Source organism: Garra rufa, chromosome 6, assembly GCF_049309525.1.
Source record: "Garra rufa chromosome 6, GarRuf1.0, whole genome shotgun sequence".
Taxonomy (NCBI): Eukaryota; Metazoa; Chordata; class Actinopteri; order Cypriniformes; family Cyprinidae; genus Garra; species Garra rufa.
Window position 1 is genome coordinate 34,087,092 of NC_133366.1, and position 144,179 is coordinate 34,231,270.

The following is a 144,179-nucleotide window of genomic DNA, read 5'->3' on the forward strand; positions in this document are numbered from 1 at the left end:
AAAAATAAAGAAATGAAATTTTATACAAATTAATTTAAAATAGAATTGTTTGGATTTGGAAATGTTTTGGTCGTTTTATTATTTACAATAAATAAAATTCTTAATTTTAAGCCATAATCTTTCAAATATACATATACTACCAGTCAAAAGTTTTTGAACAGTAAGATTGTTAATGTTTTTAAAGAAGTCTCTTCTGCTCACAAAGCCTGCATGAATTTTGTCCAAAGTACAGCAAAAACAGTAACACTTTGAAATATTTTTACTATTTAAAATAACTGTTTTCTATTTTATTCCTGTGATTGTAAAGCTGAATTTTTAGCATCAGCTGAATAGATTTTTTTCAGGTTTCTTTGATGAATAGAAATTTCGGAAGAACAGCATTTATCTGAAACAGAAATCTTTTGTAACATTATAAATGCCTTTATCATTACTTTTGATCAATTTAAAGCATCCTTGGCAAATAAAAGTATTAATTATTATATTATGCCTATATATAAACAGTGCTGTTCAAAAGATTGGGATAAGATTTTTTTTTTAGGTTCTTTTGCTCACCAAGGCTGCATTTATTTGATAAAAAATACAGAAAAAAAATGTAATTATGTGAAATATTATTGCAATTTAAAATAACAGGTTTCTATTTTAATATACTTTAAAATTTAATTTATTCATATGATTTAAAGCTGAATTTTCAGCATCATTACTTTTAATATTTTATGAGACCCTTGATACTTTTTCTTTTTTTTTCTATATTTTACTTTTTTCAGGATTCTTTGATAAATATAAAGTTTATTTAAAACAGACATTTTGTGTTCAAATATGCAGTATTATTAAAAGATTTGGGGTCAGTTATTTTTATTTATTTATTTTTTTTAGAAATTAATACTTTTATTTAGTAAGTATGTGTTAAATGGATAAAAAAGGTGATAGTAAGTACTTATATTGTTAGTAAAGATTTATATTTTGAATAAATTGTGTTATATAATATTAAGCCACACAACAGCTTCAAGACTGATAAATCAGCATATTAGAATGATTTCTGAAGGCTCATGTAACACTGATGACTGGAGTAAGGGCTGATGAAAATTCAGTGTATATTTAAGTATATTAAAATAGGAAAATCACAATATTACAGGTTTTTCAGTATTTTTGATCAAATAAACACAGCCTTGATGAGCATAAGAGACTCCATTAAAAGCATTAAATATCTAATCTTACTGATCCCAAATTTTGAACAGCAGTGTATGCATAATCTGGAATTAGCAGAAACCAAAATGTTACAGCTGTCCAATAAGTGAATTCTGCAGTCAAAATATCCGTCTAATATTTATCGGCCATGTCTCTTTCTCCCTCTCTTCTCTCTATCACTGCTGTGCAGATGCATCATCACTGGAATGGCGTCTGGTAGCATTGTTCTGTTCTACAATGACTTCAACAGATGGCACCACGAATACCAAACTAGATACTGACCCAGTGACGACACAGAGGGAACACAGACCACCCTGTCACCGTTCATAAAGGCACTACCAATAGTCATGAATGTATTCTAAATATTTAAAGAAGCAAAACTATTTTTTAAAGATGGCGTTGCTATATTTTGTAGATCTTATGGAATTTCTTACTATATAAATCCTAAGGGCAGGGGTTATATACCTAATATTTGGAAAAAATAAATAAAAATAAAAATCTATTTTTAGCTGTCAAAGTCTATTTTCACCTTTCCTCTTGTGAAAAAGACTGGTCTGAGTGGTCAATAGCTAAATGACTATATTTACTTATAGTGTCTATGAATAGATGATTTTTTTTTTGTTGTTGTTTTTGTGTAACTTAGGGTGGGTGAGTGTTTTGCTTTGTTTTGTTTTGTTTTTTCTCTCATTTGCTGTGATTTTGACAGGATGCCATTAAACGTCATGTTTTGTAGTTTAATAGCTCAGTTCCTGAAGCTAACAGGAAGCTGCCTCATTTTTGGGAGAAATAAATTACTCTGCTAAATGGAACTATTCAATTGTATCCATAGATGAAATAGATAGACATATCAAGGCATTCACTTTAAATGTTCACTTTATGAATGGAAAAGTGAGAGCATTTCTGAAGTTTTTTGTCAGTGATTGTTTTTGTTAAATGTGAATGGACCTCTTATGTGATCATGTAATGATGTCACTTTATAAACTGAAGGGGCGGATTCTGCATATGAAGGGAGAGTAATTTAGAAATGATATTAATTATCTTCATGGTTGGTCAGAAGTGATTTGGGGTGTGTTTGTATCTATCTTTTTGTCTTTTTGTTTGTTTATTGTGAGTTCCATATCTACTAAGTGTTCCAGAACTAAAAAAATTGAGGAGATGGAAGTGATAACAGAGGGAGGAGAAGAAAAAAATAATATCCATTTGAAGTGTCATCTAATAGACTTTTTGAAATTTCACCATTGTGCTTTTACCCTTAGTGTATGCATACATGAATGTGGGCAGAGCGTACTATTATGTTATACTAGCATCTGTTAGCGGAGATCAAAACTGATCTTGGAAGAAAAAATTATAACATTTCACTATATATTATTCATAAAACAACCAGCTCGAAATATAACCCCAGAGATTACACTCAGGGCAAACAGGGGTCTGTCAAATTGCAAAGAAAAGTTTATTTCTTAGTTTGTCAACTATGGTGTGATTCTGATATTGACAAATGCTGTCTGATTCCTTATGTTTGGTTTTGTTTTGTTTTTAATAGTTGTTGCTATCATTACTGTTGTATCATTCATGTTATATCTCAGCAAAATGGCAATCAGATTGGAACGAGCGTCCTGTGACGTGTATGATGGACTCAAACAATAAAATGGCATTTTGTACCAATAAAAGCTTATTATTGTTGTCTTTTCAGTAACACTGCCAGCGTTGGGGAAAGTTACTTTTAAAAGTAATGCATTATAATATTGCGTTACTCCCTTAAAAAAGTAACTAATTACATTACTTAGTTACTTTTTATGGAAAGTGATGCATATTTACTTTTACATTATTTTTGCTTTACTTTTTAAAGCTGGACAGGGCTTGCTTGCTTGTTTTTAATATAAAAAGTTAAGTTTTTAGCAAATGTAAGGCTTTTAACACCAAAAAGTGAAATGAATAAGCCTAAGGCTGAAGGAAAAAGCACAAATATTAATCTAAAGTAAGTTTTGCTTACTTTATGGTAGTATGGTTGAATTGGATCAACAAAGGTCAGCAGCAAAGACATTGGTTAATAAAATGGGATTAAATACAAAAAGAAACAAAAAGTAACTCAGATATTTTGCAAATAAAAAAGTAATGCGTTACTTTAGTTACTTGAAAAAGTAACTCGCGTAACACTGAACACGCATATTAAGGACATTTTTGAAAAATGTATATGTAAATCACATTCGAATAATAAAAACATAATCATAATTTTAAACATTAAATAGTTAACTGGAAGTTTGAAAAGTAAAGAGAAGAATAAAAACTACAGTATAAACGGCATTAAAAAATAATTAAACGTGGTAAAAGATGTGGTAACAATGTTTATATAAAACATTAAAAAAAATTAATGTGACAAAAAGAAAATGTATTACACCATGTGTGCAAGTGCTCTTATTTATGGCCTAATATGTCAGCAGTAACTTGAGTCCATTAAACTGGAGTGGAGACGGTACGTATTTATTTTTAAAAGAATCGGCCTTCCGAGACGAGTCAATATGACGTCATAAAGAGCTGTAAAGAAGCGTTCTAAATCACTCCTTAAAAATTCATAGTTGAAGTTCAGCGTATTATGTACCTGTTCTCCTCGCGGGGTTACTGACATGTTTCTCTGTTGTAACTCCGTGGTACTTTACCTGCAGATTCTTGTGGTATGTAAAAGCTCGTTTAGTCGGTATATTAGTTGCCCCCCCTGCCGGGCTCTGATGGGCTGTATAGGTGTGCAGGGGGGGGCTGTGTAGAGTTGTAAATGCCCAATGTGGTGTAGTGTGTTGTGTGTGGTGGGGAGTGTGACACGGTGATTGACAACAGGAGGACGGGGTGGTTATTCTCTCTAACCAAATGAGCTTTAATGGTTTATAGCACCCCACCCGACCTCGCCCTTCATTAGTAATGGTTGTCAATCACTGTTAACACCTGCTATAAACCATATTTATGAGTAGATAGAAATCAAATACATATTCAAAGTAATGAGGAAAATAAATGACCAAAGATTTCAAAATAGCCTACATTAAATGATGAGATGTCAATGAGATGCAATAAACTCAGAGGTGAAACTGAATGATTCTTGTGTTGTTGTCTTGATTTAAACACTTTAAACACTCATGATTCATATCCAGCGAGATCTGATGCAGCATCCAAAGACTACATAAACTTAAAAATATAGTAGACAGAATACAAACAAATCTTCCTTGGACTGGACTAATGTGGACTGTAGGCCAATGATAGGCAATCAGTGGCATAGCAAGTCATATAGTTTGATAATAACCCTGCTTGAAAATTCTACGAAACTGGCAGAAACACAGGTTCAGGCAGCAATAAATCACATGCAGTATTTTGTGTGTCCGCTAGAGGTCATTATAGCTTAGCTGGGAAAACCAAATACCTGATTCACTCAAACCTTAAATAGTGTAAACTCCAAAATGTGACTCCAAAAAACTCTTAATGGTAGTGTCAGACAAACAGACGCTCAAAATGTGTGTTGGGAAGCTCTTGAAAAAAGTGCATTATTGAATTAGAGAGCAACACAGACAAGGCTTAAGCCTAGTCCTAGACTAAAATGTAAGTCTGAGCCGTTTCAACTGAAACAAAATTGCACTGATTGATCTTAAAATATATCAGTGCCTTTGTTTTGTCTCAAGATGCACACCTGTAATGTTTTTTTCCAAGCATGTTTATAAAAATGACTTAAATGTCCTAATTGAACTATGGCCTAATCCTGGCTTAGTCTAAGCCCTGTCTGTGAAACCGGGCCATTATGTTTTATGCACTAATGAGACGAGATCCTAAAACAAAACTATTCAGACTGTAGTAGTTTCAGTTTTCAGTCACTCGATCAGAGTTTAGAAATCTGAGTTTATGTTAAATCATCTGTATAAATTAGATTTTGACATTGGTGGAAATATGAAAGCAATTTATATTCTCAGTTGTTTATGTCAGCATGTTTCTGAGACAATACACAATTTTGATGATGTAAACTACTAACATTAGGACGTAGCTTTCTGTATATGGCAAACCAATTAAAGTATTCATATATGCCTGGTCGGGTGTGTATTTTCACACTGACAAGTCAAAAGCGTGAGATTTGACAACAAAACGCGTCCTCGACGTGTGATTTGCTATAAAAAATGCGCATTTTCGACTCGCTCTTTGGAGTGGGCGAAAACACACGCTTTTGACGTACGTTTTGCCATAAAAACGCGCATGGTGTATGGGTTTATGAAAACACACTTTTGGCATGCGTTTATTATAACTACAATGGGCGTTGAATACGTGCGTTTGCCATAAAAATGCACATTTTTAATGTGTGTTATGTGTTTTTACTTAACGCGCGTTGGAAATGTGCATTTTTGTATGTCAAAACGCGTCCTCAACTTGTGATTTGTTATAAAAATGTGCGTTCTCTACGCTGCTTTAAGTCATCGAAAACGCTTTTGATGTGCGTTTATCATGACAAAAATGGGCATTGAATATATGTGCTTTGCTACGGAAACGCGCGTTATGGGTTTGCGGAAAACATAAGTCGAAAACGTGCGTCCTCCACGTGTAATTCTCGATGCGTGCTTGTTTAGACACCGTGTAAACAGGAAAACCAAACAGGCAGTGCAAACGCCTGTTTGAAGTGTCCAAACATGAGAAAGAACGCGTTGTTGTACGAAAAGAATGCGTTTTTTTTTCTACGAAAACATGCTTATGGTCTGAAAAAAGGTTACGATTTCTTTAGGCCTAAAAACGGACGTCGACGTTGCTTGGTTTCTGCTTGATCGGTGAGTAATATTGCTTTCGTTGTTTTACCATGATATGCTGTTGTTGGATTTATAGTTATGGTAACAACAGTTTTAAGTTTGTCTGGAGATGGTGTGTACTGTGTGCAGGCAGCTATCGTGGAACTGCTTAATTGTGTACTCTTCTATCATCACCGCTTGTTTGTTCATTTGCATTATTTTTTTGGTTAGAACAGAGCTATATTGCACTTGTTGTCCGATGTGCCAGCTGTTGTTCTTTGTAACTGTTGTAGTGTCATGTAGAAAGATTATGCATTAATATTACTTGAATGGGAGAAAGTGCAAAGCTAGTACATCCACATACTAAGTGTACTATCCAAAAAAGATCTGAACTATTAGATGAATTTTAAAGTAAGTATTAACAAAGTTGATGCATTACTGATGAGCACTCAGATTGTAAACATGTGCTTTACCTTTACTGTTGTTTGATCCTGGTATGTCATAGGCACATCTTCATTCTGACCAATTTTAACATTATCTCACTTTCTACTGAAAGATAAGACAAGGTACTCCAAATCAGTAGAATAGTATCTAATAAGATGCAATAAATCAATCACTTTCTGAGCTACTGCACACTTAACAGAAACTCCAGCAAATGCATTCGATTGTCCAAGCGGAGCTGATGTGACAGCTGTCTGAGGCGTGCATCTTGCGTCACTGTGGGTAATATCCTGCAGCAAACTCACCTCTCCCTTTCTGAGGATTCCCCAAAAATAAGTGATTGGTCACCATATAGTTCAGGAATCACTTCAGTTGAAGTTGGTCCTGCTACTGTTTTTTTTTTTTTTTTTTTTGTTCTTTCTAGTACCTTCCTTGTTTTTGAACCATTTCTGTTCATCTTGGATGATTTTGTGAGACTTACAGTATTGACTTTCTTATATATTGTGGTCCAAGCATTGTATTTTTACAATGTTAAAATGTTAAATATTATTTGCACTGTAATCACTAATTTTATTGAAATCGATTTGGTAGCAGTGTGTTACTCCAATATGCATATGTTTTCAGCAAAGGCAAACTGTGACAAGCTTCCACTGTCTTTTTCCCACAAAACAATGCGATTAAGACTGTCTTACCTAAGACAACCATGAGCTTATTTTATGCAAAACCTTTCTTCACTATAGCTTTAGCTGGTCAGACTAATTCTTAGATGTCATTTTAAGAGAATGGCTTATGAGCATAAATCACAGAGCAGAATTTCTCAAATTTTCTCATAGCTAGTACAAAATAAGTGCAGGTTGCCTCACTAATCACAGCAAAATTAGCAATCAACAACAACAAAGGATGCTCAATAGCTATCTGAATCAAGCAAACAAGTGTTCTAATGATCGCTACCAACTACGTAACTGAAAAGTCACTTTTTTAGTTTGAGAGTAGGTTTGCCAGATGTTAACAATGAACAGTTTAAAACTGAACTGATTTAAAGCAGTCACTTTTAACCAAAAAACATACTGCAGCTTTAAGTACATTTCAAACACTGGAGAGCATTCTCCATTCCGTTTGCTTTGTCTAGTCATCTTTGAACTAAAAATTCTTCTTGTATGTTGACAATGTTATAAAATTAAGGTATAGTATTATGACAATTTAGTCATGCAGGAAGGTAGGAAGGCAGAGTTCCTGCCATCATAATAGTATAATATCATACAGATTCAGAAATTGAAGGTTGTTCACAAACAGCTGATCAGTTAATGTGATTTTTTTTTTCTTTTTTTTATTAAAGTTTTATGAAAATATTCATAATGTGAGGTTACCTGAAGATATAAAGTTAATAAAAAAGAATTAAAATAATAAAGAAGTAAAGTTTTCTAATGTTTCTACATAAAAAGTTATTCAGTGTCTGATTTAATGTTGTGATTTTATTTAGTTTTTATTCTTTACTTTTAACATGGGCTGTTCAATGTTCACAATGATGCACTGTGTTTTCATATCAGAAACCTTGCACCTGCAGAATAATTAGTTCAAATAATTCATGAAATATCATAGGGACAATAGCTTCGATCACCCACACAAGAGACCGATAGTTTCACTCTGTAGTTGTTCATACAATTATTAAATATTATTCTACAAAATATGTGATGCACGTTTTATTATAGTCCTACGTGTCAATAGATCACTATAAAAACACTAGAGAGAATATCACAGATCTCTCTGTGTAGATCTGAGTGTATGCTGTGTTTGTAGAATGCTAGCACTCCAAGGAAACATTAGCTGCAACGTACATGTAAACAAAAACAGTATAATGAGACTATAAGTGAGACTACAGATGTTTTCCTGTTTCTACAGTAATGATTTGATAGGGAAACAATGTATAAACTTGAATTTAATTCAAGAAGTTTTCTCTCAGAACAGAATAACGACCAGTGAACAAAATGATCTTGTTATATTGACCCAGTGGTGGGTAGATGTGTCAGCAGCTGAGTTACACAAAACAAGCACATGAGTAAAAAATAATAAAAATAACCCAATAAAATGACCAAAAGCTGAGCCCAGCATTTTTTTTTTTTTTAGAATGTACTGGCTTATTGTAAAAAAGAAAAACACTTAAAATTGATCAAAAGGATTGCTCTGTATTTTTGTATTTGCATCAAACCTGTCTTGTGGATTTTGTCACAGGTTCTCATTACAAAGGCCTACATACATACAGTAATGTCAAATCTGAAAACATGGACTAAACAGTGATTCATGGGATCATAGAAACAATGTCTGACAAAGAATGATGATGAAATATTACATCTATAGATAATACAGTCCAGTTGGTTCATGTCCCATGGAAATGGAGAGTTGCAGTTATTAATGTATTTTTGTAGGCCAACCCAGAATTTAGCATCACCCTGGTGCCCTCAATAAAACCCCAGTAGGATTTTTCCACTAGCTTTTGGATTTTTGCAGAAAATAAGCTCTGTGACCAACAAAAAGTTTATGATTCTTACATGTTTTCTTTATCTATGTTCCTCAAAAATGAACATAACACTTCTGAATTTTGAGGCCTAAATGCAATCACCAGATGTAAAAAGCAAAACATAAGCTGCATTATAAACAAACTACATTTCTGTCACTGCCACTAGGCTTACGACATCTCTCAGTCTTTATTTAAAAAACATTTTCCCTAAAATTGAGTTAGAATACTTTGCAAGATCATAATTATAAACACATCAAGGCTGTCAAATCAGACTTCTAGTAGATGAGTTTTCTGGTTCAGTGTAAAAGTAAAAAAACAAAAAAAAAACAAGGTGGTATTACTCATGTATTTTATGTTGTAGAATAAACCATGACAATATCTTGAGCTTGTGTTAACCACAAACTTTATTTAAGGCATTTAAAGGAACACTCCACTTTTTTTGGAATTAGGCTCATTCTCCAACTCCCCCCGAGTTAATAAGTTGAGTTTTACCGTTTTGAAATCCATTCAGCCGTTCTCCTGTTCTGGCGATATCACTTTTAGCATAGCTTAGCATAGATTATTGACCAACGAGTTTCCATATTTGTCCCATTTAAAACTTGACTCTTCTGTAGTTATATCGTGTACTAAGACCAGTGGAAATGCAAAGCTGCGAGTTTCTAGGCCAGTGTTTTTCAACCACTGTGCCGCGGTACACTAGTGTGCCGTGAGAGATCGTCAGGTGTGCCGTGGGATATTATTCAATTTCACCTAATTGGTCTATTTAATACAGCAGTTAAATAAACAAGAAGTTATTAAGTGACTTACATTGACTGACTACAACACTATGCCTGATTTTGCTCTATTTCCTCGTCAAAAGTAGTCTGAAAGAAGTCACAACTGCGCGCATCTCCATTCAAACACGGTGTTTCGTTCATGAATGAAACGAGCGTTTTTAAACGAATCTAGTGAAATGATTCAATTTCCCATTCATAAAGACAGACACACTTACTTTATTCCAGATTGAACCATCCGTTCAAACGAATCAAATGAACAATATGATTCAGTAATTAAATCAGTGTCTTGCCGCCACCTGCTGGCAAATCTGTTCAGTTATTTAAATTTCTGTAGTCATAATTTTATATTAAAAACATTAATCTCAACATGAATTTATGATTTTGATTGCATTCATTTCACCTCTGAGCCTCATTAAACATATGAAAGGATAAAAAACAAAGGTATAAAACAAAATTCCCCTGTAAATCACTTTGAGGAGTCAAATAGCACCTCGTAATAGAAAGGCTAATTTTTTTTTATTTTTATTTTTTTATCAGAGTTTTGATTATTGGTTAGAATGTGCTCCTAAAATTTTGACTGTGCTCCTATTTTTTTTTTAAGTTAGGAGCACAAGTGCTCCTACCAAGAAAAGTATAGAGCCCTGAGCCATTTTTTTATTTATATTGTCAGACAGCCAAAACATTTTACAAAATGTGTTAAATCAACTGCACAAAGGGATTGGCATGCTGAAAAGATTAGTCTATTCTTATTTTTGTTGAATGATAAATATACTTAAAAATCATCATATTACAGTTCTTTTTTTTAAAGAATTGTATATATTCTATTAATATTAATAATATTGTATTCTATTGATGTTGATTTTACTAGTAATATTCTAATCTGTATTCTACCTCAATTGATCATTGTTTGGAAAGTATGTGTCTTGTTCTGACAATAAACCATAAATAATAATTAACTATCTGTTTTTTCTTTCATTCAGGAGTAAAAATCTGCCTTTAATATTGATAGATATAAAGATTTGACTCGATATTGACTGATATGAAAAAAATTATCGTGAGAATTTTTTTTTGCCATATCGCCCAGCCCTAATAGGCTACAGAGTTTCATTTTTTTACAGTTTCGATTGTTGGTGTGTGCCTTGTGATTTTTTTTCCATTAAAAATGTACCTTGGCTCAAAAAAGGTTGAAAAACTCTGTTCTAGGCTGATAAGATTAGGAACTACACTTCCATTCCGGCATAATAGTCAAGGAAGTTTGCTGCCGTAATAAGGCTGAAGCAGGAGCAGTAATATCACGCAGCACATGTGCAAATGCTAAACTAGCTGGGAACTCATTTCTGATAATACTCCGCCTGCTTCGGCCATATTACGGCAGCAAACTTCCTTGACTATTACGCCGGAATGGAAGTGTAGTTCCTAATCTTATCAGCCTAGAAACTCGCAGCTTTGCATTTCCACCGGTCTTAATACACGATATAACTACAGAAGAGTCAAGTTTTAAATACAACAAATATGGAAACTCGTTGGTCATTTTTGAACGCGATGCTATTGGTCTAATAGGATTCAATGATCTATGCTAAGCTATGCTAAAAGTGATATCGACAGAACAGGAGAAAGGCTGAATGGATTTCAAAATGGTAAAAACAGGGCTCTCAAGTCTCACGCATTCACCGTGAGACACACGCATTTCAACCAGTTCACACACTCTCACGCCACACCTTGTATTTCTCACGCTGAAAAGTAAGGGATAACTTGTCCCGCTATATGGTGTTAATGGATGAGGTGCATCCTTTGCAGAGAGAAGTACTCTGCCAAGCTCACAGCTGTCTTGAGAGTTAAATGGCACCTACCAGCCAAAAAATTAGAATTTGCCGTTTTCTGGTATATTACGTGATCCCGCTACAATCACGTTCGTCACTAGGCAACGTAGACACGCACACACGGGACAAGGCCAGCGGTGGAATCGTTGCGGGGCTGCCGCTTTCTCTCGCAGTGGAAGCGTTTAGTGTTGAGGAGGTGGTCGCGTTGCGGTCTCGGAGCGGACGTTGCCATTTGTATTTACTAGAAACTAGTAGGAGCAGGGTTTTTCATATTTAATTTCATTTATTTATTTTTTCCTTTTTACGATTTCTAGACAAAATCACTTGCCTGTGATCAAAGATAGTGAGAACTGATGTTGGGGATTATAGCCAAATTTGTGCAAAATTATTAGTTCTTCAACAGCTTTAACTAATTGTGGGCCTGAAATTAAGGAAAAGACAAGATAATTGGTAAATCTGCTAAAAAAGACAGACAAATTCATCCAAATAAAATAAATTGTTTTATATATTTCAAAACACAAATGTATCAACATTGTTGGGAAGGTTATTTTGGCTGTAATAGGCTACAGATTAAATTTCCCTATTTAAAATGTAATTTAAAAGTAGTGTAACTATTTCAGTTGCTTTAGAGGTAATGTAGCATTACATTTGATTACTACATTTCTAAGGAATGTTTTCAACTGTTAATCCTTTTAAAACAAATTTAAGCAGGCAGGTTTACCTTACAGTAGCACTCAACACTAATTACTGTCAATTTTACAAAATCCTTCATCACTTGAATTAAGATTATAATAATTTAATTTTAAAGCACAGCCACCACAAAATCTTTAGCACCTCTGTTTAACTCCTGAAACATTGTACCCTCTCTCTTTCACAAACACACACACAGATTGACATACATGCAATGAGCAAGTTCTGCAATCCTCCTGTATGTTTACAGTATGTGCATTGAGCACTGCTGTTTAGTTTGCTCGTTTGGGGCCAAATTTCTTTTTTTACTTTAGATACATATGCATTTTTGAAATATTTAAAGCATTTAATTTTTATGAATTTGACTTATCAGATCTACCAGTTGTTATATTTTTTTATTTTGTGCTGGTTAATTATGAACAATAGATAGTTGAACTTTTAGCAAAAACAGGAGAGAATTGCGTGGGGCCGAGGGGCCGCTGCTGCAAATATTTGAGTGGCTCCTCCCCTAACAGATAAAATCTCACTCCAAACTTTTTCCAAAACTTGAGAGCCTTGGTAAAAATCAATTTATTAACTCGGGGGGAGTTGGAGAATGAGCCTATTTCCAAAAAAAGTGGAGTGTTCCTTTAACTGAAAACCCATTTTGAAAACTCATTAACTTTAGAATGATGGAACTGGGAATGCTAAATGCTAACTAGTTTTTAGGCCTACAAAAAGCAAGTACTGCAGCAACTCTGTTGATATTAATGTATCTTTTCTGGAAACTGAGCTATTTGCCATTTTCCGTAAAATATTCATTATTTGTCAATGTAATGGAATAGACATTCATCTCAGATGTAATGTGTCATCTGCATTTTGAATTGGTCATACTGTGGTGTAATATATCATTTTTGATCAGGTGATTTTAGTTCAATGAACAGGTCAACTTAAGAAAAATTACAAGCAATTGTATCAATTGCTATGTTTGGGGGGGGGGGGGGGGGGATGATTATATGATTATTGAGTTTTGTGTCTAGAGTTTTCAAAAGGTTTCTAATATTAGTCTTATGCTAATGATACACTGGGCAACTTTTTGATCAATGTTGCTGGGCAACTTTCGCAAATTTTGCCATCAACAAGCAGCCAGGTGTGATACAGGGCCCACAACTGATCTAAATCATCCAGATAGAAATGTGTTACCCATTCTCAATGGGAAAGTGCCCAAGCAACATTGTTCAAAAAAAGTTGCCCAATAAAATTGCTCAAAAAGTTGCCCAGTGTATCATCAGCATTACATTCAGTACACAAATTGCTTACAAGTACATGACTTGTTGTAGTGACATCTGTGGAATAATCAGCAACACACATTCTTTCCTCTTTCCATTCCTCAAGGTGTTCTGACAAGACCTGTTTTTGGAAACTGCAGTAATATGAATTATTTCAGTTATTTTGTTATTTGCCACACTATTCTTTTCTATTTAAGCACTCACTTTTTTACATTCCAGTCAGGAGAATGTGCATGTAAGTAATAGTACAAATTAAGGACCATCAAAAACTAATTTGATTCTTAAGAGATCACTACGCTCAGACAATTTAGATTAGCAGCACATTATATCATGTCTCAGTCCTGTTTTTTTAATGGATTCTTTCATTAGCTGTTATTTAGAGACAGTTTGTTTTTATCCAAGATGTTTTAATGGATGTTCTATCTCTACTGTGTATGGGGTGCCAAAGGACACTGGCAGCATCAAGAAAAACAAAGTAATTAGTGTACTATGTCTCCACCTGCTGGCAACATTAAACATTCCTCTAATTTTTTTTTTTACCAGTCAAAAGTTTTTTAACAGTAAGATTTTTTTTAATGTTTTTTTAAAGAATTCTCTTCTGTTCAGTAATTTTCATTTCAGCATAATTACTCCTGTCTTCAGTGTCACATGATCCTTCAGAAATCATTCTAATATGCTGACTTGCTGTTCATTATTTTTTAATTATTATTATCAATATTTAAAACCGTTGAGTACATTTTTTATGATTCTTTGATGAATATAAAGCATTTATCTGAAATAAGCCTTTATACACTTCCATTATACCACTTAGTATAATTTTTTATTATTTTGGGGGAAATAAATTATATTTAGCAAGGATGCTTTAAATTGATCAAAAGTGATGTTAAAGACATTTATAATGTTACAAAAGATTTCTATTTCTTTTTTTTTTCTGAACTATCTATTCATCAAAGAAACCTGAAAAAATGTTTTTAACATAATGTTTTTTGAGCAGAAAATCAGAATATTAGAACAATTTCTGAAGGATCATGTGACTGGGGTAATGATACAAAAAAAATCAGCTTTGAAATCACAGGAATAAATTACATTTTAAAATATATTCAAATAGAAAACTTTGGATCATAAATGCAGGCTTGGTGAGCAAAAGAGATTTCTTTTTAAAACCATTAAAAGTCTTACTGTTCAAAAACATTTGACTGGTTGTGTGTATATATATAGGTAAGTGCAGCCTGATAATATGCTAACTCTGCAGAAGGAAGATTAGACACCCCTAATGTAAGTATTGTGTGCTTTTGGAGACGTGAGCGTTACATAGAGAGGAACAACCTTGTAGAGGGAGGGGACATCTTTATTCATTGATCAGTAAAACAATTTGCTCAATGAATGAGCAACGTCCTCTACAATAAACATCAGCATCATCATCCAAAGTCTACAATACCAATTTAGCAGCAACATGTTAACATGGGGGAAACAGAGTGGTAACAAAGTAGTATCATTTAGAAAAAAAGTCACAGTTTTTCTTTCTATCTGTATCATTAAAAAGGATTTGCAAGGAGGATATTTTAAAAAGAGGTTTATTGACAGCTATGGACGCTACTGTTATTTTTTTTGTTTAAACTATGGCATGTGCTCTATACAGAATACATGGGGAGATTTTTAACTATACATTTAAACTCTAATATAAAGCACATCTGTGTCACCATACAAATTTTTAGGAGCTTCGACAAAAATATACAATGTTTTCACTTCACATTTGAAGATTTATAACACCACTAAGTTTTTTTTTTTTCTTCTTTTTCTATTTTTTTAATGGTAAATACAACAGTCCCATTGGTCAAACCAACCGAATGAAGGAGACACAACGTTAGTTATTCTACTCAGTAAGCTATGAGTGATTTAAATTGGTAAAAGGACGAATATAAATTAATATATATTAAGAAATTCCAACTGTAACTCCAGGGAAACGAAGGGCTATACCGAGTATAAGTAATGTGACAGTATTTTTGATACAATAAATACACATGGTTTATAATGTGGATCGGAAGAGTGTGTGAGTGAGTGAGTGTGCGTGCATGCTGGAAGAGATCGTGTGTACACTTCCCACAGTGGGTAAGGTGTGTGTGAATGAATAGGAGCAGCTATGATAGTGTGTGTTTGTGTGGTACACTGTAAGGAAGTAGGAGGGGAGACGTCCGCTCTCAGCGAATCCGCTTGTCGTCTCCATAATGATACTTTATCTCACCTTCACAAAGTCCAGGTGAAATGAGTTACGGCAGTCCAGAAAACCACATAAAAGAATGGCACAAAGAAAGACACAAAAAGTGAAATGTGTCAACGGTGTGTTTGCTTTCCATTCTGGTCTGAGGTGATTTTGCCAAAGAAAAAAAAAGTCACAGTACCTAAAATGATGGCAAAAAAAACCTAAAATCTATTTTTTGTCTTTTTTCTCCGCTTCATAATAAAAAATAGGTTTGTTCTTTATCTTACAGTAATCCATTATCTCCTTTGAAGGAAAAAACATTAGTCCAACACTGACAAAAAAGGTAAAACAAAACAGGGGGGGTGTGAGGATGGATTTCTTCTTTTTCGCTTTTAAGATGGACATTTTGTGCAGCCACACTTAACGACCTTTTCCACCTCCTGTACAAAAGAGGATCCGTCTGTGCATTGGAAGGTGTATTTCCTACGTTTGCTGCGGAGGGGGGCGCAGCAGGAGGTGCTGTCCCCGCAGCTGCCCCGACACTCTAAACGGGAGACCTTCTCTGTGCTTTGGCACGCTGCGTAGCCCTGCTGCGTCTGATAGTGATCTCGGACCCGTTCCCCCCGACACGCCATCTCTACGGAGAGGGAAAAAAATGACTGAGCACTATATAGCGTATTACATTTAGCATATCAATCCTGATCTTTTTCATTATATTTTTACTGTTAAATTGTAAGGTAACTCCTATGAAAATACATGGTGAAAGCAGAAAAAGGAAGGAGAGAAGATGGCTGTGGGGCACTGCAGGAATATAGGTTCCACTTAAGTTTTATTAGTGATTAAAGGAGGGAAGAAAATGTACAGGAATAGTTGGCCCAAAAATGAATATTTGCTTAGTTTACTCGGGTTATCCAACATGTACACTTAGTTTGTTTCTTCATGGGAACATATTTGGAGAAATTTAGCATTACATCCACTGGATCCTCCGCAGGTGGTGTCAGAATATGAGTTCAAACAGCTGATAAAACCATCAGAGTAACCCACAAGTAACTGATACAAACCCAGTCCATCAATTATTATGTTGTGAAGTAAAAAACTGCATGTTTCTTAGAAACAAATCCATCATTAAGGCGTTTTAACTTTTAGCCAAAATACAAGCCCCTAATAAATCTAGAGTAATGCTTCCTCTGTGGAAAAGTCCATCCTCTGTTGTCATCTCATCAAAATCCACCATATTTGTTTAGAACTTTATTGGACTGATTTCACTTGTGAACAGTGCTTGATCTGTCTACATTTCTGACAAATGACTTTTTCACTGAAGCAAGAAATATTATGGATAGGAGACTCATATTTTACCTGGAAGCACGCAACGGCTTAAAGTTGAAAACATCTTGATAGATTTGTTTATTAAAAGCATGCAGCTTTTTACTTCACAAGATGTTAACTGATGAACTCGAGTTTTTATCAGATGTAAAACCTCCAGAGGATCCATTAGTGAGCAAATGATGAAATGCTAAATTTCTACACATCTGTTCTGAGAAGCAAATCTCTGATGGCCTAAGGGTGAGTGCATTTTCAGCAAATTAAAATTTTGGGGTGAACTATTCCTTTAAGATAAACACAGACACACACACACACACAACATGCATCCCTCACCTGGCGGACCTGAGTGGGGTCCACACCGCTTTCAGTAGCAGCTTGAAGTTAACAGGAAGGTTAAAAACGAATGTTAGTAAAATAACAATAATAATAGTGCAAGATTAGCAGCTCACAGGGTTAGCACTTCAACATCAAAAGCAAGCAACATTGAAGTTTAGAATGAAAACACCACTTTAGCAACATACCGTATAAGCATTAAAGACATTTTTGGCACATGCAACCACAAGTTACGGTAGAAGTGAGTAAATAAGTATTGGCTTTGCATACACATTCATAAGACATGAAATACATCAAGACATAATACAATTTAGGGAAGAAGGTTATCATTTAAAGACTTAAATGTTTGGTCTGTTTCTTTAAATTGTGAGAGAATGTATACTACCAGTCAAAAGTTTTTTAACAGTAAGATTTTTTTTCTTACTGAAAGAAGTAAGAAGTCTCTTCTGCTCACCAAGCCTGCATGTATTTGATCCAAAAATACAGCATAAGCTGTAATATTGTGAAATATTTTTACTATTTAAAATAACTTCTATCTATCTATCTATCTATCTATCTATCTATCTATCTATCTATAATATATATAATATTTGAATATATTTTGTAATTTATTCCTGTGATCAAAGCTCAATTTTCAGCATAATTACAGTTTTCAGTGTCACATAATCCTTCAGAAATCATTCTAATATGCTGATTTGCTGTTCAGTGAACTTTTTTTTATTATTGTTATCACTACTTAAAACAGTTGAGTACATTTTTTTTCAGGTTTCTTTGTTGAATAGAAAGATCCACAGATCAGCATTTATCTGAAATAAAAGGTTTTTGCAACATTATACACTATAAAATAATATGATATAATGTTTCATTTTATAATGTTTCAGATAAATGCTGTTCTTCTGAACTTTCTATTCAACAAAGAAAACTGAAAGAATCTACTCTGCTGTTTTCAAAATAATAATAATAAATGCTTTCTGACCAGCAAATCAGAATATTTGAATGATTTCTGTAGGATCATGTGACTGGAGTAATGATGCTTAAAATTCAGCTTTGAAATCACAGGAATAAATAAATTTTTTATTAAGTATATTCGAATAGTTTTTTAAATGGTAAAAATATTTCAGATTGTACTGTTTTTGCTGCACTTTGGATCAAATAAATGCAGGATTGGCAAGCAGAAGAGACTATTTTAAAAAACATTAAAAAGCTTACTGTTCAAACACTTTTGACTGGTAGTGTAGCTGTGTAGTGTGGAAGTAGGCGTTTAATGTTGAAGAAAATAACATTTTCAGTGTTACTTAGTGGACATTTCACTTGGAAACAGCAATGATACATATACTGCAAAAATACAAGTGTAGTCACATTTTTCTCATTAGATCAGGTTTTACAAAAAGGGTCAAACCACCCTGTCGTACCTCTATCGCAGCTTTGCCCTGTGTAGCCGCTGTTGCACTCGCAGTAGGCCTTCCCCAGCCCGGACACGCGACAGCGCCCGTGTTTACAGGCTATGTACTGACAGGGACTTAACTGCTCCTCTTCATCGCATAATACACCTGAAAAGCCTGGGTGACAGCGACAGCTGTACGAGTATGAGTTTATGGGCAGACAGGTGCCATGGATACACCTGAGAGATGCACATAGAAAAAACACTTATGAGATGGCCATTCTTCTATAATAAAACCAATGTGTGCATGTGTGTGCACTTTTTAGTCTCTTACTTGTTGCCGTCACATGGGTTGTTGATCTGCTGGTCACAAAGTGGGCCTGTCCATCCCGCCTCACACTCACAGCTGAAGGAGGATTGTCCAGTAGCATGGCACTGCCCATGGGCGCATACACTCCGCTGGCAGGGCTGACAACCAGGCACAACCCCCTCCTGCAGCAGGAACTGAGTGAGGTCTTGGAGCTGGTCGTTAATGTAAAGGTTTCGGATGCAACCGTGAAAACTAGAGCCGTTCCTCCCGGAAGAACGTAACGAGGCCAGTCCAGACTGCTGAGGAATTCCTAAAAGAGATAGGAGCTTATTATTATTTCATTTAAAAAGTAATAACCATTTTTCAAATGGGCAAGTGTGTTTTACATACCTCCAAGATAAAGCGGAGCAGGGCTGGGTACTGGGCTGGGGCTGCTGGCAGTGTTAATGGATTTGGGGCTTCCTCCATCAATGGAGAGAGACAGAGACTGATCCTTCGCCACCAGCTCCACGACATGAAAACTGCCATCATTTATGGTCTCAACACTAGAGAGAGAGCAGAAGTGAACATTTAGAATAATACCTGCAGACTGTGTTTTAGTTGAGCTATTGACTGTCATGAAAGGAAGACATTACATTGATTAGACTTCAAAGGGATAAAGGCAAGAGTTTTCATCATTACTATTGAAAAAGCTATTTAGGAGGTCTGTGACCTTAACCCCAGCCCTTTGGCAATTATTTTTAAGCTAAACTTAATTTCTTAAAAATTGTAAACATGAACCAAAGCTAAAAATCTAATGTATATCACTCTGTAAATAAGGATTATTCTATCTTTATGTAACTTTATGTGAATACAATAATATGAAAATGTGTAAGTTACAACTTCAAAAGTTTGAGTTATGCTCACAAAGGTTGCATTTCCAGTTGAAGTCAAAAGTTTTCATACACCTTGCAGAATCTGCTAGATTTATTTTACATTATTTTACCAAAATAAAAGGGATTATACAAAATGCATGTTTTTTATTTAGCACTGACCTGAATAAGATATTTCACATAAAAGATGTTTACATATAGTCCCCAAGAGAAAATATTAAATTTATAAAAATGGTCCGGTTCAAGTGAATGATGCACAGCTGTTTGGTTTTTGCTTGTTTTTTTTTTTTTTTTTTTTTTGTTTAGTGATAGTTGTTCATGAGTCCCTTGTTTGTCCTGAACAATGAAACTGCCCACTGTTCTTCAGAAAAATAATTCAGGTTTAAAATTCTGTGGTTTTTCAGCATTTTTGTGTATTTGAACCCTTTCCAACTATGACTGTATGATTTTGAGATCCATCTTTTCACACTGAGGACAACTGAGGGACTCATATGCAACTATTACAGAAGGTTTAAATGCTCACTGATGCTTCAGAAGGAAACACGGTGCATTAAGAACCAGGGCTGTAAACTTTTGAACAAATGAAGATGTGTATCATATTTTTTCATTTAGTACTGCCCTTCAGAATCTACAAAAGTAGTAGTTTCCCAGAAGACAAAATTTAAATTAAATTTACCCTGATCTTCAAATTCAAAAGGTTTTCACCCCGCAGCTCTTAATGCATCATGTTTCCTGGATCTCAAAATCATACAGTAATTGTTGGAAAGGGTTCAAACACACAAAAATGCTGAAGTATTCATGGGACCTGAAGGATTCTTCTGAAGAACAGCGGGCAGTTTCTGTTTAGGACAAACAAGGGACTCTAGGGAATCTATCACTAAACAAAAAAAAAAACACAGCTGTGGATCATTCAGGTGACAACACAGTATTAAGAATCAAGCGTATGTCAGCTTATAATCAAACTTTTGAATGGGGTCATTTTTATAAGTCTTTATAAATTCAACATCTTTTATGTGAAATATCTTATTTAGGTCAGTACTAAATAAAAAATAACATGCATTTTGGTAAAATAATTAACATTTTGCAGATTCTGCAAGGTGTATGTACACTTTTTGACCTCAACTGTATGTCTGTCACTTCTTATCAATTAAACGCATCCTTGCTGAATAAAATTATTAATTTCTTTTTTCTTTTAAAAAAATTAACGCAACTTTTGAACAGTATAGTATGTGTATATGGAGTCAGTTACACTTTACAATAAGGTTAACATTAGTTAACTACTTCAGTTAACATGAACTAAGAATGAGCAATACTTCTACAGCATTTATTCATCTTAGTTCATTTTAATTTAAAATTTTTAAATTAAAATCAAATGTGCTTGGTAACATTAGTGTAATGCACTGTGAATTAAAATGAACTAATGATGAACAACTGTTTTTCATTAACCAGCATTCACAAAGATGAGTAAATACGGTAATGCATGTATTGTTCATTGTTTGTTCCTGTTAGTTAATGTATTAACTAACAATAACCAATGGAACCTTATTGTAAAGTGTTACCTTGAAGTAAATATAACTAACTTTTTTTGATCATGATTTAGTGAAAATGGATAGTTCCAACTCTAAATTCTGAATCAGAATTTCTGATTGGGTAAGTTTTTAGTGCTATAAAATAACTGCAGTATAAACGTGTGTGTGTGTATGTGTACCTGTAGATGGCAGATGGGGGGTAAGATCCAGAGTCATAACTAACTCTCAGTCGGCCTCTGTAGAGCTCCACCGCAATGTGTTCATTATCTCCTTTATACAACAACACTCCATTATCCTCATCTGTGGCGATCTAGCACATGCATATAAAACACATGAGTGTGCATTAATATATAATTGATGAAGAATTAACTTAATCTCTTTCTCTTATTCTCACTCAAGCAGAGTGATCTTTATATGTGTGATGTACCTGCAGTGATATATTGGCCTGTTCTGTAATGAGGTTGGAGGGGATCTGCAGGAACGATTCTCTATTGATGAAGTTGACACTGACCAGCTTCTCACAGTGCACGCCCTCGTAACCATGGAGACACTGACACACAGGATATGTGTCCTTGACAACACACTGTGCACCGTTGGCACAGTCATAGTGGTCACACGGACTTGTTCTCGGCAGGACCATTGGAGGGGAGAACTCGCAGAACAACCCACTGTACACACACGCATGCGCACACACAGTGAGACACGTATTTCACATGTTGAACTGTATAAATGTAGTGTGGTTTTTGAATTCCTGCTCACCTGTATCCTTCTGGACACACACACGTGTAGCCATTCACGGCATCGGTACACTGAGCCCCGTTTTTACACTTGTTATCTTCACAATCATCAAAATCCACCTCACAATGCTCCCCGGTATAACCTGGAGTACACTCACACCTGCACAAACACACACAAAATCATCACATGTCATCTTTAACTACAATAAATATCAGCATTTATTGAAAAATGTCATGAAATACTTAACAAACAGTTCGATTTTTCTCTGTACTGATGTATTTCAACAGCTAATATCTTAATTTGCATCACACACATGAGTCATAATTTCATACTAGGGTTCAGAGACCCCAAGGTAGGTGCAAGTCAGGTCCACAGAAAAGTTAATGTAAAAAAAGTGTAGAATAAGGAAAAAAGCCCAGGTTTGCATAATTTGAGTTTAATTTTGCATTCCATTTTTTAACAATAAGAAAAAAGTTCCTCTGCAACTTTCAAGAATGGTTTGTGCTTTTGTTGTTTCTATTTGAGAAGTTACTTATATCATATATACTGCCGTTCAAAGGTTTGGGATCAGTAAGATGTTTAATGTTTTTTAAACAAGTCTATTAGGCTCATCAAGACTGCATTTATTTGGTTAAAATTGCAGAAAAAAACAGCAATATTGTAAATATTATTACAATTTAAAATAATGTTTTTCTATTTAATATACTGTAGAATATAATTTATTTGATGCAGAGCTGAATTTTCAGCATCATTACTCCCGTCTTCAGTGTCACACGATCCTTAAATCATTCTAAAATGCTGATTTATTATTATTATTATTATTATTATTATTATTATCAATGTTTGAAACAGTTGTGCTGCCTAATATTTTTTTGAAACCTGTAATTCTTTTTTTAGGATTGTTTGATGAATAAAAAAAAAAGTTTAAAAGAATTTATTTAAAATAGAAATATTTTCTAACAATATTTTCTAATGGTCTTTACTATCAACTTTTATCAATTTAATATATCCTTGCTGAAAAAAGTATTAATTTCTTACAAAATAAAGAATAAAAATTTACTGACCTCAAACTGTTTTAAATAAATGCTGTTCTTTTTAACTTTTTATTCATTAAAGAATCCTAAAAAATGTGTCACAGGTTCTAAAAAAATATTAAGCGTTTCCAACATTGATAATAGTTCTGCATATTAGAACGATTTTTTTTTTTTTTTGAAGACTGGAGTAATGATGATATAAATTCAGCTTTACATCAAAGGAATATGTTATATATGTATATTAACAAATAGAAAACGGCTATTTTACACTGTAATAATATTTTGCAACATTGCATTTTTTTTCTGTATTTTTGATCAAATAAATGCAGCGGTGATGAGCATAAGAAACTTATTAAAAAATTTCAAAATCTTACTGATCCCAAACTTTTGAATGGCAGTTTTTTTTATTTAAAAAAGCAAAATATAAATGGGTCATTATACATCAAAAATATAGCTACATTTACTGAACTGCACTGCACTCTTAAAAATAAAGGTACTTCACGATGCCATAGAAGAACCTTTTTTGTCTAAATGATCCACCTTTAACATCTGAAGAACCTATCTGTTTCGCAAAAGGTTCTTTGTGGTTAAAGAAGGTTCTATAGATTATAAAAAGGCAAGAAAGAGATGGTTCTTTAAAGAACCTTTGACTGAATGGTTCTTTGTGGAACCAAAAATGGCTCTTCTATGGCATCTCTGTGAAGAACCTTTTAAAGCACCTTTATTTTTAAGTGTAGCATATGCCTCAAAGTGAATATATGTGAACTAAAACCACACACACACACACACATGTTGGGTTTACATGTTTTATGGGGACATTCCATAGGCGTAATGGTTTTCATACTGTACAAACCGTATTTTCTATCGCCCTACACCTAAACCTAGCCCTCACAGGAGACTGTGCACAGTTTTACTTCCTCAAAAAAACTCATTGTGCATGATTTAAAAGCCTGTTTCCTCATGGGGACCTAAGAAATGTCCCCCCCCACACACAAAGAATACTTTAAATAAAGTTAAAATGCAGAAGCCATATGTAAAATAAAATAAAATAAATATTAATGTAAGTTCCATTTAACTTGGTTTGTGGTCTAAATTCGTTGTAGGTTCATTGGTACGGTTGGGATCATGCTGCTTTTTTCAATAATAATATTTATGGACACTGAAATCTATAGTATTCTAAGATTAGACTTCTCTAATTACAACATTTTTAGTTCCTTAAACCACTGAAATTCAAGTTCTTTTTTTATCATTTTAACACACTATGAAGTGCTGCATAAACACATTCATCATCCCATCGTATCGCATCATATCATCTCTAAAACAACCCCCCTCCAACTCATTTTTATAGTTAACCCAACGGGAGAGCTGTAATGGAATATCAGAACACAAACACAGAGCAGAACCTCCGAGACTGCAGCTGCATTCCACACAGCTCTAGTGTTGTGTTAACATCTGCACCAATGGGCATAAAAACACACAAATGAACTTATGTGGTCTGCTCCTCACACATATCAACAGAGGAGGAAACACACACACACCTGATTGTTTCTAACACAGCGATTGTTTTGGTCTGGTGGAGATTGGAATGAAATAAAAGTCAAGACGGGGATGTCTGGAGGGGAGAGAGTGATGAAACTGAATCCAAACAGGGTATGGATCCAACAGATTTGAGTGACTGCAGAAGGGCAGTTTTATAGGGAAGGATTTAAATGTCCCGTTTAAAGACATGTTCATATAAGTTCATACAGTACAAATGCATTTGAGTCAGAGAAGTATGCAGAGATATCGTCACGACTGGTTTCACAGAGCCATAATATACAGTAAGTTATACAAATATAGTACCGTTCAAAGGTTTGGGGTTGGGAATATTTTGTATGGAATTTTATGCTGAACCAGGTTCCATTTAATTGACCAAAAATACCATAAAATAGTAATATTATTACAATTTTAAATATATTTTAAATGTACTTTTTTTTGGTGCTCAAGAAACATTTATTTAAAAAAAAAAAAGATTTATTTTATAAAACTTTTAGATTTTAGACTGTTAGATTTTCTTTTATATGGTGTCACACTGCATAATTGACCATATGGGCGGAGTGTTCTTTAGAACTAGCTAGCAATACTTCTCTTCAATACATCTTAATCATATTCTTGATAATCAGTAACTTTCCTTCATAGTCATGGACACATTTTTAAAATCTTGTAATATTTTAAAGCCTTTATTAAGATAAAAATGACATGAAATTACCCATATAACCAAAAGATGGCAGCAGAGGATCAATCATTGGCTGCAGCTGCCATTTCAACTCCCTAGTTTTTTCAAGACATCTTGCTTGTAGTACTTTTATCGCACTGAAGTATATAGTATAGCAAGTGCAGAAAGTCATTAAGCTCAGACACAAACAGCCTATAAGGGTGAATTATTTAAATACTTCTATAAAGTTCACTAAAATTAAGTAAAATAAGTATAATATTAATGGTATAAGAATTAAATAATGCACTCAATATGAGTATTATACATGAATATGAATATATGAATTTTAAATATTTTATATAATTTAATAACTACATCTTTTAAGCTTTATCTTGAACTGTAAAAGCTATTAAATAGCCTATATTTAACCAACACAAACTTGTTACTGCTGTAGTTTTGTTACTCTGAATTTAGTCTGCATCATTTACTGCACAGCTCTTTTTTTCGACATCAGCTTGTCCGATGTTTTGTCCGGTTATTACTGTCAATCATAACAATGACTTGAGCATATTTAGCCGATTTACTCACGTATTTTTTAAAACTCGCGTCTGTCATTCTTGAAACGGTATACATGGACTTTTGGTCCTCTTAGACAAAACAAAACTTTTCTTCGATTGTGAATGGATTATGTAGAGAAAAGTACACTCCTATTACGGCACAGTACAGTTGACTGAAAATGATTAAACAAGTAAGTAATCCGTGCATATGGTCAATTTAGTGGAAAAAAGAAAATGTGTGTGGGAGTAGCATGTCACAGTAATAAGTAATTGTTTATAAATATTTCAACTCAATTTATTTTCTATAAAGTGGTTTATAAAAACCCAGAAAAGATTTTAAAAAGATTTGATGCTATAAACTTTTGTAGTCTAACAACTTTTAAACACAGCTTTGTTTTCAGATGGATGGATAAAAACTGTATTAGAGAGAGAATCAGACAATTCTTGCACATAAGATTCAGATGGTCAGTAAGAAAGTGGATTTCTAGTTTGAGGCTAACTTATTAACTTATTAATCAGGTAGTGGGGATCTTAGTGACTTACATGAATCCCTTAGAGGTTAGAATACATTTCGAGTCGTGCTGACACAGGTTTAGCTCTGAAGCGCAGAAATCCAGCTTATCTTCACACAGCTCCCCTGCACACACACATATACATTATAAACAGACAGAAAGAGTGGGAGGAGTATGAATAATCAAAGAACTGTTTACTGTAAGTAAACATCCCATTAAACCAGCAGGAGTGTTTTGCGTGTGTAGGTTAGTCTCTGATTAATCATCTTGCAGTGGGGAAGATGACAAAATACCAATACTCTGAGGAACAACAATACAATACATCTCTATTGACAGGGTACCAGCCAGAGAAACGTCAATGAGTGTATGCGTTTCATACGTTAGCAAGCACAGAGGACGCACTAGCCAGAAAGGAAAGGGACATACAATGGGGAGGATGAAGTGAAAGATAGTAAACTAACCTTTCTCCACCTCATTATTATTAGCAGCTAGTAGAAAAAGAGAAACAAGTAGCAAGAGAAAGACAGAAAAACAAAGAAATACAGAGGACGCGATTGACTTGTTAGCATGTTAGCTCAAGCAGCACATTAGCATGTTAGCATCAGACAGTTAAACACAAAGCACAGAGAACACAGAGCATTTAGCATAGGACTGCCCCAGTGTTTGATTGTTACCTGTATATTCAGGTGAGCAGAGACAGGTGTAGTTGTTGATGCCATCCACACACGTTGAGTTATTCTCACAATCATTATCTTCACAGTCATCAATGTTTATCTCACATTCGTCACCCTCAAATCCATCGGGGCACACGCACCTGAATAGAGACACATAATGGCTGTGTTATTTTAATGTTATTCTATAACTATCTATAATCTACACTACCAGTCAAAAGTTTTTGAACAGTAAGATTTAATTTTTTTTTTTTTTTTTTTTTTCATCTGCTCACCAAGTCTGCATTTATTCGATCCAAAGAACAGCAAAAACAGTACATTTTTTAAAATATGTTTACTATTAAAAATAACTGTTTCTATTTAAATAAAATCTAAAATTCCTGTGATTTCAAAACTGAATTTTTAGCATCATTACTCCAGTCACATGATCCTTTAGAAATCATTCTAATATTCTGATTTGCTGTTCAAAAAACATTTATTGTTATTATTATTATTAATGTCTCTATCATCACTTTTGATCAACTGAAAGCATCCATGCTCAATGAAAGTAAGAATTTCTATAATTTCTTAAAATAATAATAATTATATATATATATATATATATATATATATATATATATATATATATATATATATATATATATATTGACTGAAAGCTTTTGAATTGTATAATGTTAGATTTAATTTACTCAACTGTTTTAAATACTGACATATTAAATAATAATAATAATGTTTCCTGGATAGCATATTAGAAAGATTTGTGAAGGATCATGTGGAACTGAAGACTAGAGTTATGATGCTGAAAATTTAGCTTTAATCACAGTGATAAATTACATTTTAAAATATATTAAAATAGAAACCAGTTATTTTAAATAGTAAAAAATATTTCACAATATGACTGCTTTTGCTGTGTTTTAGATCAAATAAATGCAGGCTTGGTGAGCAACAGAAGAAAATTCTATCATAAAAAAAATAGAAAATATATAAAAACTTTTGACTTGCATTGTACATGTTTGTCACAGTTCAATATTCTAGATATTGCATTGCCTAAATATGTTTTGAGTCACTCCTTAAATTTTTTTAATGTTGTTTAAAAGTGTGTGAGTGTTTAAAAATGATCATATCATCTTTTTTTAGTTGTTTTGGGGTCAGGAAATTTTCTTGTGAAAGGCGTTATTACTTTTATCAAGTATGCATTAAACTGGACGAAAATCAAGCTAAGCTGGTTTGAATTCAAATTTAGTAATAGCGATCCATTTACATTTATGATTTATGATAATACATTTATAAGTACATTACCAGGTTCCAAATTCACACCATTGTTTGAACCCAAAGTTGAGTGAATGTTTTGAAAGCGCTACAGAGCTGTAATGTTTTCACTCTTTGGGAAATTACCTTATGAATGGCTTACTTATGGTTGTCTCTGTGCATTAAACTGAGATGATTTTATGCACTGTGCGTGTATGTCTGTGGGTGTATTACATTACAGTACCTAATCAACATGTAAAGCAGAAGTTCTCAAATGAAGCTCTTCTTATTCACCAACACAAAGGATTCATTAGCACTGATCAGTATATGACTGCAGCTGAACCCAAGCTCACCCCAACACACACACAGACGCATTCGTCTTTGCTGCGTGTGTGTGTCCACAGAAAGGCCCTTGATTGGCTGATTAAGTGCATGAGTGAGTGCAGATCAGTTTCAGACACTTCAGTCTGATTAAGATAGATTAGACACACTCTGTCCATAAAGTATATTCATTACTGGAGCAACAGGGACACACACACATGCACACACATTAGAGCATTTACTTAATGTACTAAATGAAAGCCACATTCAACATGGCCTGAATACAATAAAGGAGCTCTTTATCTGTCTCATATACATATCAGGTGTAATTCAAAACCGCTCAGCATTTCGATGATGATCAGGGTCTCACCAGTGAGTGTTCTCCGCTCCGTCCTTCAGATGACATGTGCCTCCATTCTGACAGGGGTTACTGATGCAGGCATGAATCGGTTCCTCGCAGTCTTGGCCCTATATGAACAAGCAAGTTGCATTACAAATCCACATCCACGCATTCATCTTCCATACTTGCTTATCCTCACATACAAATGTTACTTTATACAAGTAAGTGAACATATACATGCATACAGACATTTCAGAGGTTCTCAAGATTAATATTGATTATTTTATAAAGTAATCTTAATCATCTAGAGAGTAAGATGAAACTATTTTTTGGCAGACAATTTGGATATGACTTCAGTGCAAAAATGAAATTTCTGCCAATAGTTATTCCCCCTCATGTTGTTCCAAACCCGTAAGACCTTCATTCATCTTTGCAACACAAATTAAGATACTGTTGATGAAATCCGAGAGCTTTCTGAACTTTCATAGACAGCAAAGCAACTACCAGGTTCAAGGTCCAAAAAAGTAGTAAGGATATCGTTAAAATAGTCCATGTGACATCAGAGGTTCAACCTATTTTAACAATATCCCTTACTACAGTTGAGGTAAAAAAGTTTACATCCCCCTTCCAGAATCTGCAAATGCATGTTATTGTTTATTTAGTACTGACCTGAACAAGACATTTCACATAAAAGATGTTTACTGTATAGTCCACAAGAGAAAATAATGAATTTATAAAAATGACCCAGTTCAAATGTTTACATTTCTTCTTACCTGAATGATCCACAGCTGTTTTTTTTTTTGTTTGTTTAATGATATTTGTTTTTGAGTCCCTTGTTTGTCCTGAACCTTTAAACTGCTTGCTGTTCTTCAGAAAAATCCTTCAGGTTCCACAAATTCTTTGGTTTTCCAGCATTTTTGTGTATTTGAACCCTGTATGTTTTTGAGATCCATCTGTTCACACCGAGGACAACTATGGGACTCATATGCAACTATTACAGAAGGTTCAAACGCTCACGGATGCTCCAGAAGGAAAAACCATGCATTAAGAGCCAGGGGTGAAAATTTTTTGAATTTGAAGATCAGGGTGAATTTCACTAATTTTGTGTTATCTGGGGAACATGTAACTATCTTCTGTAACTTCTGAAGGGCAGTTTTAAATGAAAAAAATATGATATTTAGGCAAAATAAGAAAAATGTACACATCTTCATTCTGTTCAAAAGTTTTCCTTCTAAAGCATCTGTAAGCATTTGAACCTTATTTAATAGTTGCATATGAGTTCCTCAGTTGTCCTCTTTGTGAAAAGATGATTTCAAAGATTTCAAAATCATACAGTCATTGTTGGAAAGAGTTCAAATAAACAAAAATGCTGGAAAACCAAATAATTTTTGGGACCTGAAGGATTTTTCTGATGCACAGCGAAAGTTAAACTGTTCAGGACAAACGAGAGACTCATGAACAACTATCACTAAACAAAAACAATACAGCTGTGGATCATTCAGGTAAGAACACAGTATTAAGAATCAATTATTTTCTCTTGTGAATTATGTAAACATCTTTTATGTGAAATATCTTGTTCAGGTCAGTACTAAATAAACAATAACATGCATTTTGTATGATCTCTCCTTTTTTGTAAAATAATTAACATTTTGCAGATTCTGAAAGGAGGGTGTAAACTTTTGACCTCAACTGTACCTTTCTGGGCTTGAATGTGGTAGTTGCATTGCTGTCTATGCAGAGTCAGAAAGCTCTCAGACTTCATCGAAAATATCTTAATTTGTGTTTTGGAGAAGAACAAAGGTCTAACAGGTTTGGAATTACATCAGGGTGAGTAATTAATGACAGAATTGTAATTTTTGGGTGAACTATCCCTTTAAGTGTGTATGTACCTTAAAACCATATGGACAGGTGCATCTGTAAAAATCGACGGGATGGTTACTGCAGGTTCCGTCATTCTTGCAGGGGTTGGATAAACAAGGGTTACATTTTGCTAAAATGCTCACATCCACCGGACCTATGTAAAATACAGAGGAAAAAGAAATTACACAGCATGTTATACACACAAACAGAAAAATAACAAATACACACGCACAGACTTACAAACACCCATAGGATTGAGCAGGTAAGGCATCACAAACTAACACAGAGGTCACTTTCAACCTGAGGAAAGGTTAGGTGGCAGATACAGGGGACCTCAAACTAGGCTCTTATTGACTTCCTTACCTGGCACAGGAAAACCACAAGTCCCCGGCACCTCTATAAATGTACCAATCAAATCACATTACTTACAATATTAACATCTGAGCATAAAAGCTAGTGTTAGAGTTCATTCTAATGTCCTCTCCGTGACAGGATGAGTGTGTCTAAAGTACACGGGTTGGTTTACCTGTGCATGTGAATTTCTTAGAGGGTGTAGTCAGCAGTAGTTTGTCGGTCATCTCTCCAGGACCGGTACACCGTGCAATTCCAGGCTCCTTGTAGCCACTCTTTACCCAGTCAGAGAGCCACTGCATGTGACAATCACAGTACAGAGGGTTTGCTCCCAAAGCCCTGCAGGGAACAGGAACATATTACACACCTTCTCCAAAAATTTGGATGATAAAAAAAATGCAGACCTTAAAAGAAAGTGATATGAAATAGTGTGTATATTGGCTCATTTTGCTAAAGTAACACCATCCAACAGTGACATTAGTGCATGAAGTTTCATAGGGTGCTGCCATGCATCAGATCGTTGAGTTCTAATAGAGCATGAGTTTAATGGGGGGTAGTTCCTGTGCTGTTCTGATTGGCTGATTGCCCTGTCAATGCAGTAATGCCTGCCTATCATGTTAGCTGGTCTGCAAGTCAGCTTCAATAGTTGTCTGCATCATCCTATTTTTATGTGCATTTTGAAGTATCGCATTAAAAACAAGTGATGTAAACACGTTTTTATGCTCGCTTGAGGTGGTTTTTGACTTGTGTGAAAAAGGGTTAATGCGAAAAATGGGAGATAAAAACAGATTTGTCAAATAAATTCCTCTATGCTCTTAACTAATGTGACTTTGCATTATGGGATGGCATAACCTGACTAACCAGCAGACCGATCTTGTTGACCGATCTGAAATGTTATGGTCATTCTTAAGTGCCCGAGCAAAGTTTGTCATCAAAGTACTTCTGTAAAATGGCTTCCCAGAACTGTCTTGCGTTCTCAACAGCAGGCATCCACCTCCGAAGGCAATGACCACATTTATTGTGTTTCATCTGCACGCTCTGAAGAGCAAGTAATTTATTATAATATGAAAAATCATTATATTCAGTGGCTTCTCCTACTCTTCTTAGTCATATTTAGTGCCAGCTTATCAGGAAGTAACGATTTTGTTCTCTTTGACTCGTTTGATGGAAACAGCGCTTATTCACATTTTTTTTCTTTTTTTAATGTGACTATTCCAATTTTGCACATAAATTAAATTCGCAACTTTGGATTGAAACCCAGCTAGTGTGGCAAACTTATGGAAAAGAATAGACTACATCTCACATTTACATCTCATGCACCTGAGCATCAGTACTTTTGGTCACATTTGTATCAAAATTAACTTTACATGAAACACAAAATGGTCTTTTTTAAGTTTTTAGAGCCTGCACAGCTAAATTAAACAGTTGACAAAATATGTAAATATGCTTTTGACCAGGGCTAGGTGGTATGACAATATATATTATGGGGATGTGTCTAGATTTTGCTATATTAGTTATACAGGAAAATTGAAATGTATTTTAATAGCACAGTACTTAAATACTTTATTTTCTCATGCATGCATGTTTTATCACTTTAAAGAGAAAATGAGAAGATTATTACAATTAACATTATTGGAAGCAATGTAAAAAAGAAAGAAAGAAAAGTAAATTTAAAATCCACACACTTGAAGTGACTTTGATGTGATTTGGTTTAAATAAATATTTTTTTTATATACAGTCAAACCAAAATTTATTCAGACATCTTCAACATTTCTCGCATTATCACCGTTTATTTGCAATAGTTTAGAAAATGGTCATAAATTATGACAAAAACTTAGGAACTAAACTGTGTCAGAACAAATACATCTTGATAATGTCAGATAACCTTGATAGACAGGTATGTAACACAAAATGGTAACACAATCAAAGTGTCAAATCAAATTTTTGGTCCCAATTTTTAACAAATTTAACTGGTGGTGCACTGTATGAAGAATTTTTGGGTATAATATGCCACTTATGCATACTTTATTTTGCTATCCCCACTTACATAAATGAACTATAGTGTCCTATAGTTCATTTACTATTTACTAGTAACAAAATATCAAAAATTCTATCTGGTGTCTGAATAATTTTTGGTTTGACTGTAAATATATTATATATAGAAACAATAAAAATTTTGATTTGGTTTCTTAACAATCTCATGTGTACGGTAATCTGTAGAGTTGTTCTACTTGGATGTCAGTCATAATTACACTTGTGAAATTGATCCATGGAATTCATAAAAAAAGGGTCATCGTGGGAGACCAAGAACTCAAGCAATCTGTAGCTGCAGAACCACAAGTTCAGACAAAGAAAGTGGTTCAGTGTGTTTGTGTGAGAGTAAAAGAGAACCAAAGTACATCCAGCTGTCAAAACCTATTTGGTGCACTCATAAGTGCTTGTGTGTGTGTATGTGTGTGTTCATTCTGAGGTACTTACAGGTGGGAGAGTGAGGACAGATCTTTGAAAGCTCCATCTGGGATCACAGCAATATCATTACCATGGAGAGACCTGCAGAGAGAAGAGAGAAATGAAGCCATCCAAGAGAGCCCAAAACACATAAATCAAAGTCTAATAGCACACACACACACACACACACACACACACACACACACACACACACACACACACACACACACACACACACACACACACACACACACACATATGAGGTACTCACAATAGGCGCAGAGACTTGAGACCATCGAAAGCCTTTACAGGAATACACCTCAGTCTGTTGTAGCTTAAAATTCTGGGATAAAACAAAAGATATTACAATACTTGCAAAAACATATTTGCACAGAAGTGTCAGGCCACCATAATCAGTAAGTAAATAAAATAGTGGAAAACTATTTAATTATTATCTTTTAGAATTAAGTTATGAACAATTATTGTAGGTAAAAAAAATAAAAATGTAATAGTGTCTAAAATGCTATGGCAAAAAAAAATTACACATACACTTAAATGCACATATAATTTCAAGACTGTTAAAATTCACACACACACACACACACACACACACACAATGCATAACTACAGACACACAACCACACTAGTGTTTGCACAAAAAACACACAGACACAGAAACCGAAGCCATAGATCATGTTGACACTCACAGGGTGAGCAGCTCGGACATGTTACTGAAGCTGTGGTTGGACAATGTGCTGATCTGGTTATTACTCAAATCGCTGCAAGAAAACACACACGCACACACACACACACACACACACACACACACACACACACACACACACACACAAACAAAGGCAGAGTGTTATGAGCCACAAGAAAATTGAACATTTAAAGCCAACATTTAGGGTAAATGGCAATAACAAAAGGTTGCACAGCATTATTATTATTATTACTTATTGTTATTTACTGCTGGTTATTGTTATTTATTAAAGGTTATATGTTTTTAAGTAGCAACTACTTGTGCAATAATAGTGGCCATTCAGCTGTGCAATATGATGCCTGATGTAACTGTTATTTTTTTTTGTACGGATTTTTTTTAAAGACAAAAAGACTTAGGGATTGAACCAAATTGAACCATATTTAAACCAAATTATCCCAAATTGCAATGAAATTACATATTACACTTTAAATGGTTTAATGCATGGCATAAGACAACGCACATGCAAACTTTTATGTTGAAGACATTCAGACACCTGAACTTATCAGTGCAGTATGCAGTGACTTTTAGAACTGTAAACAGCAAACACAAAGCATGTACAATAGTAATGCGTTAGCCTTTAAGTCATAATACAACATACAGAAGCATTCAACAGCCTTGATGTACTGCTTCACTTGAATGGACTTTTGTGGAAGTTTGCATTCAATAATACAATGTGTTAAAATATAATAAACCTACAAAAACAGTACATCGGTCAGGACATGCAAACGTTTGTTTTGTTCATTGACCACAAATGCAGCTTATCATCTGGAACATGTGAGTAGTAGCATCATTAAATAGCAGTTTGCTTTAACGTTAACCTAGAAAGATGCTATTCAAGTGCAGAGTGTGGAAGCTGAATAGTAGCATGCGCAGTGCATGACAGTTGCATAAGGTATTGGTGCGATCATTTGCATTTAACTTAAAATTCTCTGCCATTTTTTGGTCATACAGAAAAGAGTAATACATATTTTTTCATTTGTGTACACTCACAATAACAACAAAACATTGTGCTTTTGTAAAATAATAGAAACAAACAGCTTTCTGCTGTCTAGGTCTCTGTAAATTTGTACTCGTCAAAAAAAAGAAAGAAACTCTGTACTTGTGTATGACATAAATATGTCTACAGAAAGCGAGATGTCTACTTTTAAATTAACCAACTCAAATGGTATTGGTAAATGGATTATGCAATCCATAAGAGTGTTGTTAACTTCGTCTCTGCAGCCGAAAATATAGAAACCTCTAGTTTATCAGTGAACTATTATAGTGTTAAGGCAGTTTTCTTGTTGTTGTTTTTCCCCAACGTATTCATAATCATTACTTCTGGACTGCATTTTCACAAAGTGAAAATTAATTATTATGATAATGTTCTCATATATCAGAAGTTTGAAATAATGAAATAAGCTTTAAATAAGCTTTTCGATGTGGAGATATTTCAGTGTGATTGTTTTGGCTTGAGTGCTGATAGGCCATAGGCTATTAAAGGGTCATTATTATGAATTAAATGGTTTATTATTATAAACGTGATTAGTCGACTATTCGCTTCAAATGGATGAGTCTTTGTCACTCAGAAAAATCTTTAGTCAAGGGCAGCCCTGCTTAAAACCATATTTCAGAGTTTTTGATCATTCTTTATGTGCATAAAATAATTGCTTAATAACATGGCCTGAAAAAAATGAGCAATCATATTTGACGAATTTGCAATTTTGCATGTGTAATGCATAATAATCATTGTTAGTTCACTCATTTGATATGTTTGGTGCAGAAGGAATATTGTTCTCATAGTGCAGGATATAAGTGGAAATGCCAAAATAAACCCTCAAAATACAGCTACAAACATTTGGATTTTTTGGCATTGGCTAGATGAGAAAATGGATCAAAGACCATATGTACAGGCTAACTCTGTCCGTTTAAAATACTGCAGGTGTGCTATGATTGGCTGGTTTTAAAGGGGCAGGGCCCTGAGAACTGTAAAGTATTTGTGATTGGTTGAATCCAGAGAGGGCTGTACCTACATGAGAGTGAGGTGTTTATAATTGGATAGTTCCAGAGGGACTTGCGTGAACTGGTTGCCATCGAGATAGCTATCAGAAAAAGACAAACAAGTTATTACTCAAACACAGAGGAAATAGCACATTAGCAACACTGTAATGGGAGAAACTTCAAAGACGTATATATAGCAGCCGTGTATTATTTCAGACATCAAGTATGTTGTTGGAGACAGCTGGGTTTACAAAAAAGGTGTGCCTGGATCAGATAAGGGGATTTTTGAAAATGGCCATTTATTATAAAATTGCTGTGAGGTTTGAGGCCGTAGTGTGTTTGTGTACACTCACAGTTCAGTAACGTCTTTAGGAATGCCTTTGGGTAATGCCTTAAGTCCTTTATTACTGCAGCGAACCACCGTATCCAAACACGAACACTCAGCGGGACAGCGAGCCAGGGGTGAACAGCTATTCTCATCATTACCTGCACACACACAAAGAGAAAATTAATCATTATGTTAATGTTCTCATATATCAGAAGTCAAGAATAATGAAATTTCAAATGAGCTTTTCGATGAGGAGATATTCCAGGGTGATTGTTTTGGTAAGCTTGCCTGAGTTTGTGTAAAGGAAAGATAACACTGAGCTATGCTCAAGTTAGCATAACAGATCATATCAAAGCCCTATTAAGAGATTGAAACAAGATCTTCTAACACACATGCATATGTACTAAGTACCCCTACACACACTCATAGCCATACCATCTTCGCAGGCAAAGTCTTGAATGGCCACGTCTTGAATAGGGATCTCCTTAAGAAAGTATGGGCTCTGACAGCGGGGGTTGCCCGTGACAATCCGTTTCTTACGGAGCCATTCCCCCAGCCAAGCCAGATGACAGTTACAGTTAAACGGATTGGCCAGCAAGTTCCTGTGGGATCGCATAAGGAAAAAATATGTAGCAAATATTTAGCAAAACATTCCAGAAGCTCACAAACAAATGCTCTGTTTCAAAACCTAATGAGCTGCATGTGCATCTTGAAACCAGTGGTGTACGTGGTGTTCTGAAATGAGGAGGCAAAGTCCTCAAAGTTTTCAGTTCTATTTTATATTTTTACATTAACAATGTTTATTAAAGCCAAGCATAAACCTCCTGTAGTTGGTGATTTAAGCATTTTACATTAATTACAAAATAATAACTCAAGACAGTAACAATTTAAACAATATATTTTATTTGTGAACTATGTTCAGCTATTCTTTTTATTAGTTAAATTTGAACTATTTTTGAATTTTTGGAATCATCAGCCATCCAAGCTTGGTAAATATTGGTCACAGACACTGAGATTTACTTCAAATTTCACCACGCTGATTACCCACTTAAAAAAACTCCCACAAATGTTTTCATGCCATTTTAAATCTTATTTTGAGATAACAAAGTGGTTACATCTAAGTGTGTTGGCAGAATGCACACAAACACAGGACGCAGGATTTATCGTATAAACCAGTCAAAACCAAACATAACCAGTTATATCCAATCATATCACGATAGAGGCATTGCCTCCTCTCTTGTGACTTTCCCACATTCATTCTCAATTACCCCCAGTTAAACCCACCAAACACTTTAGGGAGTCTGTTAAAACTCAATGGGCTCATTTTGTTGTTTTAGAAAAACAAGTGATTTATACACTTTGTTTAATTTTTTTTATCCAATATTTTGAGGAGGCACTGCCTCCCTTGCCTCCTCTGAGGAAAAGCCACTGCTTGAAATGTTGGCAACTTTAATAAATCAGATGGCTAATGGGGTGAGAAATGTTTATTATGAGTAAACTAAGATTTAGTTAAATCAGTAACAATTTGACAATTTGAATTTGTTGAAGTTCACTGTTTTGCCCTAGTATTTTTGCATTTTTCCTTATAATTTCATTATATAGAGTATCATGGAATTTGCATATCAACTTGCTATCTTGAAACTGTATTAAAATAAATTTTGAGTCAAGACTTCTGTATAAAACGCTATTTGAGTAATGCACAGAGTTTCTGTTTATGTAGAATTATTCATATTGGTCACCCGTTCACATCAAGGACAATAACTGTAATTATAATTATTTGGTTTTAGCAATCATACATACAAATTCTATTAGAATAAGAAAGTCCACACTAGACCTTTAACGATAACGAACCAAAGAGGAATGTCTTTATTGGAATCACTTTCATAACTAGACAGCCAATAAGAATCGACCCAAAATTCACACTGAATTTTTAAAGCAGCAGACAACGTAACTACTGCGTGTTGTTACGATAAACAAATATGGTGTGCATTGGTGTGGATGCTAATATAAATATGTTATAGTCATCAATATAGTTAGAGTTCTTGGTGTGAACAGGCCATTAGGATGAAGATGTTCCCTTAGAAGACAGTTGCCTATTTAGGGTAGCAAGGCAGCTCAGTTTTGGAACAGCTTTAGTGAAACAAAACACTTTGTTGGTACTGTGGTTTGATACTCACAGTGTTGAGAGGGAATGTAGTGTGTCAAAGGCTCCCGGGGACATGGAGGTGATCAGGTTATCATAGAGGGAGAGCAGCCTCACTGAGCTCAGACCAGTAAAGCTACCGTTATTGACACAGCTTATCTTGTTACTCCTCAACATTCTGCACATGACAAACACACACACATAATCATTTAAAACAGCCCAGAAGCTGCAAATGAGATTTGGTTTGGAACACACAAACCCATGTGCCCACACCTGAGAATAAAACCATACCCAGATATTATTTTTTGACAGTTTCTGGATGCATTACGCTGTATCTCAATCGAGTCATTCAGTCAAGTGTGCAAGCATGTGATACTCACAGTGTGCGGAGACCGCCTAGGCCTTTCAGCATGCTGTAGTGGATGCTCTCCAAGCGATTGCTTGTCAGTATGAGTTCATTCACTCCACTGGCCCCCTCAAATGTGCCTTCCTCAATATCTGTGATCTTATTGTTACTAAGGTTACTGCAAAAACAAAGCAAGTTGCCATAGTAATTTAAGTGGTCTAATGATGGTCGCCTAAACAGATGACAAAGACACAGAAAGAGACTTACATTTTGCGCAGCTGAGGAAGCTTCTTAAAGATTCCTGTAGCCTCCAGCACTGTAAATTCGTTATTGTTCAAGCGGCTACAAACAAATCAAACATACAACACGCAAATTAATTATTTACTAATTGTTTAAACTGCATGTGTTTATGGATCATTCCTGGAATTCAGTAATATTTCAGAGTTTCTAAAGTGGTGGTTTACCAAACTTAATTGTTTAAAGCCTTTCACAACACTTTGGTATGCCTGTTATAATGAATAAAAATAATTATTGCATTTTAATATTTTTTAGCATAAAATAATGTCTTATATTTATCTTAAACCAAGAATTTTGAAATTATTAACAAAATGTGCATAGTGTGATTTTTGGCAATAATGTAGGCATTTATTTGTGTTCCTTTCTTGTAAAGAATATTTTTCTAGAAAACTGCAAGATGTTTGATAAAAAACAGACTTTAAAGTTACGTCCCTCAGTCTGAACTCAACCCCATCACACTAACCATTCTACGCCCATAATAATTTAGACTCTGCTCATATGTGACATTATTTACCAGAAATGACATCATTCAGGTCTCTTTAATAGTGGTGCAGAAAATGGTTAGTATTATCATACTTTTTATTCATATTTTTTAAGCATATAAGAGTCAGGGAGGGGACTGTCAGACTTAACTCAACCCTGTCACATAAAATTAAGATGGAAAATGATTATTTTCAACATTTTATTTTAATCCAAGTATTTACAATGTACTTGTTTCATTGCTGCCATATATGGTCTACTCTCCTAACTACATGAGGAGCAGTTGCTATTTTTAGTGAAAAACCTCAAACCCGTAACAAATATATGTATTGCTTATTGTTACAGGGTTGTAAACTTGTGACGGAGTTGAGTTATTTACTTTATTTTATTAATAATATTAATGAAAAAAAAATATATATATATAATAGTCATGGTTTAATATTTAGTTAATATTTTTGGAAAAATATAGGGAAGACAATTAAGAATGAAAGCATTTCTTGCTCATTACTATCTGACATGTTAAGGACTACAACAATAATATTGTGGTTTTAGTTAATCTTCTAAAATATTTTGTACAAAAATAAAGAGACCATAGACACACGATTTGTGTATTTCTAGTTTCAGTCCTGTAAAAATGTGAAAAATATGATAAATGTTACATTTGTTATCATTAAATTGTTATAAGGGACAGATGAGCAGTAGGTAGATGTTTGTTTTATAACAAGTTCTGTGTAATTTTTTTTAAACCAATCCCATTTCGTCCGTTAATGGGTTGAGAAAAAATAAACAGAAAATAATAAAAAGTGGAGGGTATTTAGAAAATGAATCATATGTAGCTAAAAAATTATTTTCCAAGTAGAAATGTTACCGAATCCCAGGAATGACCCTTGTATGTTTATAAGTATAGCAAGGTTCTGCACTATTTAGAATTTAATCTAAATGAACTTTTTAAGATGTTAACGTTTAGTTGGAATGGACTTTCAATAGAAGGACAGAAAAGTAGCTGAGGGACAGGTTTAATTAAAAACATTTTCATTTTTGTCTCAAAGATGGATAAAATAAATGAAAACAGAATTTTCATTTCTGGCTGAACCAAGCCTTAGTATAATATTTCACTGCGGAATTTAAATTTCCTAATAATTTACTCACCCCTATGTCATCTAAGATTTTCATGTCTTTCTTTCTTTAGTCGAAAAGACATGAAGGTTTTTCAGAAAAACATTCCAGGATTTTTCTTTATGTAGTGGACTTCAATGGGGATCAATGGGTTAAATGTCTAAACTGCAGTTTCAGTGCAGCTTCAAAGGGCTCTAAACGATCCAAGCCAAGGAATAAGGGTCTTATGTAGCTAAACGATTGGTCATTTTCTAAAAACAATACAAATTTATATATATTTTTTAACTACAATAACTTCTCGCACTAGCTATGCATCCACGACTTGGAGAAAAAATCCTGGAATGTTTTCCTCAGAAACCTTAATTTCATCTTGGATGACATGGGGGTGAGTCAACTATCAAGAAAGTTTAATTCAGGAGTGGACGAATCCTTTAAATGAGAGACAGTGAGAGACACTCACAGTTCTGCTGTATATTGAGGTATGTGGTCTGGGATCTTTGTGAGCTTTTGTCCAGAGCAGTCCACTGTGGTTCCTTCACAGCGACATTTCTCTGGGCAGGCCAGGTCAGCGAAGCAATCCCCACCTAGTTTCGATCGGTAGTCTTCCACACCTATACACATAACCATACACACACACCATTACATACCACACAATCACAAAAAGAGAGTGTATGAGAGAAGACAGAGAGAGAAGAAGAAGAAGAGTAAGCTTGAAGAAGTTTGGGTGGAAAAGTAGAGTGGTAAAAGTAGAGGGTCACCGGGAGGGAGAACGTTAAAGGTTAATTGTGCTAGACCAGAGGAAACTCAGTTATCACCATGGCAACATGCTATCGATACTGTCATTCTTAACAACACATAAAGCCATGCTGAAATACTAGCCATGACTTCAGAGTGTACACTCACACACACTTATACAAACAAAGACAAAACATTTACACACACACATACAGGTAGTCTCTTGTTGCTTGCCATGCTGTAGATGCTGCAAGACCTTCCATGGTGCTTGACAGAACCATGTATTAGTCCGAGTCTGCAACCACATGGTTAGATCAAGCACAAAGGAAAACCCCGCTGAATTTCCTCCACAAGACACAGAAAGAGAAACAAAAGATTGAGAGCTAAAGAATGAGAGTAATTTGTTTAGCTGGGATAATCTAACAGGAATAATGAAGAGAGTAATATAGAGAGAGAGGAGATGCAGAAGAAAAGAGAAGAGAAACAGAAGTGTGGCAGGAATATTGCAGCTGTTGTACAGTAAATAAACATGAACCAGCAGTTATACAGACAGTCAGCACACATAAACAAATATATTCAGTTCACACTGTGTGCTTCATAAACCTCTAAACACATTTTCACATGTATTTGGGTTCCTGCTCTGTGATTGGTTGGGGTTGAGGGGGAAGGGCTTGTTGGGTGACGTCTTACTGGACTTGAGTCCGTTACTTACACTTATTGATATGATGAATCCCTGAGTGTGTGTGCGAGAAAGGAAGAGAGAGAATATATAATATACTCAAACAGTCAAACCCTAACAGTGGCGAACACTGGAAAGCCTGTGTGCTATTTGTGAGCATGCACACAGCAAGAGTGACACTGAGCAGGCTGGTGAAGATTTGACAACAAATTGACATTAGACTGAAGCGCCATTGTGTGTTTGTCCAACTAACAACATTGACTGTTTTAGTAATTTGGTTTAAAACGCATGGCAGGTTCTTAGAACTATACCCTTAGTATTTATGTTGCTGCATGGTTTTGAAAAAGCCTTATAGTCATTTTCAGGAAAAGTATACATTTAATTACATATGTACTCAACCTTTATTTATATTTACAGTGGTGGCCAAAATTATTAGAAACTAGTATTTTCACCAGCTAAAAAATGTTTTTAAGTCAGTTATTTCTATTTTTGCTATAGAGTGTTAGTAGGAAATTTTGTCATTAACTGTAATAATCCAGTGAGATTTTTTTTTTGCACAGAGTCTGACAACAGCCAGTGCTCCACAGAGTCTGTCTGGAATGACATGAAGAAACAAAATAAAATGAGACAAGACTAAATCCAGAAGAACCGTGGCAGCGTCTCCAAGATGCTTCAAGAAACCTACTTGCAAAGCTACCTGAAAAACTATGCGCAATTGCACCTTAGGCAAAAGCTGCTTTAAACGCAAAGGATGGTTACATCAAATGTTGATTTAATTTAGTTAATAGAAGTTAATTGATAAAGAAAATCTATTTATGACATTATTTTTGACAGCATCCTCATTTTACAGCATTTTTACACAAGTGCCTAAAACTTCTAACAGTACTGTAGCTTTGCAGGTAGGTTTCTTGAAGCATCTTGGAGACATTGCCATAGTTCTTCTGGATTTAGTCTGTCTCAGTTTGTTCTGATTCTTAATGTCATTCCAGACAGACTGGTTAAGGATGAGTTTAGTGGAGCACTTGCTGTTGTCAGACTCCTTGTGCAAACAAAAATCTCACTGGATTATTACAATTAATGGCAAAATGAATGTTTGGAAATGTAAACTGATATTTCCTACTGACATACTACAGCAAAAGAGAGAAATAACTGACTTAAAACCATTTTTTAGCTGGTGAAAATACTAGTGTTCTAATAATTTTGGCCACCCCTGCTATCGATCTATCTGTGCCACAAAAAGTTTTATAATACATTAAAGTTTTTTTTTTATGAATGCTAAATTACCTAGGGTTACCCAAATTAATTTAACAGGTTCATAAAAGAAGAGGTATAATCAAGAGCATTTATAGTGCATTTTTGAATAAATTATTAGATCTTGGTTAGATCATGAGTATTGTCATTGACCCACAAGCTACACAAGAACACAGCACCATTAAAATTTGACTGCATGATAATGTGCATGTAATTTGCGTGCATTAGTGTAGTAGTCCAAAAGCTTTTGTGCAGTACACACAGTCAAAATGTTTAGTAGCTGAACATACCTGGTATAAAATATTGCTCTTTAGCTAAACAAAGAGAGATACACAGAGAACTGAGAGGAATGCTGTGTGCGTGTGTAGATCAATAAATGAATATGAATATTGATCAGAGAATCCTGCTCATTTATAACCCCACAGCGATCAATACTCAACTGACAGACAGTAAACTAGTAATACCCCCCCAAACACACACATTTGCATTCTGATTTATAATCTGCTTAGACAGGAGAAGATAACTCATGCTGAGACCCTCAGAACTGTGTATATGTCTGTATAAATGAAAGCTGACTAAGATGTTTACACCCTTGAACCGCACACACACAAACATTCTCACTGGCAGTAAAGTCCATAATCAGGAGCAGACAGGAAGAGTAGGGTCAACTACTCAGTGTCTGTAGGGTCAAGACTCAGCGTATGTAAGCAAATCTGGCAAATTACTCAAAATTATGCATGTACTGAACTACAGATTTTCATGTCTGTATGTACCTGAACAGCGGAACTTTTTGCTCTTGATCTGGCCGATGCGTTTGTTAGCAAGGCGGCGGGGACTCGTGCATCGAGCTCCGCTGGTCTCAATCGGGTTGTCTTGCAGGTAGTCAGCTAGCCACTTCAAATGGCAATCACACATGAAGGGGTTTTGGGCCAAATGACTGATAAATTAAAAATGTTAAACAAAAGCATTAATGACGGTCTAAAAAATACACTAAAAATTTTATTTCCAACCTACTGGTCAACCTAAAATACAGTTGAGGTCAAAAGTTTATAGCCCCCTTTCACAATCTGCAAAATGCAAAACCATGCATTAAGAGCTAGGGGGTGAAAACTTTTTGTATTTGAAGATCAGGGTAAAAAAAATTCTGAAGAACAGCAGGCAGTTTAACTGTTCAGGAAAAGTAAGAGACTCATAAACAACTATCACCAAAAAAACAAACAAAAAAACACTTTTGCAGATTCTGAAAGGGGGATGTAAACTTTTGACCTTAACTGTATGACTGTATGCCATTGATCATACATGGGCCATATACCAAGTGTTTTTCATATTCCCTCAAATATGATGATACAAGGGACTCCTTTTAAGAATATAAAGGCAGCTATGTATTTTCATGCTTACATATGTGTAAATACAGCAAAAAATGTAAAAAGTAAACATGATTTTATAAAGCAATACTTTTTTCAAATGTCATTATACAACAGTCAAACTGGTTTATGGGGTAACAAATGTTACGTAGTATAACTCACAGTGTTTGGATGGCTCTGAGAGAAGAGAAGGTTCCCTTTGCGATGGTTTGGAGTTTGTTGTCATAAAGTGACAGAAGATTCAGATTCTGCAGGTCTTGGAAAGAATCTACACGCAAACAATTGATCTTGTTCGCATTTAGCAACCTGTTGGGATAAACATTCGCATGTGACATTTTACACAAATCTCTCAGGCAAACAGGAAAATCTATACATGCGTTGTAAATTGAGATATTATAAATGCCATATGCAAATAGATTAACATTTCTAGACAAACATATGAGCGAGACTTCAAAAAAAGAAATCCCTGTGGTCTCCAGACTCATTTACAAGTGCCTTATAGGAGAACAAAGCTGTGAATAAACAGAGGCTTTATTTTACAAAGCAGCTTTCGTATAAACAGGATTTATATGTTCCGCATCTCCTGCAAAGCAATAAAACAGTGTGTGTGTGTGTGTGTGTGTGTGTGTGTGTGTGTGTGTGTGTGTTGTGAGTTATTGGCACCAAACTTTTATATTTGTGAGCATACACAAATGTGCGTTTCACATGTTGGTTATTTCTGAATAATTCAAGAGTAAGAGGAAATTCTTTCTATCTATATTCACTTTGGACATGGTCTGAGTGCATGTGGGCTTGTAATTATAAGTAGTAGCAACAAATGCTTATGGTCTTGTTAAACCCCTATAAATACTTGGATTAACAAGCATTTCCTAAACATACTACTCAGCGGAAATGTGTGGTATGTGTGTGTGTGAATTTATGTCCAGTTGTGCTGTCTGTCATCAGGGAAATGTGACAGACTTACAGTCCTATCCTCACAGTGCAAACACACACACACACACACACACACACACACACACACATGCACGCACGCACGCACACATGCACACACACACGCACACACACACACACACACACACACACACACACACACACACACACACACACACACACACACACACATACATTTGTTTTTTCTATCATGATGTGAACATCTATTGTTTGTACACTGAGCTAAGGATTGTCAAAAGTACCCGTATCACAACTTCAGTTCTAAGTGTATCCTAAAATTATTATTTTTTTGTCCTGGTAGGATATTTATGTAAAAACCTTTGGTTGGATATAAGACTTCTGTCATAATAAATGCAGCCTAAGGTACTTGCAATTTCAAAGTATGTTACTAATACTCATTTAAATTACAAAATTGACAATATTGACATTTACATATTATGTACTTAATAAAACTACCCTGCAGTTGTACTTTTAGTATACTAAACTGGTATATTTAAAGTCTGCTAAATTGGAACAACTAATTTTGTACTTAATGCACTTTAATTGTGTGGAAGTAGTCCAGCTAAAGATATACTTAAGTATATTCGACTGTGCTAAAGTGGAACTATTGCAAGTATACTTTAGATACACTTTAAATATTCTGCATTTAAAGACAGATATTTTTTAAGATCATACAATCTTCATCAATAGTGGCATTAAAACATATTTTAGGCTTAGTATTAAGAAATGTGCATTGTGCATAAGTAGTACTCCAAATAAAGTTTAATTACAATGTTTATATCAGTAAGCCTTAAGCGATATGTCAGTAAATATGTTAGTGGACTTGAACTATACTTGGTGTAAAATAAATACATTTTCATTCTATTACTCTGTACTGAGTTAACGATATTTCCCCTCACACACATTTGGCATTATTAGATTTTAATTGAGTCATTATTGAGTATGTTTATTAAACCATTTTCCAAAGGCTGGTCCTTACTTGGCAAAACCTGACCCACCCACACTCAAAAAGAAATAAAAGCCCTTTGTTCATGGCATTTTCAAGCATAAATTCATAGAATGTGCATTACTCACAGTAGCTGCAATGAGAATAGTCCATCAAAAAGGCCTTTGGGAAGTTCAGTGATTTTATTCCCATATAAAACCCTGAAAGGCAGAAACACAAGGGAACATTAAATAAAAGCAAAGATTAAAGATGTTCATTACCCACCCACACACACAACCATTCATCAAAAAAAGGTTCCTCAAACAGAGCACAAGATGCACCACCACAAATCATCCTAGTGCAACCAGTGACGAATCATATTTAAACACAAATGAAATCATATGGACGCAGATTCATGAAAAACATATGCGCAATAATCTTCTTGTGATGAATATATCAATTACATCTCATATTCATTACTTTATCTTAATGGTCTATAACCCTACGCAAACTGAGGTTGTCGTAAAAATGGGTGATGAATATTGGCAAATACAGAACTAATCTAAAAAGGCCACGCAGGGCTAAAAATTTATTGGCATTTTTATTTTAGAATGAATAATGGTATTGTGGCTTTGGCTATATGCTGATTTCCTACATATGTGCAGCCCACACAGAAACTCTACAGAAAGCTTCAAGATTTTGGAACGTCTGTCTTTCACAAAGTTGTACAAAGTTGTTCTTTTGTACATTTATTCATTAAATATTTTGACTAATTAGATTATTCTTTAAGCTACAAATCGGAATTCTGTTTAACAGGCAGATTTTCCATCAAAATCAGCATCTAAAAAAAGGTCTGAGCTTGCATTTGAAGTATTTCATTACTGTGATGTCATATCAGGACTTGCATGTGTGTGTTCGCTTATGTTTCACATTGGATCACTCTTCTGGCTTGAAATTGTATTTTTACAGGAGGAGAGATTTTAAATGGCTGGCTGGTGTTCCTAAGAGGCTGGTCCGAAGGGAACGAGAGAGAGAGGGAGAACTGTTCCGCCCACTAAGTTCTGGCTCATTGGAACCCGCTCAGTAAAGTAAACCAAAGAAAATACAGAGACCACGCGAAAAGGACATATACATCCCATCCCCCTAAAACACAAACATTGCATGCTGTAAATGCCAGGCCAAAACAAATAGCTTAATATGTTTGAGCAAGAGCTTATATTAGTGTTTCATATTTTAAGGTTTTAGCCATATACAGTATGAGTATTTTTGTGTCATTTGTCTTGGAATTATCATGCTTACTTCTTCCCAAACAAACTGCCAACTCCTTACGTTTTCTAATAAGATCAATATTAATTTCTTTACTTAAATGCCGTTAAAACTGTTAATCTATTGAAACGGAAAATGTCCTGTATGTTTGAATGGAGGTTAGGTTGACTCAGACTCTACAGGGATCTATCTGCTCTGTTCTCTAAAAGCTTGAATGAGCCAGATCATCAAAAATTTAAAGAATGATGGAGGCTTAATATAACTCTTACATTTTCTTCTCACGCACACACACACACACACACACACACACACACACACACACACACACATGTTTGTTTTTGTGAATTGTGGGGACATTCCATAGACGTAATGGTTTTTATACTGTACAAACGATATTTGCTATCACCCTACACCTTCCCTACACCTAAACCTAGCCCTCACAGGAGACTGTGCATATCTTTACATTCTCAAAAAAACATATTCTGTATGATTTATAAGCCTTTTGAAAAGTGGGGACATGGGCAATGTCCTCATAAGTCACCCTCTCCTTGTAATACCTATGTCATACCCATGTTATTACACAAATTTGTGTCCTGATATGTCACAAAAACAAACACACACACACACACACACACACACACATTTATACTTACAGAGAATTCAAAGATCGGAGACCTTGGAAGGAGTCTGAAGCCAGTTCAGTTATTTGGTTATTACTCAAATCTCTAAAAAAGAGACGAAAATTAGAGAAAGATGAGGAACAAGTGCGAACAAGTTTAAGTGTGATTATGTATGTATGTGTGCTGACACACTCACATTCTCCGCAGCCGTTTGTAAGGTGAGAATGCTCCTGGTGGAATAATCTTGATGGAGTTCTGCTCCAGTCGGCTGTGAACAGAGAGAATAAACCAGATCAGCAAATGGAGGGAATGTGGCAGAGGGAATAATCCAGGTGAGGCAAACTGGAAAATAGGGATGGGGCCGATCCGATCCAGTATCGGTATCGGGTTCCGATACCAGCTTAATTAATGGATCGGAAATTTCCGATCCAACCTAGAGAAATTTCCGATCCAGAGTTATGTCTACGTACAGTGCTGTCTGCTGAAATGACTTCACAAGTGATCCCGGGCTAGGTGACGTGTCTGTGCTCCAATAAGACACTGAGAGAGATGAGATGCCTCCTTTCAGGAAATCTTCAGTTTGCAGGTAGCAGTTTAGCAGTGAGCGTCATACATGTCCGCTGTGTGGAAATACTTTACGGTCGGAAACGCCGCAAAGACAGCAACGTGCAATGTTTGCAAAGCCGTTGTTCCGAGAGGTGGCACCTCGTGGATTTATTTAGTAGATTAACTGTTAAATATTACCCATCATAGAGTAAAAGTTTATAATTTGTAGACTTCGTGCGTGTTATTTTCTGTTTTTAACGTTGCCGCACACACCTGAAGCGAACACGCGCACAGAGAGAGAGAGAGAGAGATAGAGAGAAAGAGAGAGACGTGATTCAAACTGCGCGATTCACAGACTGATTACTCTTTAACGTCTCTTGAACAGAAACATTCATACAAAGTTATGTTTAAATACCCGTTGTTTTATTCTGGTAACACTGTCGGTTATGTCTTCAGTGAACCGAAACAGCTGAGAAGGAGATGCGTGCCAGTATTACGTGCGTTAGGCCTTAAAGAGACAGCATCCTATAAATACCTGCAGTGAGAAGCACTAGTTATTTATCAATGAATTATTAAATTTCTGCACCTGAATACTAGTATTATTGATTTTATTAGTAACTTTATGTTGTATTCATCTACACTTGTCATTTGTGTTAGTGTTCTTGTTTTGTTGCTTATTATATTAGTTCAGCTAGTTTTTGCTGTGGATTAGAAGTACTTAAAGTAAGCATTCAGTAATTAATAAACAACAAACTTTTTTTGTTTTGTTTGTTTTTTGCTGATCCGAAAAGTGCACTTATTGCACTTTTATTCAAAATGTTTAACATTTGAAAACCTTATTTTGTTGCTGCTACACAAGCAAGAATTTACTGAATTTATGTTGATCAGATGCACATTGTTCTATTTATAGTGTGAATATTTTTTTTTATTTCAAATATTTGAAAACCTTTATGTTTTATGCAACAAGAGTTTATATTGCACTAGTATCTAGTAACCCTGTCTTGAAATTTAAATAAATATCAATTTAAACCCTTAAAGTTGCATATTTGTTTTCAGGATGGGATTTCTGCCATTTTCTAACCTCATACTTACCTCAAGTTGCTTTTTGGGAGATACTTAGACTTGCTTGTAGAGAAGTTTGTTACAGCCTCATAAAATCAACAATAATGATAATAGTCATAGTGATATAAAAGCAAATAGAGCTCTGGTATCGGAATAGTATCGGTATCGGCAGATATCCAAATTCAGGTATCGGAATCGGATCGGAAGTGAAAAAATGTGGATCGGTGCATCCCTACTGGAAAATAATGGGCACTGACAGCAGTACTGAGGAGTTATTGGAAAAGTATGATGGGTGATGGGCGATGACTGATTTGGAATGCTAAACCTTGGACATTAATTCTGAGTTTAGGGTCTGTTTTTGTAATAAAGAAATTTAATACAATAAGAGAGGTACCAGGACAAGAGAGGGGGGAAATCAATGTGACAGGCACAAATGTAAGATTAATGTCAATATCTCTGGGATGACTTTAATCACAGTGTAGCAGCTGTGTCAGTTTGCTGTAGTTCCAGTTTGAGGCAGTGCCCATGTCTGGATGAGTGTGTGCTTGTGTGATTTGGTCAGACTAAGAACAAATCCAACATCTGTGTTCTATGAAAAATTGAATTATGAACACACTGACATTTCAACATTGCCTTAAAAGTGCACTTAGGGTTTTTTCTGCATTTGAAACATTTAGCCTTTAGGAAAAGAACAGTTAGGTTAGTATCAGTTATGTTAGTAGCAAAACTGTTGTATTTTACATTAAGTCGGTCACATCATAAGGCTGCCATAGGATTTAATATACATGGAGTGGGTCACCTAATGGGCCGTCTCACTTTATCTCAGTAACCTCCCTCTTATCAGATACTTTTGCTTGAGTATAAATTGAATAATGACTTTGGAAGCCTATTACCCGCTCTGATTAAAAAATAGTAAGAAGGAAAAGGTTATCGTGATTTTTTTTCTTCTCATTATTGTCACTACTGACATATTATAGTTCACAGTTGCAGTGTTATTTTTCATAATTCTGACTTTATATCTCACCGATGTGACTTTATTTCTCGTTGTGACTTTCTAACTATCGCAAATATTACTTTATTCTTTATTTATTTTATTTTTTTGCCAAAAATTATTAGGGTATTAAGTAAAGATCATGTTCTATGAAGATATTTAGTAAATTTCCTAACATAAATACAGTATATCAAAACCTATGTTTGATTAGTAATATGCATTGCTAAGAACTTCATTTGGACAACTTTAAAGGCAATTTTCTTAATATGAATGAAAAAATAAATCAATGTAAAGCTTATTTATACAAAGCTTCTTATAATATATAAATCTCAATTTCAAAAATTTAAACCTTATGACTGGTTTTATGGTTCAGGGTCACATTTTATACCATTTTATTTTTTACTCTTTATGTTATTTCAATAACATACATGCATAGCTGATGGCTAACTACTGTTTTTCAAACCAAAACTAATGCTGATTTAGGGCTGTATCTAACGATTTTTGTATCAAACTTTTTATAATAGAGTAATTGGCTAATCATTCAGACAATTAATTGAGTAATCACGATCTAATACTAGTTTAATATGAACTAAACAACATTTAATTCAAATGTCCACTTAATCTTTAATATTTGCCAATTTCTGTACGACAGAAATGCTACAGCCGCTGTAATTTCTTGAATATGTGGACATCAAAACGTGTAAACTCAGAATGTGAGTTTGTATGAGATTTTATTTCGAAATCGCAATGAACAGTTAGAATATTGAGAAAGATATTGACGTATTCTCCTGTGTTTGTGTAGGTTTATAAATGATTTACCTTACAAATCTGATGAAATGGCTCACATTGCGTTCTGAGATGAACGTTATAATATACAGAGATTGACTCTAAAATGCTCCACACATGTAAATGATAACTGTGTGGAGCAACATTTACTGTGAACGGAGCCCATATGTAACATACATGCATGTAAATAATTAAAGCGCATATATTTGTTTAACAGTAGCGTTTCTGCATTTACAACAGCATTATATTGTGAAATGCGCCACTTCCGGTATTTTGCAGGGCAAATTGCAATCAAGGATTTTTTTCAAAATAGAGTACTCAAATTTAATTGAGGAATCATGACAGCCCTAGTTTGAGTGCATGTTTAAACAGACGATAAAAAGTATTTCAATTGTAAAAATAATTAAAATTTTTCATTAAATACAAAAATGTGATAAAAGGTTGATGTAGTGTTAGTGGAATAAAAGATAAATCAACATCAGTAGTAATCATCCTACCTACCAAGTCAAGTAATAAGAAGCATAAATATATTATTTATTCAGTACCCCAGCATTCAACATATAGAAATGCTTATTTATAACGTTTCGCCTTCTCGCTGTCTCTCTCTAGATATCTCTTCTTCTCTTTGACAGTAAATATGTCATAAATCAGATAAGCTCTCCAAAGTTGACAGAGCATGAAAATCGGGCTCCCGCATAGGTGGACGAACACACACACACACACACACACACACACACACACACACACACACATATTTCATTCAACCGGAGCCAAATGAGATAATCTGACTCATCTGCCAAGACCCTGCATGCGGCTTTCAGAGGAAGAAAAACGAAGGGATGACAGACAGAGAAGGAAGGGAAGGAAAAAGACAGACAATGACCCTAGCAGTGAGAGGCACAACAGTTTAAAAAAGATGTGGCGTCTCAATCCAGGCCCCGTTGGCAGAGCGTTGGCCCACAGAAGAGATGCCATTGATAAAATAAATCCATTTCCACACTGCATTAATGCGCATGACTTCAGCATGGCCTCCGTAGTTAAAATATTTGATACAGATACAACCCTCACTGTGTGTATGTGTGTTTGTGGAATGTGGAAGCTACATCTGTCAAAAAGCAGGCAGACATCAGGCTAGTGCCAAACAAATCCACCATTACACTCAACCTAATACAAGACTGAGGAAGACACATATGATGACAGCTCTACGTATGTGTGAGAGTGTGTGTGTGTGTGTGTGTGTGTGTGTGTGTGTGTGTGTGTGTGTGTGTGTGTGTGTGTGTTTCTGACCAAACTATTCCTTTATGCATACCCTAAAAAGTTACATTTCTAACTTCTATCTATCTATCTAAACGTCTGGATGTTTGTGTATGTCTGCTGCTCACTCACATTTCAGTGATTGTTTCTGGCAGGTTAGTGGGTATTTCAGTCAGACCTTTCCCCCGGCAGTCCACGATGTTATTACTGCAGGTGCACAGCTCAGGACACTGCAGCACACTACAGGACGAGTGTGACTGGGGCCCTAAAACACACATACAGAGACGTGATGGGGACGCAGGGGTATGCGCTACACAAAGGAAGGCTGAGTTTGAAGGTTGAATTAAATTTAAAAAAATAATAACTTTCTCGAGCAAAAAAGTTGTGAACTGCATATTGCAACTAAATGCAATTTGAAGTAAAGCAAACTTTTTTGCCCATGTTATTTCAGCACAAATAACTTGCCTTCACTGAAGTCTTGAAAGCATGAGCAAAGAAAGGGAACAGCCGAAAAATGGACAGAATATGAAAGCTTTGACAACACAAAACAGCAAATGCATGTATTTATTCTCTTTTTTTCTCACAAGCTCTTATCTTCTGTATACAAGCCATACAAATAAAACACACACACAAACTTACCTGTACACGTAAACTCTTTCTTCTGAACCTCAGCAATGTTGTGGCCCCTCAGGGAGGGCGGAGCCATACACTGTGTGTAGAGGCCAAGGCGGGGCCTCTGTCTCAGCCAATCAGAGAGCCAGGCCACATGGCAATCACACAGCAGATTATTTGAGTGCAGGCGACTAGAGAGATCGAAAGTGACAGAGAAAGAGTCATTTGAAGGTCTAATGGTAGTCTAAGCTGATATATCAATAAAAACCTGTGCGCATGTGTGCGAGAGAGTATTATTGACTTTGCATCAGACAATTTTATGTTCATTAATTACTGTTGTTTACTTGCAGACAACATGCAAACACACAAACAATGATTTCTCAGTTGACTTTGGTGTTTCTGTGTGGTTAGCAGCTTTAGGAGCCCTTCCCCTAACAAGATTAATGTTAAAACTAAACATAAACATTTAGTTGTAACCAGTGTTGGGGGTAAATCAGATTACTTCTTTCAAGTAACTAGTAAAGTACCAGTTACTTTTTTTTCCTATTTATTGACTGAAAGCTCTCCTGCCCCCATGTTGAGAGAAATATGGAGTAAGATGTTACCTTAGTTTTAGAATAAATGTAAACATGCATTAATTCATCTCACTCACAAAAACAAACATATTCAGTATGAAAATGAATCAAAATGAATAAAAACAGTGAAATGCAACTCAGAATATTATGCAAACTAAAATAATTAAATCTGTTAAATAATACAAATATCCTTTATGTATTTAATCCCATTTTATTAATCTTAAATTAATTAATCTTAAAGTATCTTTACTGCTGATCTTCAAAATTTACTCAGATAAACTAACATTTGTTTTTTGTATTTTAGCTAATGAGTGTTGAACTTTCTTCTTCTTCATTCTACTGTACAGATGTGAATTTACTTTTCCTTCAGCCTGAGGCTTTTGGTGTGAAAGGACTTTTACATTTGGCAAAAATATAGCTTTTAATATACTGAAAACAAACAAGCAAGCCCTGTCCAGATTTAAAAAGTAACACAAAAGTAATGCAACACATTACTTTCCTTAAAAAGTAACTAAGTAACGTAATTAGTTACTTTTTTAGGGAGTAATATTGTAATGCATTACTTTTGAATGTTTCTTTTTCAACACTGGTTGTAACTGGCTCTGAAAATCTGAAGTAACAAGCCAATTATCTTTTCTAACATGGCATGACAGTAGAGCATGTGTTTAGAGAGATAGAGGACAGAGTTCATTTTGTGGAGTATTTTGTCATTGCAGAAATCATCACACATATGACCGACTTTACACTGAACAGAGCTGGAGAAAGCATTGAAATGGACTGTTCTTGTTTTATCTCCAGAAAGCTTTCCTTCCCAATGGGCCTTGGAAAGACTTATGAATAGGTTGGGTCAAGAATGAGAATGACAAAAATCACTTTAGCCCACTAAAATACAGCAGAACATTCTAACTATTTTAAAGGGTAAGCTCACTTCCAGAACAAAAAATTAAAAAGAATTTACTCACCCCCTTGTCATCCAAGATTTTCATGTATTTCTTTCTTCAGTCATAAAGAAATTATGAGGAAAACATTTCAGGATTTCTCTCCATATAGTGGACTTCTATGGTGCCCCCGAGTTTGAACTTCCAAAATGCATATTAAATGCAGCTTCAAAGGGCTCTAAACGATCCCAAGAAAATGAGATGGGAGTTTTTGACATACCCTAACTGTCTTGAACCGGAACACAGAGTTGACGCAGAGCTAGACAAGACGAGCATTCAAGGTTAAAAAGTATATAAATTGTCTTTTTTTTTTTTTTTTTTAAATAACTGATTGTTTTGCTAGATAAGACACTTCTTCCTCGGATGGGATCATGTAGAGCCCTTTGAAGCTGCATTTAAACTGCATTTTGGAAGTTCAAACTCGTAGGCACCATAGAAGTCCACTATATGGAGAGAAATCCTGAAATTTCTGGGGGGGGGGGGGGGATGGGGTTTACCCTCAAAAAACATTATTTCTTTACGACTGAAGAAAGAAAGACATGAACATCTTGGATGACAAGGGGGTAGGTAATTTATCTGTAAATTTGTTCTGGAAATGAACTTCTCCTTTGAGTTTAACCGTGCTCTAATATTATATTATTAGCTTGCTGATGGTGAAACAGATGGTGATCAATATATTAAACATTAAAATATCTTATTTTTATACTTTATTTTTTCCTAATGTATTTTTTTAATCTGAAAGATACGTTTTGGAAAGATAAGTGAATTGCTTTTATTTTATACTTATGATTTTAAACTTTTTTTTTTTTTTTTTTGAAAAAATACAATTTGGATTTTTTTTTTTTTTTTACGTATAACATTTACATTTAACTTTTTGTAAAATCTATGAACATTTATTATTTCCATGGAAATTTATGGGTAACTATGTTACCAGTTTATTTTAATATTATTAACACACTAATATCTTTTAGTTTTATATTTTACATTTTCGTTTTTACGTTTTAGTAATTTTGTTATGTGCTTTTGTAAGTTTTTTTTTAATCTAATATTTATACTTTATTGATTTCAGCTTTATTTCAATCAGCAAAAATGTTTTTTAACACCTTTAGTTTTAGTTACAACAACAATACTGTATGGTAAACCACAGTGTAAGTATAGGTTTCATGGTCAAATTACTCCTTCTCATCTTGGCATTCACTGGGTTTCTTTCCATCATCCATTGCTGACGTTTAGCTAACAAGGACCAGAATACCGATATAGCAATTAGCTACTTTAGCTCATCACGTAAATGGGATTAAATCATGATCACACACAAAGGACTCCAATCTACAAAATGTATGCTAATGAATCATACATATTAATGTGGTTATTACACCCTATTACCCCATAATCACACTTATTAAGGGCCAGCATGATAAGTGCTAGATAACATGCAAACGACAGTCTAAAGAGCTGGTTTAATGCAGTTTGTGTGTGTGTGTGTGTGTGTGTGTGTGTGTGTGTGTGTGTGTGTGTGTGTGTGTGTGTGTGTGTGTGTGTGTGTGTGTGTCAGATACTCACAATGTCCTAAGCTTGGGCATGTGGTTAAAACTGGCCACTGACAAACGAGAGATATTGTTGTTGTTCAGTGTGCTGTGAAGCAAGAAAGAAAAAGATAATTCTGTCCATTTGTCACAAAGCATCAAAATAATCCTAGTAAAATAATCTGACACAATCCCATTTATCTGTTTTGATTCCATTCTCTCTAACAGGATTATTCCACTAATCCAACTTTAAAAAGCAGATATGCAATTTCCACAATCATTCAACACTCAGCAGTCGTGATTTGACAGCTGAACACAGCATGTCTCCTACATACAGAGAAATCCATACAAACCTAACCTGAATGTACAATTTTCTAATCTCAATTTCAATCTAAAAATCAAACAAAGTTTCTGGAAGAGTCCCAAAACCTGTGTAGCCCAGCTTTGACCCAAGTCTAATAAGATGGTGATATCTGAAAAGATCTCTGCAGTGGCTTTCATTCAACAGAACACAATCTCACAAGTTCACACACACACACACACACACACACACACACACACACACACACACACACACACACACACACACACACACACACACACACACAGTGCACTTACAGTACTTCTAGGTCCCGCAGAGCTCTGAACGCTCCGTCTTCAATGCAGGAAATCTGATTATAATCCAGCTGCCTGAGAGAGAAAAAAACAGAGAGAAATGTTTGAAGATGATGATGTCGCTTCTTCTGTTTGGTGTTCAATGATTATGGTAATAGAGTAATACACCCTCATAAAAAACATACATCCTTCCATCCTTCGCTCTCCTGTTCTTCAATCTTTTTTTTCCCCTCACTCATTTTGTTCTCCCCTCATCACTGTTCTTCACTTTCCAGCCTGCTCACTCTGTGTGCTGTGCTCTCCTCCACTATTGTCTACCTGCACTGCCCACTCCTCCCATATCTCTGTGTGTGTGTGTGTGTGTGTGTGTGTGTGTGTGTGTGTGTGTGTGTGTGTGTGTGTGTGTGTGTGTGTGTGTGCGCGTGTGTGATGGTCAGTTTGCCTAGGCATCTCATTAAAGCACACAATCATTAATTCAAAGCTCTCTTTCTCTCTTTCTCTATTTCACACATAGATACAGAAAACTCACAGGTTTTTGATCTCAGTAGCTCCTCTGAATGCTTTTCTGGGAATCCCCTGGATTTGATTTTCACTCAGGTCACTGGCAAATAAAGAGAGAGAATGTTAACAATCATAAGCAGTTATAAAGACAGATTTGTATTAGAATGATCTGTGGATTTATTTAAAGCAGAGTGTATACTTAAATTGATTTCCTCCACTGTTGTTGTGTACAATAAAAGCAAAGACAGACTGAGAGCTCAACTGTCAAACTGTACAATATACAATAAAATCTTATTTTATCAACATTTACTCATCCTCATGTCATTTCATAACTGTTTGAGTTTTTTTCTTTCTTGCTACACAGAAGGAGAAATGTATGAGTGAATCAGATGTGAAGAATGTTGTGCTATCTGTTTGCATGTCATAACAATAAATAGGGATTGGAGCTTTCAGTCATCAGAAATTACATTTAATGAAAAAAAGGGGTTCATATGACTTGTGTACTATAAGTCTTCCAAAGCCATATGAAATTTAAGATTATAAATCAGACTGATTTAATCAATTCAATCTGAAATTTAATTCTGTTGCAATGCAAATTAATAATAAATACATAGAAGTATGTAAATAAATATAAATATGACGTCAGTTGAATGTTGTACATCTTTATATTCACTGTTTTTAGTATTTTAACTAAATGTAAATACAGTCGAACCAAAAAATTACTCAGACACCAGATATCATTCAGATATCACCAGACTATACCCAAAAATTCTTCATAGAGATTACCAGTAAAATTTGGTAAAAATTTGGGACCAAAAATTATTTAGACACTTTGCCCTGACCATGTTTTGCTTAAATGTATTTTCTTTAATTGCTAATGCGACCTTTTTCACTACGGGCTGAAAGAAATTAAGCATTGCTTGGTAATTTGTTAACCTAAATTATTAAAGTATTACATTTATCAGCCGACAGCTATTCAACCTAATTCATTACATACTTTTCTATCAAAGTTATCTAAAATTATCAAGATGAATTTGTTTAGACAGTTTAACACTGAGTTCTTGTCATGTTTTAGTATCATTTTCTAAACTATAGTGAATAAACTGTGATAATTTGAGAAACTGAAGTTGTCTGAATACATTTCAGTTTGACTGTATAAGGGCCCCTGTGAAAGGTGGCCGAGACCCCCCTAGTGGGTCATTTTTGGGATCCTTTTATGACGCTTTTGGATTATTTTGAAAACTTGAAACCTCCAGTCTGCATTGAATGTTACTGTATGGAAAAGAGCAGGGAACTTTTTCAAAATTTCTTCTTTTGTATTACTCAAGAAAGAAAATCATACAGGTTTAGGTGGGAGGGTGTGTAAATAATGACAAAATGTCTGAAAGAAGAGTCAAAACAACAAAGTAGATGTTTTATGAATCATGAAATTTGTCTCAAGCTGCTTTAGATAAATAGTCAATATAAAAAACTGAAGAAAGAGAAGACAGTTACTAGAGAAAAGTAAAGGAAAGATATAATTAATCACTTCAGCAAAATCCTCCAGTGTGAAATCTACACATGACTAATAGCCTTGTGTTCAAACAAGACATAAAAAGAACGCAATCACACATAGTATTTAGCATTCATCGACATCTGCAGACACTGTCAGCGGGAGAAAATAAACAACAAAAGAAAAAGAAAGTAGGATGGAAAACAAGAACAAAATGAAATATTCCCTCTTTTCAAATATAACCGCTGAAAGAAGAAAGGCAACAAATATGCACACACACCAAACTCTAATGCACACAGTTATGATGAGACTAAACAAACATTTCTAACTGAAGTCTCAGGCACTTTAGGCATCAGAGCAGACATTTAAACAGCCTGGGTAAGTCTTCAGCGCTCTTTAAAAATGTCATCCTGACATGACCCGAATGTGAACTGAATGGGAATCGTCTTTAATCAGGTTCATCTGTGCCTGTACAGAACACCGACACCGATCTGCGTGCGCATTTATGAGATCAAACGTACTTCTGGATTACAGCACAAACATTCCAGCTGTCACCCAGATGAGAGCGGGACGAATTCAGGCACAGACAAACTATTTAAATCAAATCAAACAATTAAAAAAAGCTGTTCCCAGTTCAACGACTGTTAGACTGCGACTAACATCGAATAAAGCACCACACACGCACAAAAGACATGGTGGGAGGTGAGACAACTAGGGAGGCTCGCACACACACTCATATATACAACTTCAGTGGCAGCATAGAGAGGAACACCCAGGAGGGCATCAAGAGCAGAGAAAGAAACAGAGAATAAAAGAGAGAGAAAGAGGGTTGAATGATGACCCCTGAGCACCTTTAGAGGAAGTGCTTCACTCGCTCTCTTCCTCTTTTCAATAAATGAACAAAAACTAACAGAAGCTTAATCCCTGCTTTCATCCCACTCCCTGTCCTTCACTTGCTGTCACTTTCACTCTTTCTTTTCTCCTGTTGTGGGAAAAAACTCATATAACACTATAAAACACTGAGGGAAGTTAACTAATCTAATCAATACGTTATACTCTTTTTCTCTTTTACGGAGAACGCACAAGTAATAATTATAACCATAAATTCACTTACTACTTTCAATGAATATCAATTATCTTAATAGTCGCTACCAAAATGCTTCCGAATTGTTTTTTTCAAGAGGTCACATGATCAGATTTGAAGTCCCAGTCACGTGATCAAATCTCCATTCAGGGGTTCCCAAAGGTTGACCTTTTCACCCGTGGAGTGTGCATGCTTACGGGTTCCTGTGTGCGTGTCTCCGTAGGGGGTGACTTTAATGAAGTGTCTTCCCTCACGCAAAGCAGACTCTCAAAGACAACCCTCTCATTTATAGACGTACACCCGCACACACAGACACACACAGCATGGGACCCTCGCAAATCATGAATAGCCAGTTCAGCTAGCCAGACCTGTCAGTCAAATTCCTCAGCCGTCAATCATAATGGGAGACAGACACTCAGTCTCCAAAAACTACACACTGACCGTAAGAGATCAACTCTGTGTGTGTGTGTGTGTGTGTGTGTGTGTGTGTGTGTGTGTGTGTGTGTGTGTGTGTGTGTGTGTGTGTGTGTGTGTGTGCGGCAAGGTCAGGCCAGAGAGAGATAGATTGTCTGTCTGCCGAGGGGTCTATTCATCGAAATGCCTGTCATTTTCATGAGTGGCACATGACAGCACCAATCACAGAGCAGCAGGATTTAAATGAAAATGCCAGGGAGACAGACAGGTATTTATAATATCAAAAATATTCACTCAAACACACACACTTGTCTGCACACACACACTTGTCTGCATGTAGCCGCAGTGATGGATTTAATCTTCATCCACTAGGGGGCAGTACAAACCAGCACGGACAACCATACACAGACACCAACATGTTATCCTAAATGTTTTTGTTTAGGTTTACTTAGGTCTAATAACCTTGTAAAGATATTACAGATGCCGATGACTAATCAAATAGTTAAAGGTTAATTCAGTGAAATCCTGTCAGTGATTTACTATATATTTTGATTCAATATCAAAGCTGGTGGGAGGGATACATTCTAAAACATATCATATATTTGGCTGATATGACTTTCGCCCTGCATTCGTAACTGATTTGCTAAGTGGGCTCCGTCCATTGCCGACCAGGGCCGTCGTCGGGGGATGGGAAACCAAGAATGTTGTCCCGAGCCCTGAATGTTGTCCCGAGGGGGGCCCACTAAAGTGCACTATGCTATAGCCTGCTTATTGGAAAAAGGGGCCCACCGATTAACATTTTGTCCTAAGCCCCGAGACTTTAAGTAACCGATTGGCAAAGCACTCTGCTTGGTCTTAAAGTTGCTGTTTTACATGGATGCTTGCCTTTTTTCCACTGCACTGTGGCTAAGCAAAACAACACTTTTTAAAAACGAAATTCTGTTCCTAATAAGTTTGTGGTGGAATAATCCTAGAAATTCTACAAAAATGAGTCTGTATTACCACATAGCGCTCAACAGAGATAGAGAGGGAATGAAGGAAGGAAAGTAAACTGATAGGGTGGAATGAGTGGAAAGTGAGAGGGAGAAACAGACAGACGGAGATGCTATCACATCCTTGAGCCTTTGATAGCAAACGTTACATTACCGGCAGTATGACGAACCAGAAACAACACTATCTCAGCAAATAACACGATAAGCATGCAAACATCAGAGCTGAAAGTGTTTGGATTTGCTTGGACAGCATCAGAAACGGTTATTTCACTCAGACGGCGTGTGTAGAGATTTTAAGCTTCAGCCAGGGTTAGAGAGACTCTCAATCTACTGCCAATGCGCGCCTGCTCGGTTTGACCGCAAGTTGATGAATTCTGCATTTGCACACCATTTTTCATTTCTTTTAGTTTTCTTTCTTCACATTCCGGTTGTTTTTTCATTCCTTATCAAGTTCACTTTACTTATACACACAAATATAAAGAGCATTGATTAATTGCCTGGTTTTTGGCAATTTTGACATTATTGAAATTGGCTGATGCCTTCACATTTTATAGTTTCCTTGTGTTAGTTCCAATTTTTAAACAGAATTTATAAGTAAATATTGGGTGAAATTTAAATCTCTTTCGCAAATGTATAATATACAGTTGAGGTCAAAAGTTTATGTACACCTTGCAGAATCTGCAAAATGCATGTTGTGTCTGTAACAGATCTTTACATATAGTCCACAAAAGAAAATAATAGTTGAATTTATAAAAATGACCCTGTTCAAAAGTTTACATACGCTTCAGTTGATTTTTAATACTGTGTTTGTACCTGATACCTGAATGATCCACAGCTGTTTTTTTAGTAATATTTGTTCATGAGTCCCTTGTTTGTCCTGAAAAGTTAAACTGCTCACTATTCTTCAGAAAATCTTTCAGGTCCTACAAATTCTTTGGTTTTTCAGCATTTTTGGGTATTTCAACCCTTTCCAATAATGACTGTATGATTTTGAGATCCATTTTTTTTTTTTTTCACATAAAGCCGGGTGAATACTTTATGAATTTGAAAATCAGGGTTAATTTAACTTATTTTGTCTTCTGGGAAACACGTAAGTATCCTCTGTAGCTTCTGAAGGGCAGTACTAAATGAAAAAATATGATATTTAGGCAAAATAAGAAAAACGTACACTAACATTCAAAAGTTTTCATCCCCCAGCTTTTAATGCATTGTGTTTCCTTGTAAAGCATCAGTGAGCATTTGAACCTCCTGTAATAGTTGCATATGACTCTCTCGGTTGACCTACATGTAAAAAGATGGATATCAAAATCATACAGTCATTTTTGACAGCACAAAATGCTGAAAAACCAAAGCAATTGTGGGACCTGAAAGAACAACACGGTATTAAGAATCAAGCATATGATTTTTATAAATGAAACTATTATTTTCTCTTGTCTGTTGGTCAGTATATGTAAACGTCTTTTATGTGAAATATCTTGTTTAGGTCAGTACAAAACAAATAATAACATTGATTTTGTATGATCCCTTTTATTTTGGTAAAATAATTAACATTTTGCAGATTCTACAAGGGTTATGTAAATTTTTGACCTCAACTGTAGGTCTTAATGTGAACCTGCATGTTTCAATGCTGTTGTTGTTTTTTGACGTCATAAAGTTTAATCAAAATATCATAGCTGGATCTGCCAATGAAAGGACAGACTTCTCTAAACATTTAGTCTGCTTAAAATTCGTACTTCTATACAACTCACTGCATTCTTTTTTAAGTGTAATATCCTCATCTTAAAATCTAATCTACAATTGATGGATTTTGTGATAATTTGTGACAAATAAATCTGTTGCTACCTTTGTTTGATTGTGACTTTAATATAGTTTGCCATTTGTGAATTTGTTCTTCGTTCTACAGTATGTGGTAGTTTGGCTCGACTGACAGCTGAGACGCATTGATAAAAACACTGAAAATGGATTAGTGCTCTGAGCGTGAATGTGTGGTTCACACTTTCTCTCTCTCCTTAACATCCAGTGGTCTTGGGGAGACCACCTGTCATCCATGAAAATGTCATGCGCGCACACACACACACATTAGCAGATGTTAGAGGGATCTGTGAAGAAATGAGCGCTGATCATTTGCTTTCCCCTGAGAGGCTCATTAGTGAGGTGTTTATGAACTGGAGGCATTCAGCACTCGTCTTGTAAGCCTGGCTCTTAGGGCACAGGCTGCCCTTCTTCTCACACACATAGACACATGCACACAAATGCAGACTGAAATATTGGCGAGGTGGGCATTCGCCAGTCATATAAACTGTTTAGGTTCTAGTCAAAATAAAAAGAAAAAAGATTGCACTAAAAGTTCGGAAAGCAAACCCAGGTTATATAATGAATGTTATGGTAAAAGGACAAGCCATGGAATCAGTGACTGATTCATAGTTTTTAATATAAAGAGTAAAAAATGTATTAAATAAATTCCTAGAGGCGCATCAAAAAAGTCATTTTACTTAAACATAATTCCCTCATACAAGAAAACATTTTGCTCTGGTCATTCTGAAATGCCAAAGTGGCTATTATTACTTTCCAGAACTCCCAAACATAAGGCATCGGCTGCTGACCGCAGCCACAGCAGCTACTTTTTAAGTGGCAACAACTTAATTTCCTTTTCCAGAATTGGACATTTTTTGAACAATGGAAATGCTGCTTTATTCATTTATTGTTTTTCTGACTCATACTGTACATAAATTTTAATCTAGGATGGAAACAACAATTACAGACAGTTCAATGTTTAATGCAAAAATTTAAATAAAAATATACTTAATAACCAAGGCATGTATATTCACCACTGCTTTATCAAAAGAATACAGAATAATTAATCATTAATTGTTTGAATAATTACATAATTAATTATTATTAGCATTTATATTTAGCTATTTTTGCTCTTAACACTCTCAAAGCATTAAGAAAAACTGAGGAGAAACTAATCTGATAACACACTCTTTAGGACAAAGAAAAATAGCTTATAAAAACTGCTTAAAATCTTTACAATATTAATGTAGAATAATCATGAAAAGTTTGTGCATCCAGCTCTACAATGAGTTCAGGGTCAAAAAGTCAGTGAGACTTCAGTGCGTGTGTTTATGTGAGAGAGCAGGATTTGATTGTGCCAGTGTGGGTGCACACAGACAACCACCAACTTTCCCACAACCACTTGTTTTCTCTCCGTCTGTGTCTCCCTGTGTGCCATTCTCTCTGACTCGTTCTCTTTCTGCCTCTGTCGGCCTATCTGTTGCTCTTTCTTTCTCTTTAAGACAAACAGATCAAAACAATTGAGACAAAGAAACACTCGAAGATGAAAGACAGGAGATAGTAACTCTATTTCCCCTCTCTCCCCTCTCTCTCTCGCTCTAAATCTTTTCAAGATGTTTTGAGTCTCGTAGCTATTTGCCGTAGATTCCAGCAGACAGTATATGTGTGTGGGGGTGAGTCAAACTGAAATATTCCTGTTCAAATACAGACGAGGCCTCAATGTTGTCTTTCACACACTCGCAAACTTCAGTCACAACCAATGGCTACACACACAGCTGCTTGAGTCCATCTGTCCTTTCCACACTCACACACACAGAGTTAAGCCCACATTTCTTCAGCGGGTCACTTTAAGGATGTGTCTGTCAGAGCTGTTGATTTTGGAGCTTTAAGGTTCGGTTTCTCCAACGCACACGTCGAGTAAGTAGATGAGACCAAATTCAGCTTCTCTGTAATCTACAATTACAAAATATAGATTGAAAATCTCATAGCGAACAGAGAGAGTGGAGGGAGATGGTGTGGTTTTCCAGTCACACTCAATCTGCCAGTGGGAATTACATACAGCCGTCGAGGATTTCCTTCTGTAATTTACTGCTTAACGATCACCGCAGTTTGTGTGTGCGTTTGCGCGTGTACGTGTGCGCCTCACATTTGTAATAGCAGGTTGCGAGTCAGCCTTACTAGAAGTTTCCCTCGGCTTAACCACCATGAACCAATCAATAAAACTCGGCCCAGAGCAGCTGTTAAGATGTCAGCTTTACATATCTGATTACATTACATATGAAACACAGTCAACATTATCATCTCCCTCTCTCTGTGTGACCTTTCCCATAGTTCCACTCTCATACAAGTTTGTCAGGAACAAATAATCATGGTTGAAGGGAGATTTTGTTTGAAGGCTAATGGAAGGTTCTGTTAACGCCTGACCAAGCCATAAAGCATAGCAGAAGAGTCCTGCCGTCCCGCGCAGTATTCCTTATGTCTAAACCGCATATAGACACTTCAGGGGATCGTAAAGATGCTGATTTACTGCCTCATTTGAATGTATTCAATGACTTTAGTGCAGTTCGCAGTGTTTTATATTTTTGAAATACGCTTTCTCTCAGTGATGCTCATTTTTCCTCCTTGCTTTGTGGTTGAAATTCTTGTCATGGGATTTTCTTATTGCAATTTCAGATGCTCGCACACATATGCGGGAGGTTGCGTATGTCAGTACTAAGGCCAAAACAAACATACAACTAAAATGTAGAGATGCAAACTGGGCGTCAAAGTCAGAAAGTCTGGCAAGAAACAGTCTTTTAACTCAAATGCAATGTAATACATTCATTACAATGTAATTACATTGTAATAAATTAATATGCTATTTCATTCTCTCTCTCACTCTATATGGCACATATCCCTAGTAGACATGATACATGCTGGCACTCTTACTGTTAAAACATTTAAATATGGGATTCAAACTAGTCAAATTTTGGTAATGTATTACAATGTAATAATTTACTAATATGGTAATTTGCTAAATACCATTGTACTGAATGATTACTATATGTGACCCTGGACCACAAAACCAGTCATAAGGTTAAATTTTACAAAACTGAGATATATACATCATATGAAAGCTCAATAAATAAGCTTTCTATTGATGTATAGTTTGTTAGGATAGGACAATATTTGGCCGAGATACATCTATTTGAAAATCTGGAATCTAAGGGTGCAAAAAAATCTAAATACTGAGAAAATCACCTTTAAAGTTGTCCAAATTAAGTTCTTAACAGTGCATATTACTAATCAAAAATGACATTTTGATAGGTTTACAGTAGGAATTTTACAAAAAAATGTAATGTAACATGATCTTTACTTAATTTCCTCATGATTTTTGACATAAAAGAAAAATCAATAATTTTGACCCGTACAATGTATTTTTGGCTATTGCTACAAATATACCCCAGCGACTTAAGACTGGTTTTGTGGTCCAGGGTCACATATTTATCTACCATGATGTTTAAACTAAAGAGTAGCATACTTTAATACCTTGATACTAGCACTGTTTTAACCACTGCATGAGAAGTCTCATCTTTCAAATTATGTAAAATTTTTTCAGGAAATTCAAACAAAAAATGCCTTTTTGGCGCTTTCTGATGTGGCGAGACAGATTGCTGTATAAACACCTCAGTTTAAACAGCAGCACGGAGCGTGAACAACTCTTCCTCTATACTACTACTTTTAATGTGTAGTACTTTTTACTACTAATTTTAAACACTGTCTAAAATCAAAATAATTTTTCTCTAAACTCTCAATATACAGTCCTGCCTAAAGGTTGCAAGGTTCATGTGAACCCTGAACAAAAATGTTTGTAGATCTAAATGACAAAGGCCATCTATACTCTCCAAGCAAATAAATATCATAGTCTTTTAATAAGAAATCACTCATCTGTGTGTACATACATCAATCGCAGAAAAACGTCAATAAACCAAATGCTTGTAAACCAAATGTCACATAGCATTTCATTTAGCTCAGCAAGTCATCAGTGTCCATGATTCATTAGTTTACTAGAGAAATTAAGTCTAAAGAAGAGCATCTTGCAAAATATTAGACTATATTCTCTTTATATTTTACTTTATTTTTACTTTGTCTTAAATTTATTTAAACATACATTAAATAAATGTTATGAAACAAGTTATAACAGTCACTGTGTAAATGAATATATTTCAACAAGTATATTTTAACAAGAAATGTTTTAATTTTAAAGCTAATTTAAAAACTGCAATATACATGTTTGCATAATGTTTTGAGTGTCGATTTTGAGTGGGTTCTGTTGTTAATTGTTACCTTATAGTAATGTAAAAGGGCTCACTGTAGTTCAGAGCATAAGCTGAGCTGAGGTAAATTTTTATCCCTAAGAAAAATGTAATTATAATAGAATTTTTTTAAAGAAAGAGCAATTTGTTGAATAAACAACTTTTTCCCCACCGAAACAATAATAAACCGTGACATCAAAACCGAGGTACATACCGAACCACCATGTTTGTGTACCGTTACACCACTACTTGACATGGTAAACATGGTATTTCTATGGTACATACAGTATACCAAACAAACATGGTAAATGCTGGCACTGCTATGTTAAAACATATCTGAGCATGTACAGACACACACTAAAGATGCAGGTCAGACATTTTAAATCATAATAACAAACTCCAACTGAGAAACCTGTAGACTGTGGGATCAAATTACCGTGAACTACGCAAGTGAGACTGTTTGATTGTCTTTGAATGATAATGTTCCACTCCATAATTCATACAATTTCAAAAGAGGAATGTAAATGTGCCAGCGCAAACACATATGCATAATACACACTCACACAAATACACACACACACACACACACACACACACACACACACACACACACACACACACACACACACACACACACACACACACACACACACACTAACTGTCTTCCATGGAAAATCCCCTGACTTTACAACATTTAAATTTAAAACCATGAAAACTCACATGTAAGTGTGTTTGCTTTCATCAGTGCCACATGGAGGAGCACACACACACACATGCACACTTCAGCCATGGCAGGAGGTTTATTAGAGTCAATGCTATTGATGTGAATGAAGTCATTAAGAGATAAATTATTCACGCCTCATTTGATTCCTATGGACCACCGTACTCCCCGAAAACATGTTTCCATGACAGCAAGAAAGCACAAAGACAGGAATTCAATATATACTCCAACCAAAACACACAAACATTCACACATAGTAGCATGTGGCCTATCAAGCAAACACACACAGTTTTTTCCTCCACATAAACCTGTTTAGATTTCCAGGCCTTTTTTCTTTTTGCTGAAACTAATGTTAAAACAAAAAGATGTTTGTGTTTGTTTAAATCACGCACAGGAATTGGAAGTTACAAAACATCTGTTTTACAATACAGTGTGTGTTACATGTGTGTTTGGAGAGCAATCTGATGTCATTATTCACCCGTGTGATAACAAGTGACTCTACACCCTCAAAAATCCTTATACACCCACCCGCTTGCACACACACACACGCATTTTGAATGCAATAAAATCTCACTAGATGTCTCAATGTATCAATGTCATACTGGCATAATCTGCCCACTCTGAGTAATTCATCACAGAGCAGTGTGTAAGTCCCATGATCACACAAACACACACACAGACACACACAGTCCACCCGCAGGCCATACACAATGATCGTACTGTATGGTGAGGCTGCCACCACAATAGAACTGCAGAAGCCTTTGTGTATCTGTCAACCCCTGTCTGACTATCTTAATAGATCACACACTCAGAGAGAGAGAGAGAGAGAGAGAGAGGGACAGAGTAGCGATATTTGTCTATAGTTTCAATTTTGCATTCAAGACAGGAGGAAAGGAAAGGAGTGGAGGTCTATTAAAAGCTCAAGATAATTTGACTGTTTATTTTGACAGTTGCAATTCAGTACACCTCTAATAACACTCTCATATACAGGTCCTTCTCAAAAAATTAGCATATTATGATAAAGTTCATTATTTTCTGTAATGTACTGATAAACATTAGACTTTCATATATTTTAGATTCATTACACACATTTGAAAGTAGTTCTAGCCTTTTATTGTTTTAATATTGATGATTTTGGCATACAGCTCATGAAAACCCAAAATTCCTATCTCAAAAAATTAGCATATTTCATCCGACCAATAAAAGAAAAGTGTTTTTAATACAAAAAAAGTCAACCTTCAAATAATTATGTTCAGTTATGCACTCAATACTTGGTCGGGAATCCTTTTGCAGAAATGATTGCTTCAATGCGGCGTGGCATGGAGGCAATCAGCCTGTGGCACTGCTGAGGTGTTATGGAGGCCCAGGATGCTTCGATAGCGGCCTTTAAAGGTCCACTGAAGCGCCTTGAAACACGCAGCGTTATTCTATGTGGTGACGTACTTTTAACTGAAACAAAAACATATCGCCCAGCCCCGCCCACTAATTTTGAATAGCCAATAGCGTTCCATTTATATCTGCTCCGGCCAGAGCTGTTGAGCTCAGTAAAGCCGCATTTGTAAGCTTATGACAGCCACAGACTAATAAATCACCCACAGGTTCAATATGAAACTCTTGCTAAAACGAAATGGTGATCATAATCATGCTGAGGCTGTGTAGTTTAATACATGCCGATCGCACATATGATCTGCTTCGTGTATTGCGTCTCTGTGTAAGGGGCGGGACATTACGGACTCTAGAGAGCATTTGATTGGACAGAACGTTTGATTAGAAACTGAAGTGCACGGTGATATCATCCAAATCCTTGCTTCATATTGGCGGAAGTGACGAGACTGTAAGTTTTGAATGCCCATATCTTGTAAACGCAAATTTTGTCATTGTTTTGAAGCACACTAGCTTGTAGATAATCTTAAGGCTAATATATTCATACTAAAAGCCAAAAAACTTTAATTTTGATTTCAGGGGGACTTTAAGCTCATCCAGAGTGTTGGGTCTTGCGTCTCTCAACTTTCTCTTCACAATATCCCACAGATTCTCTATGGGGTTCAGGTCAGGAGAGTTGGCAGGCCAATTGAGCACAGTAATACCATGGTCAGTAAACCATTTACCAGTAGTTTTGGCACTGTGAGCAGGTGCCAGGTCGTGCTGAAAAATGAAATCTTCATCTTCATAAAGCTTTTCAGCAGATGGAAGCATGAAGTGCTCCAAAATCTCCTAATAGCTAGCTGCATTGACCCTGCCCTTGATAAAACACAGTGGACCAACACCAGCAGCTGACATGGCACCCCAGACCATCACTGACTGTGGGTACTTGACACTGGACTTCAGGAATTTTGGCATTTCCCTCTCCCCAGTCTTCCTCCAGACTCTGCCACCTTGATTTCCGAATGACATGCAAAATTTGCTTTCATCCGAAAAAAGTACTTTGGACCACTGTGTTTTAAGCTCATCCCAAGACTCTGGATGAGCTTAAGGCCGCTATCGAAGCATCCTGGGCCTCCATAACACCTCAGCAGTGCCACAGGCTGATTGCCTCCATGCCACGCCGCATTGAAGCAGTCATTTCTGCAAAAGGATTCCCGACCAAGTATTGAGTGCATAACTGAACATAATTATTTGAAGGTTGACTTTTTTTGTATTAAAAACACTTTTCTTTTATTGGTCGGATGAAATATGCTAATTTTTTGAGATAGGAATTTGGGGTTTTCATGAGCTGTATGCCAAAATCATCAATATTAAAACAATAAAAGGCTAGAACTACTTTCAAATGTGTGTAATGAATCTAAAATATATGAAAGTCTAATGTTTATCAGTACATTACAGAAAATAATGAACTTTATCACAATATGCTAATTTTATGAGAAGGACCTGTACATATGATCAAATGCCTTTTTAAATCTAAATGGGCTAGAAGAGATTTCTAACACATGTGAGATGTAATAAGACATGAGCAAAGCTGAAACACAAAACAATGAGGTAATGTTGCTTCTTGCAGATATATAGACAGATGATGGAATGACGGGATAGAGGCGTGGATATGGGTGGGTGAGTGAAACTGTACCCACCTAACAGAAAATAAGTCAAAAATACTTTCAGCATACACTAACTTGTCTGAAATTAATTATCAGCTCTGTAGTTCTTTTCACCAAAATAAGTGTGGTTACTAAAGTTATTTTTAAAGTTTCCAAGGTAATTTGCATACCTATTGCTGTTTAATTAAATAATAAATCTATATTTACATACATTAATTACATTAATAGTACTGGCTAGTAACTATCATATATAGTAATATCATTTATTATATTTTCATTATCTTTCTTAAACCAAACTAGTTTTTGAGTGTAATTTTTATTTATTTATTAACTTTACCCTCTATTTTGCTGTAGTAGTGTAATATCATAGTAGAATGGGTGAAAATTACTTGCATAAAGAAATTTCCTACATCGTTTACATCTAACAGGTTTAGATGAAGGAAATGTGATGGATTACAAATAACAAGTTACCTGATTTGAAATGTAATAAGTAATGTAACTATTTCAATTACTTTATTAAAGTAATGTAACTGATTACATTTGATTATGTTTTGAGTACTTTTCTACATTTCTAATAAATGAAAATACCACAATTACGTACTTTACTGCACGTTTTGCGGCAGTTTCAAAGTGAAATGTCCAGAGAGCGGCGCTAAAACACACTTTCAATATGTGACTGTGGCCAGTTTTTATGCTTTTATTACACTGTTTGAGGTACATATTGCAGCTGTCAGAATTCAGATATCCGGGTAGTGTCGCTAAAGGTTAATGTTCTATCATATTGGAAATATCCGCTACACCAAACCCAACCCTAAACCTACCCGATAGTGTTAACAAATGCAAAAGTGATATAAAAATGCAATTGCTGATGCAACCGGGCTATTTTAACTTCCTTATGTGGATGTGAACTGTTTTGTCGAAGTGTAGTTTCACAGGGTTCACAGCATAAGCTACTGAACAAACCTACTGAATTAGGAAATGCATATGCATATGAAGCTGTATGTAATGGAAACATTCAAAAGTATCAGTTTTCAAATCACGGTGGATGTTAAAATTGTTTTGAAGTCACAACATAATATTCTGCAAGTAATTGTGTGAAAATTAGGCTTTATTAATCAAAACTCTGTACCTGTAAATCATACTTTGTGTGAGGGTTTTACTGCCTCTAGTGTTAATTTCAACTGAAAACTGCAGTGATTTGTAGGTATAGGTATGTTTTTTCAGTTTAGCAGAAAGCCAATAAGGCACGCATTTCCAGCGAGCCTATGTTGATTTGGTATGTGTGTGTTATACTGTAGATCTTACTGTGAATGAGTCACTTATGTATGTTTCATTTAAAAATATTTATATTTCTGACCTTGGAATTTTTAATTAAAATATCATGTCTTCTGGTGAGAACGACAGACCTCTCTCTAGTGTTGTATATGACTTCTCAAATCACGTAATCTACTTAAACTCCATCCCTAAAATTCAATACAGTTTTATTGGATATAGATTTCCCTCAAATTCTATTCCTTCTCAAAATGACTTGGCTGCTTCATATATCCAAATGCTCACCTCAGGATGGCATTCTAGTAATGCCACGGGGGATGAGTAGACATTGAAAGTTTTTGTGTGTGTGTTAGTGGTTTAAGAGGTCATTCCTCTATGTCTTATATGGACTGAAAGCTGAGCATCTTAAAAACCCTTCAAAAGCTGGAAGGCAAATTGGCGCTCACTTCAGCTGCTCTTTTACTTTTCTCTTCTCCGCTCTCTCCATCTCCCTCTTAAAACATGGCCCTCAGTCATGCGTTTATAGAGCGAGAGAGAAAGACCTGGTGTGAGTGTGTGTGCGTTTGTGTCCTCGGGTCACACTGATAAAGGCTGCGTCTGTGAAAGCGTGCTAGCTTTAGTGTGTCTAAAAACATATTGACCGGTGAAGGATACCATCCACAATCACAGAAAGCCAATAATGCACGTCAAACAAACACATACCACTGTAGTCTGTACACTTGCACCAGAAGATTATTCATAGTTGGCTTGTTGCTCTTTTTTCCAGTTCTGTCCATCAGACATAAACTTCAATAAACAGTCAGCCACCGCTGTCTGTCAAACACAAATATTTGCCTAACCACACCCACATCTTCAGAGCAGCCAGACACCATGGTGGAGAGTTTTATTACACCAAATCAAAAAAAAGATCAGATCCATTTGTGCTTTTAGACACAACATTCGGTAAAATACAAATGACTCATCAATAACTCCCCCCAAATCTCTGCCAACAGACAGATGTTTACTTAGCTATTTAAACGGGGACATTCCAAAGATGTCCAATGTGTTTTTATAAACAGCTAGTTATAAATACAATAACCACATCCTTACCCCAACAGAAAATTTTATGCACTTTTACGATAAAAAATATTTTTGAAGTTATTACAAATGAGGATATCAAAAAGGTCAAATTTTGCTCACTTTTAGGCACAAATTGTAAGCAGGCACACACAAAAATACATCAAACGGTCCTCTATGACAGCGGTTCTCAACTGTCTGGTCAAAATTATTACAGGTTTTGTTCTGATAGGTTCACAATTGCAGTGTCACAAACGTCCACAATAGACGGGTTTCAAAAGGACAGGTTGTATGACATTCCCTCATTCTCAAAAACTATCAGCAAATTATACAGGTCAAAGAAAATACTAGACAGACTTAGAGATGTAATGATGCACACCGAGCCAGTTAAAAAAAATAAAAATAAAAAATGTGACGATTTAAGTCAGTTTAAATCGTGATGGTGTTTTCTTTTCTTCATGCCATAAGTAGTGCTGTAAAGCAGTGCTGCTTTGTTTACAGTGGTAACTAATGTAATGCTATATTGCTGCTGTTCCATAAGCGCCACCTGCTGTCAGAGAGCAGCCCATCTGCTGTTTTTTTTTTTTGTTTGTTTTTTTGCTTAAAGTTTCACAAAGCCAAAGTCAGACCATTCTGTTTTTCCTTCAAATTTTTTAAATTATACTATCTAATTTAAATCAGAAACTCATGCTGCATGTATGCAGGATCTTTGTTTGGATCAAGATAAAATGCAGCGATTGCCTCATAATTTTCAATGGAAAAGTCACAGGCAAAGCCTCATTATTATTTTTGCTGTATTATTAGTGTATTATTTCAATTTCACAAAAGAATGTGCAGTATTTTGTCTGAGAAATAATAAAAGCAACATGGGCTCATTGGAAATACGTGCCTCTATAAACATTTCAGCAAAACTGAAAAAAAAAAAAAACATATGTACGAATCACTGCAGTTTCCAGTTCCAGTAGAGGCTGCAGGTTGACAAAACTGCTTAAATCTGCATAAGGCAGGTAAAATTGAACAGCTGTCTCAATGTGTTTTATATCACTTTTGCATTTGTTAAAGGGGCTATATGTAACTTTCTGAAATTTAAACTCGCGACTGACACCTGTGGCCAAAAAACGGAACTGCTCTTCCTTTCTGCTAGCTCTCGCAGCGCGCGCTCGTACGTACACACTTCACAAGTCATCCGCTGTAAAGAATTCAACATTATGTTTACAGAGGTAAGAACATTCAAATACATATATTGTTTGAGAAACTAAGTTTGTTTGCAATATATATGACTAGCGGTGGTGGCAGAGTGATCTGAAACGTTTAACATGAACGCGCTTGACGTCACATCCGCAGACAGCGCGCGAAAAATCCAACCCGACAGAAAATAGGAAAAATAGGATACAGGCTTATAGGTGCACCCACTGTGAGCTGACAAGGTGTCAGTATGCTCATCAGGAGATGTTTGAGTCATAAATGGTCAAATAAAAAGGCTATTGTTACGTTTATTTTGGGGAAAAAGTTACATATAGCCCCTTTAACAGTATCGGTTAGGTTTAGGGTTTGGGTTTGGTGTAGGGGATATTTCCAACACGATAAAGCATTAACTTTTAGTGACACTATCCGGATACCACAATAGCCACAAGCAGCATAATAAAAATGCAGCAATATGTGCCTGTACCAGTGTAATAAAAATGTGGCACAGTCACGTATTGAACACACTTTTTAGTGCCACTCTCTAGAAGTTTTACTTTGAAACTGCCATGATATGTGCATTACGGTGCTGCAGAAATGTATATAGAGGCACATATTTCTATTGAACCTGGGTTGCAAAAGGCCACCTTTTCATTTAGAATTTGTCTCATTTTGTTTAAAAAAAAAAATCATTAAATCATATCATAAAATCAGTATCATGAATTGTATTGCGTTGTGAGTTAAGTGAATCGTTACATCCCTACACAGATTATTGGAGCGATTGAAAAACATGGTTTTTGACGTGCAAACCAGTGTTTAATTGGCCTTTGAAAACATCAAAAAAGAGATATTTTATAAAAATATATATAAAAAAGAATATTGTCATCGTTTACTGACCCCCATGTCATTCCAAAGACTTTTGTTCATTTTCAAAACACAAAAAAACTATTAAAAGTCCATTCCACCTAAATTTTTATGCTTCATAAAGTTTATAAAGACATCATAAAAATATTCCATGTGTGTTAATAAATAGCAGTAAATACACATCAGTACACATAATGGTAAATGGCAACTCAACCATACTTGATGTGCGAGAACAAATCTCAAACGAGCGTATTTAATAATGAAAGCCTTAATTAAATGCTTCATTATATAAAGTGAGCCTATCTCTTGAAGACTTGAGTTAATCCACTCAGTTCATATGAATTTCTTTTGCAATGTCTTTACAAACTTTTTGAAATGTCAAAGTTTAGTTAGTTTTGGAACGGACAACTAAGAGACAAACTTTTCAGGATACATTAAAAAATGTAATGTTTCAAAGATGAAAGTCTTATAGGTTTGGAATGATATGAGGATGAGTGTTTAACACATTAGGTGTGATCTGATAAGCATCTAGTTTTGAAATCACTGACGCCTCATGCATTCATCTGACACTTACAGTGACAAATTCCTACACAGACACCGACGCGACGCGAGAGAGACTTCTGAGCAGAAAGAGACGTCTAAAATTAACTGGCCCACATGAGCAGATAGACATTACCACCCAGAGTGAAAGCAAACACACACTTACACAAATACACATACATGCAAACCTCACATTGTGCAACAAATACAGCATCAATGGACAATTGTATTATGTTTGATTTTGACTTTTACTTACAATTGAACCTCACTGCAGAGTGAGTGAGTGAGTGAGTGAGTGAGTGTGTGTGTGTGTGTGTGTGTGTGTGTGTGTGAGTGTGTATGTGTGTGTGTGTGTGTGTGTGTGTGTGTGTGTGTGTGTACCTGGTATTCATCACGTTGTGGGGACCAAATGTCCCCACAAGGATAGGAATACCAGTAGATTTTGACCTTGTGGGGACATTTCTCAGGTCCCCATGAGGAAACAGGCTTATAAATCATGCACAATGAGTTTTTTTGATGAAGTAAAAGTATGCACAATCTCCTGTGAGGGCTAGGTTTAGGTGTAGGGTAGGTGTAGGGCGATAGAAAGTACGGTTTGTACAGTATAAAAACCATTACGCCTATGGAATGTCCCCATAAAACATGTAAACCCAACATGTGTGTGTGTGTGTGTGTGTGTGTGTGTGTGTGTGTGTGTGTGTGTGTGTGTGTGTGTGTGTGCATTTGGGCTCGTCTTTAGACTTTCGTGAGTGTCTAAATATGACAGCAGTTGTCGACAGGTTTAGGTTTATTGAGAGAGAGTGTTTTTATAGGGTGTGTAAGTGTGTCTGTTTGTCTGTGTGGTGTTGATCCATGTTAAGCTCTTGCAGTCGTTATATCTGTGTGTCACATTCCCGACAGTTCCTGCATTATTTTTAGAGGCCGGGGGATTTACACAGACACACACATACAGTAAACCTAATCTCGATGAGAAATACTGTTTTGCACTGAGACAAGTTCAAATCCAGTTTCCACAAGATCAGCAGGGTTCAAGTCGCAGCTCAGTTTAACATATTAAACTGATGCAGATGTCAAACTTTCTTGTACAAAACATTCCTGAAAACTTCTCAGACAAAGAGAAGTTTACCCTTTGCTTTGGGGTGTCTGACAAATTGTTATTTCTTTGTTTGCATTTGCACCCAACATCTTTTGAAAAAAACTCTCGCATGATCACTCTGGGTGTGTGAAAAGTGTTGATTAGAAAAGTTCAGTGGTTCAAACCACATGCTGCTGGGGTCTTATCACTAGGCCAAACTCATTCACAACCCAAACGATTTCTAGTCAGAATGAGAAATGCATCAGAAGAGGAAGAGACCTCACAGAGAAAGAGGTGATGAGGAGGAAGTTGGTTTTGTAAAGGGCACCGCAATGGCCGGCGCTTTGAGGCTCTTAGGAAGGAGCTGGCAAACAGAGCGTAACGTACGTGAGAGAAATGGTCAATGGAAATGAAGTACGTTTTCTGGAGAGTGGGCTTAGTGGCGGGAGAGGGGGATTATTGAAAAATTCCTTTCAAGAACTTAGGTTTAAAAGTCCATTTTGTCTCTCCGGCAAATCTCTTTTTCTCTTTCTCTTTCTTTCTTTCTTTCTTTCTAACAAACACACTTCCGAATGGTGGTATTATGTTGCATGTCTTCATCATAATGGTGAACTGGACAAGTGAGATTACAGTGACCTAACATGGGAGGAATTCCTGGGAGAGAGACTGAGAGTGAGAGAGACAAAGGGAAAAATAAAATTAACACCTGCTAGACCCACATTCCCAAGTGAAAACATTTCTATCCCAAAGGAAAACATACAGTAGAGGGAAGAAAAGCTGAGGAAAAGAGAGCGAGTGAGTGAGAGAGAAGCACCAAATACACATCTATTGAAATGATCGGGGCCAATTAGTCCCCATCTGTCAGTTCGGCACTACACACACTGACAGACAGAAAGAGGTGAGCGATTGAGGTACTAAAATCATGACATAAACATGCACTCAGACACACACAAGACACACATATACTTAAAGTAGCACAGGAAGTCAAGCTGGTTTGGGTCAGAACAAGAGGCATAAACTCTCAATGTGACCTCGATATGAAAGTTACTGAGCCTGTAGGGATTTTTCTTTTAGTCCGGGAAGTTAAAAATTCTCAATAAATGACCCTCATGTTGCTCTTTTTTTCATGCAATTACAATACAATGAATAAGGACTGAAGCTTTTTATAAGGCTTTTGTTCATCTTTGAGACACAAATGAAGATGTTTTCAATGAAACCTGAGAGATTTCTATCCTTCCATTGAAGGTCCATTACACCAAAACTTTGACGCTTCAAAAAGTTCAAGAAAAGAGTGTGTTCTACGAATTAAAAAGCTTAAATTAAACCTGTCCATCATACAAACCGATCTTGTCTCTTCAGAAGCGCTCCATTAATATGGATTTCTTTTACAATGTCTTTATGAACTTTTTTAAAAAGGACTTTCAATGGAGAAATAAAAATCTCTAATGATTTATTAAATATACTACCCAGGCTAATTGGAAATACATGCTTGAGATGACATTTCTGCAACACTGTTATTACCGCACGTTTCCAAGTGAAATATCCAGTGAGTGGTGCTAAAATGCGCATTCAATACATGACCATGGTCATGTGTTTATTACGTGGCTTCAGGTACGTATTGTTACAGTTCAGAATTCAAATGAGCTACTAAACTAATCTACTGTGTTCGAAAGCTGTATATGTAATGCTAACGTTCAAATATATAAGTTTTCAAATCTTGCAGCTTGTTAAAATTGTTTTGAAGTCATAGCATAACATAGCACAAGTAATTGTGTGAAAATTAGGCTTTATTAATCAAAACTCTGGCCCTGCAAATCATACTTTTTGTGAAAAGGATTAAATGTTGAGGTCTATAACCTGAGTCTGAGACTATAGCCTTTGAGATTATAGCCTCTAGTGTTAATTTTAACTGAAACCTGCAGCGATTTGTATGTATAGGTTTTCTGAATTTTGCAGATACAGTTGAAGTCAAAAGTTTACATACACCTTACCAAAATAAGAAGGATCATACAAAATGCAAAAGTTTTAGCTTTTAGTACTGACCTGAATAAGATATTTCATAAAAGAAGACATATAGTCCACAAGAGAAAATAGTAGTTGAATTCATAAAAATGACCCCGTTCAAAAGTTTACATACGCTTGATTCTTACCTGAATGATCCACAGCTGTGTTTTTTTTTTTTTTTTTTTTTTTTTTTGTTATAGTTGTATATGAGTCCCTTTGTCCTGAACAGTTAAACTGTCTGCTGTTCTTCAGAGAAATCCTTCAGGTCCCGCAAAGTTTTTGGTTTTTCAGCATTTTTGTGTATTTGAACCCTCCAACAATGATTGTATGATTTTACGATCCATCTTATCATACTGAGCACAACTAAGGGACTCATATCCAACCATTACAAAAAATTCAAATGTTCGCTGATGCTTCAGAAGGATACACAATGCATTAAGAGCCGGGGGTGAAAACTTTTTGAATTTGAAGATCATGGAAAATTTAACTTATTTTGTCTTCTGGGAAACTTTTAGGCAAAATAAGAAAAATGTACACATCTTAGTTCTGTTCAAAAGTTTACACCCTTGGCTTTTAATGCATCGTTTTTCCTTCTGGAGCATCAGTGAGTGTTTGAACCTCACTTCCACAGCAAAATAAGTCTTAAGGATTCAAAACAACTGAATTTTCCCTTTAACTATCACTCTCACAGGCTTATCTAAACTACTGATTTCTGCGCCTGATAGAGCATTGTACACTTGCATAAAGACACATTCCATAAATGCATGTTCATCGAGCATGTCAAGACCATCGTAGCAATTTCCGCCTCACTGGAAAAAACAATACAGGTACCTGCGGGTGACTGTGCCTTGTGTATGTGAGGGTGCATGAGTGTGTACGAACAGTTCCGAGAATAAAAAAAAAGTATAATGGTGCATCAAAACCTTTGGTACTCAGGTAAGTGTGTGTATATGTGTGATTAATCTTAAAAGGCAGCAGCTCTAGCATTTTTGGTATTCCACATCCAAAGAGACACACACCTGTTTTTGTATGTTCCCGTCTTTTCCCACCTTTTATGAGCTTGACACTTACAACCTCACTATGAATGGGTCACTGCGAGACAAGTATGTAAATAATGAAAAAGTGAATGATCCCATTGTGAATGTTGCCCTATGTTTTCTTTAATCATCATTTCCATATGCTAATAACTGATGCATAAACCATTATTCAAACCATTCATCACCCCTCTGTGGCTGACACCTGTCCTTCTCTCAAAGATTTGCTCCTCTAAAAGTTCATTAGTTCATTTCTCTCTCCCCCGCTGAGTAACGGCTTTTGGGCAGCTCACACGCTTTCTGACACACACATACATGCATGCACAAACACACTTTCATCTCCCTGTGCACACTGACCCAGCACGGGGAGCATCAGGCTTTTAATTGCTGCCATGGTGATTCCCTTCATTCTGAAAAGACAAGCATCTCCACCCCTCTGCTTAGCACGTCACTCTCACTGCAGTCACAGTCGTTTACCGCTGCCACCCCCTCAAACTATACTACACCTCCTCTCATCGCCCCCTTCCCATCACCCCCTTAACCTCCACAAAGACATGGAAAGAAGATAACATAAAATGAGATGTCATTTTTGTATACCAGTGAAACATCATTTACTCTTCACAGTCATTTGAAGCAGTTTGGGTCATTTGAAATTGTTTATTACATGGGAATGTGTGTGGATGTGTTTGTGTGCAAACACCGCAGAGGCATAACAATGCCGTGAATCATAAAAACATGCAGTAACCTATTTTAAGTGAACTTTTGAACCTTTCCTGTTAACCCACTCCACACACACACACACACACACACACACACACACACACCCTCCCACACACACAAGACAAAAGTCAGGAGAGCCCTTATTACATTTGTGTTTTGTTTCAACAGGTAGAGTGGTGTCATTCTCCACCTCTCTACTCCTCCCCTCCTTTCAAATGCACATTCCTGCAATTACACACACACACTTAGATCTAAATGAGGACATACCACAGGCTGTTTTTCAATAAAGCTAATTATATTGATTAACTAGAACCCTAAACATAGCCATACAAAATTAAAAATAGATTTGTAGAATAACAAAAACATTTATTAATTTATTTTCGCTTGAATATCCTCAAAAGAATATTAGTCGGACATAATGTAGATCACTATTGGGGACAACTTTGACTATAGCAAAGTATATGACACACTGTGGAGTACATTTTACAAGAAAATACTATTTCAGTCTTTCAGAATTTCATATTTAATGTGTTACTTAATGTTCCTTTTTAATTAATTGTGGAATATACTAACATTTTCTGAGTGAAAACAGATATTTTTTTCAGTGTACTCCCTTTTCAGGTTTTAAATGTGACCCTGGACCACAAAACCAGTCATAAGGGTCAATTTGTTGAAAAAAAAAAATCCATTGATGTATGGTATGTTAGGATATAATAATATTTGGCCAATATAAAACTATTTGAATATCAGGATTCTGTGGTGCAAAGAAATCTAAATTAATTCTTAATTCTTAATAATGCATATTACTAATCAAAAATATAGTTTAGATATATTTATGATAGGAAACATACAAAATTTCTTCATGGAACATGATCTTTACATATCCTAATGATTTTTGGCATAAAGAAACAAAAACGATAATTTTGACCCATACAATGTATTTTTGGCTATTGCTACAAATATGCACATGCAATTTAAGACTGGTTTTGTGGTCCAGGGTCACATATATGCTATATTACAATAAGAGATAAATAAAAAAAGATATTTTAAAGAGACTAAAACTACTCATTTATTTTTGTTTTTGACTTTAATTAACTTAATGTGCCAAGCTAATGTTTTTTATTAGTAAACCAGTCTGTGAAAAGACCACACACTGTTGAAACAGAGAGTTATACAAATTTATAAGTCAAGGCGAGTGCCAGATATATCACTTTTCCCTAAAGCTAAGCCTTTAATAAGTCAGCAGCTTGAGTTAAAAAAAGTTGAATTTTCCAAAAACTCTAATTACAACCCCCAATACTCAGACCCCTAAGGAGAAAAGGTCAATTTAAATCTGCCTTGTTCTCTTTGCCTTGTTAAATTGAGGCATCTCATTTTCATCAGGTGTAGCGGCAGTTCTATAGCAGTTATTTGAGGAGTGAAAGGATGTGGAAACAAGAAAAAAAGCCACGTTTATCCGGTATCCAAGCAAACAGCCGCAGAAAGACATACCAGAGAGTCTTTATATCGTTCTATTACCTGAGGACACGCACACACACACACACACACACACACACACACACACACACACATTTGCTCCCTGAGGCAGTGAGATCTGACACACCCTTGTATCACCCTGCAATTAGGAAACCCGCTTACATCATCCCTTAAGCTACTGTTACACACACACACACACACACACACACACCCAGGAAGCCAACAACAGAGCTGACAGACACATAATCAAGTGTCACCGTACATGTCTGCCTCCCACCGTGCCTGATCATAAATGGGCAGGTTTAAAGCCCCAGAGACTAAGAAGAGGATCAGCTTTTCAGGCTATGGGTGGTCTTCAGGAAATATTTGGTAATATCCCCTTTTTCAAAACAATCTCTGTCCTCCTACTCGCCTTCTCTTTAGGTGGCCATTATGATGCTGTTTTATGATGATATAATGCCTTACCGTACTTGTGCAGGGCCCAGAAGTGGTGGGCCATGAGACATGACTTAGCAAACGACTCATTTTGCCTTTGATTTAAAAGCTCTAAAAAAAAATTCAGGAGTGAGCTGCACGGGTGTTCCAAGAAACGTAAAAAGTAAGCCTTTTTTCGTGAAGCATTTTTATGAGAATGTGATGAGATGATAAGCTCCTCTGAGCAGCCAAACGAACTTGCATTTGTTCAAGCTTTATGATTTGTCTGCAACAGCTTGTTATGGAGAATGCATACTGCGTATTGTGTACTGGTTATGCTTATGTTTCACTTATTTGGCTTGTTTCGTTTCATCTATCCATTTTTTTCTTTTTCTCATTTACACATCAAGAACATTGTGTGATTAAACCCCTTTCAAAATTTTCAAGCATTGTTTGAACTGAACTTATTGCAACCCTGCAATAATTAAACAATGTTCCCCTAATTAAACAGCTTTCCCCAGCATTTTATTACTTAATTTCACATATTTACCAAAGATTTTGGCAAAAACTGCAGGAGGCTTCTTATCTCAAAAATTGTATTTAATCAATTAATTAAAAATCTCTTAATAAACAAGATCATAACAGCCAAAATCACACAAGGTAGAATTAAGTAGCTATAAATCAGCTAAATGCTTTAACAGCATGTTCATACCCAGTCAAGTTAAAGACCATTATCATGGGCCCGGTTTTAAAGCCAGAGCTTAGCCTAAACCAGGATTAGGCCATAGTTCAATTAGGACATTTAAGTCATTTTTATAAATGTGCCTTAGAAAAAAACATTACTGGTGTGCATCTTGAGACAAAACAAAAGCACTGATATATTTTAAGATCAGTCAGTGCAAGTTTCTTTCAGTTGAAACAGCTCAGACTTATATTTTTGTCTAGGACTAGGCTTATGTCTTGTCTTTGAACGGAGGTTAGTGTACAGCAAATTTGTTTGTTTAATATGTTGTGAAGGACTGAACTGGGTTTTGATTCACACTTGGTGCGAATAGGCCAATACATGGAAGCACTCAGTGGTGTGGTTACATGTTATTATTAGTAATTTAAGAACGAAAAAAATTTGGAAATTAGCAACTTTACCCAATAAATTGCAGTACCAAGTTGATGTGATGTCAAAATAGCAATCCCTATTCATCTTTTTCTCATTTACATATGCATGATATGTGAACCTGAGCTGCAAAACCAGTCATACGGGTCAATCTTTTTTAAATTGATATTTATACATCTGAAAGGTGAATAAATAAGCTTTCTATTGATGTATGGTTTGTTAGGATAGGACAATATTTGGCCGAGATACAATTCTAGAATCTGAGGGTGCAAAAAAATCTAAATCGCCTTTAAAGTTGTTCAAATTAAGTTCTTAGCAATGCATATCACTAATCAAAAATTTAGTTTTGATATATTTACGGTAGGAAATTCACAAAATATCTTCATGGAACATTATCTTTACTTAATATCCAAATGATTTTTGGCATAAAAAAAATTTGATTATTTTGACCCATGAAATTGTATTGTTGACGATTGCTACAAATATACCTGTGCTACTTACAACTGATTGAGTGTACATCACTTAAAACATTTTAGTAATAATTTCTTAATCATCTTTTTAACGAGACACACATGCGCATACACAGGTGTGGTCCTTATCAGTCAGGGCTAAGCCCAGGTGCTCAGTGTTAAGCCACCGGACAACTTTCACCAGTGACCCTGAGGACATCTCACCTTTGCTCACTTAACCTCTGGACACTTTGCTCACACCAGCTAAACGCAGGAATTTACAACTTAACACACACACACACACACACACACACGCACACACACACTAACATACCCTCAAAGGAAGATCCCTTTAAAGGAACATATGGAGGTCTTGTGTTTGTGACCAGTCACAACCTGATAAAACAGTATACAGACAAAATTAACACCCACACAAACAGAGAGAGAGAAAGAGGCAACTTCCACACCCTGCTGCCCTTATGTCAGCAGTTAATTGGCTAAAACAACGGAGTGATTAACCAAGTAAAAGAAAAGACGTGATGGTTGTTAGTGTTTGAAAGAGAAGGGTTAAGACACAGAGAGAGAAAGGAGAAAAAGAGTGAGGGTGATTGTTAGAGAATTCACATTAGCAAAAGCCGATTAGAGAGCATACACTGAACAGGATCAACTGGGTAAGCCAGAGAACAACACTAAGCTTTCATTCAAAGACTCAACCCTTTCAAACAGATCCTGATTTGTGCAGCATCCAAGACACACACACAAACACACACACATATATATATATATACACACACACACACACACACACACACACACACACACACACACACACACACACACACACACACACACACACACACACACACACACACACACACACACACACAGGGTGGCGGACATTCCTCTGGGAATAAAACTCTGTGAGAACTCAGATCTTAGTGTATCAGAATGGGTGGTGATTATGGGTGCAGTAGAGGGACAAAAAGCTCAACAACATTTGATGTTTCGCACACAATGCTGCTTAGACATGATCTATTCAGACTGGGCAAGTCTGACCCATAAACATGACACACTGTCAAATGAAAGAGTCCTATGAGCCCTTTCTGACCTCCCTTTCTCCTTAACCTCATTGTATACTGCCTTCAACACATGTCGGAATGATTGTATTTATGAAAGGAGTAACACAGACATGGATAACATATTTCTAAATCGATCAAAGAGCAGAAACAATTCATTCTTAAAGGGATAGTTCTCCCACAAATGAAAATTCTGTCATTAATTACTCACCCTTATGTTGTTCCAACCCCGTTAGACCTTTGTTCAACTTTGGAGGACAAATTAAGATATTTTTGATGAAATCCAAGAGCTTTCTGACCCTGCATAGACAGCAACGCAACTGAAACTTTCAAATCCCAAAAAGGTAGTAAGGACATTTTTAAAATAGTTCATGTGACATTAGTGGTACAACTGTAATGTTACAAGAATAACAATTAATTTTTCTCTTCCGTGTCAGTCTCAGCTGCACGTTCACAAGAGTACAATATAGATTCCTATAGATTTTGCTGTAGAGGAAGGCCAGATATAAAGTTTGCAAGAAAAATGGTAATGAGAATGCATGCTTAAGCAAATAAAACTGCATCTGAATTCAAAATTATTAATTCCTTTCACTTATTTATACACGGTATCACAACTAAAGGTTTTTGCTACAAAAATCAAACCATAAGTAACTTTACATCATTCAATACAGACTGACTTTGTCCCCACTGTTCTCTATATTATAGATTATAGATAGATATATTTTCAGTTTTATAGTTCAGTGTGTCTGCATTGTTTCAAATCAACATGCCCCTTCCAACATCACAACTCATGTATTATCTAGAATTCTGAGTTTCCCTCTTCTTCACTTGGTCATTCATGTGCTCAAAACTAGTATTACAATATTTCGACTTCACTTGAAGGACACAATAGATAAAGCATCAGTTACACATTTGTTTATTTCAGTTGTTTATACAGGATCTAAAAGTATCCTACCCTTGTCAGGAACTGAAAGAGAGAAAAAGAAATACGAAACTGTCCATTGTTGTTTTTATTCTGACCGAAGTCACTTAAATGCACACCGCATTGTAATTACGACTTTCAAACTTGCAAGTAGGAATTTCCTGGGATGACTTTGAGACAGCAGTTTACAATGTATCATCTTCATATGTAACAGTACAAGAGATGAATGTTAATTTATGTTTTATTTGATCATTTATTGTCTTACATATGATTATCCGGCTTGTGTGTTTTCATACACTATGCATGACCTTAGTGACTTCAACAAGGGTCTTCAATCAACACAGCTTAAAATGCTAAATAAGAGATATTTACAAGAACATGCTGAGAAAAAGGTTCAGTCTATTTAAACAACATATTCTCTGAGCAATGAAAAATAGACTCTGGTCAAGAAAAAGGCCAAACCAGCAAAACACACACTGTACATTGCACACACACAAACTTCCACAAACACCCACACACAAATTCTCACACACCACTGAAACTACTCACTGCTGTTTGACAAACTTGAAAACCTGACAAACTAAACACCACAGAGGGCGTGAGTGTGTGTTTGTGTCCAGTCTTGGTTGACCATAGGAAGTGCGTGATTCAGTCATCCCAGTGTCTCCTCTTTCACCGACTGTGTTGCAATACTTAGCGCAACCTTCCTAGGCAACATCTGTATGTGTCTATGATGTCCACAAATGCTGTCTAGGTAGACAGCTCGCTAGATTTTGAAACGCAGCCAGATTCTTCTAAGGTCAGGGAGTGAGGAAGTGACTCGGCAAGTATACACCAATCAGGGAAACATTACGTTGCCACGGAGATGGAAGGAAGCGGTAATTAAATAATGACAGAGTTGCGGCTGAAGCCTGTTATTACTGAATTACATACGTATACACGTGCACACAGATACACTTTCACTCTGTGTCACCCTGTCAATCTCACAGAGTTTCCATGTGTAATTTTAAGCAGTGTTTGCTTGTTACACCTCTTGTGTCTGGTGTGTGTCAGTCCTTCTTTGTGTATGCTCACTTGTTTGTGTTTGTGTGACTGTGAGTGTGAGAACTCAAAGTGAAGAGGCTCTGTTAAGAGGTTAAAGATGACAGCAGTGCTGAAGAATGCTGACAATTCCACTCCAGCGCTGCTGAACTCACTCCTATTCCCCCAGAATGGCCTACTGTGCCACTGTGTGACCAGAGCCAAAATGGAGTCCACTTCAGAGCAATTACACTCCCACGCTTTCACTCAGAATAGACGACTGTGTGACTGAGCAAACGGAGCCAAGATGGAGTCCACCTTCCAGAGTTCACACCCCGTACAGATGCATAATAAACCCCAAATAGACTTGAAGTTTTCACGTCAACAATATCTGACTACGAATTGTAGGGGGGTTTGAATCCATTAAATCTATATTTGTTTCAGTAGAGTTTTTTTTATATACTTCAGTAACCACAAAAGTTACATTACAAGTTAAAGGGATACTTCACCCAAAAATGAAAATTCTGTCATTAATCACTCATCCTTATGTCATTCCAAACCAGTAAGACCTTTGTTGATCTTCGGGACACAAATTAAGATACTTCTAATGAAATCTGAGAGTTTTCTGAATTGCATCTGCATAGACAGAAACGCAACTACTATGTTCAAGGTCTAGAAAGGTAGTAAGGCTATTGTTAAAATAGTCCATGTGACATCAATGGTTCAACCTTAGTTTTAGGAAGCTACGAGAATACCTTTCGTGGCCAAAGAAAACAAAAATAACGGCTTTATTTAACAATTTCTTCTCTTCCGTGTCAGTCTTCGATGCGTGTTCACAAAAGTACATTGACACAGCCCAACTGCCGATTTTTGCAACTGCATATGTGCTTTTCGAACTTTTAGCACAACTTAGTTTGTCAACAAGGTGGACACAATGATCCGGACTGGTGTTTTAGTCGAAAAAGAATCTGAGGAGACTGAACAAGTCAAAAAGTCAAACAAGTGATTTTTGGTCATAATTTCTGGAGAGAAATGGTGCAAACACTGGACAAGGATGACACTTTCTAGTGTGACTGCCTTGGTTAATGCACACTCTCAATTTGAGTATTGAGTTTGAAAGGCTACGCATTCAGCTGTACTAATTGGCTAAGTGCTACCTCAAAACTGATGTACACTGCCACTCAAAAGTTTGGGATCAGTAAGACTTGTAAGTCTCTTATGCTCATCAATGATGCATTTATTTGATCAAAAATACAGAAAAAACAACAATATTGCAAAATTTTATTACAATGATTTTTTTAAATACTTTAAAATATAATTTTGCAAAGCTGAATTTTAATGAGCTGTTACTCCAGTCTTAACTGTCACAGGATCTTTCAGAAATCATTCTAATAGGCTTTATGCCGAACGTCACATGACCAAACCGGAAACCATGTCTCATTACTTCCGCCTTTCGAAGACAGCGCGGTAACAGCAGCGTCTCTGGTAACAGTATGATTGCAGCAAATGAACTGACGGCAATTTTAAGTTTTCACTTCATCCCTTTGTTCTTTTAATTGGTTAAATTTATTATCTTGTTCATATCAGATCAGCGAGAAAAATAACGTTAACAATACAGTTTCACGTTATTAGCTTATGGTAATGGACTGACGGCAATAGCTATCGTTATGCTAACCTAGCTAGCTATTGCTTATTGTTTACGTTTTCATTAGATTATAATATCTGAATGTTAGTGAAGGAAAAATGTCTTTGTCAAAAAAAATTAAGTACCAGAAGCGGGAGAATCCAAACAGTGAATTCTGCTGTGTACCGCAATGCACAATGTCAGGGAAGTTCAACTCCACCGTAAGCTTCCATCACTTCCCAAAGGATATATATATATATGAAGATAAATAATCACGAATATACAGCTCTAAAATAGGCCTAGCTACCTCCCTGAAATAGCTCTATAGCTAACTTAGCAATCATAAGTTAGCTAACGTTCATAGATATTGTACATACCCTCGTAGTCGCATATGTATGAGGAAGCGTATAGCTTAAACCCTTTATCCATTTTGGTGGCAGGAGTTTTAGATGTCAACCTGCATATGCGATGTACATCAGTTATGCTCATCTTCGTTAGCTCCTGAAGACATCTCGAGTAAAACAGCGCCATAATCAACGTAGCTCGTACAGAACGTTATTCTACAGAACTCGCTGATGATCTGATATGAACAAGATAATAAATTTAACCAATTAAAAGAACAAAGGGATGAAGTGAAAACTTAAAATTGCCGTCAGTTCATTTGCTGCAATCATACTGTTACCAGAGACACTGCTGTTACCACGCTGTCTTCGAAAGGCGGAAGTAATGAGACATGGTTTCCGATTTGGTCATGTGATGTTCGGCATAAAGCCTATTAGATTTATTAGTGTTGGAAACAGTTGTGCTGCCAAATATTTTTGGAACCTGTGATTCTTTTTTTCAGGATTCTTTGATAAATAATAAGTTAAAAAGAACAGTATTTATTCCAAACATTTTCTAACAATCTAAATCTATGCTATCACTTTTTTATTAATTTAACACATCTTTGGTGATTAAAAGTATTAATTAAAAAAAAGAAAAAAAATGTACTGACCCCAAACTTTTGAACTACTTTTGAGTAGTGTATATTGTTAGAAAACCTTTCTTTTTAAAATAAATGCTGTTCTTTTTTACCTTTTATTGATCAAAGAATCTTGAAAAAAAAATATTACAGGTTTCAAAGAAATATTAAGCAGGACAACTGTTTTCAACATTGATAATAAATCAGCATATTAGAATGATTTCTGAATCATTAAATTACATTTTAAAAAATATTCCCATAGAAAACAGTTATTTAAAAATGAAATAATATTACACAATTTTCTGTGTTTTTGATCAAATAAATGCAGCCTTGATGAGCATAAGAAACGTCTTTAAAAACCATTAAAAATCTTACTGATTCCAAACTTTTGAGCCGCAGTGTATACTTTAGATTTTAGTCAAAGTTCATATTTTCATGTTGCGCCAACAGTAGGTTGCTAAAGTACTTTCTGTTGCAACTATTATTGAAAGAATAATTGACAAAACATACCATCATTATCATTCCATCACTGATTTTCATAGCACAATTATATCACACAACACTATTTTAGAAGTTATTTAAGCAGTAAACATAAGGCTAACGCACTAAGGATGCCAAAAAACAATTTGGACTGTACAAAATGGACCTCAAGAGATTGTCTTTAACAATTTCCTATTAAAAAAATTCCTAAAAAGTTAACCCCCCTGAAAGTTATTGTAGAATTTGTACACTGCATACAACCACTTTTTTGTACTCAAAAGACTCATTCATACTCTTAATAACAATGTGGAAGCAAGTAGTTTTAAAAGCTTCCATAATAGTTTTCAGTGATAATTCTCCATCGGGCTCCTTTCCACCTTTCAGTGGAAAAGTAATGCTGATTCCTTACACTGATTTGCTTGTAAAGGAAGTCGATATCTGACACCCTAAATGTAACAGATTAGCTGATATAACACTAATCAAGGCCCTTAATTATTTAATTCAAGTGCTTCCAGTGGTGTGCCGCTCTGTAGCCGTGGTGATATTGTGTTCTAGTTGCTGTGGTGTTGTGAAGGTGAAACTAAAGACCATGGAGTGGCCAGGATGGTTGCTAGGATACGGCCGGAGTTTCAGTTACATGCTAACGAGAAATTGCCCACTTCTTGTTACCCGTCACTAAGACACTCGCTCACACGTAAACAATCTCAGACACAAACACACAACCACACACTCGGCCACACACAGAATTAGAAAAGTGGCTTGCTCAATTTGAAAAGGACATCTTTAACACCCAGTTGTGTGTGTGTGGTACCACACACGTGTACATGTGGGTGCATGTTTAGAGACAAAATATAAGCCCTGCGTGGTGCAGCCTGACAGGTCAAATAAGCAACAGAGATTGATGATGCCATTTTGAGGCGTGATCCCCAAATCTAGCGCACTTTAACTACGTCAAATCCATTTCACATAAATGTGGAAAAAGATTAGAGATGAGCCCAGATAACACACCCTGTTCATGAACCAAACACACACATTCTTCCTCACCAATGAGGCTTTCAAAAGTTTTCACAAGTTCAAAATCTCAGATTTGAGTAGAAAAGCAGTCTGAAAACATTTGGAAATCCACAGTTAACTAAAAACTTGACAAAAACACGTATTGATCTGTTTAGGCAAACATAAATCACTTATCAAGTGGTTCTGAAACGTTTAATGGCCAAAGGCCATAACTGTGTGGTCAACTGATAAAAAAAAAGTGTGTCTCGTGAACCCCCCACACACTCACTTATACACACGCAGGTGTTTTTTCTTATAATTGTGGATGGCTCAGTGCCTGGCCTGGAGACTGTCTGTCTGAGACTCTCTCCTGAGTAATGCTCAGGTGTGTGTGTGTGTGTGTGTGTGTGTGTGTGTGTGTGTGTGTGTGTGTGTGTGTGTGTGTGTGTGTGTGTGTGTGTGTTTGCCAAAAACCCTCTTTGGTTTTCTCACCTACTAAGTAAACTTAAAATATTGCTCTATTACGCACAGCAAAAATCTAAAACGAAACAAAAAAATATATAATGAACACTTTACAATGCACTAGCTATAATGCAATTGTAAGCAAAACATTCAATATAGGCTCACTGGAAATACGTGCCTCTATATGCATTTCTGCAAAACTGAAAAAGCATATCTATATTTATGATTCACTGCAGTTTCTAGTTGAAATGAACAAAACTTTGACTTTTTTCTAACTTTTATTCCTTTTCACACAAAGTGTGATTTACAGGTAGAGTTTTGATTAATAAAGCCTAATTTTCACACAATTGCTTGTAGATTATGTTACAACTTCAAAACAGTTTTAACATTCTGCGCAGTTTGAAAAATGATACTTTTGAACATTGTCATCACATATACAGCTTCATATGCATGAGTTTTCTAATTCAGTAGGTTTGCTTACTTTGTTAACACTAGGTCTAGGGTTGGGTTTGGTGCATTAACCTTAAGTGACACTCTCGGGATATTTGAATTCTGAACAGCCGTAATACATACCTCAAGCAGCGTACACTCTGAGAAAAAAAAATTTGATTTTTAATGCTTGTTCAAATTACTTGGTTTAAATAAGCAGAAATTAAATTCTAAAAAAAACTAAATTCTTGCAATTTTCTTATCTAACTTATTTCTATTATGTTCAGTCCAATTAAATTTGTAAAAATTAATTGAGCTTAATCATTTTGTGTTGGGATTACATGAATCATTTTTGTTGACACAACTAACTGAAAAGTTGATGTGTAGTTCCCAGCATGCTTTGCATTGGGTTGCATTAAGAGGGAAAAATATTGACAAAGATTGTCATTTTAAGGGGTTTTAATGAAAGAAAATTACATGTTAGAGTTCTTATACATGTAATAGTAAGTTATTTTTTAGATGTTTAGAGATTTTTTAGAAGTTTTGAGGTTACCACTGTGCAGAAAAGTAGCGCTCATGCTTACGATGCTGGCAGCTTTTCGAGATTCATGTAAAGAGTAATAACTGTGCTAATACCAGTTTTGAGATGAGTCTTCTTTGCTCAACACTTATGGCCTATTACAATTATGAATGGAACTGTCAATAATATGTTAACGTGTTTTTGCTAATTATTTAAAAAATAGCTTGTCCAGCGAACTTAATTAAATTAAGTAAATACTTTTTCACGCTACAACAAGACTAAATCAAGTTCAATTAAACAAATAATGTTTTTTTGAGCCAACTCAACTGAAAACATATATACAAACATTGTAATGCAGCTTTATCTGTCACTCTAAACATTCATAACACAGCATTTTAACTATTCTGTTTTACCAGAATACCATTATGTTTTGAATGTCATAAAGCCATAAACAAAAGCATATATACTACTACATTACTAAATGCCCCAGGATACAAAAAAATAATAATAATGTGAACCAGTTTATTCAAACAGCCTGCAGGCAAAAATAATAATCTAAATGAATTTCCTGAAACATTTGAGGTTGGTTTCATAACAGAAAACAGCAGTATGTAAAAAAATAATGATTTTGTTATCAATTTGCTTAGTTTTCTTTTATTGCACTGCATAAAATGTTAATATTAAGACTGCCAATTAATTATAATTGCATGATATGTCTAAACTAACTTCATGTATCAATATTTGTTTAGAAAAGTTAAAATAATTACATTTTAATTAATTTTTAATCAATCAATTTAAAAGACAATTAAAATTTAAAGTCATTGTTATAGTTTATATTTGGAAATACTGCATTAATATTCACAGACTACTCAAAATGTTCACTGCTTGCCATGTGATGTGCTTAGGTATTTTATACAGAAGTTTAGCAAATGGTTTGCAGCAGATTTAGTCTTTACCTGTTGCATCTTGCTTAAATATTCTCATCTGCATATTTTTAGACAACATAGTAACAAACTGCCAGCTTCAGCAGATGTTTTACTCATACTACTTAAACCTGAAATTGCATGATTTTTAACATCCAAGGAGTGAAATATATTATTCTGAATCCTCTGAAGTAATGAAAATGTCTAAAATGCAGGTCATGCACATAAACACAACAACACAAGAAAACACAGACCAACATACATGTGCACACATGTCTACAAGCTTGAGGTTTTTCCATTATGAGTCATTGTCACTATGGCAACAGGCTATAAACTCTTTTCCTGTCTTCATTAAAATCTGATTATGAATTAAATTAAATCCCACACATGCACACACATGTACACACATATACACACATATACACTTGCAGCTTATAACGCTATACTTCAACAGACAGGCAACACTTTACTCTATTGTATCCGTCTTTAATTTCAAAACTGTTCCCACCAACTCGTGTGAACAGACAAGGCTTAGCAAGTGTGTGTGTGTGTGTGTGTGTGTGTGTTGTGTGTCTGTATGTGTGTGTCTTGCGAGCTGAGAGGACTGGGGTTAAGCGTCCACTCCGCAGACAAAAGCCAAACTCTCTACAGCACTGTGACCTAGGAAACGCCGAGCTCGGTAAACACACACACGCAGACACACACTCTGAGATGGCAAACAGTTTGGCTTGTCTAGCGTTTGGTGTGCGGATTAAGCAAGAAAACCACTATGATTTTTCACCCCGAAAACTCGTGGCACATTGCTCAAGAAAACCACATAGTCAAAGCCATATTTAAAATCAGCTAAGCGTGTGTGAACCCAAAGCCACTGCTAACAGACTTGACAGGAATATGAAGATGTCTGCTGGCATATTCGCATATTCAACCCCTCGCTTTTTCTGCACGTTTAAGTTTCTAATCTTCTCACAAAGCTGTTCTCATAACATAACGTCAGTGTTCCCAGAGACTTCATAATGTTTTGCTTTGGTTTGCAAACCCTGTAACACAAGCAGACCTGATGATTTTAATTTATGGTCTGAGGTTAAAGCTGTCATTTCAGTGCTACTATTACAAAAAGTAATTGCAAAACATAACGGAATTACAAATATAATAGTTCTTTTCAAAAAGGGGACCCCTTCAACTTTCATTGGTCAATTAAACTGATAGTTCCACCCCAAATTTACACCACTGGCTGAGCCGGTGTTGTTTTGTCAGTGTCCAAAATAACAAAAACTGTTTCTTCAGTTTGTGTTTGGCATAACATTTTGGATAAACTATTCCGTTAACGTAATAGAAAAGTTGCCAAACTTTTCATCTCTCCATAAGAACATTGATCAAGATCTGTCTTTATGATTCAAGAAATGTATGCAAAAACAACTTAGTAAATTACCATTGTAAGGCATTTGATTTGACCTAATAACCAGTGACAGGCTCAATAAAGCCACACACAGACGTCACAACGGGAGAAATTCCTTTGCTGGTCAGAAACACCCACAAACACACTCTAAAAGTTTGCACAGTGTGAAACAGCAGTAACTGTTACTGAATGAGGGATGATGGCTACGTGACATGACAACAGTAACGGTAACAACTATGAGCAGGCATCCACACCAATCAATATGTTTGCGCTTGATTCAGAGCAAAAAATAAATCAAAAAGTAACTGCCCCCCGCCAACCCCAGCATCTACAAAATTACAATCAAGGCAAGATACTATAGGCAAAACCATTGTTTTGTAATGCACTGGTCAACTTAGAAAGAAAGTGGAAAGAAAACTTTCAAAACACACACATTTAAGTGCTTTTATTATGATTTTATGATTTGCATATGTAGATTTCTACACTTCAGTAGCAATTACATAGATCAAATCTATACACTTAAAAATAAAGGTGCTTTAAAAGGTTCTTCACAACGATGTTATAGAAGAACCATTTTTGGTTCCACAAAGAACCATTCAGTCAAAGGTTCCTTACAGAACCATCTCTTTTTTACCTTTTTATAATCTGAGGAACCTTCTTCTGCCACAAAGAACCTTTTGTGAAACTGAAAAGTTCTTCATGGAACCATTTAGACAAAAAGGGTTCTTCTATGGCATCGTGAAGCACCTTTATTTTTAAGAGTGTATATTCTAATGGTTTTTACAGAGGGGTTTAGTTCATATAGCATTCACCACCTGGTTTATATAACATTTTATTTCTTAAAACAAGAGGGAATGTTTATTTTTAATTAGAAAGTTTGCATATTTAATTTCAGAAAACTTATGTAATGTAATGAATTAACTAGGGAAGTATCTATTTCTTAAAATGATCACCTGTGGTGTCTTGCCTTAAATATTTCAGGATATATTTTATTTCACTCTCTCTCTGTTTTTTTTTTCTCTCACTCCATCAGTTTTTTTATTGGTGTTTCGTAACTACTGTTGGGTTTTTACAGAGTTCTTAATGGACTATCAAAAATCTGACCAATCTCTCTCTCTCTCTCTCTGCCTTCACGCCTCCTCTTTTCTTTTTCCCTCAAGTCCCTTTCTTCTTTCTTTCCCACTTTCTCTCTATCCAAACAGACACAGCTGTGACCGACCTGCTTGCCGTGAGAAATGTTATCTGAACGTTCTCTCCAACATAACCAATGTTATTCAAAGGTTTTCAAACAGGCCTGGCCTCCGAGGAGACAAAAGGCAGAAATACTTCAGCCGCTACTGTGGCAGCGGCCGTATGTGTGTAACCATAACTCATATTCACACAGACACACACACAAACATATACGCGCACACACACGTACAGCAGAAGCCGGGGTCACTAGGGCACCCGGCAAGATGAACAAAACAAGCTCTAGAAGGTTCTGTCACCCGCTACCAGACCATCCCCCTCAAAAAAAAAAAAAAAAAAATCACACACACTCCATCCAGACACATTAACGTCAAACCTGATCAGAGGGGCAGAGGGAGAGGACGCACAGAGTCGAGAAAGAAAGAAAGAAAGGAAGGAAGAAAGAAAAAGAAAAATGCACATTAAAGCAGCATAAAAGAAAGAAGGGATGAGAGAACAGGAAAAAGGAGCAAAATAAAGCAAAACGAGATAGACAGAGTGATGAAAGAGGCAGGCAGATAAAAGCTGCACATGTTAGCCACAGATGTAGACGAGCAGAGATAATCTAATGAGGAAAGAACACTGTGTGTGTGTGTGTGTGTGTGTGTGTGTGTGTGTGTATGTGTGTGTGTGTCAGGACTTCAAATCAAATAATACTATCAGAAAGTACACTAGCAGTGCTTCCTCTTTTTTCCCTCCGATTGTCTTTTTTTCTCTTACACACCTGCTACCATCTTGCTGAAATTGAGTTGACAGACAGACCAGAAAAATCCTCCCTAAGAATCATAAAAGCCTGCAGATACACTTTTCATTGACTTCTATTGTTTTTTTTTATGCGTAGCTAATAACATTTCGTATCCCAAACATTCTGCGTTTTTACATTATCGTTAAAACATTATTTAGTATGTTTATTAAGCCATTTTCGATTGGCTGGTCAACCAGTGTAGCTCATTTCATATTTTATTATCCCTGAGGAGACATTTGGTCCAACTTGAGGCACAACTTGACCTCTCCACAAACACACACACACAATCTGATACTTTTAAAAATTAAACAAGTAAACTGTCCTTTGGTAAACAAATTAATCTATTTCTTTAAGATTTGATTTTAAGAACAGCATTTTACTTGTTACAAACACACACACCTGATAGTTGAGCCTGAAGATCCCAGTGTATTTTTAGGAGACCACACACACAACCATACCATGACTAGAACATGAACAGTGACTATATGACGGCAGAAACATGAGCGATATGTGCAGCACACACACAGAGAGAGAGGGAAACATTTCCTCCATCAACCTCCTGCAAAGTCCGTTAGAATGTTGTTTTTCCTGGTAAAGCTGTTAGCGCTCGCTATCCTTCCTCTCGCTCTCTCGGAGCAGCAGATGTTTAAGCGCGTATCTCCTTTTAACTCAATTTAGTCTGTTCATGGTCTGAACCTCCCTTACTGCTGATCCTAGATGTCCTGCATAACTCAATTATAAACACACACACACACACACACACACGGTGCTTAAAGTGAATAAGATCGACCCTTAAAATAGATGAGTACACACAGACACACACACACTTACAGATAGAAATGCACATAGCCAGACTCTGACACACACACACACACACACACACACACACACACACACACAGACATGCACTCACAGTCATTTCCAAGGAGGGCCATAAAATGAGATGACTTTTAATGCCAAAAAAACAGGCAACAAGACTGAACAGAGGAAAGAATGAATTGTAAGTTAGTGTGAAGACGCACATAGCTACTGTAGCGTAAAGCAGACTTGATCCACAATCAATCACATATAGCACATGAGATAAGTTTATGGCTTGCTTTATAAATCAGTAGGCTCAGACAGGCCGCCCACAGTCTGCTCGCTGACAGCCTGATGCATATTGCACACAAAACTGGAATGCACTTTCTTCATTTGGCAAGCACTAATCTGATTGGCTGAATCTGCGCTACTTCCTTATATGAACAAATGTCCAAAAGGACACAAAGTCAGGTACCGGTCTGATACAATGAGGGCTTTTGATTTGAAATAACCGTTGGATTTGCGGAAGTTTTCTAAGACGGTGGTATCAAATGTTTGAAGATATTCAGTGTTTAGCAGCAAGTTAACTATATGTTAGTCTTTGATTTTGGAGTTATTTACTGGGTTAAAACCAAATATGGACAAACCCAGGAGTTGTTTTAACCCAGACTTCTGGGTAGTTTTATTTAACTCAACTATTGCTTTTAAAAATGACTTTATGTGACCGGAGACAACAAAACCAGCCATAAGGGTCTTTTTTTTAAATTGAGATTTATACATCATCTGAAAGGATAGGACAATATTTGGTCGAGATACAACTATTTGAAAATCTGGAATCCAACGGTGCAAAAAAAATCGAAAATCGCCTTTAAAGTTGTTCAAATGAAGTTCTTATGCATATTACTAATCAAAAATTAAGTTTCTATATATTTACGGCAGGAAATTTACAAAATATCGTCATGAAACATGATCGTTACTTAATATCATAATGATTTGTGGCATAAAAGAAAAATTAATAATTTTGACCCATCCAATGTATTGTTGGCTATTGCTAAAAATATATTTGTGCAGCTTACGACTGGTTTTGTGGTCCAGGGTTACAAATTTCTTGTTTAAATTGATCCCAAAATAGGTTGGAAATTACCATGTATGAATATGTTCAATAAATGAACATTTAGTAATAAGTTGAATAAATAATAAATAAATCATAAGCATTTTTAAATTGCTTATTAACAAATGTTCACCTAATTATGTGTTTGATTTTTTTTTATTAACAACCTATTTTGGGTTCATTTTAAGCCAGCCAGATAGTAATTTTTAAACAATAGTTAAGTTAAATAAAACTTAACAGAAGGTTGGGTTAAACATTTTCAGCCAGTTTTCACCCAGCACTGAGTTGTTTTTTACCTAGCATTTTTTTTGCCAATTATCAGTTGTAAATAGGCTGATATTCTAAAACAAAAAGTGCTTAAATTACACAGTTATTTCTGTGTAAATGGGCAGTTAAGAATGAGCTGAAATGTGGACTAGACCATATGCCATTTTAGTTAAAGGTCTGCCTGTGTAGACTAAATCAGTGACCATAACAGTTAGCCCAAGTAGCCCAAGAGTGTGTGTGTTTATAAACAAATAAAGGAAAAAAAGAAAGGCAAAGCAAGCTGCATCACAGAGGACGGAATGAGAATGCGTTAGGAAATGACTGAGATGAGAATGAGGGGGAAAAAAAGGATCTCGCTCGTTTGCACAAGTCCTTTTCCATAGGCTTACTTTACCTGGCTGCATTGCTCATGACCAGCAAGCCGTGACGAAGGGTGTTTGTGCGTATGTGTGTGTGTCTAAAAGGGGGGGTCATACGTGGAACAGAGTCTCCACTTTTCCTCCCTACAGGAGGTCGTCACACCCAATACCTAAATGCATCTCCAATACGCATACACACACACTCTCTCTCACACATATTTATGAAGGGCCTTTGGTAAGGGCATTATAATGCCTGTGCGTTCTAATCCTCTCAGCTATGCAGTCACCCTCCAGCATTAGACTCCTGCTTTTGTACCGGCACAGTGGGACTGATCTTACACACTGACTTTAGCTGTGCTATTCAGCGCTACCGCTAGCTCCTCTATCCCTACACTTATCACTATAAAGAGCTATTCATCGCCACCATTCGCCCGCCTAACCCTTCAGTTATGCCAACACTGCACAATTTACGCCGAAAGCAAATTTGCTATTATTACAAGCTATTACCAGTTAGCTGTACTCTGCTTTATGAGCTATATGTCACCGCACAAAGCCGCATTCACCGTTAATGCCATTGACCCTTTCGCTAGTTAGCATTCAGAGCCACACGCAGCTAACACAAATCCTTTATTAAACTAAACTTATCATACTCGTGAGTGAATTATATGTGTTTCTCACAGAGCTGAGCTGGCAAGAGCCTTTTGTGGTTCAGCTGGGTTGGTCGCAGTCATTAAACATTTCCTCACCAAATTAAAAGGTAATGACTAGCAGAAAAATAGGATAGCGGCGAGCAGGTGATTGACTGAGCCTCACGCGGCGCAGCTTTAAATGCCAGTTCTAATGTGACTGTGCGTGTAAACTGAACATCTGCCAGTCACCATTAGGAGACGGTAATTGACAGTCAATCATCTTAAAGTAAGAACACTCTAATCTAGACAGCAATCATGATCATGCAATGGCATAACATAGTGTTTAAGCTCTCCTCAGGAGAGAAATAAGGTTTTATAAGGAACTTAAGATCCACATGGCCTTTATTCGTTGTATAATACATTATTGTACTGCGCAATAATCTTTATTAATTGTAATCCATTATTAATTGCCAATTCTCTCTGGGTTCCTTTGAGAATTTCAAATGGGTTTTTAGAATTTATGAGCAAGTGTGCAGTGTAGTGTGCAAGTACTGAGTAAAAAAATTACGTTGTATCAGTAGTTAGCATTATCTGAAGAGAATGTGTACTTATATGTGACCCTGGACCACAAAACCAGTCATAAGTCACATTTTTTACATTTCAGATTTATTCATCATCTAAAAGCTGAATAAATAAGCTTTCCATTTCCGTTTGTTAGGATAGGACAATATTTGGCCGGCATACAACTATTTGAAAATCTGGAATCTGATGGTGCAAAAAAATCTAAATATTGAGAAAATCACCTTTAAAGTTGTCCAAATGAAGTTCTTAGCAATGCATATTACTAATCAAAAATTAAGCTTTGATATATTTACACTAGGAAGTTTACAAAATATCTTCATGGAACATGATCTTTACTTAATATCCTAATGATTTTTGGCATAAAAGAAAAATCAATCATTTTGACCCATACAGTGTATTGCTGGCTATTGCTATAAATATACCCATTCTACTTATGACGGTTTTGTTGTCAGGGTTACATATATGCTGAATATTAAAAATATGTTATTTACAAAAAAAACAAACAAACATTTTTTTCAAACTTTAAAGGTGACATAGAATGGAAAACTGAATTTACCTTGGCATGGTTAAATAATAACAGTTCAGTACATGGACATGACATACCATGAGTCTCAAACACCATCGTTTCCTCCTTCTTATATAAATCTAGTATTTGCAAAAGACCACCAAAAATTAGGTCAATTCCAACATAACAGGTCTGTTACACAACTTCCCCGGGATCGTTAATAGTTACACCTCCAACATTTGCATCGCCCAATCATTAACGTCAGCACATCAGTTAAACAAGGCGAGTCACTCAAGGGACACGGTTAGCTTAATGCTAGCGCTAGCCTGTTACATTGCTATACATAGGATTTCACTTACCACATAAACAGAGAGATGAGTGCACTGATGATGGTGAATGATGGAAAAATAAGTGCCTGATGATGGCAAATGATTTACAGATCTGGAGAATCACTGACGAGCTGCTCAACTTATGTGGTAAGAAGCACTCCCTCTGCATTGTAACTTTACACAGAGCGATCACAGTAATGAAACTAACATATCCGCAATTCAAAATGGCAGATTCAACAAACCGCATATTAAAAGCGGCTAGAGCTCCTAATTAAATATATATTTTTATCCATGTGCGAGCTATTGAGCTCTGTGAAACAGCCAATCAGAGCAGAGCTCATTAATATTCACGAAGCTTCCAAATAACAGAGCATTTCATTCCAAGGGCAAATCCTAGGGTTGTAAATGGACCTGTAAAACCATTTCTGGAGATTTTTTTGCCCTTTCCTGTGCCATATACCTTCTATGTAGATATCAGAGAACAATTTAAAATATTGTATAAATGCATTCTATGGCACCTTTAAGTTCTTTGTATCAAATGTTATTACATAGTAGTTAAAGGCACTTCATATAAAGTGGGTCAGAGCATTTGTAATACACAGTTATACGTGATAAATGAATTTCAAAAGCATTGTTGACTTGAAAGTTACAAATGTTAACTAAAAATGTGCTTTATGTGGTAACATCTAAATTAATAAACTGATTTGAATCAGTTTAGAAATACATCACTGAAGCAACCTGTTAACAAAAATGAAGGGGTAGAAAAGGCTCCTCAAGGTCAGCTCATTGCAGTTCACCACTTTCTACAGTGTACTTAAGAACTACAACTGCATGGATTTGAGTTTACATGCTGGACAAATCAGACAGCCGTAGCAACTTGTTAACCACAGACCTTATTGTACTCAAATAGAAAGCTGCTGTTCTGAAAAGCCGTTGGAAATTCCTCAGGTGAGCCCATGGCTCAAAAATGCTAATTCTGTTCCGTGTTTGCTCTATAATAATGTGTCATACTGTACTGGTTCGTACCATATAATATGTGTACAGTATTAAGGGAGATCTGCAGTACACCAAGTGCACCACTTTAAGAAACTGAAGAAACCTAAACTTTTGTCTGAGTCAGTGACAAAGAGATAAAAGCCATCAGAATGAATATGGTCTGAAAATGGAGAATAGCTGGGGGGTAAAAGCTTGAAAGAAAAGGTGGTGGAGGTGGGGGGTGGGGGGGTTCCTTAAGAGCGTAATTCCCGTTTCCATTCCAGCTTCCAGTGTCATTCTCTTAGAGGGCTGTGTGTGCCCAAGTTAGTTGCGCATGTGTGTGTTCCCTTGAGGCTGGGTTGGCTGTCAGACAAAAATGTTGCTCCATGAAATCCTGACCACAATGTGCGCGCACACACTCATGCCCACAACATACAATGTCCACCATTAATGTATGAAAACACACACTTGATTGTGTAATGTCATTTTGTAATTAATTGTACTCTGCAGGTCACACTGTTAATGTTAACTCACAAATACGCTACTGACTTTTAGCCTTACCGGCCAGTGCAGCATATCTTCTGTGTGTGTGTGTGTGTGTGTGTGTGTGTGTGTGTGTGTGTGTGTGTGTGTGTGTGTGTGTTTGTGTGTTTGTGTGTGTGTGTGTGTGTGTGTGAGAGAGAGAGAGAGAGAGAGAGAGAGAGAGAGAGAGAGAGAGAGAGAGAGTGTATGTGCATTAGTCACTCACAGTCTTTCCAGCTCTTTCAGGTCCTGAAATGCCCCTCTCTCAATAGAACTGATCTTGTTCTCCATTAGCTGCCTAAGAATGAAAATAAAAGAGAGAGAGACCAAAATAAAGATAAGTCAGTCATTGCATGAATTTTAATGATTAAAACAGTTAATATGTCGGCACATACTTGGCTCTTTTATAGAGAGCACTTTGCATTTCATTGTCCGCAAGTAGTTTTCACAAACACCATTTCCCAAGATATCTCATGATCTGAGACCCTCCCCTCATTATAAAACCACCGTAAATAAAAGCTTTCAACCACAGTCTAAATACAACATCTATACTTAGACTATGATTTAAAAAACAACATAACTGCCCTACAAAAGCAAAGCGCCTGTCAAAATTGAGTGAATTGGCTGAAATCGGCTCTCTTAGTGTGGAATTTGTCCTGTGACACACAGGTTTTTCTCAACTATGCCCAGATTAAGACAAAAAAATGTGGAAATTCATATCAAATTGCTGAATCAAGCAACATTGCAATTTTTCCCAGCTTTGGCGCAGTTACTGCGTTTTGTCTTTTTATAGCAGTGCATTAAAACATCACAGATACCCAGGTGGACTTTCATGTGAATACCCTTGCAGTATGAGAATCATATATTTATAACATGATTCAAAGGTATACTGATACATTATTTAACCCTTCCGTAGCTGGAAATTGACCCTGCATGAGAAACCACAGCTTACAAGTCACAATTTTCTGTTTGACTGAGCATGTATGTGAGAGACGTCTGCGAAGAATGTCAACGTTGATTGATGATAACTTGAAGTAGGCCTATATGTCATAAATTTCAAGTAGAACACTCTAAAATGGGTCATAATCACCTGCAACCACACAGAAGTATAGTTATACACTATGTTAGAGTATTTTATTTGTTTATGTTTTGTTTTTAATTTGAATCAAGAATATGTTTTAGCAGTTTAGATGAACTTTGGAGATACAGGTCATTTCAGTGATGTCTTATAAGGGCAAGAAAAATTAAGAGAGAGGAAGAGAAAGGAAGTGAAAAGAATGTGTCTATGAGGGAAAGGAAAGACAGACAGAGAGAAAGTCTTCAGCTGAAATACTACCCTCCAAGTGGGAGGGCAAACCTGTTCTTACATGAGCTCTCTATATGTCTCTCTCTAACACATACATTTACACCCACACATTCCATCTCACACACATTTACATTCACAAAATCTCCCACTCTGTCACAACCTCACACAGAGGCAGAGAGGAAGACAGAAAGAAATATATAGACAGGCACTTCACATTCCGATAACGCAATCATTTTTCTGAATAAATGCGGTCTTTGTTTGTGTTTGACAATCATGGGCTCACTGCCTCGTTAAGTTTCACCGTTCAAACTTGTTTGCTCTAAGTGAGCGAATACTACAAGTGCTTAACCTCCAATGAAATCCAGAACAATGTATTATGTGACGACAAGTAATGGTATTTTGGCATAACGATGCTTTCACTGGCATTAACCTGATAATGGGACCATTGGGGACCAATATGTTTGCTGGATAATGGGAATCTAGACAAAAAAAATCTGCATATAAATGTGTGTGATTTATTTTGAAACAATGACATTTAACAAAAGTATTTTTAAAATTAGCATGATGACGGAAAATATTTTTATTTTTTTGTTGTTTTTGTAATAAAATCTACATTATTTTTGCATGCAAAATACACCTTTTAAACATTTCGGGGGGTTTTGCATTCTAAACAAAACAAGAAAACTAGTTCTTACTAGTTCTAAAAACTAGTTCAGTACTTACAGAACTCTGAGGTGCCGCAGTCCCGCGAAATCTGCCTTAGTGATTTTAGTCAGATTGTTTGCATTCAGGTCACTGTGGAAAGAAGAATGGAGGTAAAATGATGAATGATGACTTAGGTATTTAGCCATAATTAAGAAGTTGAAATTAGTCCATTAAGTGGTAAATGATGCTATAACCCATTTTTTTCTGCCCACTTCATTACACTGGCTTTCACTACAATAGATTTCATGTGTTCAAAAGCATGCTAGATTGCTTAAATTGTCTGCATCATGATCATCATGCACTATCCATGAGTGTATTTTGTCTTTAATGAAGTATGTGTTAGACTGTGGATGAGTTCTTAGCAGGTTTCTAATTGAATTCTGGTCAGGGTTGAGGAATCTTGACCAATTAACGTTGGTGTCATGTAGCTTTAGAAACCTGCATTTTTTTTTTCTTATGACAGCTACTTACAGCTACCCAGCCAAAAAATGAATTATCATAGTTTTAAACATGCAGAGCATAGGCCAGGAGTGGTTGAAATTCTAATAATTAAGTGAAAGACATGATTTTAACTGCGTCTTTGGTGGTTCAACAGCTTCTCTGGCTCTTGCTGTCTCAAAGCAGCGCAGGTTGTGTTTAAACTTCATGCCAGTTTAATTAATGAATCCCACTTCAGAAAGACAGTCAATGTAAGAGACAGATAGATACATGCGTGAGTGGAATAAAAAAGGACACTCTGGTATTGTTCTGATGACAGCACTTCAAGAAGAAAATAGGCTTGTAAATGAATAATATTAATATATCATTTGTGTGGCTTGTTATACTAATCGTTATAACGTTTACACTCTTATAAAAAATAATTAAAATAACAACAGACACGAATAAACAATATTATATAGGCTAATACATATTATAAATATATATTAAATGTGTTTGGTCATGCTGTGTGCATGTTGAATTAATTTAAAGAGATAATCATTATATTTTAAATTATCTTGTGGCTTAAATGTATAATAAATGCACACTCTTATTAGTATAGTAAAGTAGTGGTCAGTGTTATCGTGTTAATGTAGCATGTTTCGGCGCACTCACAGTCGCTCAGCGTTGCGGGGAATGTTCCGCGGCACGCTCCGCAGACTCTGCCCGTGGCAGTCCACCGCTGTCCCGCTGCAGGAGCACTGAGACGGGCACGACTGAGCCCCAGCCCCGCCGAGCAATGCACACAGCAGCACTGCTTTCAACACAAACATCACTGCTGTTTCCTCAAGTTCTGGTAAAACACACGAAATTCCTGGTGCGAAACAGTTGCGCCAAAGCAGGCGCAGGAGTTTTAAATCCAAAAAGGAGAGGAGTCACAACAAATGATCTTTGAGAAGAAAAAAACACTTGTAATCTCCTCCGGCTGGAATGTTTTCCCCTTCTTCTTTACAAAGGGAAACAAATTACAATTCAATCCAGATCAGCTCCCATCTGGGGTCTACGTAGTCTCTTCTGTGCGGGAACAGTTTAGAGTCCAGATCCAGACGATTGCGCCGCAAACCAAAGTTTAAACTAATCCCGCACGCGCATTGTAGCTCTGCGTTTTTGTTTTGTGGCTCCTAAAACACCTTATGCGCACAGGAGACACGCGTTTGAAAACACGCACTTGAAAAGCCACCTGGTGATAGAGATGCGGTCATACACATCCAGTGGAGCTGATCTTCACGTGCGCTTAGAAGGTATTGATTAATTAGGGGTATTGATCTTGCGCGCCCTCAAGCATCCATCATGTTGTCACACAGGGACAAATCTGCTTTATAAATCCAAGTCGGTGCCGGGTAAAGTCCTGGGTGATCCTCGCTGATCTGCCTTTACTCGAATACTCAATCGGAAGTGTGTGTGTCTCTCTGGCACCTGATGGCGCGGGTGTGTGTGTGTATGTATGTGTGTGTGTTCAGAGCAAAGGCGGCGCCTCTAGTGTGGAAATAAGCCCCGCACACCGATAATACTCGGTAACGGAATCACACACAATTTCTCGATCCAACACGAGTACCGAGTCCAGCCAGAAGACAGTCAAACCCGTCCTTCAAGCTTACTGCACTGAAACACCTGAGACTTTAAAAGAGACATTTAAAACATATTATCTGACAGGTAGGAATATAGTGTTTTTAAAAGAATCCCGACTTTGAAGTCATGAAGTTGCAGACTAAATGGGCTTTTCCTGGAGTGAGTGAATCAGATAATTCCCATGCACGCACCAATGCAGTGAATTAACTCCTGTGCTTTGATTCTCTCCGTTCTCACGCTCGGATTAAAGTTGTTTTAGGTGAAGTGCGGCTCTCGGACACGGGATTCTCTCTCTGTCAGACTAACATGGAATTGCTCTATATACACCGGGAGCGGCTCCACCCCCTCGATCCGCCCCGCTGGCCGCATGAGCCCCGAGCCAGCCGTCTGCCTTCTACGGCACTGCCGCTCTAGGGACATGAACAGCTATCACCAGCAGTCTAAAGACGGTAGCCGATGCGCAAGTGACGCACAGAGGGCTAACAAGTGAGGCAGCATCTGTTTCTCTCTTTCACACACTCTCTCTTTTTCTTGTGAATGAGATAAATGGATGGTTAGCTGTTTGGTAATTGCAGGGAAAGTTTCGAAACTGTCCAAATCAATCTAAGCTGCTTAAAGAGATTACATATGAGTATCTACAGATCTGAACCCAGATTCCAGTTAACAACAACAGGAACCAAAACCAGAGAGAGGTGGAGAGTTTTGCCTGGAAGACAGAAGCAAACGAAGGTAGCAGGAATGACCTCAATCACCTTCTCAGTATGCACCTGCAGGGTAGGGAGAGGTCAAGGGTCAACTGCAGCTCCTGTGAAGCTGAAACACAGTTATACACCCCCACACTAATACAAAAAATATGTTTTGACTATTTCATTCATTCATTCATTCATTCATTCATTCATTCATTCATTCATTCATTCATTCTCAAGCACACAGGGCTTTTTTAATAAAAGTTCCTTATTAAATTCTTTACTAGTATAAATTTTAAAACAAACCTACTTCCTTTACCTGCTTGTCAAGATATGCTGCTTAAGGTAAGTTTAAGGTAAAAACGTTTTCAAACCTTTGTTTGAGTGATTTTAGTGTGAAGATCATTTGTGACCCTGGACCACAAAAAAGTCTTAAGTAGCATTGATTTTTCTTTTATGTCAAAAATAATTTTCCATGAAGATATTTGATAAATTTCCTACTGTAAATTTTTGTTTAGTAACATGCATTGCTAAGAACTTAATGGCGATTTAATCTTAATGGATTTTTTTTTTAGATTTCAGATTTTCAAATAGTTGTTTCTTGGCCAAATATTGTCCTAACAAACCATATATCAATGAAAAGCTTATTTATTAAGCTTTCAGGTGACGTATAAATCTCAATTTCAGAAATTTAATCCTGACTGGTTCTGTGGTCCAGGGTAATTTTAATAATCTGAACAACTCTTTTCCACTATAAAAAAACCTTTTGTGCAATGAATTGATTTTATGTTAAAGATACCTTATGGAACCATATTATGCTAATAAAGAACCCTTACTTAAGAGTGTATACTATATAATGCTATATTGTGGTAGATTGATGGGTTGGTTAAGGTTATTGAGTTAGAGTGGAAGGTTGAGTAAGACATATACTTTGTAATATGAGGTATTAGAGTAGATTGATGGTTAGAGTAAGGTTATTGAGATGGGTTGGTAAGTTGAGTAAGGTGCTGAGATATAATAAGAAATGTGAGATATTGAGGTAGATCGGTAGGTTGAGTCAGGGTCATGGGTCACTGGTCATTCTTTAAATGCCCAGGACAAAATGATTATGAGTCCCTTCTCCCAGACCCAATAAGCTGGCTATAACATGGGCCTCAATTCTCTGTCCATACTGATGTAAATTTAGTGAAGTGAGAAAGTAAAAACTACTAATGTAGTCTTACCCTAAAAAGCCTATTTGATATACATACTTGGCCTCTGTATTGTCAACATGATCCAAACTTTGCTGAAAAAACGTTGTGCACAATCTACTACATGCATTTTGTCGTATGATTGACATTTTATACTTTCTTTAGCAAGTCAAAGGCCTTTTAGGATAATTCTAAAAATGTCTACTTTCAGGTTGAGGTGCAAGTGTCTTTTTGCTTTAAAAACTTTACTGAAGTTATAAAGAAGTTAATATAAGTAATAAGAATAACTCTGATATTGTTAATGATATTTCAAGATGAACACTGAAGCAACTTGAGTTTACTTCATTATCCATACAATATTGTTTAGAAAATCATGTTAAAATTTATGTGTCAGATATGATATAACAGGCTTTTGAGGAATGTTTGTTTGTACATTTCTTATTCATCATATTGCATTGCCTCCAACAAGCTTTGACCATAAAACTAAGCATTAAAATATAATCTTACTAAAACATATTTAAAGTGACAACTGATATTTTGTCGGAATTCAATATTTTGTCATTTCCTGAAGTTTCTCATCCATACTAAAACGATGGAAAGCGCTATAATCGCCTTTCTGCGCATGTGTAAAACCTCATTAAAAGCTCATTTAGATGATGGAACAGACATAAGATGTTGCACAATTTGTCTGGCAGGATCATTTTATTTATGAAAATATCTCACCATTCACTGGTGTCCAGGTCACACTTGGGCTTTACTATTATAGCTATGTTTAAACTAAAATGCAATTGCTTCCATGTTTTGCCGCAGGACAGCAACTGTGAGTAAATTTTCTGTTATCTTTGCAGGACTGTAAAATAAAGAGTGTACAAACATGTCTTTAGCAAAGTAGCACATAAAAGGCACAATACCAGTATAAATATAGATATCTATTTACAATATGTGTCACATGACTAAACATGCATCATAATTTTCAAAAGCCTACATTTTCATAGTTCACACTATTACTATCACTACATTAAAATATATTTTAGGCTTAATATTAAGAAATGTGCATTGTGCACAAGTAGTACTTTAATTACAATTTTAATTACAATTTTTATATCAGTAAGTCTCAAGCGATATATCAGTAAATATGTTAATAGACTTGAACTATACTTGGTGTAAAATAAATGCATTTATTACTTTTCTTTTTACTAGGGAATGTATTAGTGTGGACAAGGCCTTGGATTTGTATTTTTCACAGTGTAACAGTCCACTAGTCTTCTTTTTTTCTTCTTCTTCATTTAGATTTCTTTTTGTGTGTGGAAATATCATGTTTAAACTCTAAGTTATTAAATAATTACTTAATCATCACACTCTGAGTCATACAGTGTGTTTGAATCTGTGCCTGAAATTAACTGCACTAACTGGTTGGTACACAATAGCTAAATGGTTACAACCACAGTTAAAACAGTTAAAACATGACACAAATCTGTGCTATAATTTGTAGGTCAGGTCAAGTATCACAAAGCAATACAAGGGGTATTAACTAATAATTAGAGATAATAACTGATGGGTAAAGTAAGCTTACAGAAGTATATTTAGCAAAATGAGGTAAAGTAATATTTCAGCTGTGGCAGGTATGATGATAGGCAACAACTGATAGCTTCTTCAATCTGATCTGCTCTAATTACCACTGAACACCAGAAATGTGGTAGTGAGTGTTTCTGTGAGTGCTAGAGAGAAGGAAAAGGTAGTGTAAGCAACTAAGAAACTGAAAGCGAGTTTACAACCTGTGTTTGTTGTAATTTACAGTTGTTTAGACTGCAGTAAACATATTTCCAGATGGACATATACCGCACACTGTCCTTCTCAGTGAGTGTGTGTCTATGTGTGTGTGTGAGTCTATAAACCAGACCACATGGTAAAGTACTAAACGTTTCTAACAAACATCTGCCAGTACCCCATGTCTTAGCTGAATGACAAGCCTGTTGTAGAAGATAAAATTAATTTGATCTTAAATGGCACTTGTCATGGTTTTAGGCTGATTAATATAAATACATCTGTAGTTTTTACTTTGTACAGGACATCTGTTAGTATAATTAGAAAGTGTGAAAACATCAATAAAAATAACTCTGATGATGACTGAAGCAAATCCTTTTTAAATTGTATTCCAGTTAATGTGTTATAGCAGCATCAGTTGTATGGTCAATGACAAATAAGACAAATAAAGTAAAGAAATGGAGAAATCTTGTGAAATCTAGTTTAAAATATATCCAACATTTTTATATATGTAATCTTTGTATTTGTCAGTTATACAGTTCTTGAAAAACCTTTATTTCATTTAAATGTCATGTGGTGTAACCATCAAGCACAACGTAATAACATATTTTCCTTACACCTTGAACAGAAAATATATGTTTAAGCTAAAAAGTATGTTTTACAAATATCTTGCATTTTCAATCCATAAGTATAATTAAGCTTTTGTGGAGTTATACTATATGACATTTTTAAATGAATTAACCTTTTGAATCCAATTGATTCTAAAATCTAGGCAAAAAAGTTTTTTACAAACCTAAAACTAAAATTTTACCCTGGTAAGACTTACTGACATTGACAGAGTTATAATGGTCTTCAGGGGTCCTTTCTATGAGATCACTTATCATATTATTAACCAATATTAACCATTTTACTTGTTTAGTTGCATCATGTCATTGACCCTTTAACAATTTATTTGATCTTTAGAGGTTTTCAGACAAATTATAGAGAGTTAGTGTAAAATGTATAAGTATTTACACTTTATAATTGGAGTCAATGTCATGTTTTATCTTTGTCTTAATTTGTAGGCCATACGTTTAATTTTTTTTCTTCAAGTTGACTTGTTTACAAATTAAATTGACAAGATGGGCTGTATATTTTGGCTAGGACACTCCTGTAAAGAGAAATGTAATAATCTCATTGAGGCCGTTTCCTGGTTAAATAAAATTAAATTGAGTAAAATTCTGGGTAAGGCTCATGCTTGCAAAAGGTTAAAAAAAGTGAATATTAAAAATACAGCCAAAAACAACTAAATATGTTGTCACAGAGATTGCAAATCAAAACAAGGACAATTTCCTTCAAGGCAGGGTTTTTAAATATCCAAGTCTATTATACTGACATCTGGTTTAAAAACCAACCACACACACGCACACACACACACACACACACACACACACACACACGTTTAATTGACAGTCAGTCAAAAATGCACCCAGGAACAAATGAATACAAATGAAACTTATGGCATGCTGAGAGCCCACCCCACTGAATGTCTGATATTTCAATCTCTATGAGCAGTTGTCTGGAAAAATGTCAGCTGTACACCGAGAAGACGGAAAAGAAAATAAAGGTAGACAGAACAAAGTATTCCACATTCCAAATTCAGGTGTTTTCCTGTTAATTGTTTTGTTGGGTATTGTGTCAAGAAGGCTTGTTTGCTCTGTGGTTATAAATATGTTTGAATTTGAATGGCATGTCGATGTTTTCCACTTAAACAAAACATTTCATTTCCTCAAAAGTGTGAACGACAATACAAGAATTAGACTTAAAGCCTTCTCAGACAAAAGCTGTTAGGTACGTGCGTTTGTTCAGTCACTGAAAAGGGGTACAACCAAACAGTTAAACATCTCAACTATTTCAATGGTTAAAAACAGGCGATACAAGCATGTTGATACAATCTCTATTCCGGTGGAATAACAGCAGTAACTTCCACCTGATCTTAGTAGCGGCCAAAACAAACGAGCAACAGGCGCTTCAATAACGTAATGCCCCTTATTTACTGGAGGTTGACTAGTTTTACTGAAGTTTTGTTCAAGGAAAGTTGGAGATGGGGGGTCTTGCAGACGGAAGACAGAGATGAAGAGATAACAGAGGGAGCGACTACAGATGTCTTTAATCAAAAAGCGAACAACCTCAGCAGCATGGCAGCATTATAATGATACCATGAACTTCTCTGTAAACATGCAGAATGCAATTATTTGTCCAAACACACATTGCCTATTCAGCTCACACACTGCAGTTACGCTTAACTACTAATGTAATCTCTCATCTTATGATTTTTTTTCTTAATTATCCCATTACTTGCTTCAGTTACTGTCAAATGGCAAATTTGCTGAAATTATTCAGATGCCAACATTATTTGCTGATATGATAATGTAGTGTCAACTGCCTTTGGTTATTTAGCAAAAAAAAAAAAAAACTGTTTTATGTGTCAGCATGAACACTAAACAGCCTCAAGTCAAGTCATATTTTTTTGTATAGCACTTTATACAATACAGATTTGTTCAAAGCAGCTTCACATGAATAAACAGGAAAATAACTGTTTCAATGTTGCAAGGTTCATCAATTATGAAACAAGTTTAATTTAGTGCCAAGAAGCTCTACAAGGGCAAGTTTCATTATTCAGCTCAAGTCAATTCAATGTTGATTCAATTCTGTTCAATAATGAATGCCGATGATGCAAAGGTTGTGTCATTATCCAGTTCAACATAAGTCAAGCTCAATACATTTATTTCCATCCTTATCTTAAGAAAAAAAGTGAATAAGTGAATTTGTAAACATAAGCTGTTTTTAAAAATATATCCAAAACGTAATATTAGATTTTTTTTGTGTGTAAAGCTTACAAATGTTTTTCTGTGTAAAATTATATTTAACTTTACACAGAAAAATATTTGTAAGCTTTACAAAAAAAATCAAATATTACGTCGTGGATATATTTTTTTAAAAACTTTGCCATGTCAATACAACACCAAACAAGTATGAATAAACTGTTTTAGAGATCAAAAATATGTATATTTTAACTGAGAAATTTCTGTTTTTCTAAATGTATAAGCTTGACATTTTAGTGTCATTGTGTAAACTGTAAGGTATTAAATAATTACTTAATCATCACTGTGTGTTTGAATCTGTGCCTGAAATTAACTGCACTAACTGGTTGATACACTATAGCTTAATGGTTACAACTACAGTTGAAACAGTTAAAACATGACACAAATCTGTGCTATATTCTGTAGGTCAGGTCAAGTATCACAAAGCAATACAAGGGACATTATGTAATGTAGGGTAATGAAGTAAACTGATGGGTAAAGTAAGCTTACAGAGGTATATTCAAAATGAAATACTATAATATTTCAGCTCTGTTAAATACAATGACAGGCATTTTTCTCCATTTAGTGGACTTCAATGGGGCCAATGGGTTAAAGGTCCAAACTGAAGTTTCATTGCAGCTTCCAAGAGATCCACAGGATCCCAGCCAAGGAATAAGTGTCTTGTGTAGTGAAACGATAAAAAAGAAAGAAAGAAATTTCTATACTTTTAATAGGAGACAATGAAATGCAGATTTTCGCCCTAGCCTACCTTTTCGAACGAAAGTACAAAAATGAAGAACTAACCGTGTGTGACCTTTCCAACGTTATAACATAACGCGGAAAGTCACAGATACATGTCACAAAGCTAAAAAAAAAATGACCAATTGTTTCGCTAAAGTCCATTATTTCTTAGCTGGGATTATGGAGAGCCCTTAGAAGCTGCATTGAAACCTTCAACCTGTTGGCTCCCACTCAAGTCTACTATATGGAGAAAAATCCTGGAATGTTTTCCTCAAAAACCTTAATTTTTGACTGACGAAAGAAAGACATGGACATCTTGAATTACATTGAGGCGAGCAAATTATCAGAAAAAAAATTTAATTCTGGAAGTGGACTAATCCAGTAACTTGTTTTGAACTTGGAATGCTCTTTAAAGAACGTGAAATTACACTAAACGCGGTTTTTGGAATATTTGTACCTTCCGGTTCACTTAAAAGCAACTGCATTTAGTTTTCATGACAACATGAGTGTTTTTAATTAGGAGGTTGAGTTTAGATCCTGAAAAACTTAATGAAACATTCCTTTATCTGACCAAATCTGTAGCAGACAAAGTGAGATCTTATAACTTATAACAATGTTTTATTAGCATAATGGCAGACTGTCAGGTGCTCTCACTTATTAAGGTAAAATGAAGGAAGGACAGAAAGAGGAAAAGGTTGAAGGATAGTGTGAGTGTGCGGAGAGAAAAGCGGAGTGAGAAAAAAGAAGGAAAAAGAGAAAGAGAAGAGTGTGGGAAAAATCAATAAGACTCCCACTCCAAATCCGTCTGCAAAAGAAACAATCAACCACCTCTCTCTCCTTCTTATATTCTCTCTCTCTTTCTCTGTGGGGTGGATAAACAGAAAGACCTACTTGGTACCTCTCTACCATCAGAGCACATCCACACACACAGACTGTCCCAGACACACACACACACACACAAAGTGCAGAAGTGAAGTGGGCACCCCAGACTGTTATATTCAGCCCATTGAAAGCTGCCTGGAGTATTACACAACCAAAAGCAGGGATCACGGAGAAAGGCCGAAAAAGGAAACAAAATAAAGATTGTGATAGAGTGGACAAAAAGAAAGAAAGAAAGAAAGAAAGAAAGAAAGAAAGAAAGAAAGAAAGAAAGAAAGCGGTAGAGTTTTAAGTAAAGGCCACTTGTCTTAGCTTGCATGTGTTTATGAGTGTGAGAATGAGGAATTGTGTATGAGTGAGTGTGTGTGTGTGTGTGTGTGTGTGTGTGTGTGTGTGTGTGCATATACGTGTGTCTGTGAGCGTTAAGAATGAATGGTATTGCTGATTGTTCAGGGAGGCCCAGAGCAATAGCCAATAATAATCCTGCATTTGAATGGACAGCTTTTTCCCTCCCTGGAATTTCTCTGTCTCCTCCGCCCTCCCCATTCACACGCCTTTACTGTACATAAAAGAAATTAACAGAATAACACCGAGAGAAGAAGAAAGGGGAGGAAGAAAGACGCTCTGAAGTGGCTTAGGTCTATCTGCGCTATTTGTCAAGTGAAACTGAGGCTAGCTGAATGCCTATGTGTGTGTGTGTGTGTGTGTGTGTGCGTGCTTGTACAAGACTGCGTGAAGCATGTCTCTGTAGCCGCATGGCAGATGGGGGCATGAATGTGAGTGTGTTTGTTTCTCCCTGCGTGTGTTTTTCTGCATGTGTAACAGATGGTTAGTTGTGGTATGCGTGTTGCACTTGATGTACTCAACAGCTAGCTGGACAGTGTCCAGTGAATTTTGAATACAGTACACAATACTGTATGACTCCAATGAAAGACACACCTGCTTCTGTGCATACTTAACATTTAAATAAAGTATTGTGCGAATGTGAGTATAAACACATATCTGAACTTTACCACATTGTTTATGGTGATTATTCACTAAAACTGTGGATCTGGCATATTATGTAACAACAACAACAATGTTTAGAGCAAAGAGATCATGTTCGGCCCTCGGGATTCAGCCCCTTAAGTGTCAATCCATTACTTTCCTTCTTTTGTGGAACATAAAAGAAGGTATTTTAAAAAATGTCTCAGTGTTTTTTTGTTTTTGTTTTTTTTTATACAATGGAAGTCAATGGTTACCAAAACTGTTTAGATACAAACATTGCTCAAAATATTTTTCCTTTGTGTTCTGCAGAAGAAAGAAAGTAATTTTTTTAATGAACTATCCCTTTAGGGATAGGTATCATGAACTAACAATGAAGATCAACTTACCACATTTTAGTAAGCTGATGTGTACACTACCAGTCAACATTTTTTGAACAGTAAGATTTTTAATGTTTTTAAAGAAGTCTTATCTGCTCACGAAGTCTTATCTGCTCTCTAAGCCTGCATTTATTTGATTCGAAATACAGCAAAAACAGTAAAATTTTGAAATATTTTTACTATTTTAAATGACTGCTTGAATATATTTTAAAATGTAATTTATTCCTGTGATTTCAATATGAGTAGACTTTTTCAGGTTTCTTTGATATATGGAAAGTTCAGAAGAACAGCATTTATCTGAAATATAAATATTTTGTAATAATAATAATAATAATCATAAATGTTTCTTGAACAGCAAATCAGCATATTAGAATGATTTCTGAAGGATTTCCGAAGGAAGGAGACACTGAAGACTGGAGTAATGATGCTGAGAATTTAGCTTTGATCACAGGAGTACATTACAGTTTAAAATATATTTAAATAGAAAACAGGTCTTTTAAATAGTACAAATATTTCAAAATTTCACTGTTTTTGCTGTGCTTTGGATAAAATAAATGCAGGCTTTGTAAGCAGAAGATTTAATTAAATTAAAAATTGGTAACACTTTATTTTAAGGGTCCAGAATAATGCATTAGTTAAGCATTAATTAACTGTTACTTTGTTCACAGTTAAGCATTAGTTAAGCACAAACACACCAGTAATTAATGATTAATTTAACATTTTAAGGTTCCCAAATGATGTATTAATCCCAAAAAAAGTATTAATAAACTAATAATTCACGGTTAACTTGTTCACAATTATGCATCAGATAAGCATGAACACATACATAAATAATGATTAACTGAACATATAGTAAGGACATATTAGCCATTATTTACAAATTATTAATCATTTAAAGACACATACATAAGCAAAAATAAATAATAAAAATAAGCTAGTAATGAATAAATAACTGAATGTACAGTAAATACATTAGCCATTATTTACAACTTAATAAGGCATTATTATTATTATTATTATTATTATTTTGTAGTGATGTAAATATATGTTTGTGATTTACCATCTATTAAGTTAACCAAATAATAAACTAGTAATTGTTTAATTACCGCTGGTTTGCAATTATACATGGCTAAAATAGTGTAATAAAGACTATTTGATGCATCAGGTTCTACAGTTCTAATGTTAAAGCTATATCCACATTAATTATGGCACTTATTAAGTGATATTCTAGTTTATTTACCAGATTAAGCCAATAATTAAGGCTAACCTGCCATTAATACAGTACTAATAAAGCCGATTTGACCCCCTATTCTAAAGTGAAAGTTATATCCACATTAATTATGGCACTTATTAAGTGATATTCAAGTTTATTGACCAGAATGAGCCAATAATAATACTGACGTATTTACAGCATCTATACGTACAAATATATACGTATTTTTTTTTAGCATTTTAACGTACAATACATACGTTTTGATAACACCTAAAAACAAATCCTTAGGAAAACGGAAATTGCGGCATTAATTTAATTATTATTGTTGTTATTAATTGTCATACCAATTGCTTTATGTTTTCAATTGCATTATTAAATAGTTGAATCGTTTACTTATATGAAATTATAACATTTCATACTGTTCTGTGTGATTTCTGCTGCTCGTTTCCAAGAATAGGTCTACATAATGTTAAGCAATCCTACACTTTAAACCAAATACATTTCTGCAATCGTTTAAGCATTCGTGTAATATTAACTTCGTTTGTAGCCTAGAATCTAGACGCGCCCCTAGCGGCAGCACATTACATTTGCTTCCAAGGGCAGTCTAGTTACTCTCCGTTCACTTGAGATTTCTAAAAATCCAAAATCGATCGGGCCAATCACGAGTCGGTGGGCGGGTTTAACATGATAACGACTGACATGCGACCATAAGTTCCATCAGACATTCTCTGGTTCTGTGAATTATGCGTGAGAAATAGAGCGATGGCTCTATTGAGGATGAATGGATGAATAATACGTTGGTTATATTTACTGAGTTTAAACGTGAATATGTCTAGTATTATTGTATTAGTGTACTGTGATAAAAGAGGATCACAATGCTGAAAAAGCATGTTTGGATTTTAAATCAAAATAACGGATAAATGTTGTGTTTGTGGTAAAGAGCCGCGGATCAGTTACGGACGCTGTGTGAAAGCAAAACGAGTCCGTGCTGCTTTTGCACCGCATACATAACGCACACGGACTGCAGACGCACTGTAGACGGAGTATGTGTGAAACAGGCGTCAGACATTCTCTGGTTCCGTGAATTACGCGTGAGAGATAGAGCGATGGCTGCTGCTAGCGAACAACTTTCTTTCGAATCGGCTTTGGCCGCCACTCTGAAAGACTTGAAGTTAAGCTTTTCCACAACACACATGCAAGGAACTCGCTTTTCCGTCGCTCTGACTACGTAGTACGTCACCTTCTTCGTTGGTCTGATTGGTTGTAGCGCTATCCTATTGCGTGGAGAGGGAGTTTGAAAGACAACCGTTTATCCCACCCCTCTGGTTGAGCTCTGTCTATGGAGAGTGCCCAGACCCTACATTTATGTGGTTCTGGCTTGTCAGGCTACTTCGTTTGCCTAGTGGGACACAAAAGGCGTTTTCTCTGACATGCTGTGACTAACAACAGAACCATAAAATATACTGAACACGCATCATAATTACAAAATGAAAAGATTTTATTTGTGCGATGTAATCTCCATACGACTGCGAGGAACAGACCCAAATGAAAGCTTTTATCCGGCGATCTTCATCTCCATCCCGAGCAGCATCTTCTGAAGTGCATTTTCCAAATTCAAATATTGCCACATTAAGAAACGACAGGTTTTACGGCAGGAAAATCGAACGCTCATTGGCTCTCGCCTGCCTTCATCACAAATTACGACAAGCCGTGTTTCTGGTGAGACGTGTTTGAATGATGCGCGGGCGCAATCACGGAGTGGATCAGGACAATAATATGGATAATATTTTCAGCGATTATTAATTTAAATTCTGCTCTGCACCTCAAACAAACCTACTGTATTCTGCCAGAGAGGACTGCAGCTGCAAATGCATCGTCATTTGGATTGCTTTTTGGTACGGCTGTTGATATTTTTGCAATAAATCAATGATTGTGATTGCACTTTTAAGTCATGTTTTGTTCTCTTACGAGAGGTCTCTCGTACTGCGTAAGAAATATCTTACGCTAGGGGAAAATCCTTTTCTGCGAGATATTGAAGCCAAAAATTATCCTTAATTTTGAAATAATGTAAAGCGCGTTGCAGCAGCATACAGACATAGGCGAAACAGCTTGCGCGCCTATTGGCTGCTCTGCGGCAACTGCAGCAGCCTATTAGAGCGAGGCCTGACGCGACGCCAGATCCAATGGGGGCATTTCGCGCCCTTTGCGCCCTTTTCGTAGCTTCCCGCCTAAAAGGGCGTGGTCTAGACCTATAAAGATCGCTCATAGGCAGCTATTATCTGATTTTTCATCCTTCAAGCGAAGCAAACGCATCACTGGAGCCGGAGAAGAAGCCGCCGTCGATTGCAAGCACCTCAGCGGGACGAGTCTCTGAAGCTGCTGGCCACGCCGCCTTCCGTGCCTTCCTGCTGCGCTTTCCGGCGCTTATATCCTTTAATATCTCAAGTGTGTGTCGCCGCTGCGATACACACTTCTCTATAAAAGAGCAAGCGTCTTTTTAAAGATGCCTTCCTGCGGCTCATGCAGAGCCACACTCAGCGACGGGGACTGCCATATCGTCTGCGTTTCCTGCCTGGGTGAGGAGCACGCGGCGCTCGTGCTCGCTGAGGGCGGCTGCCCTCATTGTGAACCACTGCCGATGGCGACTCTGAGGACTCGCCTGGCATTCTTCGCCGAATCTGCTCCCCCGCCCGCCACGGTGTCGCGCCGTAAGAAGCGCCGTGCCCAGCGGGCACCGGAACCCCCCCCCCAGCCGACAAAGCTCGCCGGTTCGCCCGCCAGCTTCACCAATCTCGTCAACCTCCGTCCCAGATGTTAAGTGGCCGCTGCCCGCCGCCACTTGCACCGACACGGCTGACGAGGGCACAGTTATGGAGGAGGAGGATTCCTGCTCTATTCTGGCGTCAGGCAGTGAGGATTGGACGAGCTCTGCGGACCTCGCTCCCCCCGCCCACGCTCCGTCAGGCTCGAGAGCTTCGATCGAGGCAGAACTGATGAGGATTCTGACACAGGCCACGGCGTGCCTTGGCCTCGAGTGGTCCTCACCGGAGCAGCCCGCTCATAACAGGTTGGACGGCTGTTTTCTGCCGAAAGGGGAACGCGCTTCGAGCGCGTGCAAACCAGCGCCCTTTCTTCCTGAGCTTCACGAAGAACTGGCTAAGTCCTGGAGCGCCCCTTACTCAGCGAGAGTGCGCCCATCCTCTTCTTTAGCGTTCTCCACTGTGGACAGCGCCGAGAAAAAAGGATACCTCTCTCTGCCACCTGTCGAGGAGGCGATAGCAGTCCACTTGTGCCCGCCTTCCGCTGGACGGCGTGCTAAGTCGGCGCTGCCTTCTAAAGCATGTCGCCAAACGTCGAACCTGCTCCGCCGGGCAGGCAGCGTCGCTGCACACAATGGCCACGCTGCAGGTTTTTCAGGCTGACCTCCTCCGAAGGATGGATGAGGAAGGCCCTGACGCGATTTGTGTGCCGGACCTAAGGAGCGCCACGGACCTCGCACTCCGCGCTACAAAGTCCGCAGCACAGGCCATCGGACGCAACATGGCTTCGCTCACTGTAGCTGAAAGGCATTTGTGGCTGACGCTTTCGGAGATGGCTGAGTCTGAGCGCACCGCGTTCTTCGATGCTCCGCTCTCTCCCGCTGGCCTTTTTGGATCCTCTGTCAAGGACTTTGCAGAGAGATTCGCTGAGGTACAGAAGGCGTCCCAGGCGATGAGGCACTTCCTGCCGAAACGCTCCAGCTCTGCATCCGGTCGTGTGAAACCGCCCGTGCAGAGCTCACGACCCCAGCCACAGCCCGCTGTTGCCGCTTCGCAGCGCCACCGAGCGCAGGGCGCGAGACCGCGTTCCCGCTCTTCTGGCCGCCGTCCCTCCGAAGCAGTCCTAACAAAGCTAGGAAAAAGACGGTGCGCGAGTCCCGCTGTCGCCGGACCCCCACCAAAGGTATTTGCTTGTTCAGTTCCAAGTATTGTGACTGTTCCAGTGTATTTTGCAGCCAACAAACCGGCTCTGTCGCCCGTTTGCCTGTACTTTAAAAGCCGTTCTCACGGCTACCCAGATAAATCCAAAAAAGAGTGTATTTTCTGGTGTCCCGGCCACGGCCGATGGTGTTTCACGTGTCAGAATGCCCACTCCCCAGTGCCCATTTCTACACACAAGCACACCCTGTCTCACAGGTCAAGCGCGCATAAAATCGACTCGAATCGATTGCGCTTCACAACCGGCCACGGCCGATGGTGTTTTACGTGTAGTCAAAATGCCCACTCCTCAGTGCCCATTTCTACACACAAGCACAACCTGTCATACAGACCCTGCGCACATAAAATCGGCTCAGATCGATTGCGCTTCACATGTGGTAAACGTGCCCACTTCACAGTGCCCACAGACATCACATCACGCACGTCAAAAGGTTTCCGTAAAAGCGAAACTAACGTGCATGCAGACGAACGGTGTTTGCAGTGTGTTAAATGTGCCTGTTGCCACACAACCACATCCACACACAGACATAATAGTTCCCGCTATCAGCGTGCCCCACGCCCCGAATGTCACGAGCACGTCTCTGGTGCCACAGCACACCGAAACCACTCCGTTACGGATAGAATGGAGCGCGCTTCGTATTCAACCTCTAGCTATTCATGCAAAAGCATGGGAAAAGCTTCCAGGGGTTTCGAAATGGGTGCTGGACATTATAAAAGGAGGCTATTCGCTACAGTTTCACCGACGCCCGCGCCGCTATACAGCACGCGTCGAGACCACAATGCAGACAGAAGCAGCACACCTGCTTCGAGCCGAAGTGGCGAAACTATTGAGCAAAGGGGTCATAGAGCCCCTCTCTCAAGCTCAAAGCGAAGGAGGGTTGTACAGCAGATATTTCCTGGTACCGAAAAAAGACGGTGGTCTCAGACCCATATTAGATCTAAGGCAACTGAACAAAGCGCTGGTGAAGCGTCGGTTCAGGATGCTCACGACCAGAAAAATCCTCGCGCAAGTTCGCCAAGGAGACTGGTTCGTGTCAGTGGATCTGAAAGACGCGTAATTTCAAATACAGATAGCGTCACGTCACAGGCGGTTTTTGAGATTCGCCTTCGAGGGCCAGGCATATCAGTACACAGTCCTGCCGTTCGGTTTGTCCCAGGCACCCCGTACATTTACGAAGTGCATGGACGCAGCGCTCGTTCCTCTCAGACTGAAAGGCGTGCGCATACTGAACTATTTGGACGATTGGCTGATCCTAGCGCAGTCTCGCACAGTGCTTGTACAGCATACGACCATGTTACTCGATCACCTCGAGAATTTGGGTCTCAGAGTCAATTGGGCGAAGAGCTCCTGTCCCCCAGTCAGAAAACTTCCTTCCTGGGCACAGAATTGGACTCGCTGTCAATGATAGCGCGGCTGTCATCACAGCGCGCAGCGGACATTCAGCACACAGCGGGCTCGTTCCGCTGCGGCGCGTCTGTCCCGCTCAAAAAATTTCAGAAAATGCTGGGTCTCATGGCCTCAGCGTCATCATTTCTGCAGCTGGGTCTGCTACGTATGCGTCCACTGCAGTTCTGGCTGAAAGCGCGCGTCCCGCGTCAAGCGTGGGCGCCCGGTCGGCTTCGTATCACGGTCAATCAGAAATGTGTCACAGCCCTGAAGCCGTGGAAAGCAGTCGACTGGTACCAGTCAGGTGTAAGCCTGGGGACTTTCTCGAGAGTAAAAGTGGTGTCTACGGACGCGTCAACCTCGGGATGGGGGGCTCTGCTCGAGGGCAGACCGTCTTTTGGCCAGTGGTCAGAACGGGAAAAGCTCCTACATATCAACTGCCTCGAAATGCTGGCAGTACAGAACGCGCTGACGCGCTTCTGTCCCCAAATAAAAGGAAACCATGTACTAGTCCGCTCGGACAACATGTCAGTGGTTTCCTATATAAATCGCCAGGGCGGTCTCAGGTCCAAAAACCTATACAGACTTGCAGAACGCCTCCTGGTATGGGCTCAGCGCAACCTGCGCTCGCTGAAAGCAGCGCATGTGCCGGGGCTTCTGAACATAGGGCCAGACAGACTGTCCAGGAACAATGTTCCAGCAGGCGAATGGTCTCTACACCCACAGACAGTACAACCGTCATCTCTATGCTTTCCCCCCCGTCTCTCTCCTACCTCAGGTGATAGAGAGAGTCAGGGACAAAGGATGTTCAATACTGCTGATAGCGCCGTTCTGGGAGAACCAGCCCTGGTTCCCAGCGCTGATGCAGCTGACGAGCACTGCCCCGTGGCCGATACCTGTGAGGAGAGACCTTCTCTCTCAGGCCAGCGGCTCAATTTGGCATCCTCACCCAGAGCTTTGGTCCCTTCATGTCTGGGCCACCAGCGAATATATGATGAACTCCCAAAAGGAGTATTAAACACGATCACGCAGGCTAGAGCCCCTTCTACAAGACGGCTCTATTCCTCAAAATGGTCAGTGTTTTCGGGCTGGTGCGCAGCCCGCAGCTCGTCACCCACTAACTGTGGTGTGATGGAGGTGCTTTCCTTCCTACAAGAGCTGCTGGACAAGGGCAGAACCCCGTCCACGCTCAAAGTCTATGTGGCGGCTATAACAGCGTTTTCGAGCGCAACGTTAGGTCAGTCAATAGGAAGGAACGATTTAGTTATTTGCTTCCTGAGGGGAGCTAGAAGACTAAATCCCCCCAGACCTCCCTCAGTCCCCGTATGGGACCTTTCTGTGGTACTAGAGGCCATGAAAGGTGGACCATTCGAGCCTCTGCAGACGATTGATTTGAAATACCTGTCTCTTAAGACTGTGTTTCTGCTGGCTCTGGCTTCAGTGAAGCGCATAGGGGATTTGCACGCACTATCTGTGAGCGCGACGTGCATGGAATTTGGACCTAATGACTCTAAAGTCATACTCAAACCCAAGCATGGTTACGTTCCAAAATCACTCAACACACCGTTCAGGGCACAGGTCATCGCGCTGTCAGCCCTACCGGTCAATGATGAGGAAACGGACGCGAACCTCCTATGCCCAGTCAGGGCATTAAGAGCTTACGTGTCTCGCTCGTCTGCTTTTAGACAGACAGATCAGCTTTTTGTTTCGTTTTACGGGCGCCCAAAGGGACTGGCCGCGTCGAAACACAGCCTATCCAGATGGATAGTTGATGCTATTGCGTTGGCATATGCTTCCAAGGGCAAGCAGTGCCCGCTAGGTGTCAGAGCACATTCCACGAGGGGCGTGGCCTCGTTGTGGGCTTGGTCGAGTGGGATTGCCTTGCAAGATATTTGTACGGCGGCGGGCTGGGCCTCTCCGTCTACATTTATAAGGTTTTACAACCTGGAGGTTCCCGCCTTACAGGCCAGACTGCTGTCAGTCTAGATATTCAGTGTTGTCTGACCTGATTTATCAGCTCGAAATGCTGCGTCTACTGAGCACAGCTCTAGGGTCGACAGTGAAAGTAATAGCACAATATGTGTCTGGGCAAACTGTGTGAAGACCCTTATTCTTACGTCAGCTCAGGCCGTAACCCGCCCTGTATGTACGTTTATTTAGCGTCTGAGTGACGCTGCACTATGTGGAAGAGTGCGGCGTTGCCCCTCCCTCTTCCCCGGACTCCCTGTGAGTTCTATAGGTGATTATGAACTGTATGAACCCCGGGTTTTCGCCCTTGGGTCTTTGGTGTCAGATCTCAGCATGCACGGCGTTTTACACTGGGTCCCCTAGCGTAAGATATTTCTTACGCAGTACGAGAGACCTCTCGTAAGAGAACGTACTCGGTTACTGACGTAACCTCGGTTCTCTCTAGAGAGGGAACGAGTACTGCGTATCTTGCCGTGCATGCGCACGCTCTGGTTGCTTTGATGATGAAAAACCAGATAATAGCTGCCTATGAGCGATCTTTATAGGTCTAGACCACGCCCTTTTAGGCGGGAAGCTACGAAAAGGGCGCGAAGCGACGCAAAGGGCGCGAAATGCCCCCATTGGATCTGGCGTCGCGTCAGGCCTCGCTCTAATAGGCTGCTGCAGTTGCCGCAGAGCAGCCAATAGGCGCGCAAGCTGTTTCGCCTATGTCTGTATGCTGCTGCAACGCGCTTTACATTATTTCAAAATTAAGGATAATTTTTGGCTTCAATATCTCGCAGAAAAGGATTTTCCCCTAGCGTAAGATATTTCTTACACAGTACTCGTTCCCTCTCTAGAGAGAACCGAGGTTACGTTAGTAACCGAGTACGTTTTCTTTTTTTACTGTACAGAGAGAGTTATGGTTAACGTTAGGTTTAGAGGTAGGAGTGGGATTAGTGACTATAAAAAAATGTTTTTTTATTCCAAATTCTTACTAAATTGGCAATTTCCCTGCATATTTTGGTCAGTTATGTTTTATATTCGCTATAAAATGGGTAGATTTAGGTTTGCGCTAAGGTTAAGAGGGCTAAAAATCTAAATCGCTTATTAATAAAATTATAAAAATCACAATAATCAAAATAAAGGCGGAGAATAGTCTCTTCTGCTGCATGTTTCAGAAATGCCATGTACTGAGTTTAACATACATTTGGGAAAGCAATGTGCACCAGGGTCACTTTATGCACATTCATATAATTTCCAACATTTTTGTGGACAGTAGTTGATGGTATTTCACCAATATTCTGCCATAATAAAAGCTTGCTTGAGGATTTGAAAAGGTAAAAGCAAGGTTTAAAATGTTGAAAGTGAAGACATTGTAACCTGTGTCAGTTGGTTCTTGTAAAGAGTGAACCTAAGTGTGAACACCCTTTAAAGTAAGTATATCCATCAGCAGTCTTTGTTCTTTGTGTCTGGACATAGCAATGTGAGTGTCACGATGCAGGCAGGAACACACACAAACAACGACGTAAATAAGACGTATATTTAATAAATCCAACGGAATACAGGCAGACACAGGAACACCAGGGGAAAACATCCATATAACATTAAAGACCGACAAGAGTACTGGGAAAACACACACCTTAAATAGACAGACTAATTACAAACACAGGTGCAGACAATAAGGGAGAAACCAAAAACACTCAGAACTGCGGGGGAAAATGGGAAAAACCAACAAGAAAGTCCGGGGGTGTGACATTACCTCCCCCTCCCGGAAGGCACGTCCTCGTGCCGACAAAGAGACAAAAGGAAACAGTACAAAGTCTTAGGAGGGGGCTTAGGTGGAGGACGGACTCCCGGGAGGAGGACACAAGATGGAGTCCAGGGTGGTGACGGAGGGAGGAGCCAAGGAGGTGATAGGAAGGGGCTGGAGCAGGAGGAGCCAGGTGGTACCCAGAACTCAGCCATGATGGAGTTCCAAGGTGGAGCCGATGGAGGGAGGAGCCATGGTGGAGGAGAGGCTGACGACTCCATGGGGCCGACCGACGGAGGCGGAGCAGGTGGTGGGAGAGCCCGATGCGGAGACGGAAAGCCGAAGATCTTGGGTGACACCGCGGATCCGGAGGGCCAAGGCGGAACCCAAGGCTCTGGCGACCAAGGCGGAGATGGAGATCCGGAGGTCCGTGGCGGAGCCGGAGCGACAGAGGGCCGAGGCTGTGCCCGCGGGAGGGAGGAGGTCCAACGAGCTGGTGGGACGGAGCGACGAGGCACAGCCGGAGGAGTATAGTCCAGAGGCGAAGGTGGGGCGACGACTGACCAGGGCGGAGCCGGAGGGACGATGGAGCCTGGTGGAGCGACGGGCGACAGCGGAGACGAGGGAGCAGAGAGCCGGGGTGGAGCCGCAGGGTCGGAGGGCCGAGGCGGAGTCCAGGACTCTGAGGCTGGAGGTGATGGTGAGGGATCCTCCAGCCATGACACCGATGGAGATTGGCAGACCCGCGGCGAACCCACCGCACAGATGGTGGGCTGAGGGTGAGCAAGGGGACAGACAGCAGACAACGGGGATTCATGAAGGCTGGGCGGAACCAGCGGTGACTCTGGATGGCTGGGCGGAACCAGCGGAGATTCAGGCTTAGGCAGAAGAGGGAGGGTGGGAGGGAAATCCAGGCAGATGGGTATTTCCGTGAAACAGTCAATTAAGTCCCCAGAGTGCTCTTGCTCACCCCCAGTGGCGGTGCAGTGGACGGGGCTCTCTACAGCCCTCTCTTGCTCCACGAAGCACTCCACCGTCGCGGATGTAATGGCCGGCTCACGCACCTGATCAGCAGTTTTGACCCCGTCGGCACTCCATACTGCTGTCGCTCCGGGCTCGGGCTTTCCGTCTGTGAAGGGCTCATAATCCGCGGGTCGGGGTGGCTGGCTGGGCTCTGGGTCCGGAGTGGCACTGGCGAGATGCTCCTTGGAACAGGCGGGGAACGCGGGTCTGTTTCTCGCCAGTGTCCACTCCACAAATGCGGCGAAATCCGCTCGAGGGCCATCCTCGGACGACGGGGCTCTGCACGACGCGTTGAGGCTAGCGTCATAGAACGTACAGAGCGCTTCGTCCGGGTAGCTGGTGGTGTTTGCTACAAGCTGGAACATGAATGTGAAACCCTCGAGCGGTAAATCCCCCTGCTTCAGCCGGAGGAGGATGAATTCAGGATGGAGGAAGGAATCCATGGGGGAAAACACTACGGAAACAAAAAGACTGAAAAACTGAATGATAAACAAAACGGGGTGGAATACGCAAAAAAAAAAACTGTTTCGGTCGGTCTTTCTGTCACGATGCAGGCAGGAACACACAAACAACAACGTAAATAAAAGACGTATATTTAATAAATCCAACGGAATACAGGCAGACACAGGAACACCAGGGGAAAACATCCATATAACATTAAAGACCGACAAGAGTACTGGGAAAACACACACCTTAAATAGACAGACTAATTACAAACACAGGTGCAGACAAGTGAGACAGTGACAGTGAGACAGTGAGACTCTTTCATATGAAATTAAATGTCATATCGCAGTTCAAATCTGTGAACATTTTAAATTGCTGCACTATAATAATATATCTAACCTAATATATTAGAATCTAATATAATAATAATATATCTAATCTAATATATCTAATTTATTAGATCTAAAGATCTAATAAATGCAATTCTATACATCTAAAGATCTAATAAATGCAATTCTATACGCTTTAGAATAGACAACACATATTCACAAGTAAAGACTTTTTCTTGAAGAAACTCCTAATGTGCTGCTTATTAATAGTAGGTAGTTGTTAAGTTTAGGTATGAGTTAGGAATATGAAATTTAAATTATGGTCATTCAGAATAAGGCATTAAAAGAATAGCCTACCCAAAATTGAAAATTTTGAAATTGAAATTGACCCTCAAGTCATCCTAAGTGTATGACTTTCTTCTTTCAGACGAACACAGTCAGAGTTGTATTAAACAATGTCCTGGCTCTTCCAAACTTTATAATGGCAGTGAATAGCTGTTGAGATGTTGACGTCCGATAAAGTGCATCCATCATAAAAAGTACTCCACAAAGCCCCTTTAATATGTGCTTTATAATTACTAACAAACAGCCTGTATTCTCATAATATGCATGCTAAAAATAAACTAGTTAATAGTGAGAATTGACCCTTTGCAAACAGCTTGATTGACAGGCGATCTGACCAATAATAATGCAGAATCTGTCATATTGTCAGACAGGGGAGTAGATTAACTTTGGTGGACTTAAACTTTGAAAAAATTGTATTGTAATGATGCCTTTCTGCAGTTGAAATAAAATACGTTTTGATGTTCATTAATGTTTATTTCGTATTTTAAGTAAATAAGAAAAGACAATCATTTAACGTGTTGATTAATCTAATAAGACAATACAGCGATCTGTCACAACATTACAGCCACAAAATGGTATTTATTGTTAGAATTTCTTTAAAAATTACAACATTTTAAAGCTGTGACTTTGTTTCATATCTAAGTAACCTGCTCTGTCTTGTCGGTCTTGTCTTGGCGAGTTGTCAGTTTCCTCTTTGTTCCGCAATGTTTTTTTGTTTTTTTACTGCATGAGAACATGATGTGTAGCGTGAGAGTTCCACCTCCATGTTTGATGGTAAGGATGGTGTTCTTGGGGTCATAGGCAGCATTCCTCCTCCTCCAAACACGGCGAGTTGAGTTGATGCCAAAGAGCTCGATTTTGGTCTCATCTGACCACAACACTTTCCCTCAGTTCTTCTCAGAATCATTCCGATGTTCATTGGCAAACTTCAGGCGGGCCTGTACATGTGCTTTTTTTTTGAGCAGGGAGACCTTACAGACGCTGCAGGATTTCAGTCCTTCACAGCGTAGTGTGTTACCAATTGTTTTCTTGGTGACTATGGACCCAGCTGCCTTGAGATCATTAAGATCCTCCCATGTAGTTCTGGGCTGATTCCTCACCGTTCTCATGATCATTGAAACTCCACAAGGTGAGATCTTTCATGGAGCCCCAGACCAAGGGAGATTGACTGTTATTTTGTGTTTCTTCCATATGCGAATAATCGCACCAACTGTTGTCACCTTCTCACTAAGCTGCTTGGTGATGGTCTTGTAGCCCATTCCAGCCTTGTGTAGGTCTCTTACATCCTTGGACAGCTCTTTGGTCTTGGCCATGGTGGAGAGTTTGGAATCTGATTGATTGATGGTCTTTTATACAGGTAACAAACTGAGATTAGGAGCACTTCCATTAAAAGAGTGCTCCTAATATCAGCCCATGACCTGTATAAAAGACACCTGGGAGCCAGAAATCTTGCTGATTGATTGAATTCTTATTTTACTCATTAAAATGCAAGTCAATTTATAACTTTTTTGAAATGCATTTTTCTGGATTTTTGTTGTTGTTGTTGTTATGTCTCTCACTGTTATACATAAACATACTATTAAAATTATAGACTGATCATTTCTTTGTCAGTGGGAAAACTTACAAAATCAGATGGGTATCAAATATGTTTTTGTTCTACATCATTAGTTTATAATATCTACTTCATTAGTTAATGCTAAAACATTTCTAAAATTCTGGAGATTATTCTGACAGGTGTCACGTTTGTGTTTTTACTTGTTGCAACCCCTCCAGCAACTTCATTTTGGTTGTGCATTTGAAATAAAATGTTAATTTAAGGGTTCATTTAATTATTGGTTGTATATTTCAGTCCTTTTATATTTTCATCATTTTTGTTACATCAAAGTGAGCTTGTTATGTTTCTGGTCTCTTAATAAGACTCTTCCTGTGTGATCTGCAAGGTCAACATTGCATTCTAGAAATGGAGTTTCAGGCATAATTAGTCTGGATCAGTATGCTAGGTGTAAGTCCATGCATCAATAACTGGTTATAAAAACCCTGGTGTTTGTTGTAAATGCTCAACTGCCCCTGACGGAGAACACCACCTGGCCCCATGTAACTGCAGCTAATTTTACAAACCTCTTGCAGCATAATTATAACAGAAAGACATTGTACAGAAAGAGTCATGAACTTTAAGCAGACTCTGCATTACTGGTGGCATCATGCTGTGACGTCTGATATGACTAACACATTTCTGATTCGCAATCCAAGCATCCAAACAATCCAGAATTGCCAACACAAGCCTTAATATGTAATCTAGATGACATGCCAATCGATTAGGCTCAAATTTATTAGTGCGCCAGGCATAGCCCATAAAACTGTGGGTGGGTATGGGGGGGGGGGGGGGTGTATGTCGGAAAGCACCTGTCTTCTCTGTAGAAGGTACCAGACAGAGTTAATGAGACCAGCGATTCAGTGAATGACTCAATTCATCTTCATTAGCGAGCTCAGACACTCTCTCCTTCCTCTCATTCACATACACACATTTTCCAGACATCTTCATGCAGATATACAGTACACAGAGATTCATTGTGTCATGAGAGTTTATTCGCTCAATAATAATAATACCACATGTCCATATTCATAACAGGACGTATATTATAAATGTCGCAATATGCAGCCATTAAAATGAGAAATGTTTAACAAGTTAAACATGATTGTTACAGTTGTTATACCTTTTCATTTTTCCAGAGCATTAAACGTTAAAATGTCTAAAACAGACGTCTCAATGGTTGAGAAAATTATTTTTTTTGATCTATCATAAAACCTCCGTTTTGGTCCCTGAGAGCGGTTTAACCAGGCTACAGACTGCAGTGTGTGTATCCGTGTGTGTGTGTGTGTATGCAAGCACGTAAATATTGATTAAACCTGACGTTTTTCAGCAGGAGGAAGTAGACACTTCAAAGCTGACTTTTACCACACAAGCACACACACTAACACACACAAGCACGCACACACTGCTGATTTTCTACTTCAAACACTCCTGGTGTTTGCTCTGAAAATAAGACCGCTGTGTAGCCAAAAGATTCATTTCCTATGCGGAAGGGAGAAGGAGGGAAAGAGAGAGAGCAACAATGATGCCAGATACTTGTGAACTGACTTACAATTCATAGCCATAACAATAACGATAATGGCAGTGACCTCTGATATGTTACAATGTATTTTGGTTAGAATGACCTAAAACCAAGTTTGTCATCGTTTACGCACCTTCGTATTGTTGCAAAACTGTATGACTTTCTTTCTTCTGCATAACAAAAAAGAAGATATTTTAAAAAATGCTTCTGTGTAATAAAGGTCAGTAGATTCCAGTGTTGTTTTGGACATCAGTGACTTCAGTCAAAACAGTCAAAATATCTCATGTTCCACAGAAGTTTGGAATGACATGAGTAAATGATGGCAGAATTTTCCTTTATTGGTAAACTATTATTCGCTTTAAGGCAAGACAGGTCACTCAACAGCCATCAGTCATCTCAAAATAACTAAAATCATATATAGATGAGCATAGACCTTATTCAACTAGAGTAAAGCCAACTGAAAAGCAGGACTAACATTCTTCTGTTTCTCCCATTCATTTTTTTTTTGTGAGTGGTCCCTCTCCTCCCCATTATACAGTCTCTGGTCAAAACAGCAGGAAGATGCTATAAAATATTAGTGTGAACCCAAACCATGTGGTATAACAAAGCAAAACACACACACAGACTACACTATTAATATACATATAAACACACACACACAGTCAACCTGTAGAGGGAGAGAGAGAAATTAAGGTTGGCGTATGGCCTGTGAGAGCGTTATCTGCCAGTGTGGCATTTCTCTATCACTTCCACACACTCTCACTGAGGCCTCATGCCAGACTCAAACTGTGCTGGCCCACTGAACCACTCACCGAGCTTAAGCCGTGCCAAATACACACACACATACGCAGTGACTGCTGGCAGCAGTGGGTTGTCAGGCAACAGATGGTTTCACTGAATGAGCCTCTCATGAGAGATAACTGATCTGGAAACGCTCAAACCATTACACAACCAAACACTAACCATTCACAAACCAAAGAGCAACCACAAATGAACAGCCAAACTACATAAAAATCATTGAAAAAACACATTCAAACCATTATATCAACCAAAATATCGACCACTCAGGGTGCTCTCCTTTAAAAAGATAGCATAGAGCAAAACCTTGAACAGCTCTTAAGAAACCTATCAGCACATTGGTTAAAGTCAGTGGTAAAATCAATACCGCATAATGTGTATTCAGTATATTTGCACACAGTCCATAATTAAGTTTTTGTCACACCTGCTAGTGGTAAGCGAATTGAAAAAATAAAAAACACTGTCCATTTTATTCCATAGGCAGTTTTGGTCTTATGGCTGGAATTTGCGATCTGGAGGAGACTTACCAGTCGCCAGATTTTGGGAAGTCAGAGCTGACAAATTTCACAGAACAATGCATACGGAAAGATGGCCACAGACTTAGATTATTTATTTTTTTGTTCTCTTTGTTCTTCTTGTTTTTGTTCTCCATCTAGTCTGAGGACAGCAGACGTTTCATATTTTGAGACAATTTGAGAACACATTTTGTTTCTGCGTGAGATTGTTGTGCTCGGAAAAGATTTAAAAAGTCTGGTTTTGTGTAATCTTCAATAGTTCAGTGTATAATGCCCAGTTTTTTTTCCCATAGCCATTTACAAAGTCTGCAAGTGTTTTGGATGCTTAGTGTTTTAAAATCTGTTCCGATATTAAAGTCATGTAATGTATTTCAACATTTTCAATTAAACGGCACACAACATATCAGCATTGTTACAGTTCAACTCATCCAAAAATTATAATTCTGTTTCACTCGATCTCATATCACTCCAAACTTGGCTTAAATAATTCTGTGTGACACTAAATAAGTTGTGTTGTTCACATTATGAAAGCAAATGGGGTCCAAATTTACAAACTCCAAAAGAACATAAAGATAAAATGTGAAATTAATCCATAATCGAATGGTAACTACATAATCATTTTGTATGATTAAGAGAAATTGATCAACATTCACACATTTGATACAAATACAAAATACAAATTTCATGATTCGATTCGATTTGATTCTGATTATTTTGGATATACAGTAGTCAACTTTTAAAGTGGATCAAAATTTTAATCAAAATTGTCTTAAAACCAAAACAATTCTCATTCTTGACATCTTTGATTAACTTTTTTGATCCACTTCAAATGCTGACTACTGTATATCAGGTACAGTACGTAAATTTTTTTTAAGAAAAAAACCTCAACTGATGCTGTAAAATATACATGAGAGTCAGTTGGTACTACATTACAATAAAAATGAAGGTTAAAATTAACTGATTTGTATACAAATGCTTAAATTACACTTAATGAGGTTAATAATAAAGTTACAATTACCTAATAATATTTCTACTCCAATTCGTTTTTCTGAAATATAAACATTTAAATGGTGGCTGTCATAAAAACACTGAAGAACAAGACAATGAATGTTATATGGTCAGGTATTTAGCTAAATGCGCCTCTCTAGAACTTTTTAGCTGACTAAAAAGTTCATGATCACTGCATATGTTTTTTTTTTCTGAGGTTAAAGTGACTCACGTAACATTGTTTAAAAGCTGTTCTCTTTGCGTGGTTAAAACACTGATGAAGCAATTGAGACAGGATACAGATCTCGTGAGTTGTAATCTTTCCTTTACTGTTTTTTTCATGTTTATTTTGTGCTGTAACTGGTTAAGTCAGAGGAGATGATCAGTTCACAGCAGTCTGTGACTCCTAATGAAACAGCACCAAAACATTGATTGTTTGAATATTATAATAAAATGGACAGAATTTTAAATCTGAGACTTTGTTTCATATCAAAAGTAACAAAGCACAAAGCTTATTGCGATTTATACAACAGTTCTTTTTGGTCCTTGAATCTGATTGGCTGATAAGAGTGCGATATTAGAGAGATATTAGAACTCCAACAGTCGTTTCACCGTTTGTAATCGCAGTTTGCGGTACTTCTTACAGTGAGTGCCATGGTGGACGCCCAAATCCAGTGTAATTTTATAAATAATACTGTTTTTGTGTCACAGAATGTAGTTTTTTTAAGAGGTTTTCAGGTGAGAATGTTCTTGTTTATAGTTCAGATATGAAGTTTGTTAATAAAGATAATGTCTATTTGAAAATTTGTGTCACCGTTTTCGAACATGCGAGCTCCATATCGTCAGTGACCATTCTGCACTCATGAACCTGCACGAGAGCACCTCACCTCGGCCAGATCTTCTGGAATTTACCACTGATTCTGATGTCTCTATAGTGGTTAAACATAAGATAGAATTTGTTTTGGGTAAAAATAATGAGTAGCCTTTGGTCTCATTAAACTATTATTTGTTCCAGAGAAGATAGCTTTGGCAAAATCTTATCATGTTTATGTAAATTTAATGCTGTATGTCAGAGAGCTGCCTGTGTATGTTTGACTGAATTTCCTAGAAACTTTTATGATGGCTGTTGTTGTTGTTTATTAAATATTATTATTATTATTATTATTATTATTATTATAAAATAGTAGTATCTAATACTGTATTTTATATAATTAATATTAGTATTTAAAAGTGTTCAGTATTGAGAAAGTGTTTGTGTTTTAGTTACATTTACATTTAGTTAAATTTTTTTGCCATTAGATGGCAAAAAGAGACTTTTTGTTTTTAACAGTCAGCAGTACAGACTTTTATTCTGAAAAATAAACAGGTTAGAAACAGAAGTTATTTTTAGTTTCAACAACAGCTTGACGCAGCTAACAAATGCACTGAGCAGTGCTGTCATCAGAAATCACCCTTAACAGATGATATTATGGATATTAACATTATGACAAAGATAACGCTTTCTTCAGCAGACATTCAAACTACTGCTTCATCATGAATATGAAAAATGAATGCTGTATCAGATGCAGGTAATCACAATCGCTCAGATCATCTCTCACACATAAAACTCATAATACAGTGAGCTTTTTATACAGTAATACAAAATGTTTACAATGAAGCAACTCAACGTTTGTTTGTTAGTTCTAAAGTGACCTTTTGGAATTAGTAATGGAGGCTTGGGCTCAGCTGTTCAACTGTCAAACTGAGATTTAAATCTGTGGCGGAAGGAAGTAGTTCTGCACAAAAGAGGGTTTTTAAAGGCACTCTGGCCTGTGACCTCGTGCCTATGGCCAAATCAAAGCAGTGCCGATATACAGCTATATCTCATGTCTATGAGTGTGATATTGCATTTATACAACAGTTCAACGGCACGAGTGTGTAAATACATCTCATGTCCACTGTGTGATCTTGCTCATTTATTGAATGGGAGGTGCATTACAATGTTCTGTTTGTTAGTGAAAACAGGCTAGACTAATACATTTTTGGAATTTAAGAATAGACATAGTTACGTAAGTATGAAAATCGATTGAAATCAAGAAATCTGTATTTTTTACCCAGCCCTAATAAATTTGACATGAGAGTGAACAAATTCTTATTAGACAAACTTTAAAGACAAAGTGACTGTGTTGCTTAAAAAGACTGTACAGAAATACTGCACTAGTCAAGTCATAAGGCATATAGTTTTACGCTACATTTATATCCTTTTCAGAGTTTTGGTGTACCACTGACCTGCATAATATGGACAAAAACATCTGAAACATTCTAAAAAAATTGTCTTTTGTGTTCAATGTAATATTACTGTTTCTTATCATTTTAACTTCCACAATGATCTCCATTCTATAAACTCTCCAAAGCCAATTTTTACTCACTTTTGAGGCTTGAGTTATGTTAACTTTGGACCCTATACAGTATGTTCCTATCATATTATAAAGACTAACAAAGACACAGACTGAATTAGCTGCATAGAAACAAGAGCCAGATAAAGGTTATGGGAAATATATCTTTTCACCCCAAACATATACACACACATTTCTTGAGTCCAACAAAACGTCACCATAAGGCCTGTAGTCTACCCCTGCAGCAACAAAAGTGTGGCTTGCTAAGGTTGGACTGCAACTTCTACACTATATGCTTTCCTTCATAAAAACACTTAAATTATGTATCTCAAATTAATGTATGTAATTTACTGAGAAATTGGTATGCAATCCAATGAATTTTCCTTTCCATCCAGTTCAGACAGGAAATAAGTGCATGGTATTCGCATTCTCTGATAAGTATTGCAATATATCACTGGAGATGGTACAATAAAGTACAGGAAACTGAGGAAATGAGGAGAAAGTGTTAAAGCCAGTCCAGTAATAAGAATCCTGATGAGGTTAGTCTGGTTGTGTTAATATATGACAATATAAAAATCGTTACGGTACCACAATTACCATAATAAAATGAGGCACTGTAATTCTCTCCAACTATTAACATTAAAAATATTTCCAGGCTCACAGAAATCCCAAAAAATCCCAAAATTATTTGCATTGCTGCTTTTCTTGGTGAGACATTCCAAAATATGACATCAGAGATGACAAAGCCTGAATGAGTCGTGATGGCATGTTAAATATTTCAGACGAATTCTGAACAGATGAGACCGCAAACAACTTGCAGAACAGGCTACATTTGTCACATTTCACTCTAAATTGTTTAAATCCAGCAGGGGCTTTTAAAAAATAACAGTTATCATATGATAAGTGCATCTGCTGGAATTCATGCAGGCAGATAGATGAAAATGTAATTTAATATGAAGTGACACCATGCACACTTTTAAAGAAGATGTTACCATGTAATTTATGGCATGTTAATGCCATACAGTCAAACCAAAATTTATTCAGACACCTGCAACATGTCTCACATTATTACAGTTTATTCACTATAGTTTAGAAAATGGTAATAAAATATGACAAGAACTCAAAATTAAACTGTGTCAGAACAAATTCATCATATATGTTTGATAGAAAAGTATTTCATGGATTACAACTACTTCGTTGACCAATTACCAAGCAATGCTTAAATTACAAAATAAAGCAGGAAGAGTATTTACTTTTGTTCAGCAAAATCCTGATATTTCAATAGAAATTTGTTAAATCAAGAATTCTGTGTGTGGACGAAAGATTTGCACCTACAGATTTTGCATCAGGTTTGAGCTTGTCAAGTTGATCTAGCAAAATCGGCAACTGCTTGGTTTAGAAGTGATTTCTGTGTGACCTGTGCTTCATACATCACTACACTATTGACAATGAACAATGGAGCTTTCTTTTTATTGCTTATGTGACTGCATCTTAAGACTGGTAAAATATTAGAGTTTATGGGATATGCTTGAAAACCTTCTTTGGTGGACCTACAAAAGCCTCTATTTGATTTGATTAAAGCAATGTAAAGTGGTAGACGCTGCAGGTTTGCTCAAATGTTTGCAGGCAGATTTTTAAACTTACAGTACCCGTCTTATCAAAAGCTAAACACAATAGCTTAAGCTAAAGACAATAGCTTTTCAAGGTGGAACTAATGTTTTAAGTGAGGGCAAACTGAGAACACAAGGAAAGATTTTCTTTCCAAGCATAGAAAGCTTTAGTTGCCTGCCAGCATGGAACTTCAAAGGGTAAATCCACACCAGGAAAGGAAGACGACACACGTACACAACATGTAGACCCGACACTGGAGGAATGCATAGACAGGAACTTAAATACATGAGGTAATTGGAGGAACAGGTCCACAATAAATGATCAGACTAAACAAGGACAGGAACATGACCACATAAGGGCACACAGGAACAGAAAGCCGTTGGGGGAGGAAGGGCTGACGACTCCAGAGGGCCAACCAATGGGGCGGAGCAGGTAGTGGAGCTGAAGACCCAAGGTGACGAGGAGGATCTGGAGGGCCGAGGTATAACAAATAGCTCCAGCGACCTGACGGAGCAGGAGGGTCAGAGGGACGAGGCGCAGCCGGAGAAGGGGAGTCCCAAGGCACAGGATGGTCAAAGACAGACCAAGGCAGAGTCGGCCGGACGAGGATGCCCGGTGGAGCCAGTGGACTGCCAGACCACAGCGTAGAGAAGGGAGCTAGGAGGCATGGTGGAGCCGCTGGGTCGAAAGGCCGAGGCGGAGTCCTGGACTCTGAGGCTGGAAGCGGAGACAGGGGATCCTCCAGCCATATCGCAGATGGAGACTGGCAGAACCGCAGTGAGCCCACCACACAGATGTTGGGCTGAGGGTGAGCAGAGGGGCTGACAGACAACAGCGGAGGAGGAGGCAGGACCGAGTGGGAGGGCGGGTATTTGTGAGCCTCCGGGTCCTTGGGAACAAAAACCCTCTTTTGGTAGGACTTTGAAACAGGAGCTCTCTCTGGGCTAAACTCAGGAACGGTAGCCCTCTAGCACCTGGTCTGAAGGTCTGCGTAGCTCTGGCTCCACGACAATCCTCAGCTCTGTCGCTCCACACGGTGATGGCTTGCTGGTCGCGGCGGGCTCCGGTACTCCGTCATCAGTGGGCTCGGGCTGTTGCTCCACAGGGTGATGTTGTGGTGGGCACTGGATCGAGAGTGAAACTGCCGAGATCCTCCTCGGGACAGACGGTGAACGGAGATTCGTTTCTCACCAGTGTCCACTTCACAAAGTCCTCTCGAGGGCCATCTTCGCACAACAGCACTCTGCACGCGGTGGTTAAACTGGCGTCGTAGAACGCACAGAGCACATCGTCCGGATAGCTGGTGAAGTTAGTGAGGAGGAACAGTCTGGTATGGCCCTCGGGAGATCTTTTTCCCCTGCTCCAGCAGGAGGAGGAGGCATTCAGGACGAGTGAGGGGATCCATGGGGCACAACGGAAACAAAAAACGGTGAATGAAAAACAGAAAACAGAGGGGGAAAAACATAATAAAACTGTTTGTCGGTTGGGTCTTCTGTCACGATACACTGCCGGAAAGAACGATGGAGACCAGGAAGGGAAGACAACACATACACAACATGTAGACCTGACACTGGAGAAATGCACAGACAGGAACTTAAATACATGTGGTAATTTGAGAAACACAGGTGCACAGAATAAATGATCAGACTAAATGAGGACAGGAACATGACCAAATAAGGGCACACAGGAACAGAAATGGGGGCAAAAACACTACAAAACATGTCCATATTCCTGACAGGAGGTGTATTACATCCCTCCATAGTTCATTCTGAACATTAGCTACGTTTTAAATAAATAAATTTTTTAAAAATACATACAATATTGCTTTGACTTGAAATTACGAAATACAGAAACTTACAAAAAACCTTAAACTATAGCATAAATATGAAAAATGGCTGCCTGAAACAACGATCATTTATACACAAACATTTGGCTGCTGAATGCTGCAATTGATCAAGCAGATTCCAGAATTCCACAAAGTCATGCATTTAGTACTTTTTAAAATGACTCCCGAGTATAAGCTGAAGCTGTTTGTGAATGTCTGGGTGACAGATGCTTGTTTTATTGAATTCTTTCATGCTTGTTTATGGGAGTGGTGCATGTGTGTCAGTGTGAGCAGTACTCTTTTGCAAATGAAAACTGGATGAGTCTCCATCCCACTCCCTCCTGTCAGATTAAGAGCAGATGAGAGTATGATGGTGTAAAAAGTTGGAAGGAATAATCCTGATTAGACTATTAGACCTCCTGAGTTGACGAAGACTACCGAGGCATTCTAACAGCCAGGGCTGCACAATACCACAGAACCAAACATTTCAAAATGGTACTCTGCTATTCTGGCAAAATTTAGCAGTGCGACATATAAATAGAGTTTAGCAGTGCATTAATGTATGGTTTGAAAATGAAAATGTAATGTGTTGATTATAAGAATAAATAATAATTTAATTAATAAAATGAAAAATTAATAACAATAGTTATTATTCTATAATAACAATAATTAACATTGTTAAAGTTCGTTTTAGTTTGAAACACATCTTTTTCTTTCTGTTTTGGTCTTCTGTCCACACTGAACTAGCAATTTAGTCAAAGAAAACTTACCTTTTTAAAAAAGACTCTCAGAAGTCGATAAATTAGAAAATTACATTTTTGTGTTTTAGGCCACGTTTACACTAGTGCATTTCATTTTAATACACATAACTTCTTCTATGCTTACGCCTGTCGTTTACACTACTCCGGCAATTTTGACCCTAGAAAACGGAGACTTTGGAAAATGCTGCAGACACTGTTTTTGTTTGAAAACTCTGGGGTTGTGTTCCAATGTAAACTGACCAAAACGGAGACTTTGAAAGTGTTGGCTTGGTTGCCCACACTCGCTTTGTGTATCCCTGATAACTGTGTAAACAATAACATTCTCATTTGGAGGCTGATTTAAGAAAAGTAACAACCAACAAGGAATAACAGTCAATTTTATTACGGTTACTTCTCTTAAATAAGACATCCTTGATGACATATGCAGCCTGAATGGTCATGTGACATGCGTTTTCAGTGTAGTGTAGATGGAGATTGTTTCCGAAACACAGTGAAACACAGTGTAGACAAGGATCGTTTTTTATTTTAAAACGTAACCTTAGTGTGGACTGTGGAAACGAAGGCTTTTGAAAGTCATGTGACGCAAGTTGTACCAATAGATATCTATGTTTATACTGGTTCCCTATCAGTCGGTCTCTTCGACGTCTCGTCGAGACCGACGAATTGGGATCTCGCCTAGAGAGACCAATCTACTTTGTGTGTATACAAACGAGCCAATGAATATTGGCATGCATGATTGCAGCCAGTTGCGGCTGATCACAGCGTGAGCATATAATGCGCAGCAGGTGCATTGCATAGACAAGCTTTCACTTCGGAGCCTGACCAGTCTACAAACAGACGAGTCATCGAAGCTGTTTTTTCTCTTCAGAAAACCAACGTCTCTTTTTCTTTTTGTGTTGGTGGCATGGCGCTTCAGCGGAGGTGGTCTTTCGTGTCGAGTGGAAGCACACACCTGGTTTGCACCACCCACCTTCTGTGTTGCTGCGGCCATCTCCCCTGTGCGCTTCAGCACTAAAAGAGCAAATTCCCTAAAAGAGCGAATTTCAAAAGAGCTCCACGGGTGAACGTCTTTATAAAGATGAGGCATTTACATCATGCCTTTGTCCCCGTGCGTTTCTGGATGCGGCCGTTACCTGGCTCCGGGCGATGGCCTTGACCTCTGCCCCATGTGCCTGGGCACTCAACACGCTGAGGCGGCGTTCGTGGATGAGCCATGCCCCCATTGCGGGAGGATGACCATCACGGAGTTGCGGACCAGACTCCGCTTCTTTCAAAGGGGCGGGGTTCCAGTCCCTCTACCCAGGTCGAACGTTCCTCCCGGCAAACACCGGGGGGCATGACGTCTGGAAGCAGGAGGCTGGTCGGTCTGACGGTGACGGTGAGGAATTCCCCGCCGCCCCAACCGGTTTCTCCTTCCACCGACGCTCCGTTGCCACTGGAGCTTCCGGGAGAGCGGGCTGGGCCTCCTCTAGGGGTACCGCCTGTTACTTTTGGGGCTCCCCCCGACGACCGGATGTCAGTAGCGGCATCGAAGGGAGAGCCAGACCTCTCTGGGGAGGATGACGGCACACTGTCGTCCGCTGGGCGGTCAGCGGTGCCGGATACCGACCCGGAGATGATGGCTATGCTTGCCCGGGCCGCCGAGAGGGTAGGGCTTGAATGGAACCCTCCATCACGTCCCGAGCCCTCCCGGCTGGATGATTGGTATCTCGGGGTGGCCCGCGTTAGTTCTCAGCGTCCCACCCCAGTGCCCTTCTTCCCGGAAGTGCATGAGGAGCTCACTTCGACGTGGAAGGCACCTTTTACTGCCCGAAACCGCTCGAGTGGGACCTCCTCCCTCACCACCCTTGATGGTGGACCAGCGCGGGGCTATACGGGGGTCCCGCCGGTGGAACGTGCAGTCGCGATGCAACTGTGTCCAGGCGCCGCTTCCACTTGGCAGGGCAACAACCTGTCGCTCCTTTCTCGGGCCTGTAGGCACTCGTCGGTGTTGATCGGCAGTGCCTATTCGGCCTGTGGCTCCGCTGGTACCGCCTTGCACGCCACGGCGTTGCTACAGGTTCATCAGGC

The 144,179-nt window shown here is 37.3% G+C and overlaps 2 protein-coding genes across 2 annotated transcripts in view; one reads left to right on the forward strand and one right to left on the reverse strand.

Annotated features, from left to right (window-relative positions):
* lrba (LPS-responsive vesicle trafficking, beach and anchor containing) overlaps positions 1-2,846 on the forward strand; it is a 352,295-nt gene extending 349,449 nt beyond the window's left edge. Inside the window, exon 57 of the mRNA XM_073842640.1 lies at positions 1,376-2,846. Coding sequence (XP_073698741.1) covers positions 1,376-1,466 — 91 coding nt within the window. The 3' untranslated portion in view covers positions 1,467-2,846. The remainder of the gene's footprint in view (positions 1-1,375) is intronic.
* Positions 2,847-16,050: 13,204 nt separating this feature from the next.
* Positions 16,051-108,503, reverse strand: slit2 (slit homolog 2 (Drosophila)). The gene is made up of 38 exons (XM_073842642.1): positions 107,286-108,503; positions 106,212-106,283; positions 104,409-104,480; positions 58,335-58,406; positions 57,809-57,880; positions 57,228-57,299; positions 54,182-54,345; positions 53,675-53,807; positions 49,100-49,171; positions 48,937-49,008; positions 47,167-47,238; positions 45,304-45,447; positions 44,551-44,714; positions 41,573-41,723; positions 39,487-39,561; positions 39,254-39,397; positions 38,908-39,051; positions 37,166-37,332; positions 36,756-36,888; positions 36,435-36,503; positions 34,367-34,438; positions 33,931-34,002; positions 33,690-33,761; positions 31,387-31,550; positions 31,224-31,256; positions 30,890-31,014; positions 29,031-29,128; positions 27,095-27,234; positions 26,882-26,908; positions 26,452-26,545; positions 22,145-22,282; positions 21,813-22,053; positions 21,565-21,695; positions 19,375-19,529; positions 19,009-19,294; positions 18,706-18,914; positions 17,294-17,334; positions 16,051-16,274 (listed from the first exon to the last, which is right to left on the reverse strand). Exons 1-38 carry the CDS (start codon positions 107,441-107,443, stop codon positions 16,182-16,184), a joined length of 4,413 nt encoding a protein of 1,470 aa, XP_073698743.1. The 5' UTR covers positions 107,444-108,503; the 3' UTR covers positions 16,051-16,181.
* Between the last annotated feature and the right edge of the window lie 35,676 nt (positions 108,504-144,179).

Bases quoted from the DNA above. Each gene is read 5' to 3' on its own strand.
- slit2 (XM_073842642.1), bottom strand. From the start codon at position 107,443: ATGTTTGTGTTGAAAGCAGTGCTGCTGTGTGCATTGCTCGGCGGGGCT. The intron at 36,504-36,755 runs GTGAGTGTACAC...TTTTTCTGATAG, and splicing joins CCTAAAGACGTTACTGAACT to CTATCTCGATGGCAACCAGT. The intron at 34,003-34,366 runs GTGAGTGTCAAC...GTTTTATCCCAG, and splicing joins ATGTCCGAGCTGCTCACCCT to AATTTTAAGCTACAACAGAC.